Source organism: Ambystoma mexicanum, chromosome 6p (genome assembly GCF_040938575.1).
Source record: "Ambystoma mexicanum isolate Mex_15411 chromosome 6p, UKY_AmexF1_1, whole genome shotgun sequence".
Taxonomy (NCBI): domain Eukaryota; kingdom Metazoa; phylum Chordata; class Amphibia; order Caudata; family Ambystomatidae; genus Ambystoma; species Ambystoma mexicanum.
Window position 1 is genome coordinate 864,224,954 of NC_090935.1, and position 144,179 is coordinate 864,369,132.

Here is a 144,179-nt window from a genome sequence, read left to right on the forward strand (position 1 = left end):
AAAGGAACTACTTTACCTGTGGGACTAATTTACCATCCGAGCGTGGTCGGGGAAGGATACATACCTGATTGGAGGAAGGATACATACCTGGAACTTCTTCCAAGGCTATTTAAACCCCACCCAAACAGCCACACGTGCTTCGCTTTGTTCTGCATCTAGCAGCTGGACGCTCACTGTGTCTGCTCCTGCATCCTGACTTCTGCCACGCCTTCCAGCATCTTGGATCACCTGCAAAGGAAGAGAAGAAGAGAACAGAAGAAGGAAAAGTCCTTACCTGCTAAATCCGCATCCCGGAGACATCTCGCCGACAATCCTGAAAAGGAAGACTTTAATTTAAAAGCTCATCGCGTCGATCATTGCAGCGCCGCATTCCACTCACCTTTACAGGGCGCCTCCATGTTCAGCAGCGATCATCTGGATTCGCAGTCACGCCCCAGCGCCTAGGGAGAAAAAGACCAGAACAAAAGGTGAGAGAGAGAAGGGAATAAGGAAAGCTAAATCTCCATGTTAAGACTTACCTGTTGATTCATTCCCTCTTCATTTCGGGTCCGCGCCGCATCCTGGCATTTCCGGACCCTGGCCCCTAAGAGGAAAAAGAGACATCAGCGTTAATGAGCGAATGAAAAGACATTACCAAAAAACGCTCATTAAAGACTTACCTGATTTCTACAAGGATTTCACCTCTCATCTCGGGTCGGTGCCTGTTCCCCAGCATTCCGTACCCCGGCCCCAATGGGGAAAAAGACACTAGCATTAGAACATTAATGCATGGACACAAGGGGAACCTCTTATCAAAAAACTTACCTGGAAGCCAAGCAAGTTTGGTTCTCACCAATCCGAAAATCCAGTGAAGTAACTGGATACCAACGCGCCCCTGCATCAGAAGCAGGATGGAGAGCTTGTCCTTCCAGACCCTAAGGTGAGACGCTATGAGAAATCACAGAAGGGTTTCAAGGAGGGTGAGAGGGGAAAGTGGGAGGCCGATTGTATTACCCCGCAGGCAGTTAATCCCCTATTTTCGCCTACAGAAGGATACTTCTGCGAGCCAGACAAGCCAATTTTGGGGGCCCGGTCCAGTCCGTCTTCCGAACCCTGCGCATCACCTTAGAAGAGGTCACAGCAGCGCGAACCAGGCCAGCGCCTCCGTGGGAGTCAGGTGAGCGTAACAGGGGAGAACGAGGCCAGATGGATGAAACTACGGTGAAGTGTGTGCATGTGATAGGCATGACCCATGATGCATGTGAGTTTCAAACAAACATTGTATGTTTCGAGAGTCCCCTGGACATGTATGCTAATGTCCATAGCATGCACCATGCCTGTTACTGAATGTGTTTTGCCTGCACTGACCCATGTGTTGTGGAGGGACATGATGGAAGTGATGTTTGACAGTGCCACTCATCTGCCATTGCTTCCTGTCTAGGGGACCATTGTACAGTACCCTGATGCTTGTGTTCTATGTCTCCCTCTACACAGCGGCAAGTGAAGAAGAGGGTGGAGACGGCGCTGTGGAGCAAAGCGACGGGGATGCCCCCACGGCTGCAGCGGAAGGGTGGGCTTGCAACGGCGGAAGATGGTGTGGAGCCATCCAGGTTGGTGGTTTCCACAGAGGAGGAGAAGGCCGCTACTGAGCTGCACATGGGGCCTGGTGGGGGTGGTACCACTGGTGCAAGTGGTGCAGTCCAGGGGCAGGGGCAGGAGGCAGCACAGGTTGCCATGGAGGGGCCTGTGCATGTCACTGTCCCTGACACTGTGACTGCACCACCATGCACCAGCAGGAATGCCCCATCCCAGGCCCGTCCGCAGGTAGGGGGGATGTCCATGTCATCTGACACTCCTCTACCTGCGGACGAGGGGATCCCTGGCCGTATGGAGAAGGTCCTGATTGGGGTCACGTTGCGCACACGTGACATTCGTGATGACGTGTGTGCTTTCCGGGGGGAGCACGCACGTCATCACGAAGAGCAGCATGCCAATGTGGCCCAGTTGGGAGCGACCATGGTCGGGGGTTTCGTACATGTGTCGGCCACTCTGGCGACCCTCTCCTCCTCTGTGGAGGCTATGCGCCAGTCGTTCTCCATGCCGTCTTCCGGCCCAGATGCCACCAGGGCCCCCTGTGGACCTGCCTCGACCAACGCAGCCAGCTCGGTGGGGCTCCCATCCCTGCCACAGTCGGGAGTCGGAGGTCCAGCAGGGGTGGACACACCAGCAACTGGACCATAGCAGATGGAGAATGTACCGGCATCATCGGGCATGGCACGTGCACGACGGCGTCAGTGGATTCCATCAGCCTGGATGCTGTCGTGCTGGCAGAGGCAGTTGCGTCGGAAGCAGCAGCGGCAGGCTCGACGTGGGAGGCATCATGGCTCGGGGCCATCTACATCAGAGGGGCAGGCATCGGCCGGAGGGCAGGAGAACCCTGGAATGGGAGTGTCTTCCGTGTGGCAGCGGTTGGGCCAGCAGATAGGTGCGGAGCGGCGGCGGGCGGAGGAGGAACGGCTCACAATGGTCAGGGCGGAGAGCTCCATACGCAGGGTGCTGAGGAGGGTTGAGTGCCTCGAGGGTATTAGCAGGGAGTTGGAGCTGGACACCGCATTATCCCTGCGAGACCTCGGGGCCAGTGAACATGCCCGCCTCCAAGCCATTGAACAGGAGTTCGATGATGCCCTGGCCCATGACATCAACCAGTGAGCCGTTGGACTTGCCCGCTGCCATTGTATATAGTTCATTAGTGTTAAGTTTCCTTTCTTTTTTTCTTCCCTTTGGGGCGCATGGACTATGCCCCACATTTTTGTATATAGTTTATTCTGTAGGCTTTTTTGTAGGTTTCCTTTGGACAGTTGGGCTCATGGATCCAGGATTTCATCCTTGTAAATAGTTGGAGTGTGCATTTGTCGGCTTTTTCTTCTTTGATTTTTCCATGGAGCAATGGATTTTACTTTTTCATTTCGGTTTGGATTTGTTTTGTTGGAAGGAGACTTTGGAGACATTTTTGATTTCATATATTTTGGATTCTGATTTCCTTTTCTTATCATTATGTGACATTCTTATGTCCATTGTTTGGTATTTGATTTTCTTTCACCACATTTTTTGTTCAATACATTTGTTCCCGTACTTCAATGTGTGGTATTCTCTCATTGGTTTCATGCATGTCACGATGTGGGTGTTCACATTCATTGGCACCCATTGTGTGTGTGTGAGACGGACATGTGCTGATGTACATACATGCCATTTGGGTTGTTTCATGTAATGGGCATTTCTATGTGGGGTGTATGTTATGCTTGGTTGGTTATTTGGGCAGGGGTGGCGTGCCGTGGGATTTTGGTGGACATGAGGGCCATGATTGTGGGTCATGTTGACATGTTGGGGGGGCATGAGTGGGACATGAGTGGGGGCCTGCTGGCAGATGCCCCTGACTGCTGGGGGATGGGGGTGCTGGGGGACATGAGTGGGGGCCTGCTTGCAGGTGCCCCTGACTGCTGGGGGGTGGGGGTGCTGGGGGACATGAGTGGGGGCCTGCTGGCAGGTGCCCCTGACTGCTGGGGGGTGGGGGTGCTGGGGGACATGAGTGGGGCCTGCTGGCAGGTGCCCCTGACTGCTGGGGGGTGGGGGTGCTGGGAGACATGAGTTGGTGATCATATTGCAACGTGACATGTGGCTTGGCTGAGGGGCATGCCCATGGTGGATGGGCTGCCTGCGGGACATGTCCAGGGGTGCAGGGTAGTCCCCTGTGGTGTGGGCTGCCTGCAGGGGCCATGGAGGGGGTAGAGGGGACACCTGGGAGGACCCACACTGCCAATTCACGTGTAAAACTTCCTGCGCACCCCTGAAATACACGTACCCAGGCCAATCGCATGTGAAACTACCCGCGCACCCCTGAAATGCACGTACCCCGCTCCCCCAGGCCCAATCGCGTGGGAAACTACCCGCGAGCCCCTGAAATACACGTACCCAGGCCAATCACGTGTGAAACTTCCTGCGCACCCCTGAAATACACGTACCCAGGCCAATCGCGTGTGAAACTACCCACGCACCCCTGAAATATACGTACCCCGCTTCCCCAGGCCAATCGCGTGTAAATCTTCCCACGCACCCCTGAAATACACGTACCCAGGCCAATCGCGTGTGAAACTTCCCACGCACCCCTGAAATACACGTACCCAGGCCAATCGCATGTGAAACTACCCGCCCACCCCTGAAATACATGTACCCTGCTCCCCCAGGCCCAATCGCGTGGGAAACTACCCGCGAGCCCCTGAAATACACGTACTCAGGCCAATCACATGTGAAACTTCCCGCGCACCCCTGAAATACACGTACCCAGGCCAATCGCTTGTGAAACTACCAGCGCACCCCTGAAATACACGTACCCCACTCCCCCAGGCCAGTCGCGTGTAAAACTACCCGCACACACCTGAAATACACATACCCAGGCCAATCGCGTGTGAAACTTCCCGCGCACCCCTGAAATACACATACCTAGGCCAATCACGTGTGAAACTACCCGCGCACCCCTGAAATACACGTACCCCGCTCCCCGAGGCCCAATCGCTTGGGAAACTACCCGCGAGCCCCTGAAATACACGTACCCAGGCCAATCGCGTGTGAAACTTCCCGCGCACCCCTGGAATACACGTACCCAGGCCAATCGCATGTGAAACTTGCCGCACTCCCCTGAAATACAAGTACCCCACTCCCCCAGGCCCGATCGCATGTGAAACTTCCCGCGCACCCCTGGAATACACGTACCCAGGCCAATCGCGTGTAAAAATTCACGCGAACAACAGTTATACACGTACCCCACTCGCACAGGCCCTTTCACGTGTGGGAGTTACTGCGAAACCTGTAATACACGTTCCCTGCTTGGCGTTTGCTGTTTGGCAGTCCGGTAAACTGGTCCAGGGTTGGCGCAGCCCTTTGCGCTGGATTGGGGATTTTGATGGCTTTTCCTTGCGCGAGGGCGTTCTTGGGGACGTAACTGGCGCTGCTGCAGGGTCGCTGAGCCACTCTGCGCCACGGCTGCCTTTGGAGGCTAAAATCCATGAATATGCTGTGCGTGGAAATCGATTTTGGCGCACGCGGCTGGTGCAGACATTCGCACAGGAACACTGTGCGCCAGCCGCGTGTGCCACTTTTGTGCGAATTTCTATGAATTACCCCGTTTATGTGTCTGCATACTGGCTGCCAGGGTTGGACTGGGGCATAACATTGTCTCGGCTTCAATGCAAAAGGTTTGGCTAAAATCCATGAATATGCTGTGCGCGGAAATCGATTTTGGCGCACGCGGCTGGCTCAGACATTCACACAGGAACACTGTGCGCCAGCCGCGTGCGCCACTTTTGCGAATTTCTATGAATTACCCTGTTTATGTGTCTGCATACTGGCTGCCAGGGTTGGACTGGGGCATAACATTGTCTCGGCTTCAATGCAAAAGGTTCACAGTTGCACATGGCCATTCATTCCTTTCGTGCCTGAATTTTTGATATTGCACTGTTTTAAACTATTATTTTGGACATTTCCTTTGATCGGAGGTCAACTGCCAGCCCCGCCCCCTCTAAGCCCCGCATCCTCGGACACCGCTCCCCTCCCCCAAACTCCACCCCCATCCCAGCCCTTGTTGGATCCCCCGCCAACTTTTTTCTATTTCCACCACTGGGCGCACACCTCACCATTATACTGAGCATCTTTCAATGTAGAGTGGTTCCAGTAAAATACTCTTTCCCATCCTACAGTGTATTGCTGCATTATTTCAAATTAAGTTGTAGTAAACAATTTTTTCAGTCCATCCAATAACGCATTTCTGCTCCTGTATTTATCTACCACGCAGTGCAGTGTTGCCGCCGCGCGATGTGATCAAGATTGCTGTCTCCGGGAGCAGCCAGGTCTCAGGGCTGTGTATCCCATTTCCTTTCCAATTTTAATCTGCTCGCATTTCGCTTCTCCCTGTGAATGCCTGCAGGAAGATGTGAGGAGAATACCTTGATACGGTCTTTCATTGTGCTCTTCGAGTTGCAAAATAAGCCCGTCGTTTTGTTTTCCTCGCGCTCAGCTCGAACCTTCCAGAAAAGCTAACCTTATGCCCGGATGTATCGACCAAACGGGAACGGTCGGGAATTTGAAGAGCGCGACTGTATCATGAATATGCAGAGCGCTCGATATACTAAATTACAATAAGGCGGTAAGGGGGTCAGCTGGAGGCGCAGTAGCTCGGTAGGTTGCTATGGCGCAGTCAGAAGTCGCCTTGCTAGAGAAGTGTCAGCTTTCTGGCAGCATGATGAAAGGCACTGACCAAAGAGCTCATTTAATTTACGGCAGTGCCGCCTACTGTATTTGACAACCCAGGAAATTATACCCTTAATATCAGAATACATCGAGAAATTCTTTTCAACATTTTCTCATAATAACTTTCTCTGACTCATCAAGGGCCGACGTGGAAGTCATATAGCTTCGTTTCCAATCCAGAGACTAACGTTTTACTCACTTTTCAGCTTCTAACCTTCACATGTTCGTGCATCCCAGTGGCAACCTAAATAGCCTGATAACTCACCGCTCTCGAATCACGCACCTCCCCACACCTCCCACTGGCATATCCACCTTTAAAATAACCTAGAAATAAAGAATCGGGGTTGCAAAGTATTACTTAACATACAACCTGCTTGCTTGCATGCTTCCTGCCAATGCTATCCCATGCCCTCCTGCGGTTTTCTGAATACTGCGGCTCGTCTCAAAAGTTCTGCCTTCGGCAAACACGGTAGGGCGTCCGGTTATTATAAGGGCTTGGGAAACATGGGCTGCTTACAAAATAGCATGTATAGGAAGATGGTTATTAACCTTGCCTCGTAACCATGTCTCTTACAGTATGTAGAAAAGAAAGAAAAAAACAGGTAAAAAAGGGAATAATAGAACCCAAAAGTTGTATGGTATAGTATAGTATTGTTTATTTGTAAAGCGCCTATACACAAAGCACGTGTTTTAAAGCGCTCAGGGAAGGAGGGAACAAGGGGAACAACAACAGTCATTCAGAGCCCTTGAATTTCTGAACAATACAAGTCTGCACGGGAAGAGCGGGTGCATGGACCAAATGCATATAATACAATTAACAATGTAGATAACAGCAAACAGGTCTGACTACGATGCTGCAGTTTTTCCAAGCGCATTGAGGCGTCACCATGCAAGGAGGGGAGACAAGGGAAAAGTAGATAGACAATCTTCAAGGCATGGTGCATTCAGATTGTGCAAGTGCGTAGACAGGTGCAGGAGAGGGAATGGGGAATAAGTGCAGGGGGAGGGTGTGTGGGGGAGGGGACTAAGTGCGCCCAGTCAGTCAGAAGCTGGGGTAAGTGCTGAGAGATGCCACTCTCATGGGTCATTGGCCAAGTGCAGTAACGATGAGGCAAGCGCAAGGCCCGGAGGCAAGTGCGAGAGGACTGACGAGGATGCCAGGGACGTGTGAGACTCTGAGGCACACCAGGCAGTCAGCAGGCTGCACGGAAAAGGAGGGCGAGAGGGATAGAGCAAAGACAAAGGTTAGCAGGGTAGAGGGAGAGAGAAGGAAGAGGAGAAGAGGAATGTCTCAAGTAGTTTCCTCAGTGGTCGAAGTGTACGAAAAGAAGTAGTGGAGCTATGTTCCCTGCCGCTCTGCCCCACTCCCAGCAAACCCCATCGCTGCACCCCTCCCACACACAGTCCAAACCCCCAAACAAACACACCTATTATTTAAGGGTATGTTCAGTGCAGTGCACTGAAGTGCAAGCTTCAACTTCTTCCTACACTTTTATTTTAAAGCTAAACCGTTCCGGAACGGTTACTTTTTAAAATAAAAGTATAGGAATGGTGAAACTGAAAAATAAAAAGTATAGGAGCACCGCTCCCGACCGCTCCTGCCCACTTCGACCTCTGAGTTTCCTGAACTTAAGAAGATCAGCCACAAGACGGAGTGCAACAGGGAGGCTATTACAGAGGGAGGCCCCTGCAGAGGATAAAGATCTCCCTCCAAATCTCTGCTTGGAGAACCGTCTCACTCGCAGAAGGTTGGAGGTAGACGAGCGGAGGGCTCGGGAAGGACCGTATTTAGGTAGGCAACATTGTAGATAGGTAGGTGCCAGGTCCAAGAATGCCTTGTGGACAATGCAGAGGTTCGTGAACTTGATCCTTGCACCCACGGGAGGGATTTCAGTGGCGGAGAGATGCAGTCCCTGGTCTTGAGGGCAAGGATAAGTCTAGCGGTTCTGTTCTGGATGAGTTGCAGAGGGCACAGGGCAGAGGCGGGGAGATTGAGAAAGAGGCTGTTGCAGTAGTCCATCCTTGAGAGAACCAGGGCTGTGGAGACAGTGAGCAACTGGTGCAAGGTGAGAAAAGGAAGGTGTAGCTGGCAGTTGGACTTTTTAGAGATGTCTGAAATGTGAGTGGAGAAGGAGAGAGTGGAGTTGAAGATGACCCCAAGGTTTTTTGCCTCGCTGGTGGATGCGTGCGTAGGGCAAAGGGAGGCCGGCCAGAGTGAGAGTGGGAAAGCGGGAGCAGGAGTCCCAATGCAAACAATCTCAGTCTTACTGCCATTGAGGCAGAGGTTGTTTGCAGCACACCATGACTGAATTGTGGATAGACAGATATAAGGGAGGTAGAGGACGTGGCTGAGGGTAGCCCGAATGAGAGGTGCGTATCATCTGCATAACACTGGAAGTTAGAGATGAAAGTGGCAATCACACGTGCAAGGGCAGCCATATAGACATTGAAGAAACAGGAGTATAGGTTAGAACCCTGGGGAACGTCACTGGTGGAAAGAGTGATAGTAGAGAAAGGACCCAAATTCCACCTGTGATAGGCTGTCAGAAACGAAGGAGGTTAACCATGCCAGAGCCTAACCTGTGATTCCCCGGGTGTCATGCAGACGTGCGATCAGGATGTTGTGGTTTACTGTGTCAAAGGCAGAGAGGTCAAGAAGAATGAGGACAGATGGAGTGTTAGTGTCGGGTTTTGAGAGCAGGTCTTCACAAGTGTTCAGAAAAGCAGTTTCTGTGCCTCTCGATGCTCTAAAGCCAGACAGATGGTTGTGGAAGCAACCAGCAGTTCCAGTGTGGAGGGTGAGCTGAAATATAGCCAGCTTCTCCAGGAGTTTGCCCAGGAAAGGGGTGATAGAGATAGGCCTGTAGTTTGCCGGAATAGATGGGTCAGCAAAGGATTTCTTAAGTAGAGGGTGTACAAGGGAGTGCTTAAGAGAAGTTGGGAAAACGCCAGTGGCAAGAGAGATTGCAGAGATCAGCCAAGGCTGGAGCGAGAGACTCAATGTTGTCCTTAATGGCTTAGGAGGGGCAGGAGTCCACCTGTTTGGATGAAGCCTTCTTAGACCGGACTTGTCTGGTGACCTCAGAAGAGAAGAGAGGAGAAGTGGTGGATGGGACAGGGGAGGCTCCAGAGGTGTTGGTGAACAAGGTGGTGTGGAGAAGAGAGAGGAAAGGATGTCTTGGGTTTTTGCGGAGAAGTGTGCAACCAGGTCCGAGCAAAGGTCCTGGTTGGGTGTGACAGAAGAGGAGGCTGCTGCAGGATTGGCCAGTTCCTTACAGACTTTGAAAAGTTTGGACGTGTTGTTGATGCAGTAGAGATGCAGGCTTGAATAAAGACTCTTTTCTTGGTGTGGATGCAGAGTCGATATTGCCTTTGAAGGAGGCGGCAGGCCAGTTTGTCAGCGGGTCCACCCGACGAATTCCATTTCCGCTCAGCTGCTCTACACTTGCGCTTGAGGGCAGCCAGATCAGAGTCGTACCAAGAGGTGCACTTTTCGGAAGGCTTCAGTCGGACCCTCATGACGGGGCAAGAGTATCAAAGGTGTTAGAGATAGAGAGATGGAAGTTAGCGAGGGCTGTGTCAGGGTGGGAGTCAGCCGCAGGAGTATGAAGCAGAGAGTAGGTGGAGGCAAAGGCAGCGCCAGTCAGTATTTTCATGGGTCTGGTGACTTTGAGACCGAGTGGCCGCCATGTATCAGAATCTAAACAGACAATGCACTACATATTATAGACAATAATTATATATAAGCTGATATAAGACGTACAATACTTCAAAATAATAAACTAATCTGCAAAACAATGGAGAAGGCATTCTGCTTGGACATAATTAGATGTTTAGGTTACAGAGCCATGGCAAGGGCCTCAATGAGCATGTAAAATGGACTGTATTTGGTGAAACGAGATAATAGCATAACAGATCTATGAGGGCTCTAGTAATGTTTAACGTCTACAACACAGAGAAGTGGAAAGTAAATAAAACGAAAGTTAGATTAACCCATGTAAAGATGCAAATCCAGCATCCCAAAAGTGGGCGCAAGCACAGGCTACAAACAATATTTTAGCAAGGCTTTAGGCCTGGCTAGTGATGCACTGGTCACGTAGTTTTGTGATGTCCCAGGGTAATTAGAACATATATCTATATAGTTGTGCCACACATCAGGGAGTTTTTAACTTGGAGGCTGTGCAGAAAAACACACATGCAGCGGAGGTCATTTTTAGAAGGGACTTGGGTTAGCACACTCACATTAGTAGGTAGAAGGGCAGGCAGGTGGGGCTTGGTTTTATTATGTAGGCTGAACTGTATTAAGTAGAATTGCTAGTTGCTGCAGGAGGCAAGACGTCAGCCATACTGGAGCCGGCCAGTGTTGAAAGTTGCAGAGTATCATGCTTTAGCTAAAAGCTGTGGCCTTCATTTAATTGAATTTCATTTTTACCATTGGGCAGAAAAGCTCACAGGGCGAAGGTCAGGATGGAAAGGCATGCCAAACATTGTCCAGTCATTTGTTGCAAGGGAGTATTTTCTCATGGGCATGAAGTTGCTCTCCATACAGCAGGTGCCTTACCACATGATAAACAAATGAATACACAGTGATCGTGAAGGACACAGTATGATGCACAAGGGGGGCTCAGATCACAGCAATGCCAACATATAGAACTAGGATGGGAGCAACAGTGCTCACACTGATCATAGGGAAATAAAAGTTTGTGGTAGAATGAATAAATAGAAGGAATTAATTCCTGTGCATACATTTCTTTCATGCAGCTGTTTATTAGGAGAAGATAACTAAAAGGTCGGGTCCATAGTTGAAAACATGTATCGACATGCGGTGGGGAGCGAGCAGTTGTGTGAGACAGTGATACAAATCTGCCTTTGGCCTACCCCTGGTGGGCGACCATGCATCAGTCTTAGACAATCTCCTTGGGGGGTGTGGATCACTATTCCCCCCGCTCATGTATCTCAGGGCCTTTGTGCACCGTGTTACTCCTAGATTACTCCTATCTTACTCCAATGGACACATTAAAATAAGACACAAAGAAAACACATACATCGATTTAACAATAGAAACACTTTTATTCATACATAGCAATGCATGATGCAAACACTACTATAATGCAAATCTCAAATTTGCACCTTTTATGCTTTTGGTGCAAATCTACCAGCAATGCAATTACTATAAGCCTTACAGCCTTCTAATGCAAGCATACTTCACACTGTCTCTCTAAGACAAACCCTGGCTGATTACCCCATCTATAGCTCTGTGCGAGTATCTGTTCTAATTCCCTATGCATGTGTCTTATTCCGACCCTCCAGGATTTTGCGGCATGAAATGGCAAATTTTGCGGCATGAAATGACACATTTTGTGGCACAAACCTTTATTTATGGTGGCATTTTTGCAGCACAATTTTTATTGACTGGAGGGTGCAAGATTGGTACATTGTAGGAAAGAGGCTGTGTGCAAGGCAACAAGAGAGCCAGGGTGTCAATATATGTATCTTTTATATCAAATAGGAAGAGTCCTAGAAGTCTCTGGCTTGGCAGAACAGTGTTGGTTTTGGTTACGTTGTTTGGTTTAATGTGCATGCCTATTTAATATTATTAACGTTATTGATCATTATCAGGTGTAATGCTGAAAATATTCCCCTTCTATGTTCCCCAATCCCGCAAACACCCACACACCTCTCTCACCAAACACACATCACATGTCTCACCAATTCCCCATCACAACTTGTATTTTTGAACCTCACACCCAGTCATACACAAACATACTCACATGCTCTGTTACACTACCAACTCACAATTTGCGCTCTCTAGTCCCTGCCAAACTCCAAATCATACTCCCAACTCACACCGTACGCTCCCCAATTCCTCCCGCAGTATACAGTCCTTCATTCTTGCATGCTACTTCTGCATCTTTCATCCTTTCTCCCATTCTATCATACTCTTCCCTCATCCTTTCTCCCAATCTGCAGCCCACTACTACCCCTGAGCCCACGTTGCTTCCACTTTCTGTACCTCTGCTCTCTCTGATTTCTGGCCCACCGCCCCACTGCATCCGCTCTGCTTTCCTGCCCACTGCCTTGCCCTCTGACCCACTACTCTCCCTCTGATCTCCCTTCACTTTCTTGCCTACCACGCCACAGCTCACCCATCACTCCCCTCCCACTCCTTTCTCTCACATATTGTGACAATTTTTCAATTTTGGAAGAAAACTGTAGATTTTGTCCTAAAAAAATGGGGCATCTAAAAATAGAGCAGAAGATGTGCTGTTTTTAGATAAGCCATTTTTAGTAATGAGAAGGCCACCTCAATCTCAAAGGTGACCTGCGCATTTCCATGGGGCAGAGCTGTAGTTCAAATGATGCGCTGGCCAGCCACCTTGAATACGCTTGTGTTGGAAACGCTCTCCTGACAATGGTGTACAGGCTCTCCATGCATTTCACTGTGACTGGCCCTTAAGGGTCCTGCCACTGTAAAATGCAACCCAAAAAAACACATTTATATCCCATTTGGGGAACAGAAATGCAAGTGAGAAAGCAGCTGCCACACTTAAAATGTTTTTTTAAAGTATTGTATGAGTCAGTAGGGTCAATAAAGACCCTGTAAAGCAGTGGCACCACTCGTGCATGTATTTAAAGTGGGCGCATATAGTGGCCTACAATTTCTGCACATTTAAAAGGGCATCTTGCTTGTCAATTTGGGATGCGCTTTTAAATGTACAGAAACGCCCCCTGATTTGCGCAAAGGGGTGAAAAAGGACTTCTGAATGGGTGCATATAAGAAGCGCCCATTCAGATGTCCTTTGTGGCTCGGACTGCTCTTTTTTTTTTGCTCAAGTGGTGAAATGTGCTTGTGCATTTCATTCCTTGAGTCCAAAAAATAAGAGTTGAGCCCCTTGAGTTTTAACATTTTTCTTTTTTTTCAAAAACATGCATTTTTGTGGGTGTTTTTGCAAAACCAGCAGTTTTTGTGCTTTTTTGCAAAAACTGCAATTTCTCGCTGCATTTTGCGGGATCGCAAAATCGCTATAAACTGGAGGGTCTGCTTATTCAGCAATGCTCCCCTTTTCCTGTTCTTTACTCTGTCTCTCTTCTCCCCCTACGGCTGCAACAAGTCAGTCAGTCAGGTCCAGGCCTCTCTCTGCTAGGTCTCATCAGCTTTGCTCAGAATGCTTCCCCAATGCTCCGAACTCTAAAAGCCATTGGATTCTGCTGCACCAAAAACACTTCTCCCTCAATGGCAACTTCCTTTCATTCGTCTCACGATCTCATGCCAACCAAAACGACTCTCTCCAAGTCATCTCTTGATCTACATCTAAAAACTACAATCTCCTCACCTCTTGTTATACTATTCAATGACGTACACATATCCATGGTTACACTCGTTCTCTCTAAGCTAAAACGACCCTCTTTCTGTCTGTCAGCAATTCTAAATATGAGCAGTGCTTAAAAGTCTGTGTTGCATGTACTTGTACTTTTTCAATCACTGCGTGTTCTAGTCATCACTGCGTGTTCTGGTCAATGTGACATTGTCTACATATCTATTCCATATCTCCTTCTGTCTTCCTGCGGTACAAAACACCATCTCCTCATATTTCTCCATTCAAATCCCTCTATCCTCCTGCATGCAAAGCTCTTCTCCCTTCATGGCACTGCCTACCCCCACCTTCTCTCTCTCTGCGAAGCACCAGCCATGCTGATAAGGCACGATGCCTTCTCCCTCTCGGACAAAGGTCATGTTATCTCTGTCTGCCAAGCAAAGTGTTTACGCATATTTGTCGACTGTAACTCATAACAATCTTCGCACTCCGTGGTGCTTCTGTGTGTCTCAATGGAATGGCTTCATAATTTCTCTATTCTCAAATGTAGTGCCTAACACATTCATTCATACCAAGCACTATACTAAAAGCTCAATGCATATTCTAAGTGCACACTCAATGTGTGTCTCTCTATATGTGTACATAATACATAACAACATATGTCTACATGTATAACATATGTCTACATGGCACTTCAAATATAACAGGCCTCATTCTATATCCAAATTGCAAATGCATACAAAGTGGCAGAATAATGTGGATAGTCTAATGTTACTATTTCTCAGAACTACTAATAAGTACTAATCAGAATGTATGACGGATAACTAAACAGGATGCATTGATGGATAACTAATCTCTAAATGGGTAATGATTCTCTAACAATGGGTAATGATTCCATAATGATAACAAACCAGGCTTCTCCATACTATTAGGTTTCACAGTTGCAGAGGGCAAGGTCTTAAGGGATACGATCAGTTCTAGGGGACTGCAGTGTTCTGGGAAAAGCAACACATGTTTGCCCTCTGATTTCCACTTGTAAGATCATTGGTCCTTCTCTGTGAGATGCTATTGGCTGACGCTGTCTCCAACATAACTGCCCAATAAGCCCCTAGAATCCGGCACTATGAACGATGCCAACCAATCAGGGTGTCATGTTTGGCTGACATTTGCATCAGTAATGTTCAACGGGCAGTATGTTTATTTGCCACAAGAAATTAAACCACCAGTTAGATTTTTCAATGTATATCATTCTTTAAGGGCCTGATTTCGTGTCACCAATCATCATGTTAGAATTATATGAATGGTTGCGATGTGCCGCTTTAAAAGGTGTAACCCAGAAGTACAATGATGAGAAATGTTTTCCAGTTCAGTTCCACTGAGCTGTCTGTTTTTTCTCTCTGTTTCTTATTAATAAAATCTTGTTTATTCTTGCAGCTTGCACACTCCATTTATAATTACTTTGGGTTATTCCCTGGATTACTTGGGGGATCATAGTGAACCCTTATGGCCCTTTTAATTAAGGTAACACATCGTACGATGGATGGGATGGAGAATAACTCTCACACCAAACAAGAAGACCGACTCAGGAAGTTGCCAAAAATTTCAGTTTTAATATCAATTATCTAAATCAGGGAGTACAACGGACATCAACGGACATCGCACAGCGCAATCTCAATATATTTCATGAAAAATTATACTTTAATAGCAAAAACCTGTCATGCATGATGTCATACTATGTGTCAAACTACAAAAACCTATGTGAGATTGTGATAGGACTAAGGGGAACATCTAAGTATACTTTCTATATGGGATAGGATTGCGATTGGGTCTTTACAGTCAGGTGGGCAAATCATGCCCTCCCTTAGTGCAGGTCATCTTCAACAGTTATTAGCTACACGGCACACCATTGGTTACAAAAGTATAAGGCCCCTCGTTATATGGCCTCCTACAATTGGTTGGCACGCTTGTACCCTTCTGGAACATTTGATTCTCTAGCAGCATGTAAGCTGGTACCAGGTGGGTGGACTTGACCGTACCTCCCCGCCCAATTAGCCCATCATCTCTCATCACTCATGCCGTCTGCCATTCAGATTGCCTTTAAACTTGGCCTTGTAGTTGCTTCTTGTCTCTAGGAATATAAGGGAGTGTGAGCTCATTCTTATCAAGGATCAGGCTTGCATTCCCATATCTATTTCCATCTTGGACTCACGTGATCAGAGACCGTGAATCAGCCTATATTATAGCATTTAATTGTCTTAAAAGAAGAAACTTGGCTCTCATGGTGCTCTCTCTTTGCAACTTAAGAATGGACGATATCGCTTCTCATGCTCACTTGTTCTTCAAGGACTGATAACCAGTTTTGGCTGCTCTTAGCCTTTGACACCAAGACAAGCAGTCTTCCTTTGGTCCATCTTTGAGCTTTGGCTTATTCTTTGCTGCGACACACACAGCTATCAATCCTCCTTTCTCCAAGGGTTGAGCTTACTAAAATTATAGCATTGAATGTCCCTCCCTTAGGCCATGCACCCAAGACTCTAGGCCCTGGCCACAATCACTGCAGCATATCACACCCATAGATCACACCCATAAAATCAAACAATTATCAAATATTTGCAAATATCGAGTTTGTGTTGTGTTTGATTTGTATAGTTTGTTTGTGATGTTTTGGCTACGTCATGTCATTCAGATTGTAGAGTTTGGTAACAGGCACTGCAGTATAACATATCCATGGAAGTAAACATTTTGTTTTGTGGTGCATGGTTAGATGTTTGCTTCAATGGTTGTGTTCTTACTGTTTGATTTTCTGTGATTGGATATATTTTTTTCATGACGTGGGTAATTGGAGCAGATATTCTTTTTTTTTCTGTGATAAAAGAAAAGATCATGTTAGTGTAGGTAGTTTATAAAGACTTATTACATTGCATAATAGACATTTCTGCTTTATTTCGACCCTCATATTTAGTAGTTTACAAACCAGTGTTCTATGCAATTTGCTCAGTTTCTGTGTTTGTTGTTTAAATCATTGGGTCTGTGGGAAAAACAATCCATGTTGGATTAAAAAAAAACCTTTCTTGTTATGGTATAGTACATTTATTTCTTTGTTTTTAGTGTTTACTTGTTGTTTCTGGCTAATGTTCTATCTGTTGGTTGTTGCAGATTGTTAGATAGGTGATGTTGAATTGTAACTGATTATAGTTTTTATTTATATTATTGAGTTTGCTAATATACCTGTTGGGTTGCTGCAGATTCTTGGGGCAGTTAGATACCTGTTGGCGTATTCTGTTTATTTTTTGTTATATCTTAGTGGTATTGATTTATCTGTTTGTTGCAAAATCTTGGGGCAGTTAGATACCTGCTGGCGTATTCTAAATGTGTATTTCGTCTTATAATTTAGTGGTGTTGATTTATCTGTTTGGTTGTTGCAGAATTTTGAGGCAGTTAGATTCCTGTTGGCGTATTGTAACTGTTTATAGTTTTCTAATTGAAATTTTATTAATGTTTATGCACAGATTAGTTATTAAATTTTGGTTTTAAGAATATTAAATAAGCATTTATAAGATTTGCTGGTAATATTTGTTTTAGAGTAATGGTATTATCATTACATTCAAACCATCCACAATTCTTTTTTATATATGCAGTGTAGTGACCTGCATTGGTTGTGGCTCCTGCATAGTAGATTATACCTATTGTTGTGAAGGTTCTCTTACCAAGTGATACTTGACCATGTGTGAATCCAGTCAGCTTGCAGTTGTTTTTGGTAGCATCTGCATTGTAACGTAAAAGCATTACTATTACGTATTTACTATGTGTTTGTATATGCAAGGTGGAGCGATTATCTGAATTGCAGGTAGTACATAATCTGCCATGGTTTGCATTTTGTACAAGTTGTTGAAATGGAATGGATTCACAGTTAGGTATTGATACATACACGAAGCGTTCATTAGGGATTTGTTCCTGTGATACATTGTTTCAGAGAGTGCATGAATGTTTCCACATGTATGAAATCTGGAAGATTTCATTTTTAGGTATATTTTTGTTTGCCAGTACTTGTAGTAAGTACATTAGAAATTCTTGTGGATCTTCTTGTGAGTTTATAGTGAATTTTACCATTCCAAACAGTAGTCCAATTCTTGTCTTATTCCATGAACACTGTAAGTGTTGTCAGGAGTGTTGGTTGCATTTCTATGAAGGACTAACATTTGCAAACACAATTGGTCTGTATTGTGCAAGTAAATGTTGTCAATAATTGGTGGCAATTGAAATAGAATATTTATTGCTAAATTTGCGTAGCAATTTACACCAGTTACATTTGAAAATTTGAATGGACCAGATAGTTCTGTGTCCAAGTCATTTCTTCGGAGTGTGTGTTGCTTCTTTGAAGAAGTATCTGAGTTACTTTGAGTAGTAAATTCTTCTTTGGTTGTAGTAATTGATGAAGTATTAGCTTCTTTTACTCTCTTTGGAGGATTTGCAGTGAGATCCTGTTGCATTTCTCTTTGAAGTAGTTTTCTTTTATAACGTTTTGCTTTTTGTGGAACAGGATAGGTTTTTAAATGGGGGTGTACAGTGAACGTAGTCTATTGTATTCTTAAATGCAAGGAATATCAGCGTTTACTTTACTTGCATCAAAGTTGATTAGAAATAGACCGTCAAGTGTACGTAAGCGTGATAGTGCTACGTAGCTCATACCTTCTTTAAAGACTGTGTTCCCAATATCTATCAATGCTTTATCTAGGGTAAGACCTTGTGATTTGTGAATGGTGACTGTGTATGCTAGAGTTAGAGAAATTTGCTCTCTTCGTACATACATGTATTTGAAAAGAAGGAATTGAGCTGTTGAGCATCCTATTCTTTTTACTTCTGATAGTTTGTCAAAGAGAATATAGACAAACTGAATGTTGTTGTCACGTGGGTATGTTTGAAAGACAACAACTGTACCAAGTTCTCCTCAACCTTAACTAGTCCTTGCTCCACATCAAGGTTACTTTTAAGCATTACTCTACAGTTTAAAGATAATTTTAATATTTTCTCCAAACCAGCTGTGTTGGATATAGAGTTTTCTAAGGTGTTTCATCTTGTTGTGGCTTGTTGACACATGGGTAGTGTCATACCATGTACGTACAGTTTGTCTGTAGAGCAAATTTCAATTATTGGTTGCATTTCTTTTTTCAACATTGTTTCATTGAACTTGGAACAGCTTGCAAGAGTTGGCATCAAGGACATACAAGTGACATTCTTGTGTGCTAATTGTTCCATGACATCAGTAGCACATGAGTTATTGCCATAAAGTGCATGGATGTGCCGGTTTTTTAATATTTCTTGTGCTTTTTGAGATAGTACACCTACTCTAATACTTTTTAAAATGTTGACGTAGGTGAGGTCTGCAGACTGGGGCATGTTTTCTGTTAATTCTTTGTATTGAAAATGTTGCCAAAGGTTAACATTTCTTATTCTGCCAACAGTTTTATGGCAGAGTGTGTGTCCTAAGGTTTTAAAAAAAGGTTCACCTTTCACTGTTGTCAATTGAAGAAGATCTCCCAAAACAATAATGTGTTTTCCTCCAAAGAGCTCTTCGTAATTTGTTTTGAGTACTTCTTGTAATCTGAGGTGAATCAAAGCCAACATTAGATTGGAGACCATGCTCACCTCATCTATTAGCAGCATTTTCATTTGTTTTAACACTCTGCGTAATTCCATTGCAGCTTCTGTAGAAAGTTTGTAATATTCTAATTTGTTTTGGTGTTCTAGTGTAAAGTGACACCACCTATGTTGTACGCAGCTAAACCTGTGGGGGAAGTTACAACAGCTGACAGTTTGTTGTTTGTCAATTGTTGAAGGAACTTGCTGATGATTTTGATTAAGAATGTTTTGCCTGAACCAGCTTCACCACTGACATATAGTAGTATAGGTTTGTAATTTTGGCAGGTATATTCTTTATTTTCATGTTGTACGCCATGTGCAATTTCTTTTGTTACTTCTTGAAACATGGTATGCTGCTCTTTGTTTAGTTTTAATTGTAGTACAGTTAAGTCTTCTGTATCTTGTTCATAGTGACACATGGTGTTTTCTACTTCTGTCATAGCTAATTCTGCCTCATTTGCTATTAGTGGCTGTCCCAGTGGTTCTTGGCTTCCTGTTTCAGAAGGCTGACTATTGTCGGGAGGGTCTTTATCTAGTTGAGCCTGGAGATCTTCTTTGTGTTGCTGTTCATTGTGCAACATTGTTTTGTACTGTGTAAAGTTTACATCGGTTATAGTGCTTTTATTTGCTTTGAAAGCGTCTTCATAAGAGTCATAGATACCTAGTATCTCTTCTTCTTTTCTCCATAGTTAAAAAAGTTGTAGCAGGGAGATATAATATAGTACTTTATGTTGAGGAGTTTTTGATGACAGTTTTATATGATTAATTAAGTTTCTTTTGGTAAGTTTCACTAAGCAACCTTCACAATTTGTCACTCTGTATATACCTTTGTTTTCATCGGGTTTTATATTATTTTTGTATGTGAAGTTTGGGCTATGTGGTATAGACACATGGTTTCCAAAGTTGTACTTCTGTTTGGGTAGTACGTGTCTAGTAAATTATTTTTCAAAATGTCTTGGCTGTTGGGATCATTTTTGGCTATTGTTTCTATGTCATCGTATGATTTGAGAACTCTTTTTTCTAGATTTAGCAGGTCCAAGACTTAGCCATACTATATTTTACAGATTTTCCGTATAAAGCAGTACCGGTTAAACGATCTGCAGCTTCATAGCAGCCACATTCTCTATGGGAGAGCATTTTTATGTCTAAGTTGTACAATTTCTGAGACAGTGGCCCTCATTACGACCCTGGCGGAAAGTGACTGACCGGACCGCCACAGCGTAAATAGCGTTTCCGCCATTGCACGAAGGAGCAAAGTGCGGCCCATTCCGACCCATCAGGCACGAGCACCACGGCATGGCGGAAGTGCAAAGTCCGCGATGGCGGAAATGACCCCAAAACGGCCCACACCGGCGCCGTACGGCGCCCTAGGTGCAATACCGCCACCCATCACAGCGGACACCGCAGTGTGCGCCTACCGGAAAGTACGGTGACCGGAAATATACGGAAACGGAAGTAAAAACATGGGCCCGGAACGGGAAACATCCCGCCGTACACCTATGAAACCACTAAAACCACACAACCACCAAAAACACTACCCTGAGACACACCCCAACCCGTCATCCACCCTAGCGAAACCAAGAAAAATGGGAAAAGTAGCGAAGAAAGCGTGCGACCGCAAGCGGCAGGTCCACTTCTCCCGTGAGGAACTCACCGTGCTAACAGAGACCCTCCAGGAGAATGCAGCCGTCGTCTTCTCCACGCAAATGACCAGGACGGCACTTGCGAACAAGAAGGCCATATGGGCTCTGGTGGCACAGCGGGTAAGTGCGGTGGGGACCGCACCCCGCAACCCACAGCAATGCAGAAAGCGATGGGACGACCTGCGGATACGCGTCCGCAGCATACTCTCTGCCAACTGCAACATTGCCACAGCCACCGGGGGAGGTCCTGAATCACCCATCAAGTTGACCCCCTGGGAAGAAATCTGTGCCTCCACCATCGGAATGGAGAGCATAGAGGGAGTCGGAGGGATGGAGAAAGGAGTGCAGACATCCGAAGATTCAGGTAGGTGGGCCAGATAAAACAATGCTAAATCCACAATGTCCAATCATGCGAAGTACCATGTGTCCACATAGTGCAACAGAAACACATGGCCAGGAGAACGTCCACATACATCGGCCTGATAGCGCACGTTAAAACCCACAATAAATACATAATTAATCAAAAACCCCTAAAACACGCACTACACGTGCAGCAGGCACACCCTAACTGCAGGCTGCCAAACAACTGCACCCTCACTCCACACACAAATGAAAGCACCTCCAAGGCCCCGACCCAAATCACCCTCAGGTACCACCCCAATGCATGTGATACAATGCCATTCCAATTCCCACAGACCCATTAATAACCCTCGCCCTCCTTTACTCCACCACAGGGTCCGATCCAAACGACGAGCATCAGGACACCCCTACCAGCACACCTGCAAAGAGGGCCAAGACCAACGGCCAAAGACCCTCCACCTCAGCTGCACGCATCAAGACACGGCAGCAGCACAAATCAGGTGGCAGCACAGAGGAGGGAACATCAACAGGCACCCCAGCAACCAGCATGCCCACACCACCACCACCACAGGTCCCCCCAACGGATGCCACAGAAGGCACTGCCTCTGGTGGCAGCAGCACCATAGGTGACACCCCATTGATGGCAGCATGCTCCGACACAGAAGACGGGGATGTCGAAGTCAGATCCATCCATGACCTGTCCCAATCCCCCTGTCTGTCCCATCCCGTACAACATGAGGATACCACGCAGGGGCACCCACAAGACGACGACTGGCCATCCCCCACAAGCCCTGTGGCAAGGCAACATGAGGTCAACAGCCCCTCTGTGACACCCCCGCAAATGGCCATGGCCCAGCAGAGGCAACAGTCCCTCGACCAGTTAATCGTGCAACAGCAGCAACTGGCCACGCTCCTCAAGGACCATGCCGATGAATGTGGGGGCACTAAGGCAGACATAGAAACATCAACAGAGACACTAAGGGCACAAATGGAGAGTAGCACCGAGAGCCTGAGAGTCCAAATGGAGAGAAGCACCGAGAGCCTGAGGGGGGAACTGCATGCGACGTCCAAAGACGTATGTGCCGAACTTGCCGCAGTGCGCCGTGTGCTCACTGAGCTCTCGCAAACCCTTAGGGACATGCATGGACGTGAGCAGGCAGAGACATCATCCGTTGCAAGTTCCGTCCAGGGCAGCCCCCAACGTAGATCTGGGAGGAACCTGCGCTCCACAGGCAGGGGTGCCCCTGATACCCGCAGAGGGGGCTTGCAATAGCGACAGCCCACTGACAATGAGCATCTTTGGACACTGGTGTTCGGGGGGGAGGTAGGAGGGTGGAGGGGGTGTGTTGGGCTCACTTGGGTGGCGGGTCGATAGGGTGTTCAACATGATATCACATATGCCATAAACAGTGCACGATCAACCAATGAGATGTGTGGACATTGATCTTTGTGTACTAGGCCATCATAGGCGTACAGTCCATATTGTGCATGTCCCAGACACACACAGTGCCACGAGTCCCGTGTCCATGTATCAGCCACCAGGCGTGAGTGCTAGAAGCATGCATCAATGAGATGCTGACGAATGTCACGGCCCTCCGGTGCCTCGCAGACTCCTTGAGGTGCTGCCACATCCCCACCCTCATCATGACCATCATCAGGTGCTTGCAGTTCTGCGTCAGGGGGCATGGGCACATTTCTACGTACACACATGTTGTGGAGCATGACACATGCCATGACCATCTTTGCAACCTTCTCATGGCGGTACAGGAGTGCCCCGCCAGACCTGCTGAGGCAGCGGAAACGAGTCTTCAGTAGGCCGAATGCCTGTTCTATGACTACACGGGTACGTGAGTGGGCATGGTTGTAGTCCTCCTCATGCTGGTCCCGTGGGTTCCGGACTGGTGTGAGGAGCCATCTCTTCAGTGGATACCCAGCATCACCTGTATGTGGACGAGAAACGTATGATGTGGAATGCCATTGCTACGTACGCACACCCCCCCCCTTCCTGCCAGGTCATTGCCGCATCACATACCCCACATCATCATGCATGAAATGAGACTCACCGAGTAGCCAGGATCTGTTCCCTGCGTGTCGCTCCATGTAGCGTGGTATAGTAGAGTTCCTCAAGACCATAGAATCATGGGTTGATCCAGGGAATCTGGCACAACAATGTGTAATGATCCTGTTGGAGTCACACACCATTTGTACATTCAGGGAATGAAATTGTTTACGGTTGCGGTACTGGGCCTCCATGGCATGTGGGACGACCAATTCCACATGGGTGCAGTCGATGGCACCAATGCAACCCGGTATGCCGGCAAGTGCATGGAATCCCACTTTTGTGTTTGTAATTTCCTGCTCCGAGCGTGGTAGAGAGATGTAGTCGTCTGCGTGCTGCAGGAGGGCATCGAGCACTTGCAATAGTGTCCGTGAGAACAGTGGCTGAGAAATGCCATGCAACTGTCCGACTGTGTGCTGGTAGGTGCCTGTGGCCAGGAAGTGGAGTACAGACACCACCTTCAGTAGGGGTGGGATGGCGGTTGGGCTATCTATCATGCTGACAAGGTCAGCCTGTGTCATGTCCACAATGGCGGCTATGGTGTCCCGGTCCAGACGGTAGAGGGTGTGGATCTGCTCATCAGTGAGGTTGAACGGATGTGCTCGGAGGCGTGGGATTGCGGGCTGCCTGCGTGGTGGTAGTGGCTGTGCTGGCGGCCCTTGCTGGCCCTGCCTTGCCCTCCTCCTCCTCCTGCGTCTCCTCCGTGCGGCCGGTTGTAGTTGGTGTTCGTCTTCTTCTTGGAGTTGGAGTACTTGCAGTGCTATCAGGTCCCCCAGGGCCAACATCGCGAGTCCTGCCGGTAGCATTTCGGAGTGGGTGTGGTTGTGGGAGGAGACTGGGTGTGCAATTTATGTGTTTTCAGGCTGTATGGCCTCCACCTGTGGTGATTCATTCCACCTGTGCAAACTGCTCTCCCCTTTGGCCGAGCACGTCCCGCACACAACGCTGCAATTCGAGGAATGGCATCTTGCTATTGCAATCATGTATTTGTACCCGATGGCCGTGTAACATTGGTTGATATGTTCATTCTGCTGTGGTCCCATTGTTTCACATACTATCTGTGCAGTCGCGAACAGACTTGTGAAGGGTCAGTGGAACGTAGTACTCGAGTAACGGTGGGCCCTCATGCATCACTGTACCGAGTTGCAACGACGGGCGGGGCGTCCCATTTGTGGGTGAAGGCAGTTGCCATTTTCACACACAGCCGCACTAGATGGATTAATTAGTGATTTCAAACGGCCACAGATGCCTCTTCGACGTGATGTTGCAAATGAGGAATTCGAAGGGCGGCGCTTTCGGTTTTCAGCTAGCGGCGAGGAAATGCCCACAGGTCTGACTGCAAATATAACGTTCTATTGTTCAATGTCCTTGAGACAGGGGCCATGGCGAGGATGCAATGATTGATATGAATGGTTTGGGATGCGCAATAGCGACGTGGGCGATGAGGCCGGACGTTCCCAAATACATGTTACTTCACTACACTGGAATTACGGGCTGGGGCACTGTGGATTTTGCAGGCTGCATAACGCACAGACTCAATGGATATTTCTAATGTTATGTGAGTAAATATTCAGGCGGTTTAATCCCGGGATGAGGGAATGATGAATGGATGCATGGGCAGGTGATTTGATACAGAGTTTGCCATGTACAGGGCTTCTTGGAATCTATCCGCCTCCCCTGCGCTATGTGATGCAGGGCTGCCATAGTGGGACCATCGTCTATCTGGCCTTGTTGAGCCCTCCCTGTCTCGACGCGCCCTCAGACACTTGTGTCCATGCACGTTACCAATCCCATCTGATGGATTCTGTTTTGACAGACGCATGCACAGGTACACTCGTTTGTGATGGTGTTTACACCTCGATATAGATGGTTATGAGTCGCAAGTGGTTTTGGGGTGGTGATGATCCTTTGGAGTGGGCTAGCATGCATATGGCTGTGGATTTAGTGTGATCATTGAAGTGAGTTGTTCGGATGTAGTTCTGATTGCCATTCTGTTCTTTTTCTTTTCTTTTGGTTGACAGGTATCTCCTCCCCTTTTGCCACTGCCATCTGTATGCCACTCCTGCAGATGGCTTTTACTCCCGACACCTGCTGCTTCGTGTTAATCAGTGGAGCAGCATTACGATCTTATGGGACGATCGCCAATGGGCCACATGCCCTTACGCAGTACTGGTGGCTCGGAGCAACATTTCGGCCTTTCAGCTGGACTAGTGCCTCCCCATTGGGACGGCCCTGCGGTTCTGTGCGCTTCCATGTTGCCTTTTCGTACGTGAATGTGGCTCTGTGTACCATGATGGAACAGGGCGTCACACAAGTAGTGGCTGGTCATTTCTTGCGGATGCAGCCCACAATGGTGAAATGTGTTTTGGAGTTCATGGCCTAATGGCTGTATGGGCTTGGTGATTTTGTTGTGCATTAAATTTCTATTCTGATTTGGCCCGTGTAGCGTTCTTCTTTGCAAGTGATGTGGCATATTCCTATTTGGGGAGCGATGTATTGGGAGGAGATCTGCATTGGGTTCCAGCTTCGGAGTTTAGTTGCGTGGTACTGTACTGGGCGCGTTTGCCTACGAAGCCCAGTGAGGTCAGGGATGGGGGCTGCCAATATGACTGTTTGAATGTTGTCATGCTCAGGGGCGGGGGATTGGGTTTTGTGTAACAGATGCCGGTCAGCCAGGTGGACTGGTGGAATGATGTGATTTTCGGAATATTGCTGGTCACAGGTGCCTGTGTTTGCGTGCGTTTCGGGGGGGGGGGGACTGTGGTCATGTCCATTGGATTGGCTTCTGTATTCGTGCCATCTGTGCCCTGCAGCTCCCATTGGCCCCTCTTGTGTTTCTTTTGTTCGTTGGCATGCATGGGTGACTTGTACATTTCACTGGTTGCATTGTGACTTCATTGCACCTACGGGGAGTTGTACTTTGTGGGCAGGGAGCGGTGTACAGGCACTCAGTGGGGCCGTTTACGGTTGATTCGCGATGCCGTACTTCTCACCATGGCGGAATGGTACATTCCGCCATGCTTGATGGCGTTAGGTACATGTCCGCTAGGGTCGGAATTAGCGTACCCTTGCGCCATGGTGGTATTTACGGTTTGGCATGGCGCGCGCGCGCGTGCTTGGTGCAGTTAGCGTTGGCGTTCACTACGGTGTCGCTAATGGCTTCGTACTTTGCGGTGACGGGTCATAGTCGCACCGAGCGCTATTCGATGGCGGTATTGCATTTCCGCCATCGTTTTCCGAATTCCGCCAGGGTCGTAATGAGGGCCAGTGTTTTGTCCAATGATAGGTCATTCCAGAGGTCTTCCAGCTCTGTTTTTTCTTCTTTGGTTAAGTAGGCTGTAACATACCGTGCAACTGAAGTGGAATTGTCTGCAATGTACTGCAGATCTATGTTTGCATTCCATAAGAGGGCAATGATTGCATTGTAATCATTGATATATTTTGCTTCTTCTGCACTTTTTATGTAATATGTGTTCTTAGGTGATTTACCTTTAACATTATGTCTAACTGAAGACATGAAGTTGTTCACTTCACCTGTTTCTGTAACTGGTCTAGGAAAACCAAAGCGGCATTTGGTGTACTATTTCCCTTTGTTTTTGTATTTGCAACGACAATATTTCCCACATTTGTGTCTTTGAAATTGTACAATTTGTGCATGAAGATCACTATTTGTTGATTCTGATGGAATTTCACAAGTGTTTCTATGTCGTCGGATGATTTGAGAACTCTTTTTTTAGATTTAGCAGGACCAAGACTTAGCCATACTATGTTTTCAGATTTTCCATATAAAGCAGTACCGGTTAAACGATCTGCAGCTTCATAAAAGCCACATTCTCTATGGGAGAGCATTTTTATGCCTAAACTATACAATTTCTGAGACAGTGTTCTGTCCAATGATAGGTCATTGCAGAGGTCTTGCAGTTCTGTTTTTTCTTCTTTGGTTAAGTAGGCTGTAACATACCGTGCAACTGCAGTGGAATTGTCTGCAATGTACTGCACATCTATGTTTGCATTCTGTAAGAGGGCAATGATTGCATTGTAATCATTGATATATTTTGCTTCTTCTGCTCTTTTTATGTAATATGTGTTCTTAGGTGATTTACCTTTAACATTATGTCTAACTGAAGACATGAAGTTGTTCACTTCACCTGTTTCTGTAACTGGTCTAGGAAAACCAAAGCGGCATTTGGTGTACTATTTCCCTTTGTTTTTCTATTTGCGACGACAATATTTCCCACATTTGTGTCTTTGAAATTGTACAATTTGTGCATGAAGATCACTATTTGTGGCTTCTGATGGAATTTCACAAGTGACATATTTTTCGATAAACTGTAAAACAGTGGAATCTCTGTCTTGACCAAATTTAGGAGCATCTTTAATACATAAAAGCATGTGGATATGTGGTGCTCCTCTGGCTTGGTATTCTTTTCTCCAAAAAAAAGTGTTGCACTTCCCCGAGGGGAGGAACAGTTATATTACAAATAAAGTGTAGCATAACAATGAAGCAATTATGGAAATATCTTGAAACATTAACAGGATCTAGAGAGCAAAGTTCTCCAGGTGTTAGTATATCTTTGTTTGTTTTGTTTTTGTTTGCTATGCGTAGGAAATCATGTAAATCTTCCCATGCATATTCTGCACAACTTAATGTAACAAACAAAGTTTGTGGGCCAAGGTTTCTTATCATGTAACGTACATCTCTGTGACGTCTGAACCAGTACTCTTTAGTACCATGCATGTTTGATAACAGATTTGTTATGCTTGATTGTAGAACCTCACCTTTTTCTTGCACTTTTTGTAGAGTAATTGCATAGCTGACATATTTTGAAATTGGGTACCTGATTTTAATGTGTGTGCAATTCCGTAGCATAGAGTTGCTAGTTCACTTTCAAAGAGTAAGTCGACTATGTATTCCACATTTTGTCTAAATCTGGGATCTTCATAATACATTTGTAACGAGTGATATTTGATGCTGTTATCTGAATGGGTCTATCATCGTACCTTGCTCCTTTTCCAGTAGGAAAGAGTAGAGGAAAAGCATGTGCTTCTATACTTTTGTCCCATATGCTGATTGGTGATCCTTTGGATTGTCGCATTTGGTATGTTTCTAGTGCATCATCTATGGTGTCACTAGAGTGTAATGGATGAATTGTATAAGGTCTAAAATATTGGATAGTGTAGCAGGATCTAGAAGTTCAAATTGACCAGTTTCTGGTGCATTTTGAATTATTTTAGTGGTATTCTTCAATATCTGTTTCTTTGTAGTATTCATTATTGTCTTTTAGATATTGTAAGGCTTGTCTAACTTTATGTAAGTCTACAATTTGTTCGCCAAATGGTTTTGTCTTTTGTAGGTACACCATTTACTAAGACAATTAAAGATTGCTCTATTGGACGTTTTAGTCCCAGAGTGTTCACATTTTCTTTCAGATCTAATGGTAAATAAACAACTTTGCAACGAATGCCTTTCACTAATTCAGAGGGAGGTAATTTTGCTGTTTTTGGTTGAAGGCGTATTATTGCTTGAAATGAGTGCACTGTTTGAATTATGATGCTCTGATATAAATTGAGTTGTTGCAGGGGTTTTGGTAGTGGGAATAATTCCAAGTTATTTGTGATAGCACGTGAAGGAGTTTGGTTATTGTCAAGTTTTGTAGTGCAGTAAGTACAAAGTATTAAGGGGTCATTTATTTCATATTTGTTTTCTGCTATAAGGTACAGAGCTAATTGAAACCATTTGGAATCTTCATTGTCTTCTATTTTGTATGTTACATCTACAGTATTTGTTTTACTTTTATAAAAAGTTCTGTGGCAACACACACACGCATGGTTTGGTACTTCAGCGGATGTACTTTTAAATTTTAGTATTTCTTTTTTGTATATGTGTAGTAGAAAGTTGCCATCTGTACAATTGTTGCTAGTCTGTTGTAAAGGTATTGCATTTTGTAAGTGCTTTTCACTTCCAAAATATTTTCTCTGGTTATGCTTTATTTCTTCAAGTAGATCTTTGGCTGTACCATGTAGTAGATTGTTATTTAAATGGGCTAGTGCTAAAGCAGGACTTTTAGCGTAGTACAGTTTATAGACTAGATTTCTTATAGTTGAATGATGTGTTGATATCATTTTGATATGATGGAAGGTGGTTTAGCAAATAGGTCCTGAAATGCAGGCTAATGAATGTCCTTCTAGTCCTGTGTGTTTGCGCACTGGACAGGTATCCATATTTTGTAGTAATTTCATTTTGATTTTGTCTTTGCCTTTCACATACTGATTGAGGAAGTGGCGTAAACATTTGAAAGATTTTCTGGCAATGTTACACATTGACGTGCATGGCCATTTGTATACTGGACGTTCTGGTTCAGTTGAATGGAGAGGTGATACTGAATTTCCTGGGGACATTTTTGTAAGCAGTATTTGTTGTTCCATAATGGTATTATTAGGTTTTGCATAGCCTCTTTCACTGCTATGTATTCCAATTATCTTTGTTTGCTTTTGTTTGTATGCTTCTTCATTGAAATATGGTTCTGTGCTGGTGGGGTGACTCCATTCACCTCCACAGATATTTAAGAAGTTATTTTTGTTGACATTCCGTTTATTTAGAAGTCTTTTTTGTAATTTAGTAGTTAGTTTTGGCAGTGGTTTCATTCTGTCTAACAGTAAAATAAATAACTTCCTTTTGAGAAGGATTGCACTGTCTATCAAAGCTTCTAAAACTAATTTTCTACGGTAGATTTTAAGGGTTGTGCATGATTTCTCTCCTGTTTTGATAAGATTTTGAAGGACTCTGTGGCGGAACATTTTTTCTAATATACTTTGTTTGGTATGGTTACTTACCACTACATCAAGATTTATAGGAGCAGTGTTAGCAGTAGTGGTAGCTGAATTGATGTTAATCACTTTTTGTTTCGTTTTACATTTTGAAAGAGGAGGGAAAGTTTTTGTACTGGAAGTTTTTGTTTCGCTTAATGACTCGATTAGATCTTTTGTTAGAATTTTTTTTACGAATTCTGCAAGAGATGGATGCTTATTTTGGACAGTTATATTTTCATTTGCTCTACTTCTGCGTTGCTTTCTATGGACTTGGTTTTTGGTGGGCATTCTTTGGGGTCTGTTGAAAAAAAAGAAGGTATGGGTTGGGCTGCTGTGCAATGTATGTGTGCTGTGTGCATGAGTGTGTGAGTATGATGGTAAGGATGTATGTGGTGGTGTGTGATTGTGCATTGGGCAGCTACAACTATTTGGGAAGGATATTCCAGTATTTGTGTGTTAGTATACTGGGTTCAGATGACAGTACAAAGTAAGCTAGTGGTGAGGAGAAGTACTAATACTAAATCTAATGGTATAGAATTAAAACAGTTCTTTGTTCTGTAATACTAACATTCTAGGGGCTGAGTTATGTCATTTGTGTATCTAAAAACAGGGATTTCTGTGCTATTCTGCCTGTTAATCCCTCTTTAACAAATGGGGATTTGTGGGCAGAATGGTGTACAAATGTCTGTTTTTTGGCGCACAAATTCCATGAATCAACTGGAGTTTGATTAACAGTAAGAATATTATGGCAGTATTGTACTTACTTTTTTGTTTGAAATGAGCAGGTTTCTTCCGAGTTGTTGTTTGTACTTCAGATGTTGCTGCTTTTCAGGAGAGCGGTCTTCACTGCAATTGTAAAAGAAAGAAGTTAGTAATTTTGTGTGTTTATAGCAGTGATGTTAAATTAGACGTTTATTTTTATGTTTTTGTAGTAGTATTCTTGTTTTATTAGTGAACATAGTTTGTGAATGCAGTTCTTTTGAGTGTGTGTAGGCTTTATATTTTACTTACAATATGTTAGTTCAATATGCTTTGAAAATGAGTAGAATACTAAGTGTATGAAACTCACTTGGTTTTTTAAAGCTGTGTTATTGAATGTTAGGAGATAGAAGAAATAATGATATACTTATTTTGAAATGTTTATAAGGCAAATGGAAGAAATTGTATAGAAAAACATGGAATGTATGTATTTGTGAAGGTATGGGTAATAAAGTAGAAGAATGTGATTTATAAGCAGTGGTGTTATTTCAGCTCGGAGCTTTTCAATGATACTGTCTATCTGTGTGAGTGTATGAAGATGCATAATCTTATCCTGACTGCGTAATTTTATAATACACTACTAAGTGTTTTTCTATAATTATACTGTTCTTTCTCCATATTTTAATATTATATTTTTTTAGATAGCTGTGTGTGTAAAAAAAATAGATAGTACATAGGTTTGGAAGTGAGAGTTGATTATAGCAGATGGGAAAAATGACAGTATATTATTTTTTATCGGTTATACAGGTTAAGTGGTAGTTACTCTGTTTATATGCATTCATAAGAGTTGTTCATGTATTGTATAGAAAATATGCATACCTGTAGTTTGTATTTGTGCATGTGGATATGCCTGTAGCTGCAAGTAGAAATCTCGGAGACTTGTACAGTAGTTTTTGTAGTAGGTGCTTTCCAATGATATGAGACTTGTACTCAGAGGGATCAACAGTACATTTGAAGTGTTGAACTCTGATGATGGAGTTAGAAGTAGAGGTCTTGGATGTGATTGGTGGATGGTTGTGTGACCGCTTAGCTGAATCCAATGAGGGAATGGCACAGAGAGTAAAGTGGAAAGGGTAGAAGGGCTGTCCAAGAGTTACGCTGTCCGTGGACCCCGTGGCTGTCCGCGAACAGGGTGTGCCACATCCAGGGTTTTCCTGCAAATCCAGCATGGAAAGGGGAGTGTAGGGATCAGCCAATCAGTTGTTGAGGTTGTGGATTTGTGTTGAAAGAGATTGTGTGTGGTTAAGATGGCAGAAGTGGAGAAAGTCAGGGTGTTGGTGCTTGGGGATATGTTTGTGCATGGTTTACTGCAGTATGCTCAGTGTAGGCATGTGGCAAACAATTTTGATGTTAAAGGAGTGGAGGTCTTGTGGAGCACTGTGCCTGATTGCAATGTACAGGGATGTACAAGTTTGTGAAGATATGGGCAGAATGAACAGTCCCCATGTGGTAGTTTTGCACTATGGTGCTTTCCATTTGGGCTATGTCAGTGCCCCTACTATATTGGCAGATTTGGAACAATTGGTTCAAGCAGTAATGAACATCCTTCCAAATGCCAAACTTATTTTTTCTGGATTAGAACCTAGGGCAATATGGGACAATAGTTCTGTTTTTTGTCCTCAGCAAAATATTGCTAGGTGTTCAATCAACCGAGGTATGTGTGCTTTCATGCTTAGAGTTGGCATGCCCTTCTGTAATAATGATAATATATATTTCAGTAATTCTGTTTATTTTAAAGAAGATGGCATTTATTTATCTTTTATGGGAAATGCCATGCTGTTCTGGAATGTAAGGTTTGCTTTGGAGAAGGTAATGTGAAGTATTTAGGAGTAAAGTAAGAAAAAAATAAGAAAAAAATGCTAAATAGCTGGTGTCTGTCAAGCATCTGCAACCCCCCCCCCCCCGCCCAAAAAAAAGGCTCTTTTCAGAGCCAACCTCAAAGCAGAAATGGAGCACACTATTTAAATTTAAATACACCACTCTAAGATTTTTCGATATGTCCGCGGACATGGCGGTAGTCTGCAGACATCGCGTATTACATACGGGGATCTTGGGGTGGAGAGGCATGCAAATGAGAATGAGAAAAGCAAGGGATTGGTCAGTAAAGTTTACTGGGTGTGTTGTGTAAGAAGAGAGTTTGTCAGAAAGTCTTTTATCTGACAGAAAAACAGATAGCTATGGATGTGTGTTTCAGAAAACAGATTATATGGATTTTGGGAGACTCATGGATACATTGGTTGGAGGTGCATGCAGAACGCTGTGGAATAGCTTCAAATCTTGGATTCCCTCATGTGGAAGTGCACTGGCATGGAGTGCGTGGAATGAAGTGGCTGGACATGGTACCTCTCTCTGCTAGTTTGGAGACAGATCATCATCCAGACATAATTATAATTCATTGTGAAGGGAACAGTTTGGGATATGTGTCTGGAATGTCTTTGCAATTTGCAATGAAGGAAGGACGTGGGAAGGTCATGGACATGTTTCCAAATTCCCAAGTAATATTTTCTCGTATTGCTCGAGACAAATGTGGCTGCGTTCTTCTTTATTTGGTCCACAAATGGAGAAAGCGAGGCGCAATGTAAATAAGGCTGTTTGTGCCTTTCTAAGAGATGTTGGCATGTTCTCTTTTCACAATGAAAATATTATGTTACATATTATGTCACATACATTTTTAGCAGACATGGAGTTCATCTTACTTATGCTGGCAATCAGATTTTTCTGAGAAATGTACAAAATGCATTAAAACCTTTTTTGTAATTACAGCCATCCATGTTGCAGTAGGTGTTGACCATTTGAAGTTTTTTAAACACAAACACCATCAAACGGCTCTTTTCAGAGCCACCACTTCCTCCCAGAGAAAAGTGCAATGGTTCTGATAGGGCAGCACCCCAAAATTTTAGATGTCCGAAAACTGTCCGCGGACTTCTAAAAATGCACAGGGCCCTGCACTATTTATTTGTCACTTTTATTTTTGGACTGTGAAAGGCGGCTCTGAAAAGAGCCTTATGTTTTGGGGAATTTTTGTTGTTTTATATATTTTTTGTCTTTTTACACACAACACACTAGAAGAGGAGGGGAAAGGAGGGTAAGGAAGGGACACCAACCACAGGGATAAGAAAGGGCAGGTGGAGAGAGGAAGATGTAGGGTGGGTCTTATTTAGGTAGTGGGCAGACCTTCTCATGCTCCTTGACCGTAGTCTCGAAAGCACTTCGAAGAGACTCCCCCCTGCAGAGTACTGCGTTGCAGTACATACACAATATTGTGACCCTCGAAAGGTAAGGTTCAACAGCATCGTGAATGGCCTGTGAGGCAGCTGGAGGGATCAGCTGTCCCACAGGAGTGTCATTGTGGTGACAGGAGCGGAAACAGAGGATGTGGTAGAGGAACTCAACCTACTACGTTGATCACAAGGTACAACCTTGCGAACGGCCCCACCGTGGAACAACTTAAGGTGTCGCTTCATAGATGTCGTACCAAAGCTGTACGAACCAGGTCTCCCACGACTCAGCACCATGTGGCACTGATTGCAGGTGACCTTGTTCTCACGCGCTTTTGGCACTCCACCCTGAATGATAAACAACCGCCACACCCAAGACTCACGGCGAGTGCTGGTAGTAGGAACTTCTACTACCTCATCCTCTTCATCCTCCTCTACATCCTCATGCCTGTTCCCCTCTTCAGGCCCTTGGGGAGGTGGTGGTGGTGTCGGTGGTGGGGTGGTGCTGAGGCAGATGTAGCACCAGCTGGAGCAGCAAGCATAGATGCCATCAGGTCTGATGAAAGCAGCAAGAGCAGCAAAATCTGGAAGATTACCAGCCAAAGTAGACAATGCTCTGTCAGATAGCCAGAAGCACAATGAGGATGAGCTCTGGGGTGCGGCTTTTTATAGGGGTACAGGTGCGCACTCCGCAGACAGCCGCACTGTCCGCAGACAGATCGAACACCCCAAAAAGGCTTAAAAAGTTCCAAAAAAGTATGTAGAAAGTCAGGGTCATTGTCTGGGACATGTGTAATGGTGAATATTTACTGTAAAATACTTTGGATTGCCCAAAAAAGTACTTTTAAAATGTTTGTGGTTCAGAACAGTGTCCGCAATTCAGGACACACACTCAGCGTGGGTGCGGTCACATGATGACGTTGCAAACACGTCCTCGAAGGGAACCGGTGTCCGCAGGACACCAAATGCATATGAACGGTTGTGCGCATGCGCACAGATGTTCTACGGACAGTGTTCGGGTCCTCAAAGTAATTAAAACTGCGACACAAGTAATACGGACAGTTACGGACAGGCGCGATGTACGTAGGACTTATGGGTGTGGTGCGCATGTGCGTAGATGTTCTATAGACAGTACAGACAGGTATAGTGTCCTTAGGACACCTCCATTTTGGTTTCTTGCAGAAATTCCGGACACCGAAAGTGTTCTAGGAACAGTTCTATCTTGCTTGCGGACAGTACGGACAGGTATAGCGTCCTTAGAGTGAGCCAGACATGTGATGTCATCAATGACATTTGTGATGTCATCTTTGATGTCCTGGGTGTTAGTCTTAGCAGTGCATGGTGGTGGCGCGAGTTATGGTTGCTTAGCTTACCATAACTGGCGAATTTCAGGGGTTTTTCGGTTTTACTTGGAACCATAACGTCCCTTTTACAACGTTTTTTCACTGAATTTCAAAGGTTTTTAGTAGTGCAACTTAACCATAACGTCCCTTTAACTGAGTTTTTTTTTACTGAATATATACATATATATATATATATATTTTGGCGGCAGCACCTGCAGTCTATTCACTAAGTTTAGCCAGCCTTATGATTAGTCTACTTGCGTTATGGTATCTGTACAGTTATAAAACTACTTGCATTTTCTTCAGTGCTTCTTTACAAGTGCAATCTTCATTTCATACATGAACGAACGTCTTCTCAATTCTTTATTTCAACATCATATTCTATAAGGTCTATGCATTCTCTTCCCTGGTCATCCTTCTCAGTGCGTCACACTCATCTCTTGTGACGTCACCAGCATCTCTTGTCCACATCTTTACACTTCTTCGGGGGTCTCCCTTAGGAGACCGTCATCTCTCCGGGGATACATCATCTAAGGTCTTCTCAGTGGATACTTATCTCAAAGGCTTTTCGCGGTATAGGTACCATTACCAGTGTTGCGCATGTCGCAATTTCTGGTTTCCAGCATATAGGCAGAATAGGGGCGGGACTCCCTGCAGAGGCATTCAGCTGCTCCTCTACATTGCCTTTACATTTGGAGGCCCCAGTGAGATCTCCAGTTTCCTGATGAGGCTGGGGGCTCCCTGTCGCACACCATGGGGGAGTGGCACCGGCCTGCAGAGACCGCACCTTTAAACCACTGGGATTTCTAGGATTTCCTATGGGAATTAGGACACATATATAAGCATATACATGTCCTAAAGACAGTCAAAGAGTTAACTAAAGTAATGTAATATGCACCATATAAAGAGGAACACACTAACAGGACAAAAAACAAGAAAAGAACTATGGAAACACTAAAGCACCTTGTGCTGCTTGTTGTATCTAACATATCTTTCATTTTGACAGGCTGAAATGTGGGGGCCTTTTGTAACTTGACCTACTGACACTCTTGTTGGGACATGAGAGGGGGAAATGATAAGGCTGTGACCAACGTTTCTTTTTTAATTTCTTTTTATTAATTTCATGTAGTTTATACAAACTTTTGATACATAACTCAGTAAAAACTCTATTAAAGAGAAAAAAAGAAAAAAAAACAAGACAGACATCAAATTCTGGTCGTCCTTCTCTCGCTCTGCAACAACTTCTTAAAATGTTAGCGTAATCAACTGTCCGCCAGTGTTTTCTACGTCCCTATCTCCATCTTCTTTGGTAGCTGTGCCAAAAACTTTGTGAGTGCCAATGTCAGATTTTTGCATTCACTGTTATGCATTTGTGTCCACCAGTCGTCAGCACTATAGGTCGTGCATTTGTCCATCTCTGTCCCCAAGTGGATCGTTCTTATAGTTCTTAAGCCTGGGCAGAAGAGGAATAGGTGTTTTAAGGCTTCCTCATTGCAGTTGCAAAATCTACAGCTTAGATCTTCTGTTAGTTTGATTTGTCTTTGCCTTAGTATTTCTTTGGTTTCATACAGATTCAGTAAACATTTTAGATAGATCTTTCTCAGGTGTTTGCATGGAAAAAGTATTGTGTAGTTAGGTGTGCTGTTGAGTCCTTTAGATTCAGTGGGAGAATTTTTCATACATTTGTGATTTGTCCTTTTTTCTTGTTTTTGTTTCGATTCAAACCAATTGTAGCTGTTTTTTTTACTGCATTTGGATTGTTTCATAGGGTCTCTTCGTCAGTCACTAGTTGTTTCAGTATGTCTTTGCATTGTTGTCTCCACGTTGTTAATGGAGTCTCATTCTCCAGTATTCTCCCTTCGATCATTACTTCAAAGGGAGGTAATTTAGCTTCTTCCAAGGTCTTGCTATATAAGGTTAGCTTGTTCCACATTATTCTGGCATTCAATGTAGACAAGCCCACTTCGTATAGTACACATGCGGTGGGATATTCTTGGGGCAGCTGGAGGATTCTCTTCCAGAACATACCTTTGCACCTGGACCAGAACTGGGATGAACAACCAAACATACCTTCTGCTTCAAAGACTAGAATTGGCACCACCTTGCTCCTGTAAAAGTTTATGATCGGCCTATATGAAAATGTTCCATACTTTTTTTGAATGATAGTACCCTGTGCTGTTAACTGTTTACAGTTACTTGTGATCTTTTTCGCCATCGGGTCTTCATTTATACTCGAGTTTACCAGGCTGCCCAAGTATCGACTATTTGAGACGTGTTTCAAGACGTCTGTTCCCAATGTCCATCTTTGCTTGTTCTTTTTGGTTTGGCTTCCCATTCGGTTTTCTAGAGCTAATATTTCAGATTTGGCCACGTTGATCTCCAGTCCTATATCCTCAATATATGTCTTTAGTGCATTAAGCTTTCTTTGCAGACCGATGGGGGTCAGATCTAAAAGTACCATATCGTCTGCGTAATGAATCCAGCTGATGTGGAACCCATTCAACTTCGGTGGGAATGACGTGACTCCATCCAGTGCAGTTCCAACCTCTGATATGTAGAAGTTGAAGAGCGTCGCTCCTAGGGGGCACCCTTGTTTGACCCCCCTTGCTGTTTGTATGGGCTTGGTCAGATGTCCTTCAGTATCTAGACGAATCTGTACGTGTGTGCCTGAGTACAGTTCTTTTATAGCCTGAATTAGGCTATGTGAACAACCTCTAGATTTTAGTTTCGACCATTATGTTTCTCAGTCCACTACATCTAACTCATTTGCAAGATCTATAAATGCCAAATAAACCGGGCGGCCAGATTTTATAGCATCTATTTTTAGCAAATTCAGGATGAGAAGATTTAAGCTGCATGCTACACCTTTGATGAAGCCCGTTTGGCTAGCATCATTCATTTTATTTGTTCTTATCTATCTCATTAGTTGAGATTATAGGAGACTCGCAAAGATTTTTCCCACCACATCCAAAAGGGCTATAGGCCGGTAGTTTGCTGGATCTGTTCGGCTGCCCTTTTTAAAGATAGGCACGATGATTCCCAATTTCCAGGTTTTTGGCAGTTGGCCTTCCTTTATTATATTCTGGAATAGGACTTCAGAGATCTGACCATTCTTCAAGGTTGTTTTTCAGCATATAATTCGATAGCCCATCCGGGCCAGCTGTCCTTGAGGAGCTACTCTTTAGTATGCATTGCCGGATGCCATCTCGCTCCATAGTAATGTCCCACGGATGGCATATGTTAAGGTTCGGACATGATGTTTCTTTTTTTTCATGAATAATTGAGTGTAATGGGTTATCCATTGGCTTTCATTCACCATATTTGTTAGTGAGACTTTTGGGGGCTCTCTAGGTCATTAATTAATAACCAAAAACCTCTTGCATTCATTTGGTTCAGGGCTTCAAGGATTACTTCAGCGTCTCTTTGTTCGAGTAGCGGTTTTTGTGCTTTAATCCAGTTCTTGTAGATGTTCTTCAATTTCCTTTTGTCTACATATGGATTAAGATTAGTTGCATGGCTAATTCTTCTTAGACCTTTCCTCAGTTCCTTTTTTATTGTGCAACTTGTTGATCTAAGTTGTGTCTCCGGTAGATCTGTTTATTAGACCATCTTTTTTTAGTCTTGTAAATATCCATGAAGAATTGATATTCAATCAAATCATTCTTCTCAGGCTCAGACTTTGGTCTTATGTGTTCGGCCAAGACTTTTATGTCACTAGATCCTAAGCACTGTCGATTGAGGCCTGGTTCCAAGGCTATTTGGTGCTTCCATTGATCATTTGGTAGCAGATTTCTTTGTTTCCATTCGATTGTTACTACATTATGATCGCTTTGTGGGGTCTTTATAACCTGTAGGGTCACAATCTCCTGCGCCAGTGTGTCTGTTATAAAGAAATAGTCCAGGATTGATTTTTGAAGTCCTCTCTCCCAAGTCTCTACCAGAGGAATGGCACCAATTGTGACCCCATTCATCATGCTCAGGTTTCGGTCGTTCATTTCTTCGAGCAACACTTTCCTATTAGGGAACTCTTTATGGTTTATTCCATTCTTCATTGTATCCTTATGATCTGGTAATTCAAGTAGCTTCATATTCAGGTCTCTGCACAGGACTATTTGTGGATCAGCATTTCCCGTCATTACCCTATCGATGGTGTCAAGAAGTTTGTCTTCAAACTTTTGATGGTCTACCGCTTTGGGGTTCCGGTATACATTTAGCAAATGCACTGTTCTTTCATTACTGCTTGGGCAATCTGTTGCTTCAAGTCTTGCATACTGTATATATGGAGAAACATTCTGAGTTGTTTTTATACTGAATCCACATTTCCGGTTCACTAAGATTAGTTGTCCTGACATCGGTCTACCCTTACGTTGGAGAATCGCCGGATTTATAGCAACTTCAAATCCATCGACGCATGGGCATTCGGCCAACCGCGACACTTGGAGACATATTATATCTAGCTTCTTGATGTATTTTGGCAGTGAATTAACTAACTTTGAGAAGCCTGTGGTGTTCCAGGTGGCCAGCACAGTGTGGTTGGGATGGTCCTGGCATTAGCTTTCTGATGTGTCGTTTAGTGCTTTGGCTACCCATGCCCAACACTTTATTTCTTCAGTTGTGTAATCAGTCTTGTCAGTCGCGCAAGTTCCCGTGTTCTTCAAGTTTGAGTTTTATACCATAATTTTGATTTTATTCCTTGTCAATTCCTCTCGTAGGGCGGAAGCTTCTGATGACCATCGCTTGTTTCCCTGTCTATTGCATTACGTGTTCAATAGTTGAGGGAATTGATATTATAGTGATCTTTGGGGACAGCATCACACTTTTGACTTTTGACTTTAAATTTGGTAGTGCGGACTCAACTATTCCCTTATTCGGGAGAGCATTGTCAACCTTGTGAACTTGGAAACCTGCGTCCATGAGCTGCCTCTTGCACATCATGACCAGTTGTGTTAGTTTTAGATCTTCAATATACAGCAGGGCTCTTTTACGGTGTAAATCATCCAAGATTTTGACACGTTTGATTTCTGTACTTTTTGTGGCCCTTAGGGCCGGGATGAATTAGAAAGCTGCAGTACCAAGTGTCGATTTATTGGCGTATCTCCCTTTTTTGACTCCATTCGTTCAATCAGAATTCTATACATTAAGTTAAAGCATGTCAAGTCTTGCGACCAAGGACTTTGCTTGTCATTTTGCGGCCGTTCCAGCCGCATCTCACTTTGTTTTTTGTGGAACCTGCGCTTTTACTTTCACTTGAGGCCGGAATTGAGGTCAGAAGTGGTACAATATTGATCTCAAAGTGAACCATCGTGCTATTCTGAATACTTCTCTTGCGTTTCTCTTCGATGGTTTGGAAGACTTTTTCCTTGCTCTTCTTCATAATCTCACCAGGTTTAGCTTTGCTGGATTTTTCAGGTGTAAGGTCAATGTTATCATCTTTTTATTGTTCGGTGTCCCTGGTTAGGTCCTGTCAGGTTCTCTGTGAGGAGCTGGTTCTGCACGTCCCTAGGATCTCCCATATTATGTCGTGCATTACTTTCCACTGAGTTCCCAGCATTCGCGCTCATGTCCTCCTCCTCACAATTGTCCTCTGAGATACTGTATGTGGACATATTTATCAAGTCCTCGTTGCAATTCTCCTCATCACAGACCTCATCTGTCTCCTTTATTTTCAGTGTCCTTCTCCGATCCCCCATTCTTGCTTGTAGGTTTACTGTTTCTTTTCCTTCCTCCTAAACACTTTTCAGCTTCTTTGTTTATTGTGTCAGAATTATTGAATGTTACATTCAGGGCTTTTATATTTCTGAAGAAGTTAGACGAATTGCATGCATTCCTGGTCTTTGGAATTGGCGTATTCTTTTTTTTTTGCATTTGCCATATTTCAGCTCTGATTCATTCTCTTTAATCACTTTTCCTGCTTTGTTTGGCGTTTGAGGTTTTTCAAATATATCAAACCATTCCACTTCTTTTGATTTAGCAGATGATGCTATGGACTTTGCCTTTAGTTGGGCAGTGTGTGAATCCTCCTTCGCCCAAGACGTTGATGGTATTGCTTCAGGCATTTGTGTCACTGGTGATTCGCACACCTTAGGTGGGCTTTTCGTGATCGCTATGACCACAGCGTTGTATCCGTCCCAGATGTCTCTGATGCTTCGTCGTTGTGGTTGGGCTTTCTTTGAGGCTGCCGTCGGCAACTTTATCTTCCGGTGCAAGATAGATTTTGCTCTTCAGAACTATGTCTGTGTTCGGTTGTGTTTCGAGGATCTCCATATAACTCCCTTGTTCCTGATGATCAGCATTTATTGATTGACCTTGAGTTTGACATGTGCATTCACGCTGTGCTTGCAGATGAGCATTTTGACGTTTCTCATTCAGTGTTAGATTTAGTTCTGGACGGGATCTTCCATCATGTTGTTTTTGCAGTAGAGTTAGGGCCTGTCTAGTTACTTCTGCCAAAAGTATTTTGTCCTCCGAATTATTTTTCAGTGATTCTTTCATCACAGATAACGAGATGTCATTCCCTCTTCTTGTCACCGTAATTTGAGTCATCATATCGACCAAGTCTGATTCAAGTTTTATTATTTTAGAGTTTAGCAGTGCTATCAGAGTCGTCTGATCACAATAGTTCTCATTTAGATTTTCAAAGAGTTTTGTTAACGGTGCAACTGCTATTGTCGTTGCCGACATCAGGATTGGCCGTAGTTCATTGATGGCCTTCTCTATTGTCGCTGCTAGGGATTGCTGTACTTTTTTGTTCTTTATACAATTGGCATTTAGGCACTCGAGAGGTCCATTTTCTTTTGATTGGAGATCTGGACTCATAATCTGAGGATGAGGACGAGGAAGCAGCCTCCACTGCCCGTCGTGTCCTTGGTGTTGCATACCTTGCCCTTGCCACACCGGGGCTATTAGAATTGGGCATTTCGCTCTGTCCTTGGCCCTTAAATCACTTTTGAGAGTAGCAGAAGTCGTTCTCTGAGCTCATTTCATGTCTAGTCCTTTTTTGTACTGTCATAATTTCTCCATTTCTTGATCCCGTTACAGGTGAACTGTGCTCTAAGCGTACTGAGCTTAGCACATCTTTTTTCTGAGGTTGACTGCTTGGTGGCAGTGTCTTTGGATGCTCACTTGGCAATTTTTTGTTTAGTGCCGTTGCCAAAGCCATCTTAGTGTTTAAAGCTGCTAAGTCTTTAAGGACCTGGTCTGCAATTGCTATTGAATTGCATCGGATGGCCTTATGATTTTGATTTTGGCTCTCCTCTTGGAACCTGTGATCACCTGCCGGTTCCCATGTCTCTTTCCACCTCACTTCCTCAAGTAGGCTGAGTGATGGATCAGCGTGCGGTGACTGTGGGTGGGTTAGTAATGGGACCATACCCATCTTGATTCCACAACTAGGTGTTACAGCAGAGCAGTTGCTGGACAGCCATCTGTTGGCTTTTTTATGGTATCTGGCCTGCTTGTTTTAGCGACTATCTTCCACGCCATTATTTTTAATGGGGGAATAGTCTCATTTCTTTCGCCCGTCATTGTGGGCTGCGTTCAATGTGTTGAGCAAGTGTTTTTCCTCAGCTCAACCACCTCAAGCCTGGTTGGATGTACATTGGCTTTTTTGCCACTTGTCTGCATCTCCTTTTCAATAATGTCAGTAATATGAGCTTTATACTTGTTGTGGGCATTGTGCAAGGAGTGATTCAGAACTTGAAGTTCGTGTTCACTCGATTCAGAGGGGGGGATCCATAGGTCTCAGCTTGCACTCCATCTGACTCAGCAACCCCCATAGCATGGGGGCAGTCGCGATTGTCGCGACTGAACACTTGCTGATAAGCATTTACATTTACATTTGCATGATAAAGAGTAATAGAACCGCTGTTGCAACAGGTAAGGTCGGGCGCGGGGTGTCAGATGGCAGCAGTCGGCACTCGCTCCTGGTTTGTAGAGTACCTTGTACAATATTAACTGGCTCCTCCCCCACTGCAGCCCCCCCTTCTCCGCAAAGGCACTTACTTTTTGTGTCGGATTGCCATTCTCCGCCACAGCTGCTGCTGCTGATGCATTAGTGCATATTTTTCCGGCGGCCATTCCACAGCCCTGCAATCCAAGTCCATGTCCCGGACCAGATTTGGGAGCGGGCGTTACTGTTCTGATCACGCGTTTGACCTGGGCACGAGTGAATGGAAGAACTATTCTCGAACTCATGTTTGCTTCGAGCCCCCCGCGGCCCACAGGGAACACAGGCAACACACTCCTGCCACACTCCGCGACACTCCGCGTCAAGCAGGATGTTTTGAAGGGAAAGCTCCACCTTTAAGATTGAAATGGAAAAAACACTGCAAACACCGCTAGTCAGTCCAAGAAAATTGCGTAGCTCCTCACAGGCAACACACTCCGCGACGCTCCGCAGCGAGCAGGATGTTTTGTAGGGAAAGCTCCACCTTTAAGATGGAAATGGAAAAAACACTGCAAACACTGCGAGTCAGTCCAAGAAAATTGCGTAGCTCCTCACAAGCAACACACTCCTGCCACACTCTGTGACTCTCCGCATCGAGCAGGATGTTTTGAAGGGAAAGCTCCACCTTTAAGATGGAAATGGAAAAAACACGGCAAACACTGCGAGTCAGTCCAAGAAAATTGCGTAGCTCCTCACAGGCAACACACTCCTGCCACACTCTGCGACGCTCCACGTTGAGCAGAATGTTTTGACGGGAAAGCTCCACCTTTAAGATGGAAATGGAAAAAATACTGCAAACACTGCAAGTCGGTCCAAGAAAATTGCGTAGCTCCTCACAGGGAACACACTCCTGCCACACTCCGCCGACTAATGTTTTTTTTCAAATATACATGTCGGCAGACTCGATAAAATGCAGAGTTAACTAAAACCTTTATATGCAAACCCTAAAATCCAGCATGAAGTGCGCTTTGCTGGTATGGTTTCTCAGTGTGCTGCGGGTATTCACTCACCAGTTCCCAGGATGCAACATGTGTTGTAAATGTAGCCTTCTCATTGGCTTTGGGAAACACACACTCTAATTCCCACCATGTAACCACTCTTGTTGCAATGTCTTTCTCCTTGAGCAGTGGGAACGCACAGTGTACACCTTAACAGGAATGCTTCTTAGCAATCTGGCTTTCTTAGTATGTTTTATTCCTTGGCACTCAAATGTCAGAGCATGTAGCATTTCTTATCAGTTTGTCCTTTTGTTACGCTCACCTGTTATCCACAGGGACACCACCCAGCCGGGTTACTCGCTGGTATGCTTCTCAGCTTTGCCCTGATGTTGTCTGCGGGGAAGGTTCTGACTGAAAATAAAGGAGGACTGTGTTCAAGACTGACCGACTGGGGTAAGTATCCTCCCTCCACCCTCGTATGATTTCATTCCCTCTGGCGCCCTCTCCTCACCTTGTGGTAGAATTAGGCGTGCTCTCCGTCCTGCCTTCTTTGCAGGGGCACGTTGTCTTTTATGGGCGAGTACGGTCCAGTTACTTCACTGACGCCGGCATGTTTGATATTGTTCAGGTAGGTCTTATTGCTGTTCTTTAGTTTTGTTGCTATCCTGCATGCCTTCCTTTGTTTAAAATGTCTCTTTTTTCTCCCTTACGTATGCGGAGCTTCAGCGTGGCGAACTGGCTTGGTTGAGCCCCGCTGGTAAATGATGGCGCATTAAAAGCGCTATGATGCGGTAAGTAAGCACTATGCGCAGCGCTGCAAAGTCTTGCCTTTGCTAACCTGTGTTTTCCTTCCTTGTAGGTCGCAGTGTTCTTTAGCGCAAGTGGAATGTCCGGAGTCGAACCAGCCGAGAGGCGACCAGCCAGGTAAGCCTTTTCGTAATTTGTTAATGTCTCTACTGCTTTCTTTAATGTTCTTTAATGTTGCCTTTATCTTCCTCTTTCAGGTCGTTCTGTCCAGGAGGCATGCAGATTCGAGGAAGCTGTTCTCAAGTAGCTGCGAGTGTTTAAAGATGAAGACTGCAGGAAAGATGCTGCTGCTAATGATGTTCTTTTTGTCTCCTTGCAGGTTCTGCTTCTCCGAGGTTCGAGGGAATAGCTGGACACGGTGAGAGCCTAGGAAAGTCACCAAGTGAGGAAAAGCTCCACCTCTTTCAGTAATGTTTCTCCTGACTGTGCTACCGCTGGCCGAATCACCTAACCATGCTCAGGGAAATTGAGCTCCACATACAGTCCTTTGCCGTCATTTCTGAGTGGCACTTGTAAACATGCAGGTCATGCCCCGGAGGCAACGAATGGACTGAGAGCCAACCCCATAAAGGTCCATTCCTCTAACACCAATTCCTCTTTCTGTCGCTGTTCTTCCTCGGACGCCCACTGCACAATCCAACCGCGTAGCATGAAGAGTGATGATCCAACTGAAAACAGGCGGAACGTGAACTTTCGCGCAAACTGAACTGGAACAGATCTCCTTTTTGACCAGGACCTCTCACCCGAAAGCTGAAAGATAATCAAGAAAACCAGTAAGGGTGGGCGGGAGGTATAATATTCGCATCCTTGTCTTTAATAGAATCTAAACCCCATTCTCACGCTAGTGTGGGGAATTAGGTATTCTATGGCAAGACAGGAGGCTCCTATTATGCATGTTTAAAGCCCTTGCATCGCATCAACAGCAACATGAGCAATATGCTTATGATAAAACATTTTGAAAGTTGATTCCCTTGACCAATCAGTTGCTTTAAGAATCTGCTTCAGACTGCTGCCGAGAAAAGCGGCCTTTGAGGCCATAGCACCCCAAACCGAATGGGGACCAAAGGAGGAAGTGTCAACCCCGCCTACCGCATAACCCACCTAATCCACCTGGCTAACGTGGAAGGAGATACTGGCTTATGGGGCTTCCTGTAGGAAATGAGCAGCTGAGAGGTATTCAGAGGCCTAAGACTTTCAGTTTTCAACTCAAAACATTTCAAACATCTGATAACACATAATTTACTATCTTCTAGAAAGGCAGGATAGGATATTGAGGACGTCATACAGTTCTTCGTGAACTAAAGAAAGTAACCCCTTGAGGGGTAAAACGTCTTGTTGTCCACATCTAGCGCTCTGATATCAGATACTCTCTTAAGAGACACCAGACATATCAACATTGCCAGTTTGGAAAATAACTGTTGCAGGGACAGACTTTCATTAGGTGACCATGCTCGGAAAAGATCTAGTACCATATTAACATCCCAAAGAACCGAATACTTTGGTTTCGGTGGAACCTTTATACGAATGGATTTAAGGGCTCTACGCAACAAAAAATGCCTACTCACAGGTTCTCCTTTAACTAAAATGTGCCCCACTGAAACCGCAGATCTGAAACCATTAATAGTCCTATAGGATTTACCTTCCTTAAACAATTCCACCAGAAAATTAACCACCTCTACAGGAGGGGCAGAAACGGGATTGAGGTGTCTAACCACGCACCAGCTAACCCAGCGGTTCCATGCTGAAGAGTATCCCAACTTAGTAGAAGGGGCCCAGGAGTCCCTGGTGACTGACACAGAATCTTGCAAAAGTCTTCTGAAGCACCAGGAAGAGCTGAAATCTTCCAAGCCATAAGAGAGAGATGCCCCTGAAGGACCAGCTCGTGAGGGAGACCCCTCGGATCTATCAGCAACTGGGGACAGGGGGGAAGAAGCCGAGGAATGTCCACCGCCAACCCCAGAAGAGCTGGGAACCAAACCTGAGAAGGCCAAAAGGGGGTAACTAGCACCACCGTGGCTGCCTGTCTGTAAACTTGAACCAGCACCCTGGCTATCGTAGCAAAAGGAGGGAAGGCATACATCAACTGACCCGACTAATCTTGGAGGAATGCATCGGTAGCTAGAGCACCAGGATCCGGTCTCCAACTGTAGAATTTGGGAACCTGACAGTTTAGCCTCGAGGCGAACAGATCCACTGCAAACGGACCCCACAGAGATTATATCTTGGCAAACAGACTCCTGTCTAACATCCAGTCGCTTCTGTCCTGCAGATGTCTGGAGTTCCAGTCTGCAACCTCGTTGCTGATTCCCGGAATGTACTCCGCCTTTAACACAATATTCCGGTCCAGGCAAAAATGCCAAAACTCCTTTGCCAGATCCGCTAGGACCTGGGACCTGGTACCTCCCAAATGATTGACATATCTCACCCCTGAGACATTGTCCATGCGCAGGAGGACACAACAATTCCCCTGATCCTTGAGAAGACTTTGGACTGCAAAGAACCCCGCCAACAACTCCAGACAGTTGATGTGCAGCTCTTTCTCTAACTCGGACCATTTCCCTCCTGTGGAAACCTGACCCAACCTGGCTCCCCAGCCCGCTCTGCTGGCATCAGACTCTAGAACGACATCTGGAGAGGGACCAAAAATTGCTCTTCCATTCCAGACATCCATGTGACTGAGCCACCAAAGGTGCTCCAACCTGGCTTCTGGGGACAGCACCACTACCTGAGAGTAAGACAGACATCTGCGCAGATGTTTTGCCTTCAGACGCTGTAACGCTATGTAATGTAGGGGGGCCAGAAAGATAGCTTGTATGGATGCTGATAACATCCCCACAACTCTGGCCAACTGCCTGAGGGAGATTCTCCCTTTCCTGAGGATGTAGCGAATCTCCTTCCTGATATTTGAAAGCCTGCTGTCCGGGAGAAGGAGGATGCAAAGCTTTGAATCTATATTGAAGCCCAGAAACTGGATACATTGTGTAGGCTTCAATATGGACTTTTTGACATTTAACACAAAACCTAAGCTCTGAAGGAGGGTCACTGTAAACTCCAGCTGAGCACATAGAGCCTGAGAGCTCTGGGCTGACAGGAGCATGTCGTCAAGCTATATTATAATCCAAATCCCCTTGGATCTGAGAAGGGCCATCACAGGCTTCATTAACTTGGTGAAGCACCATGGGGCTGATGAGAGGCCAAACGGAAGGGAGGCAAACTGCCAAACCCGACTCCCCCACTGAAATTGAAGAAACTCTTGGTGAGGAGGGAACACCGGAACCACTAGGAATGCATCCTTGAGGTCCAACTTGACCATCCAGTCTGCTGGAAGAAGGGTGTCCCTGAGTAGATGGATCCCCTTCATCTTGAAATGGTGTTATACTATGAAAGAGTTGAGGGCCTTCAAGTTTATGACTGGGCGAAACCCCTGATCTGGTTTTGGAACTAGGAAAATGGTACTCAGAAATTGAGAGGCTGTGTAAGAGGCCGGAACTAACGCTAACTTGGAAATTAGGTCTTTGACCTCCACATCTATCAGAGACTGCTTGACCTCGTTGAACACCAATGGGAGGGGATAGGACAATTGGCAAGGAGGGGAGTAAAACTCTACGTGATAACCCTGAACTCTCTGCAACATCCAAGGATCCGAGGTGAGGGACTTCCATTGCGGGAGGAACCTGGCCAGTCTGCCCCCTAGATCTCGGTGGGAAAAAACCTTTAACACATGAGAAAGTACCTGATGTTCCTCTTGACCTCCTAGCACCTCTACCTCCCCGCCCTCTCCAACTCGAATTTTGCTGAGGGAAAAATTAGGTATTCGCTCCCCGAGCAGAGGAGGAATTGTGTGCGCCTCTGGACGCGTACTGGCGGGGACAGGAGGGGCCCTGGGGGAAACGGCCAGAAGAGCGTGCTCTACCTCGCCCGGCCTTGGGGAAAACCTTAGGCGCAAACACCTTCTTAATGTTAGTTTGAGCCTTATCCAGAGCTGTGAATGTATGAACATAAGCAGAGAGATCTTTTAAAAATCGATCTCCAAACAAATTGCCTTGGGCCGAAGGACCCCCTTCCCTTTCTGACATTTCCGCCAGCTTAGGATCCAACCTCATAAGTAAGGACTTGCGCCTCTCCCTGGAGATAGAGGCATTCGCATTGCTGAGCAGGCAGACCGTCCTTTGGATCCACCCCCTCAAGACGTGAATGTCAACCGGGGTATTAGAGGATGCTGCCTCTTCAGCCAGTTCAGAAAATTTGCGTCACTGGACCCAAGACGTCCAACAGCTTATCTTGGCAGCTACGCCACGTCTTGCCCACCCTTTTTTTGGCATCTTTCCCTTTTTGAGAGAGAAAAACAGCCATAGACTGATCGATCTCAGGTCTAAAAGCATCTTTGTCAGGAAGCACTGGCCTCGGGCATTCAGACCGTAATTTACTCCTGTACCCCTTGGGCAGGGGACGCCTGATCCAAAACTTTAAAAATGAAGAAACTTCCTCTGAAGGATGCCACTTGGCTGATCTAGGGTGTAGGATGAGGGCAGGATCAAAAAACGGTACACCATTGACATCCAGGACCGGACCTTTTTATGGAGGGCATGGGGCCACCTTCCTTTTGCGCCTTTTTGGAGGCAAATCTGAATCCTCAGAACTATCAGAGGTGGAAATAGAAATAGGGGGTGCAGCAGCAGGAAGCTGCGAACGGGCTGGCCAAGGGGTCAAAGAGAGGGGTTGCTGGGACTCGTCCCACCTGCGCTTTTGACCTCTCCTAGGGGAAGAACCAGGAGACGGGACAGGGGAAGGACTGAGTTGTCCTTGAATGTGCTTAGTTTTACTTGTGCATTTTTTAGGGGGCTGGACTGTAACAGAGGGCCCCGCTTCCTGGGAAGGGTGAAAATCCGCAATGCGATTAATCAGCCTATCAAAAGCTGAAGCAAGGGTATTGAGGCCAGATAAGGCAGTGTCTAATGATGACTGAATTGCCTGTGTCACTGACAGCTGAGCCTGAAGGGACTGGTCTCCCACACCCTCCCCCAGCCTATCACTTTTCTTGGAAGGGCGCACCTGAGTGCTGGCATCTACAGAAGAGGGCACCATATTCTTATCCATGACAGCACTACCCAAAAACATATGTATAGGTAATATTAAATGCAAAACAACAATCAAATTAATGTGTCAAAACAGAGCGTTCAGCTCACACACTTGAATAAAATCAGCCGAGCAGGCTTTCTTTAATTTGCACACCCTAGCAGGGTGGCACGCAGTAGTGGCAACCTTACCCTATTTACAAGTCTTGCCAGTAAATTAACTGGGCCCTGCACGCGAGCAGCGCACTATTAAGGGAAAAAAACAAACAATATGAGATTTATGGACTAATAAATAGAACGATTGTGACGCGCGGAGGCTTGAAGCCTCTTTAATGGGCTGCGCGCATCACACAATTCTTACAAACAAGGAGGGGAGGCACGGCACGACAACCCGCGTGCCTCAGAACCTACAAGAATTCTTGGAAATAACTGCCGCACGGCTAAAGCTTCACTACGCGCGTCGCCACCTGCTGTTAACCGAGGCAGATGATGCGTGTCAGTGACTGCAAGCGACAACCTGAGGAGAAAAAACCAAACAAACAAATGGCGTTCACAGCTGTATATGCGAGAACACGGAGGAAACCAACACGTTCCCATGTGAACGCAATGACAATGTAACAAGGTTCTGAAGGGAACACCACATTCCAAAGAGAACGTCGTGTAAAGCGAACTCTGAGACAAACGTACGCCAGGCCATTACGTCTCCATTGTAATAGACAGTGCAATTACATGAAAATAGGCAACAAAGTAACACACTAAACTCCAGTCTAAGGAAAAACTAGGAGGTGTGACTTAGCTGTGGTGTTAGCAGCAAAGAAAGAGGAGTTGGTGTTAGAGGAATGGACCTTTATGGGGTTGGTTCTCAGCCCATTGGTTGCCTCCAGGGAATGACCTGCCCTCCATTTTGGATTGGGATGTTTTTCATTACACTGTTGGAACTGTTATAAGTTTATTTTACAAAATGTTTTTATCACAAACCTTTTCTTCTTTGCTGCTGTGGTGTCAGAGTAAAGATTGTTATGCATAATAGGAGCCTCCTGTCTTGCCATAGAATCCTAAAAGGGTAAGACTTGGATCAGCTTAAAACAAATTTCTCAGGTTTCCTATTGAACATGCATGAGGTTATACAGTTCTGTTTTTTTGCCCCATTAGAATTCTGGGACATGTCGTTTTCAATCATTTGAAACGAGAAAGAAAAAAGAACTGCACGTTCCAGTATTGGAAGGGGGCGGGGAGAAAGCGGACTGGAAGGCCTTGCCCTACATGGCGAAGAGACTATTGAGAGCAATTGTTAGTACATATTTTGTGAGAGAGCTTTTGGAGCGGCCCCACCATGCAATGAGCTTGGGCTACTCTGTGGTGGACTTGCACCTTTGATTCTGGACATGGCACGCAGCTGTTGCTGCTCTCCGGTGCATCAGGGGGTGGTTCCACCGAACAAGCGAAATAATTGCATGCACTGCGGCAGGTGCACAAACGCAAAGATTTCGAGATGAACAAAACACATCAGCATCTATTTCTGGGAAGAGAGGACTGATTAAACAGCGAATGTGATTTGGGGCAGGCCAGCTGCCACTAATTAATAGTGAATAAGGGCATCGCCCAGAGTTAGCCTGGCGTTACCCCCACCTGCAGGGAGCCACCTTCTTCGATGTGCTGGGAAAGAGGTGGCTCTCTAGACATCTTAGGACCAGCATCTCCCAGGCATGGTGTGATGCAGTATACCCTTGAACACTCACAGTTGCAAGCAGGGTCCTGCAAAAAGCAGTCCGAATGCAGCCGTAGCTGCGTCACACTAACTCTTTTAATAACTCACAAGGGGGTGGGGTTCACACAAGCACACCTCAAGTATACATTATGAAGAGTGGCATGTCACTATTACTACCACCATGTGCAATATTCCCCTCTAAGATTTCCCACAACTGAGGTACAATTATTGCTATTTAACACAGCAATAAAAGCTGTGTTTTCGAACAATTCCTCGGTTTCTAATGTAGAATTCCTGCTGATTGGAAGCTGTCCGATGGAAAGAGCCTGGCTGCAGTAGATCGCCTTTACCATCAGGTGTGGCGTGCCGCTCCCCATGGCAATGATGCGCAGGCATGCGCGCGCCAAGATGCCGGGTTAAACATTTGATTGAGGCCAATCAATAGCACGCACAGAGTATCTGCCTGAGAAACGTGCCTGCCTTCTCCCGCGTGAAAGAAGTGGCACTCGAGTCCCAGGACCTACTTGAATCACTGTACTATTATTGTTGTGACTCACAGTGTCACCGAACTACTTACCCTGTGATTTCGGCTCTAATCACTGATCCGCAATCTGCAGGGCTGGCGGTAGAGACGTTCAGTTTGTAGTTATATGAAGCTTGCCGACCACAAAGCAGGCTATGCCATAGGCCCTCATGTGCACAGCACAGCCCTGCTGGGAAGATAAAAGAAATGTGCAGCTGCATCGTCAGCGTGCCGTCGGTGGTGGCAGCCAATTCAATGAAACCACCCAGGCGGATTCACAGGCTTCGAGCCAAAGAGGCACTGTGCCCAGAGGCCTACCGAGGGATGTCCCAGTGGGGCAGTCCAGCCCTGCTCACGATATAGCCTTTTTTTTTTCATTACTTCCTTCTCTCCTTCCCTTACTTCCTCGTTTCCTTTTCCCTCCTTTTTGTTCCTTTCCTCCTTCCATCCTTGTACCTCCTTCCTCCTCTATTTCATTCCCCCTTGTCTTTTGTTTTCCTTTCAACATACCTTTTTCCTCACTTCCCTTTCTCTATCTCCCCTTAATCTCCACCGTCCCTTCTGCTTCTTTTTTCACCTTCCCCACTCTCTCCTGCCTTTCTTTTTAATTAAAGCCTCACCGCTAAATTATTTAATTTACGTTGCGGCTACTGTGTGGTTCCTGCACTGGGTATCTGGTCCTTTACATGGCGCAAGCTGTCTTCTAGGGAATGACTCTTTCTTTATTCACCCATGTTAGTGTCTTAGATCCTCCAATGCACTCCTGTTGGCGTTCCTATAGTCAGGCAATTACAAAGGGCTGGATGCAATTTACATCTCCTGCTTCCCCCTATTTTCTTCGTAGGCCACTGTCTACACATTGGCCTTTTCTGAACACAAACTAGCAATGCCAACAGTTTTGGCTTTTTTGTAGGAATGGGAAAGACATTTGCCAGGAACTGCCCTAATAGTGCTAACTGGCAATTAACGGTGGTAGCCACGGAATGGTGTGAGTACATGGCATATAAAAGCAGTGCATGGAAAATGCTTATCTAATACCAATTGTTGTGGGGTTTGGAATCCTGTTGTACGTTGGCGCTACATCAGGTTTTTATCTGTTTTTATTTATTCAATCTGCGGTCATAAGCTGCATGCTTTAGGTTTAAGGCACTCAAACCTAAAGTGTGCAGCTTATGACCACAGTTTGAATAAATTGTACACCAGGATGTGTGTCATACAAGTGACAACTATTGCTAACTAAGAAGTACAATTGACCAACTGGCACATTAAAAAACAAATCTTTCTCAAAGCTTAAATGGTGTCAAAGATTATTGAAGAATTAATCTGAGTACTTCTAAATAGAAACAGGTAAAAACCTGATCTAGCGCCAACGTACAACAGGGTTCCAACCCCAACAAAAAGTACATTCCCAGAACTAGGACTGCAGGAGCTCTGTCCTTTTGGAACCCCCATACAGGCTGCTGGAGCCACAACGCCAACCTGAATTTACAGACAAATCAATCTATGCAAGCTAGCACAGAGATCCACAATTCCACAAACCTCCAACCCCATGACCTAAGCTTATCTAATACCTATACACAAACCAAACCTGGTGAATTTGCCTATGTGAAGTGTGTAACAAACCAGGTAGGCATGCCCCAATTTTACAACCTCAGATACTAGGGCTGGTCATATATTTTCCATACAAAAAGTGTACCTGAAGTTGACATGAATCGGATGGTGTCCAGCCAAAGGATCGAAAAAAAAGGATTGAATGCCCTTTTTTTCCGAAACCAAAATGACTGAAAAAAAAGGGTTGAATGCTTTTTTATTTATTTATTTATATATTTTTTAGTTTAGTATGCAAAAAACGTTTTTTAAAAAAAGAAAACGGGGGCTGGGAGGGGAACCCCCCCATAAAAAAGAAAATCGGTCCTTTTGGTGTAAAAAAAAGGCATTAGATCCTTTTGTTTTAGATCCTATCACCTATAACTGAATCGGATGTATCAAACAACTCATTATAAAAAAATACATATTCATTTTTTTTATCAAAAAAGCCATATAATATTAGGCCAATCCCTCACAACACATACTTTTATACATGTGATTAGATCCATCAAAGCAAATATTCAAACGTTACACAAAAATGACAAAAGTACAAAATTACACAACTGTAATCTTGCTGTATCCAAAATTCACAATGTTGGTTACTAGGACAACTTAGTAATCTATACGGCTCTAAGGCCCACTCTTTAATGTGACAAGAACAAACTCAAACAATGTTGTAATTTCTTGCACAGTATACTAGTAGAGAACATATGCTGTATGGTCTTCAATCTGTGCTCTGACAGGGTACCAGTGACTGGGTACCATGTTCTCGTTTCAACCTTGTTCCAATGAAGGGACCTGTTTTTCTCAGGACTGGATAGAATGGTGTCCAATGGGGACCAAAATAGCTGTTCTCATAAATTAAGGGAACTTCTCATGTTCCTAAAACAAAACACAAAGGAACAAGTTTGTGTGTTGAGGTAACCAATTAAACATTAATATAAGCATCAACCTCTGGAATTCAGAGGATCCTCAAAAATATGGCTGTTCATAACAAATCATGCCGTTGCAGGAGCGGTGTACCTATACAAAAAAATAAGGTAAAGTGAATATTGTGTGTTTGTGAGCCAGGACAAAATAGATTTGTTTATATTCCCAGTTAAATCGTTTTGAAAAAAGGGTGGGAATGGAAAAAAAACCTGTGAGGGGTTACACTTACACTCAATGGTGAAGCGTGTTTCACCGAAAAGACAGTGTTGGGCAAGAGGGCCTGCCTCATGGTTTCTTGCTGTGACTCCTAGTCAAAGGTGTGTGGAGACAGAATTACAGAGAGACCCCTGTCAAATTACTTGGCCATCCGGCTGACATTTGTTTGCAAGGGAGGAAGGATGTCAGCAGTAACGTGGAAAGCAGCTGACTGTATGAGACGTCCCGTAAGCCTTATGGGGTGATCGAGCATCTGTGCCCTCAAGTGTGCCGAAAGGAAGGACGCTTTTCCTAGCAGCCCACGTCACGTGTCTGCATTTTTGTGCAGAGGCAAAAGTCTGTCAACAGTAACCTGGAAGCCAGCTGACGGCAAGAGACGTCCTGCATGCTTTATGGTTGGACAGTGGGCCGTAAAAGCATCTCTATTGCTAATCAACAGACCTGCGCTCAAGTGTATCATGAAGTGGGATGCTGTAGCATCAGTGTTTCATAGCAACCAGTGTTGCAGAGAGCGACAGACCGGCCCTCAAGTGTGTCGTGAGGTGGGACTCTGTAGCGCCAGTGTTTCATAGTAACCCACGTCACATGGACTATGACGTACCTTTTTTTTAATATCAATTGACGTTATGCTGCTGTGATGGTAAGACAAAGTAGTGTCTCGGTTTCCTAGCAACCCTTGCTGTAGGCACTACGGTATTCTATGTTTTCTCTCTGTACATTTGCAGACAGAACAATTGCCACAGAAACCTCAGAAACTTTGTTAAATTGGGCAATGGTTTGCTAATCAAGTGGTCTGCTTTTACCAGATGTTTTTTTAATGTTTTTTCCTTTTTTTAAAGTGAATAATGCTGGTGCCATATTCACATTGTCCAATTGTAGAATGTGCCAATGTTGGTTTATCAATTTCTTGATCTCATTGCTCTGTCTGGAAAAAAGTAGTTACACATACGATATTAGCATTCTTTTTGATATGAATGAAGGCTCTAAGGGAACAGGCTTTACACCGTTTCATTTGCTTTCTACCTTTAGTCCCACGACCAAAATTGTCTTCAAGGAAGTATTGACTTTTGAGAAAATTATTCTAAAAGGGCTATATTCCGTATTAAAGAGGGATAGCCAGAAGAGAAAATAAAATTTTGGAACCAAAATACATGCTATCCTCAAATCTCTAAAAGAAGACAAAAGCATAGTCATCAGAGGTGCTGACAAGGGAGGAGGAAAAGCAGTTATGAATGCTACTAAATATGATGATGAAGTGTGCAAGATTCTGAATGGCCGTCTTTGTTAGCAGATCCTCTCTGGAGATACGACATCTATGTTTGCCCAAGCAATACTTGACATTATCAAGTGCGGATTGGAGGCGTGCTTCTTATCTCAAAAGGAGTTTGCATTCCTGAATCCTAAAATATTGAGAACTCCACTCTTTTACATTTTACCAAAAATACACAGGGACATGGGCAATCCTATGGGGCGACCTATTGTATCCTTATGTGGCTCTATATTGGAAACTATTGGAAAATACATTGATTTCGTTCTAAGACCACTGGCTATGAACACTCCCACTTTTCTAGTGGACACCGGGGATGTCATTAATGAAATAGAAGGCTTTGATTTCAATCTGGAATTCAATGTACTCATTACCCTGGATGTCGTCTCTATATATTCAAACATATCACAAGCAGAGGCGATTAGAGTTTGCAGTGACTATCTGGACACTAGATCCACTCCACACACGGTCCCCACCAAATGTATCTTATCTCTTTTGAAAATGGCAGTTAACAAAAACTTTTTCTGATTTAAAGATAAATAAATATTTTTTGGAAAGAAAGGGAACAGCGATGGGGGCTTCCTTTGCGCCAAACTTGACCATACTTTATATGGCCAAATTTGAAGAACTCTATATATTCTCTTCTGGCAATATTTATTCCCAGGACATTCTATGGTATAAGAGATACATCGATGACATTCTGATTATCTGGGACACAAGGGAAGAAGATGTTGATGAGTTCTTCCTTTGGATCAACCAACTAAATGACAACTTGGAGTTCACCATGACTAAAAATACAAAGTGTATCCCTTTTCTTGACCTGATGATCACGGCAGTGGAAATAGGCTTCGCCTGGGTCTATATAAAAAAACTACAGATAGGAAAACCATATTGGACAATAACAGCTTTCATCCCAAAGCACTAAGGCAAAACATACCCTTTGGGCAATTCCTTAGAATTAGGAGGAACTGCACTACATTAGAAAAATTCAAAATGGAAGCTGTTGAAGCAGGACAGAGGTTTACTCCTCAGGGCTATGCAAATAACACTGGGGCTAGCGACAAAAAGAGCAAAGAACCAGCATAGAACAAACTTGTTGGACAAATCTGAGGCCAAAAAACAAATGCTAATATGGTATGTGTGACTACTTTTTGCAGACAGAGCAACGAGATCAAGAATTTAATAACATAACATTGGCACATTCTACAATTGGACAGTGTGAATATGGCACCTCCATTATTCGCTTTAAAAAAAGGAAAAAACATTAAACAACATCTGGTGAAAGCAGACCGTGAGATTAGCAAATCATTGGCCAACTTAACAACTTTTCTGGGGTTATCTAGAATTACAGGACATTCACCCTGTGACAATTGTTCTGTCTGCAAATTTACAGAAAAACAACTTCATTTGATGTGATTAACAAATAATGGAGGTTCAGATTTCAGAGCAATTGTAATAGCAAATATGTCCTTTATGTCATTCTATGTCCTTGTCAGAAAATCTATGTTGGAAAAACCAGCAGACAAGTTAAAACAAGGATTATTGAGCATCATTCTAAAATCAGGACGCAAACGATCACAGCAGCACTAGTGACACACATTTTAGGAAATGGCCATAGTCAGGACAATCTACAATGGTGGTTTATTGTGGACAAAATTGAGACGAGTGACACTCATAAGAAAGAAGCACTACTAGCCACGAAAGAACAATTTTGGCTTTACACTTTACAAAGCCACATCTGGGGCCTTAATGACAGGGAAGAATGGTTCCCTTTGGGTGGCATCTAATTAGCCTCCACCCTTAGGCAAACCATGTCCCAGATGCCTATGGCATGCTGGGGTCATAATGAGCAATCCCTTTATTCAAAGACCAAGGCGGCTTTGATACATGCCCTGAGTATCCTTGCTACACACACATTTTAAAAAAGTGGTATTACCTGGAGCATTGGGGCCATATTCACCAATCACTTTATTCAGAGACCACGGTGTCTTTGAAAACTGGGGAGATTCACTGCACTGTCACTGTGAATAAACTGGGGCACAGCAAGAAGCAAATGAATTGCTCTGATTCATTACTAAATTAGAATTTTCAATAATTCAAGAAATACAGCAGTTACATTTTTCATAAAGTAAATTATCACTGTGTATTTTTTTTATACCTTCATACATCAGTTATTTCATAATGAATATAGGATCACTTTTCACTAATTGACCACTTTTTAGTAACATCCATTCCATCGCTTCTAGTCCTGCTTGATGTGTAATGTTGGTGTACAAGATAGTTACATTCATGGTAAATATTAGATCTGTTTCTGGATTGAAGGTGACCATCTTTAATCTTCTCAAATTCATCAAGCAGGACTAGAAGCGATGGAATGGATGTTACTAAAAAGTGGTGAATTAGTGAAAAGTGATCCTTTATTCATTATGAAGTTACTGAGTATAGTATTGGGGAACAACTTTTTTGCCTTTGAAGAGAGATAATTCATCCAAATATCAGGCACCTCCATGGGTGCAGGGATGGCACCTAGTTATGCCAATATATATATGGCATACCTGGAAGAGACGAGAGTGATCAACAATCCACAATGGAGTAATACATTGAAATGCCTGACCAGATTTATTGATGACTTGTTCGGAATTCGGAATGGTACCGAAGATGAAATAAAAGCCTTCTTCAAATATATGAATGAATTGGCACCTAGGATTAAATTCACACACAAAATAAGTAAGACTCAAATTGAGTTCTTGGATGTCAAACTATACTGGAGAACTGATAAATTAGCCACGACAATTTATACAAAGGAAACAGATAGGAACAGCGTACTCTTGGCAACAAGCTTCCATCCCAAGAAAACCATCACTAGTATTCCTTTAAGTCAATTTCTACGCTACAGGAGGATCATATCGGAAGAAGAAGAAGAAGAATTTGCGACCAAATACATGGAACTCAAAGGAAAATCTATTAGCAGAGGTTACAGTGAACAAGTCTTATCTGAGCAATATTCCACGGTGAGCAATATCTCAAGAGCAGAGGCTCTAAAGCCCAAAGAAAGACTCAAGGATAATGATATGGTTTACGTTACCACTTATTCACAACAGAGTGGCAAATCAAGAACATCATTAAAAAGAACTGGAATGTATTAACATTAGATCCAACATTGGAGAAACTCTTTCCATGCCCTCCGCTGTTTGCATACAGCAAAAGCAAGTCTGTGAAAGATCATCTGATTAAATCATATTTCATTCAAAAAACCAAAGTGAAAGAACAATACAAAGGCACGATTCCGTGCAGCAACTGTAATTGTTGCAATAATTTGCTAAGAGGTGATTCTATATGCCATCCATATAGTGGACGAAAAATCACATTTAGGCACACCTCTACGTGTGACACAAAAAACGTGATATATGGCATCAAGTGCCCTTGTGGTATATATTACGTGGGATTCACTAGCAGGAAAGCGAAAACAAGATGGAGAGAGCATAAGTCTAACATAAGGAATCTCTCGACTAAATCACCAGTTGCACAACACTCATTTCAGAAAGACATACAATAGCACAAATTAAATTTGTCATCCTTGAATCAGTGAAACTCCCCAGAAGGGGGGGGGGGACTTGTTGAAATTGTTACAACAAAGAGAGATATTTTGGATTGAAAAATAAGACACCATGCAGCCCCGTGGAATGAATATAGATTGGGATTTAAATTGTTTTCTATGAGTTCCTCAATCTGTGACACAGCGTGGTAATACTGATTTAAATTGCTTTTTATGAGTTCCTCAATCTGTGACATAGTATGGCAATATTGATCTAAAATATCTTAATCTAAAGTGGTCTGAGGCACATGTCTAATATGAATAATTTATGTTATAATACTCAATCTAACATATATAATTGATGTTCTAATGTGAAAATATCTGTTCTCGCTTTTTCTTACATTTTACCAATGTGTGACATTAAGGACATACTGATGTATCAGTATATAGCGAGGTAATCCAGCATATTCAATACTGCATATTGCCTGTGAGTAACGTAATGTTAACAAAAGCATTGTAAAATATATGGAGTGGCAGACTTAGTTCCGGTTTATAGGGAGAAAGGATGTTAATGTGGATGTTTGAGTGCACCAATTAAGATCAGAATCATTTTAAGATGGCGCTCATGATTGAGTCAACTTAAACAGAGTCAAAGCTCTATGCAAACATAGCCTTGTGGTTGCGATGCTTCCGCACCCGATATGTCAGAGAGGAGCAACATGCACATAGCGTCCAAACAATTAGTTTGAGAATCACTCAAAGATGGCGCTCACTTTCGAGACGCCATAAACATAGTGAAAGGGCAATGCAGACATAATAATCTTGCGGCTGCGGATTTTCCGAACCCAAGACGTCTGATAGGAGTGATAGTCACGCAGCGTCTATGACAGCCACGCATTTGAACAGCTATGCAGCACAGGTAAATTCATCCTACACGCCATATTAGCGTTGTGAATCTAATACGTTAGAAGAGACACAAGGCTTGACAACCTGCCTTGTTAATATCCACAGGGAGACAGAGAGAACAGCACTTACCAGGCTACGGCCGGAAATAAGACAGAACGTAACGACCGAGGAGCTCCAGCTCGTATATCCACCTACTCGCATACAGGTAGGCGGCATCTCCTCAGATTGCACACATTTACCTTTAGAACAGATCTACCATTTCCTAAACTAACCTATTTTACATTCTATAGGACAGAGCTCTCAATATTCTTCAACAAGACGGGAATCTATCCGTGACTTACAACTGTTCTCGATAATATCACCACAATTACAGGGCGAGGGTAAGCAGTTATTTTGTTACCAGCTAAGAGCAGCAAGACAGATTGACTTTAGTGTGACGATAGGGGGACCCAGCACTATTGATTGGCACCTGGTCCCCCTACGTCACACACATGACCTTCCATATTCAGCAACATTGTTACGCATATATCTTTCAGTGACAATGTAAGCTTGATGATTTGAACATCTCCAGACTGAACTCCATGACCAATAGAAGGTTAGTGTAATACAGCACTTAAACATGTTTCAGTTCACCGACTTGAATATATTTAGTTAGAATATTTACTTATTTCTTTCTGTAATTAATTACAGGGTAACTTCTAAGAACAGTCATCCAGTATTTTTGACCTGAAGAAGGGCAGCAAACGCCCGAAACGCGTAGGTAGAAGAGAGGACTACTGTTATATTAACATCTAATAACTGAAGCCTACTCACCTTATGAATTTTATTATGGAATTGTATCACTATTGAATGTCACATTAACACATGTTGTGCTTTGTTTTGAAAGAAATTATTGTTTGTTTGTACATATTATTGTATAACATTTAATGAATCTAACAAGTGTATGAAGTTATAAAAAAATACACAGTGATAATTTACTTTATGAAAAATTGAACTGCTGTATTTCTTGAATTATTGAAAATTCTAATTTAGTAATGAATCAGAGCAATTAATTTGCTTCTTGATGTGCCCCAGTTTATTCACCGTGACAGTGCAGTGAATCTAACCAGTTTTCATTTTTTCCAGTGAAGGTAGCACTTTACTATCTGGGTGCACCTAAAGTGGTCCAGTTAAGCTTTTCATATTTGATAAACCCATTATTACTGTGTTAAGTATTGGGGAATCAAGGAACGCTTTACGGTGTGCATCTCTACACACAACCCATTTCACCAAGGTGTCTTTGAGCCATTCCCTGACTATACTTGCTATACACAATTTGGACCATGGGCCATTATAATTGCTTTTGCACCAACTGCATTGACCTTGTGAGCTTTGGCTCTACATATAACTACGGGAGAGTGTGGGTAAAGTCTGTTTGGCTGTAAACAAGAATACTGTAGTGCCCATAGCAAGAGTCGCTAGGAAAACAAGACGCTACTGTGTCTTACCATCACAGCGGCATAATGTCAATTGATATTAAAAAAAAGTACATTGTAGTCCATGTGACGCGGGTTGCAATGAAACACTGACACTAAAGCTTCCCACCTCACGACACACTTGAGGGCAGGTATGTCGCTCCGCAACACTAGTTGCTATGGAACACTGATGCTACAGCATCCCACCTCACAATACACTTGTGGGCAGGTCTGTTGATTAGCAACAAATGTGCTTGACCGGCGCACTGTCTAACCATAAGACACGCGGGATGTCTCTTGCCGTCAGCTGACTTTCATGTTACTGCTGACAGACTTTCTCCTCAGACAAGTGACGTGGGTTGCTAGGAAATACAGACGCTACACCGTCCTACCTGTAGTGCGTGAGCAAAATGAGCAAGAAAACATGGCGCAGATGCATGGCCATTTTGGATATTCACTTCCATTTACCACAAGAAAACAGTAATGAAAGTCCACGCTTTCCTGGGCGCAGCTAGCAAACATTTATTTCTGCTGCGTAGACAAGGGCCCTCATTACAACCTTGGCGGAGGACCATGGTGCTATTAAAATGAAGACTTTTAAATATCAGTCTATGAAAACACGAAGAACCATGGAACATATACCAGGGACAAAACAAACAGAAGGTGGCTGAATTGTTCTATTGAACTCAATGCACTGCAAAAAGATGGTGACAAAACGTATTCGCAATGGTCAGCATTACACCCAAAAAAGATATTGATTTATTAGACTTCAAGGAATCCAAAAGTCCTGTTTTTATGTTACATCATATTCATAAGCCACCAACCCTCCTAGTGTAATTCTGTGGGTGTTGCTGCTTCGAAACTAATGGCAAACATACATAAACATTTTTACAACTACTTGGTAATACACACTAGCTTTCCAAGAAGACATAAGGTACCGCAATACACTATTAGAAGGTTGGGATTATGATTGCAAAAATGAATTATTGGTAACCTTTAACATAACCTTCTTGTACACACGAATATTTCATCAGTGGAGGTGCTTGAAGTGATTTGTGAAAACCTCAATGTTACCACATCTGCTCCCCCCAGATTTTATCATGTAATTATTGTTGTTAAGACAGACTGCCATAGACACTTTGCTTGCTCCTAGTCTGGCCAGTATATATAAATGGTGAACTTGGGAGACAAACTTATTCTTTCTAGCAATCATTTTGCTACTCATAACATTAGCTGGAAGTGGTTTATTGATGATATTTTGATGATCTCAAGGGGTGACTTTAGTATGTTGAATAACGTCTGTGGGTAGTTGAACACCTTAAACACAAACTTAGAATTTACAGGCAACTACAGCATAAATGAAATTTAGGTGTGCAACAGAAGGCGTTTTCCTCAAGTACCCAATTGGGTCCCATGGAAAGTTGGAGAAGGCACAGCCTTATTTGCACTTTTTTAAGGGCTGCTTTCACAGTAACAAAAATGCATACAAAGACCTGACAAAGTTCTACGAGAGCAACTTGGGATCATTGGGAGCCCATCAGATGCTTCCCTTGTTGTGCATTTTGTTTGACTGCATGTATTGCGAAGGATGCAGTGCGAGAGTAACATTTGTGGACGCGAGCAGCCATAATATATTTTGAACGCAATTTTCTCTCCGACTCTGGTATTGAGATGTATTTAGACAGTGGTGCTAAGCAACGCCATCTTCATGAACATTGGTATCTGCCCGAATTGGCCTAAAGAATTAAGGATGGTAATCTTTAATGCACAACCACTAATACAACATCATCAGCAGGTTTGGAGTCCATTGGGTCATACTACAATTATCTCCTGGAACATAGCCGGAATTATTAAGGAAAAGGCTGGGGATCCAGAATTCAATGATTTCATATCCTCATTTGACATCCTGCTGCCTCAGGAGACATGGGAGCTCTCTCTAATCAAAATAACTGGCTTTCATATCCTGGCATTAAAAAGAAAAAGAGGAGAGAACAATGGTGGCTTGGCTATAAATGTCAGTATGAAATTATGTAAAGTAGGCGTCAGCGCCACTATTCTCTTTCAATTTTTCTTAATCTTTAGATTCTTCAAAGTTTGTGTTTATCCTTTCGGTTGCTTTAGCCTGGAGCTACCAGAAGAAAAATGGTCCTATGACACAGGGACCACAAAAGCGTAGTAGCAAAAAACAAGGTGACTTCACCTCATTAGAACTGGCGCTCTGAGTTGGCCCAAATGGAGCTGAAATAGGTATATGTGTTTGTTATTTTCAATTCTTGTAGCATTTTGCATTCATTTTTTCTTAATTGAAGATAAATCAAATTATTAACTCCATTTGTACATAATGTAAGGAGGCTTATCAAAATTCCAGGAACTGTTTAATGCACATTCCTGTGTAAACAATCTTTTCCTCGTGGCGAGTAGTGAGGCGAAACCATAATAACATGGATCTATTGTGTGTACACATGCCAATGCATTTCGGTATAAAACATCTTCAGGGCTGTACAGTATTTTATATTTCTATTTATATTATATTTCAAAACCTGGTTTCAAAATGTGTGATTTTGTAAAACATGATCAGCATTTTCAGAGCGATTCAAAATATAGTTCAAATTTTCAAAAATGCAACATAATGTAAAAATAGCATACCAACACGTGCCTATGCTCAATAGTGAATTCAAAGCCTTGCAGACTTATAGACCACCTAAGCAACTTTGGATTCTCTCCCTTCATGTTCATTAGCCACTTTAAGGGCTTATGGTCAGTTTGCACAGTGAAGTGGGTCCCATAGAGGTAGGGCCTCAGCTTCTGTAGGGCCCACACAACAGAGAAACATTCTTTCTCTACCGTGGACCACCTGAGCTCTCTGTCCCTAAGCTGGTGACTAATGAAGCCAATAGGGTGTTCCTTACCCTTCTCATTTACTTGTAATAGTACAGCTCCTATCCCAGTGTCAGAGGCATCTGTCTGCACAATAAAAGGTCTTTGGTAATCAGGGGCCCTGAGCACAGGGGCCTGGCACAAGGAGTCTTTTAAGCCATTGAAGGCCTTCTCACACTCTTCAGTCCAAGTTACCTTCTGGGGTTTCTTTGGAGTAGTGAGAACAGTCAGAGGGGCAGCTATGGTGCCATAGTCTGCCATGAAATTTCGGTAATACCCAGTGAGTCCTAAGAAGGCTCTCCCTTGGGTCTGTGTAGTGGGGGTAGGCCAGTCTTGTACTGCTTGTACTTTACTGGGTAGAGGCTGTATCCTCCCTCCACCTACTTCATGTCCAAGGTAAACCACTGAGCCTTGTCCAATCTGGCAGTTACTGGCCTTTATGGTCAAGTGGGCCTTCTGAAGAGCCTGTAACACAATCCCAAGGTGTTTCACATGGTCTTCCCAGGTGGCACTGAAAACTGCTATATCATCCAGATATGCAAGACGGAATTCGTCCAACCCATTCAACACATGATTCACAAGCCTCTGGAAGGTGGCAGGTGCATTCTTCAACCCAAAAGGCATTACCCTGAACTGGTAAAGGCCCTCTGGAGTTGAGAAAGCTGTCTTCTCCTTGGCATGTTCTGCAAGGGCTATTTGCCAATAGCCTGCAGTGAGGTCAAATGTGCTGAGGTACTTGGAAGTGCCCAAGGTATCCACCAGCTCATCTGTTCTAGGCAAGGGGTGTGCATCTGTCTTGGTGACAGCATTCAGAGCCCTGAATCCACACAGAACCTCAATTCAGAAGTACCTGCTTTTGGAACCAAAACCACAGGGCTGGACCAAGGACTACTAGAGGGTTCAATCACCCCAAGATCCAACATTTTGTTGACCTCTGTCTTAATGTAAGACCGTACTTTGTCTGACATTCTGTATCCCCATTTTTTGGTAGGTACACTGTCTCCTGTGTCCATGTTATGTTTGCACCAAGGTGTCAAACCAGGGGACTGTGACAACAGGGGGGATAATTGCCTAAGCAAACTTTTCACCTCAGCCTGCTGATCAGAAGTCAGGTAAGGGGCCACTTGGACACCCTCAATGGAGCTATCTGAAGGACTGTTTTGGAAAAGGTCAGGAAGAGGTTTCAGACTCCTCTTCATCAACGTCAGAAGCCAATAGCAGTGCTGCGATTTCAACTCTTGGGATGAAAGCCTTCAGCCTATTTACATGGAACACTTTGGGAGCCTGTCTAGGCCTTCCAAGGTCCACTAAATAGTTGACCTTGCCCAGTGACTCCACCACTGTGTAAGAGCCTGACCATTTATCCCGTAAAGCTCTAGGCCTTATGGGATTCATGATCAGGACTTGCTGATCAGGTGTAAAGTTGATGAGGGAAGTTTTCTGGTCATACCAATGTTTCACCAGAGCTTGTCCTGCCTGCAACTTGTCACTAGCCAGACCCATCAGGAGTACCATCCTTTTTCTGAGCCCTAACACATAGTCTACTACGTTGGTAGTAATGGGGGGAGTGGGCATCTCCCATCCCTCCTTGACTATGGCTAAGGGTCCCCGTACAGGGTGACCAAACAGAAGTTCAAAGGGGCTGAAGCCAACACCCTCTTGTGGTACCTCTCTGTAGGCAAACAGTAAGCATGGTGAAAGAAGATCCCATTTTCTTCTTTGAGGTTCTTCCAGAGCCCCAATCATACTTTTCAAGGTCCTGTTAAACCGTTCCACCAGACCGTTGGTCCGGGCTGGTATGCGGAAGAGACCTTATAGGTGACCCCACATTCCTTCCACATAGCCAGTATATACTTTGACATAAAGTTGCTGCCTCTGTCAGACACAACTTCTTTAGGGAAGCCAACCCTATACAGGAGCCCACCTTCCCAATAAATCTGATGCTTCCCAGGAGGTTCACCCTCAAGCTGAGAGCAGGCCTGTCGCCTTAGGCCTTCCAGAGATGGGCACTCACGTTGGCCTTTACTGAATTCTTCCCTGTCAGGACCACCTTCTACTAACAAATCGTTTAGTTCAGGATGGACATTGGGGTCAAATACTTCAGGCATCACCACCTCCTCATCAGGTCCTGGTGATTGACCAACTACCTCCATCTCAGTGGTAGGTAAGTTAGGGGGAATATTTTCTTTCCCTATTTTTACTTTTCTGACTCCTTTAGCCTTGGGTTTCCCCTTTGGCTGGGGCAGGGCATTGGTCTTGGCCAGTGCTGCCCTTGTTTGAGACCTTGTGCAGGGTCTGTCAGCAGTGTCTCCCACAAGCCCTAAAGCTCGGAGATCATTGTCCAACAAGGCCTTTCCTTGGACACTCCTCTAAATGCTCACTGGAATCCTGACTGCTGTACCATTGATAGTAAGATTTACAGGTATTACTGGGAACATGAGAGGTGGTCCGTCAGCCAACTTAGTGGGCATCAGAGTAGCTCTGGCAACTTCCTCTGGGTCTACCAAGGTAGAATCCACTATAGTTCGACTCCACCCACTATCCCTAAGAGCTGGAGTATCTACTCCATTGATCAGCACACTGTCTTTAAAGTAGTGCTTGGTGTTATCTGGAATCCCAGCATAAGCCTCTGAGACTTTAGGCTCCCAGGAACCCAGGGAAACTAAAACTACCTCAGCTTCTATCCCACTGGGGAAGGAGACTGAGGGGAAGGATGCTCCGGTAATCTCTTCTTCCTCGTAGGAGGAGAAGGCCAGATTAGCAGAGTGGAACCCCAAGGTTTTGACCTTACATCTGAGATCCCCCTTCACATGGTCAGTTGCTCCACAAGCAAAACAAGATCCATTGGGTCTGTTCACATAGGGAGGCTTACTATAACTAGAGTTCTGTTTCGGAGGCTGACCTCCACTACCCTGTGAGTTCTCTTGTGTCTTACCCTTATTTTTCTTTTTGTGGCCCTTTTGGGAAGATTTATCAGTTTCCCCACCCTCCTTATCTTTGGACTTTTTCCCTTCCTCCTGCTTACCAGGATGAGTCTTGTCCTTATGGGATACTCAATGTGACACCCACAAATCTGCTGCAATGGCTAGCCTCTTAGGATCTATCTCCTTTGAATCTGCCAAATGCTGCTTAAGCTCAGGGGAAGACTATGCAAAAATATGTTCCAGCATGACAAGACTTATCATACCTTCAAAGGTAGAAACCTTATAACCTTCAACCCAGCCAGTCAAGTTTTTTAAGGATTCAGTTACATAAGATACCCAAGTACCACCTTATTTTTTCTTATACTCTCTGAATCTTTTTAAGTATTGGGCAGGAGTCTTTCCAAACTTTAAGATGAGTGTTTGCTTCAACATTGCAAAATCTGCTTTCTCAGCTTTCGACATTTCCATAATGGCACTGCAGCCAGAATGGGGCAGTCTGCTAAGTAACCAGGCAATTTTATCAGCATTGTCAACTTGTTGAACTTCACATGCATACTCAAATGTATTCAGCCAGTCCATAATGTCATTCTTTTCCTCATACACACTGAGCAGATCTTTTGGCAACCTTGGGTGAGAAGAAGCCTCAGACCCATGTCCAGGACCCTTGGATCCATTGGCAACTTGAAGCTTGGCCAGTTCCAACTGGTGACCCCTGTCTTTTTGTTTTTCTGCCTGCTCTATCTTTAGTTTGGCCATATTGAACTCAAGCTCCTTCTGCCTAAACAGCAGTTCTTGCTTCTTGAATTCAAGTATGCCCGCACTGGCAGAGGAAACATTCGTCATTACATCCTCCATGTCCTCATGGTCGCTGTGGATCAGTGCAGCGGTAGAACCATCAGTTCTACCAGTGAGAGCAGCCCCACCTCCTTCTGCACTGTCCTCGGAAGCTAATGCTCTAAGCTGAGCTTCTTTCCAGTCCATGATTCTCTGGATCATTTCTACTTTTGTGCCTTGAGAGGAGACACCTCTCTCAGCACACATCTTTCTTAATATGTCGGATTTCGAAGCATTTAAAGTTAACAGGGTACTTGTTTCCATACTGTTAGATAGGAGTATGGCCTTTTAGAAGTTATACTACAACAATTCACTATGTGTCCTGGTAGAAATAACTTGAAATGCCTTCACTTGTGTGCAACACTGGATACCTTCAGTCCTATCCCACCACTGTACACCAATTTGTTAAGAGGGATTTCTGAACTCTGACTTGGAGGGTCTAGTTTCTTGGAACAGGGTAACCTCTGAACAATTCGATACGATAACCTAACAAAGATGGAGAGAAAAGCCCTTTTACAACTCAAAAAAGATTATAATTTGGTAATCAAAGGAGCTGATAAAGGAGGAAAAATAGTAGTAATGGACAGAGTGGACTATGTAGAAATGGCAATGAACCATTTGAATACACCGCATTGCTATATCAAACTGAAAACAAATCCAAAATTGGAGATACTATTAGAACTGAAAGAAGTGATCACAACGTGGCATAGACAAGGACTCATCATCGATGATGAAAAATACTTTTTGGAAATCAAACAACCCATATTACCAACAGTATATTTTTTACCTAAAATACACAAAGAATATGCAAAGATTCCAGAAGGAAGACCCATTCTAAGTGGAATAGGTTGGGCAACCATGAACATGGCACATTACATTGACAATATCTTAAGACCCATGGCTATCAAAACCAAATCCTATTTGAGAGATACTACTGAGACAATAAACAAATTATCAATGATAGAATGGCAGCAAGGTTATCGGTTGGCCACTTGGGACGTACGTTCCCTATACACATCAATCAGACATGATACTGCCATAGAAACTATGGACTACACATTTTCAAAGGAAACTGCATCCAATTATCAATCTGTAAGTATGTTGAAAGAAATGTTCTTATTGACATTACAAAACAATGTATTCATTTTCAATGGCCAATTTTTCAAGCAGACACAAGGGGTGGCAATGGGAATTAAATACGCCCTAGCCCTTGCCAATCTGACGATGGCAATGTACGAAGATAAACACATATATACAGACAAAGAATATGAAGCAAAGGTAATATTATGGACGCGGTACATAGATGATGTACTTATCATTTGGAAAGGCGAGGAGGGATCCCTTAAGGAGTTCAGACGGAGAGGAAATCAGAACACGATGCGGATAGAATTCACAGGAACTGTCAGCACCAACGAAATAAACTTTTTAGATTTGAAGATTTATGTGGAAAGTAACCATCTTAAAACTAAAATCTTCAGGAAAAGCACTGAGGCAAATTCCACTTTATTCTCCACAAGCTGCAATGTTAACTCCGTGATCAGGAATATACCAAAGGGAGAGTTTATCAGAGCTCCGAGAAACTGTTCTGAACAAAGCAGTTTTGAAGATGAATGCAAATTACTGACCAGCAGATTCAAAACAAGAGGCTATGGAAACAAAACAATAGCACAAGCTAGAGATAAGGCCTTCAAAATCAATAGGGCGAGTACCCTCAAGACAACAAGACCCACACAAGATGAAAGACAAGAAATCAGCTTTATTACTAGTTACTGTGCAGACAACAAAGTATTGAGAAAGATTTCTAGGAAGAATTGGCATTTGTTGCAACTGGACGAAAATATGAGGAAGTACATAGGAGACAATCCCACATTAACCTATAGACGAGCCAAAACCATCAAAAATATTTTAAGTCCTTCACTCCTTCCAGAAGAGAAAAAAGAAACCCCGACCACATGGCTCCCGCCACTACCAACAGGGTTTCGGAAATGTGGGACGTGTACAATGTTTAAACATGCTTTAAATAATACAGTTATCTTCAAAGACAAACATGACATAACTCACAAGATAGTGGATAAGATTAACTGTAGAAGCAAGTTTGTGGTCTATGCAATAATCTGCTATTGTGAAGAAATCTACATGGGCAGTACCATTAGGGAACTCAGGACAAGGATAAGGGAACACTTATCCAACATCGGAAGTCAAGACACCAATTTACCATTAGCCCAACATTGGCAAAGAAAACATCAATTAGTCGATAAAAAACATTTGAAATGTATTGGATTTAAAAAGTGACCCTGGGACCAAGAGGAGGAGACCTTGAAGTTAAATTGAGGCAAGAAGAAGCAAAACTAATCTGCAAATTCCGTGCAGTGGAAAGAGGTTTGAACTCAGACCATGAGATGGCCTCATTCCTTAAATAACAAGTGAAAGAACAACCTTTGTACAAAAAGTTAGCAAGAATTGATCAGAAATGGGTTTTTACCATTTGTAATTTCTAACATTCACTTTGACAGTTGTTAATATGTTACAATAAGCATGCTTTATATACCAGGTTTGAAACGCCTTTGTTACAACTTTTTTACTTTTTTACATCAACCTTAGGCTATATATGCCTCATATCATTGAGAAGTGCGCATAGACACATATCAGGTTTTGTACCATTTATAGTCAGTCTCAAGTCCTTCTAATACTAAACACAGGTTAATGAAGAAATCCTCCCTGCGCAAACCCCCCCAAAAAACGTATACCCACTCTATTCAAGCTACAACATTTTTAGATGGGCATTCCGCCGTAAAATGTATTAAGGGAGCACGATTCCGATGCTGCACAATCTTGTTTTTCCCAAAATATGGCCACGACATTAGAAACTATAAAAGGACTACCAGAGATGCTAGACATCAGCTCTGCTTTTTGTATTTTTAACAATTAATACCAAATCTGGTAATAACATACAACATGAAATACATATTTGTAGTTCAGAAAAATTGTAGTGTCCGAATAGGGCATTTAATTGGAAACGTCAACAAATTGTGATTCGATCCAGACAGCAATTTAAAATTGCTTTTTAATTTTCTAAATTCATCTAATACATAAGGAAGCCCTTAACAATATATGTAACACCAACAGTCTAACACTAAAAACAAACGAACTAGACGAACACAGTGAAAACTAAAGTAGGACTTAGCCGACCAGTTTCCATGGCCGCAATAATAACAGTAACATGGGGACTCTTTGATAGAGAACACAATGACAAAGGTAAGCGTGCTGGGGGGGCTCCCGCTGGGAGGCTTATTTCACATAATGCGACCGCACGTGTCAAACACGTGGTGGCACGATAGATAATGTTTAATGTTCAAGAACGATAAGCACGAGTGCTAGCGAAACGTAGCTTCAAGTAACTATGTTAAACACTCACACACATGGCGTGCAATCACAATTTGTGTGACCCTGGTTGATAGATATGAAGACCCGGTCTAACGCTCTTTCTCACAAATAAACTTCAACAGATTAGCACAGTTTGTAAGTTCACAACGTTGAGTTAATAATCAAAGCCGCCCGAGAAATTATATTATTATATTCTTCAAACAATCTATAGCTCGCTCTATTCAGTGTTAAGGTGCACTTCACTAAATGTAAGGAAGGTAGCTCATTAATGGGACACATGATGTTTTTATTTTTAGGGATTTAACCCATGACTACCTAACCCAAACTACCAACACATGAACCTTGAATCACCCTTACTAGGTAAGAAGAAACACACCACCCAATTTTTTTGGGGTTGATTAAGGATTGAAAGATTTTTTGAAAAGTGCAACGAGACATTATTCATTAATTAATTACTTTCTTATGTTTTTCTTTCTTTTTTACGTTTACTTTCACTATCTGCTGCATTTTCTCTTTGTCAACCATCCCTAACAATCCCACCCTTTCCCCTCCCTCAACGGCCATGCTTTATCATGCATGCATGCAATTGCTATGTTTTATTTGGAATGTGTATACAATTATTGCTCATCCATTTTTTCGTTTTTGCAATGATAACGATAATTTTGTTAACTCTCTGGCACCCAGGATGTGTGTTGGGAACAGACATCCCAGCCCACATCCTGGAGGCACCCACACAAGGCATGCAGAAGCTCGCAAAAGCTTTGGGTTTCATGGGAAAGTGCATGTCCAAATAAGTACTGACCTAGGTCGGCTCGACCTGAGGAGGGTGAAGAGGCAAGATGGCCAAAGGACAGGACAAAGAACCTTGTGGCGTGGCCATTTTGGAGCCAGGTCACCTATTTGTGCCAAACGTGGTAAGCGCGGATAACATGGCAAGAAAGGGTTAAAAACATAAGAAAACGATAGCTGCCACCAGTCCTGTCCGTGACACACCTGCCCAGTTCATATAAAGTCCAGCGATAGTTTCTAGGGCCTTTGGAATGACTAGAGACCCAAGGGTGCGGTAAAGTAAGTTACATTGCACTCTTGTTACATGTTGCGCAAAAGCTGCAACATGAGGAAAGGACTAAGGGAAACAAAGTCGCCCAGTACTGACTGTCTTAAGGGCATGTCAATTTCCCCATAAGAAGTGAGCAAAAGCCCAGAGGAGTGTGGCTGAGGGCTGCGCTTCTCTGGCAAAGGTTAGATCAGGGTGTAGAACAGCAGCAAAAAAGTCTGGGGGTTGACACATGGAGGGAAAATTACATTCAAATATGAAATCTTTCCTAACAGTAACCTATAAATATTCCTTGACACAGTACTGAGTGTTATCACCCGTGATGATACAAGTAGACTGTTGCCAACTATACATTTCTATAACGTCTCACAAAGATCAGCTTCAGGAAGTGACACTGAGATATTATTAAAAGTACTCAACAAATACAGAGGCCAGCAACCATTGGAATGCAGTAATAGGCCTTTGATTATAATTGGGGGAGATTTTAACTTAAGGTTGGGTGACTTTGAGATATTGTGTTCCAGGATATTGTCCTTGCATATAATATCTCATTATCCAGTATGCTGGTTGGAACCACATCAAATGTTCTTTAAACTACGAGAGATAGGTCTATGCACAGCAAATGCAAGGTTAGCATCTGACACTCCAGGCCAATTTGCATTCAGAAACACAAGATATAAATCAACAATTTACTATTTCTTAGTCTATGCTCAAGACTGGCACTACTTGCATGACCTATGTATTGTCCAATGTCCTGAGACTGACTACGAGCCATTAGTATTATCAGTAAAATATCAAAATAAGATGACTACTGATTCTTTGAAAGATTTGAATACATTAAGGGCCCGATTCATGGAATTTAAGGCACCGTTCAAAGTGACCTTTTATTGCCGAGACAAACCCTGATTCATGGAACTGTGCAAAGTCTATTTTTGCCGTTCAAAGTCAGTGCAAATTCAGTATAAAGTCATTTTCACTGTACATAATAATAAACTTTGCACAGTTCCAAGAATCATGGTTTGTGTCGGCAGTGAAAAGTCACTTTGAACCGTGCAAAACATTCCATGAATCGGGCCCAAAATCACAAAACACGGAAACCACTTAAATAGGCCGTCGTGGACAAGGAACTAATCTCTGGTAAATGAATCAGTGCACGTTTAAAGGAATGGTTTGGTCAAAATTTTTTATTGGCCCTACGGGTTGGCCATGTGTTTTTAAGCCTAAGTCGCTCGATTTTAGAAAAATTTCCTATGGACCTTACCCGAGTTTTCGTCCATTAAACACACACGAAAACAGGCAGTAGGGCGCCGCCATTTTGTGATAATCCTATCACTTGCTGCATCGCCCTGGCTGACCTGCTTTTGCAGCACTAAATCATATTCCCCGCCCCTGAGCCTGACATTATCAAAACATTCATATTCCCCGCCTCTCTCCGTGACGTAACTGTGCTGCGTAGGCAAACGCACCCAGTCGTCTTCTACGCGACTTCACACAGAACCCGGAAACCAACACATATCAACTCACAACTCAGCGCGCCACAATTCGGAATATGAAACTGTACTTTCAAATCAAACAGCAACACGGTACATTTGGTAAAGTACATTTATTTAACATTAAATGTTTATAGAATATTCAGCAATTGCAATATTAAATCGGAATGTGATTTTTTTTCTTTTCTCTCTATCCGCAAATCCTGTTCCGTTTTATCGTGAGTCACGCGCTGCTCCTTTATGGTACACAGGGTGGTGGTTTTCGTTAAAAGAAGCACTTTGGTCGCACGGTGAACCGCAAGGCTGTTCCATCAACTATGCACTAGGCCGGCATAAAGGTTGATATGTTGCTTCTAGCCGCTAGTACCGCGTAAGGGCATATGGGCCCTTGGCGATCGTCCCATAAGATCGTCAAAGTGGTGCAGTTGTTTACGATAAGCTGCAGCTGGCGGTTGAAAAAACCATCTGCCGGGGTCTGAAACTGGTGGCAGTAGCAGTAGGGTAGGATATACCTGTTTTGAAAACATAAAAATTATAATTAGTCTCGCCAGCCGATCTTTATTAATATTATTCATTTTATTTATTACGGCTGATCTGAAACTATTTGCATTCATGGATAGTGCAATGGAGTATGTTCGGCTCTAAAATCAATGCGAAAACTAACAAAATAAATCGAGGTTAACACACAATGAGAAACGACTGTTTGTCTACATGCATGTGGAATGTGGACCTGCATTCCCATGTGCCCGGTACAAAGACGATCCCACAAACGTTTTACTTGCTCTTCATTCGGTCATTCATCCATTCATTAATTCTTCATTCCGGTATAAAAGCGTCTTAAGAGTTACTTACATTATATTTGCAATTTCCATTGTGTCTCTGCGTAATGCAGTCCGTAAATCCCACTGTGCTCTTGACAACGATTTTTCGTATACTGAACTAACATGAAACTCGGTCTAGTTTCAGAATTTTCTGCCTTATCGTCTTTTACGTTAATGCACCCCTCCTTCAAATGAAGTCTTTCGGCATGGTCCTTGTCTCTCAAGGTCAAAAAACAATAGAACCTTATACTGCCAGTGCGAGTTGTGGGCCTCTTCAGGCCGCCAGCTGAAAATCAAAGCTGCTGACCTTCACTCTAAATGAGCATACATTCTTACTTTGAAACATCCCGTGTAAAGCCATCTTTGAGAACTTGAATTTTCAAATCCATCTATGTACTAGGCCTCAATGTGCAAATGCAAACTGGCTTCTCTCCCATCTGCAACGACTCGCTTGGCGTGTTCTGAGGCCCCCAATTTTGTCCTCGTTGTCTGCGAGCTTTGCAGCCCTAGAGAACTCCATAACTATGGAGACATTGACTTTTTGGGGGAAGGTCAGGGAAAGTATAACGTACCCGAGGAGTTGAGTTGAAAGTGAGATTTATTGTTTGTTTGTTTTATTATTTGCAATACGCAAGCCTCCCCCCGGTTAACAGTGCACAGCATTTACATGAGATTGCGAAACTTAGTTACAGCAACAGAAATATATACATACAAATATTGACAAGGTCAGCGATATGAGGTGAATAGAGAGAGAAGTCAAAGATGACACCAAGGTTGTTCGCCACCCAGGATGGTGAAGAAAGGGGTTAGGGTTAGCATACTTTGTATGTACACTGTACAATAACATTTATTTACAAAAAGACAATCATATTACAATTATTTAAACCGGGATTTGTACTTCACAACCAGCTCTGCTTTGGGTGGACATGGCACAGTGGCAATGTTTGGTGGCAATGCATCAGTGCTCTGCACAGAAACGTTCAAAATTCCATATCTGTGCTTCTCGAGTACAGCAACAATAAGGCTTTTTACAAAGTCGAACTCCATTTCCTCATAGACTGGTTTGATCACCCATTGCTTACTTCTTTTAGAAAACACCTTAGTGTAGCGAGGCATCCTTACATTACCCGTAGTCCTAGATTGTTCACGGCAGAAATTCTCGTTATGGGCCAAGACTGCAAGTAGAGTCCTATGTTTCATGCCCTGTATGCTGAAATGCAAGCGCTTTGGCCTGTACTTTAGGCACATATTGTGGAACACCTCCAAACCTCCTGTGTGACAGAATTCTGTCAGTCCCCTCAAATCTCTTGATAGAGTTTTATCGAAAACAATCTTCTCAATGGCTTTGTGTGTCGGTGAAGATGGAATCAACCACTTCTTCTTCCTTGCCTCCTATGGGGACAAAGAGCCATGTTCACATTGGTGGAAATGTAGGTTTTCTGACCAGCGGTGAACGTTGGTACAGTGGTGCATCAGTGACCGCCATTTTTCAAGTAGTATTTCCACTGACCCTTCACAAGTTTTGGAGCTCCACCAAAGATGGTTGCTGATAGACTGGGACCACTGTGAAATACTTTCCAAACCTTTTTTTTTCCCTGCAGCCGAGATTTTCTTATTGATTGATTTAGCAATACATCAAATTGATGTTTAATATGTGGGAACTGCTCTCTCATTGTCTTGGCAATTGTAACGTGTCTGTCCGTGGCTATGAGGTCGATATGCATTCCCCTCAATTGTAGATATTCCACTGATTTTATAAATCCTAGTTTCTCCATGGCCACTGAGGATATCCATTGTGTTACCTGCATGACCACCGAACTCACAATTTTCTTACTATCCATGTCCTGAAAGTGGTAGGTGCAGTACTTGGCAGAAAATCCAGGGCTGTCACACTGTCCATCGCTGGCTAGCCTGAATCGTTTCCCTTCGGATGTACTTGCTAGAGACAATTGTTCAATTTTCCAAGCATCACTAATGGCCGGAAACAGATAATCATGTTGGTATTTGTAGTACTGCGTTTTAGAAATGAAATGAAGTCCCACAAACTGAAAGAAAAACTCTAACTTTATAAAACTGGAGCCACTAAAAAGTGATGCAGCTGCACACAGTAGATTGCCTGCTGGCAGTTTCCTCAGCATCGGTTGTGCAGACCATGAGAACGTATGATTTAATCTACAGGCGGCATGTATTGTGACGTTACTGCCTTGTTTTTGACGAGTCACATGAATCAATGGCTTCCCACATATTTTCCCTCTGACGGAATGCCCACATTTCAGCATACTTATAATATCCATCAAACAACTGTCGAATACTATGTATTTGCCATCTTTCATTAGACTGTCATCCGGCATCACACTTGTTTCGGACTGCATCGTTGAGGACATATCAGCAGCATTGAAAGAAATATCGCCGATATCAGGTTCTGATGCGTCGGTGAATGCTGCTGCTGGTTCATTCTCTGTCATTTCAACATCTGTTACTTCAACATTGATGGGAGAACACAACAATGTCGACAGCTTTTTGGGTGGAAATTTTTTGGCGGGTGTAGATTGTGTGAATTGATCTGCGACTACTTCCGAGCTATCCTCAATACATTCAGTATCATCTTCTTGTGTTGCAGTCACACTGTAGCAATGGTCCTTTACAACTTTACTGGCTTCCCTCTCCTACTTTGCATGTTACCTTTTTGTGTGCCTCGCATTTCACTATTGCTAGACGTTTTGGAAGCGTGAGTGCAGACAGCAATCGTACAACCAAAGTGCCAGGTTGAAATCTGGCACCATGTGATGTCAAAAACCCTCTCTCAGCCCAGAGTCGACCAAAGTTATGAACCACCCCAAAAGCATACTGACTATCAGTATATATATTCACATTAAAATTTTCAGAAATCTCGCAGGCTCTAGGTAATGCTATTATCCCTGCGGCTTGTGCCAAGTTGTAGGGGATTCTTTTGCTTTCTACAACGCTCTCTAGGGTAGTGATAGCGTATGCGGCAGTTGTCGTGCCATCAGGTAATTTAAAACATGAGCTGTCACAAAATAACTCTCCATCTGGCTCTTTTTGTGGGGTACCACTTAAATCAACTCTCCCCTTCGTTTCTTCCTCAGTGACCATTAAGCAATCATGGGGGGGGTGATTCATTCTCCCCAATTTCTTTTATGGGTAGTGGCATTAATTCCGCAGGATTCAAAGCGCTACACCTCATAATTTGGATATGGGGCGCAAACAAGATCATCTCATATCTTGTCAATCTAGCAGAGGTGAGGTGTTGCGTCTGTGTCCTATTTAATAGAACGTCTATGGCACGTGGCACCATCAGAATTAAAGTATGCCCCAATACCATCCCTTCCGTTTGTTTCACTGATGCAGCAGTGTAAATGGTCTGGCAAGCAACATCTCTCATTCGCTTCACTGTCTGTGTATGTATAGTTCGTACACCCACGGGTAACTAGAGGACAGATTGGAAAAGGGATGTTCAGCTTAAACACAAGATAAAGTATAGTACAATTGACTGGAAAAAACATAAAATAGTCCCCAGCACAAAGAAAGTCTAAAGTTATGAACTGTTTGTAACTAACCTTATTTTTGTTTCTTTTCTTTGCAACTTTCTTGACTCGACCTTCAACATCTGCACGCTGTAGCTCCGATTCGTTTCCGCATCTCTTCCCTTCCTCTTGCGCTGCAGCGACTATATTTTCTGTATCTGCATAGACAGCACGGAATGAGGCTCCATCGACTCCCTGAAACATTACTATGTATCACAATATTGATAACATAAAACACACGTGAGGACGAACACACAGGTACATCTCAATAGCTCAACACGAATTAAACATTGTGTAGAACAATCATACGACAAGTATTCGAGCTCTGATGACCTAGTTCCGTGGAACTGTCAGTATCCATACCTCTGGCTCTGCATGGCCTGCCATGAATGATTGTATTGGAGAAGAGGCATCAGCAACTCCCTCAAACACAGTACTTGCATTAGTATGGTTTTCAACATTGTAAACATAACACACACTTGGGGTCGACGGCACAGGTACATATAAAGAGATAACCACAAATGATGCATTGTCTAAAAGAATCAAGGAATATTTAAATATGATCAGATTTAATCGACTTATTTCTCCGATTTCTTTACATCTGCATCATCTAAATGGGATCTTGTGATTGTAGTGGAAGCTCCATCGTCTCCCTGAAACACAGTACTTGCGTTAATAGGGAAGAAAGTATAGCAAATGGAATCACGTTATATGATCACGCTCGATGGAGCTATCAGTATCCATACCTCGTGCTGCTGAAGAATATCTATGGATGTTGTAAATGTGGTGCGCACTTCCGAAAGCTGTTGCGACGATTCGTATCCACATGGTCCCGCTTCCACTTCCCCTGGAATTACTTGAATGTCAGGCTCCGCATCAGGTGCGTGGGTTGACGCTTCAACAACTGCCTGAAACATAGTATTTGCATTAGTAAGGATTACAATATTGAAAACACAACACACACTTGGGGTCGACCGCACAGGTACATATCAATGGCTAACCACGAATGAAACATGGTGTAGAACAATCAAACGACAAGTGTTCCAGTACTGATGACCACGGCCGATGGAGCTGTCAGAATCCATACCCCGTGCTGCTGAAGAACATCTAGGGCTGTTGTCAATGTGGTGGACGCTTCAGCATCTCCCTGAAAGACAGTACTTGCATTAGTATGGATAACACTAATTATAACTGAAAACAAACACCAGGGGATGACAACTAAGGTGTATATCAATTGGAAAGCACTAACCAAACAATTGGTAAAATAATCACACGATACATAAAAACTATTACTTGACATGCATAAAACAAGTCTGTAGCGGAATAGCCAAGTATGATTACCTGATACGCGCTAGAAGTGGTTGATAACTGCGGACACGTCACGGATGTAGAATGTTCTTGCTTCAGATTCAGTGGATAGTCAAGCAGTTGTAAAGGTAAATTATTGTTTGATAATGAAATGCAAATATTAAAAAATTGCCATGTAAACTGACAGAATACTTGAGAATAATGCTATTGAAAATGTGCAATATAGCACAGTTCCCTGTGCCCATAAATAGATTTCCTTTGGGGGTTATAAAATTGAAAAATAATTTATTGATAAATGTCATTATTCAAAAAGCTATACACTCATATCAATATCAAAAGTATTACAAGGGACACAACACCTAAAATATCAATTAATCCATTCGGCTACCTACACACTACCGGAAAGGCCTAAAGCTAAATCTGGACACTTGACTCACCAGTGGCGGAATGTGGATGAATAGAGTTGGAATAGCGTTTGCGAGCAATTTTCGTGTCGTTCGCCGTTTATTCTTCTTTGGTACCCAAGATGTGGCGTACATGTTCGAGGAAAAGTGCCGGCTGCAGATGCGGTATCGATCACCCCTCTTGTCCTCAAAGACTTGCTGGACTCTACTTTCAAGCTCTTCCGGTGGACATCCGCAATGTCTGACCCATTCTCTTATTCGATCAACAGTTTTAGGGAATACATGCATTGTAGTGCCTTCAGATTTAGCATGGGTCTTCGAAGGGCAACCGCTAATCGAACAGGCATTGTTGAAAATTCTGAAAAGTAAATATCTAGATTATTATAAAACCTTGATGAATAAAAATGTCATAAAAAAGTAAGTGAACCATACCATGTTCGATGCAAGGTTTGTTTTGGTCGCCGGAACTATACCAGTTCATCACGTGCGGCTTAGTATTTGCATGAATTACAGACATTTTTTAAATGATGTGACTAAACTCTGAACATGTGACTCGTCCCTTGGATGTTCTGTCTTGCACGAGAAGGAAACATGCTTACATTATAGACTGGACCCCCGAAGGATGCAATTCAATGACAATTGACACAGATGAAAATAAATAGATCTATTGATAGCATAACAATTGAAACTCAAGTCAATAGCAATGAGACCAATGACCATAGCACTATTGGGTACTGTGATCGCAAATAGATAGAAATGTAAAAATGACCGAAATATGACTAGGATACATGGCCTTACCTTGACCAACAAACAGTTGGATTCAGCAGGCCGAGCAGTATGTTGCAGGAGAACAGGTAGATGGCCACAGGTAGCACACTGACGAGTTTGCTCGAAGCGGTCACAGATAGCATGACGATGAGCAGATTAGCATAGATCTCAGTGCTTCTCGGGTAGAAGGTTCAGGAGTTGACTTGCAAAGCACAAAGATGTTCTCATGAGACATATCAAGTGGTTTATAAAGTATTAGAAACAGGGGTGTGTTTGTGAATGAATGATGTGTGTATGTCGTGGTATTATGTGGTTTGCAGGGGGCGGCCTGCCTCAGGGGAGGCCTGGCTGGATACATGGGGTCTGAGGAGGCCATGTGAGCGATGGCCCCTGGGCGTGGGATACCTTTTGAAGTGTACATGCTGTTTGGCACCTTGGCCGTTTGCGCCCGTGACAGCCCCCCATGCCAGTGCTCATCCCCGGGTGCGAACCGCCTTTGATAGAGGGGGTGGGATGGATGGGCCTGGGGCGTGCAGATAAGTCACAGGAAGACTGCTGAATGGAGACACACTTATGTGGATTGCAGGGGAGCGGCCTGCCTCAGGGGAGCGGCCTGCCTGGAGACACGGGGTCTGAGGAGGCCATATGAGCGATGGCCCCTGGGCGTGGGATACCTTTTGAAGTGTACATGCTGTTTGGCACCTTGGCCGTTTGCTCCCGTGACAGCCCCCCATGCCAGCGCTCATCCCTGGGTGCGAACCGCCTTTGATAGAGGGGGGTGGGATGGATGGGCCTGGGGCGTGCAGGCAAGTGTGTGGGAGAGAGGGGCCATCAGGCCTCTCTCATCCTTTACTTCTCAGTAGAAACTCGGACCAAGTGCCTCCAGTAGTGGGTTCGCCCTTTGCCCTTATGTGATGTTAACTTTGGTTGACATTCGCGTAGATGGGACCACTGAGCAGGACACGGGGCATCCATTTCTGTACCCCCTTTCCACTCCATCTTGGTGACCAGGCCTCACTGCACAGAGCACATGGCCCCCACCCTTGTTCCCACTCTGAATGGAAAACTCCAGAGGTATTTGCAACAGCTAATAAATGTAACACATCACTCTTCCTCTGAGATCACTGTCCTGCATGTGAACCAGCCTGAACTAAGCACATAGCTCGTTCATCTCCACAAACGTGTCCTTGCCCACGCACCCTCGCCAGTGGAAACTTACTGCCATTCTGACCCTGTGTCCCTGCAAGGTATTCTCTTCATGTGCCAGATCACTGACCACGCCATGATGCCTACCTAGCAGAATCCCAATTAACATTAGACCCCTACTGCAGTATATCGTTGCCTATCAATAACAAATGCCACATACCGGAGATTCTTGTGAGCACAGACCCACACTTCAAACAGGATATTATAGTGGTCAAGACCCTTAACCTAAGGCCTGTATAATCCAATGTTAATTTATAGTATAGATATATGTGTGACTTTTATAGAGACATAACCGACTGAAAGACTTTTAACAAGTGTTATTTAGTGCATGCATTATTGAGAATATATTATGTTAGCTTAGATAGTGACCACCCTGCTTCACAGCGACCTGACCTTCACCCATTCGGAGCACAGATGTCTGACGTCCATCCTTGAATGGAGACACACTTGATTCATTTAAAAAATCGAAACAACCGTTGTTAAAATATATGTGGTGTTTTATTTTGTATCTTATTTTGATGACACAAAAATACAGAACTTTACACATTGTACAGGTCAGGTTGCAGCACAGCGAGAGAAAATCCCCTGTACTGACCGCTGTCACTTGGGAAAGTTTCTCTTATGGCCCGAATGGCACAGGCGGGTATTACTCTTCGAACGCGGTGTCCAAGCCTCCCGTGAAGCCACCATGTAAAGGAACGATAGGCCACCAGCCTGTACCACCTGTGAAAAGGAATGAAACAAACTGTTTTTAAATGACCAAGATAAGTTTAATAAACGTTTGTTGGCAATGACAATTCTTGTAACTAATGGCATTCTGCTCGGACAAATGCTATCTAGACACTGCACACTATTGAACGACTTTCATGCGTTCCAATGATATGTATATGTAATTTTGGATATAGTAGAAGACCATGAAATAGGAGTGGCATGACAAGCAGAGTATACTTACTCGTTACTCGGATTACGAGGACGAACTGTTGCGCGAAGTTCGTGCATAAGCACCATCATTATCCTCAACACGGACCGTGTGAGGCAGGCTGCCCTGAAGTCTGGCAGCTCGGTGATGCATTGCGGTCGTGGCTCGCCTTCCGAAATGTAGGCCACGCATCCCGAGTTTTCACAGCAGCAGCAGTTCTCGTCCTCGGTTGGCATTAGCTCGCACCGATTGCATGTGCACCAGGTGGAAACACCGTCCATGCGACTAGGTCCAGGCTCTTCAGCTGTTGAATCGTCCTCCCAACTGCCGTCCGAAGACCCATCGTTTTCACGTGTTTCCCTTTCCAGTAGTTCCTCCTCGGTATACTCGGGCTCGTACATGTAGGGCATTATTGTAGCCATTGTGTGTTAAACAAACTAAAATAATTTATAGCGGTGGTACTGGTATCTGCTCACACGGGCTACAAGCAACGAAGGTAGCTGACCAGAGCACAGAAACGAGTCACAGAATACTCAAAGTAACACAGAAAGAGGAATGGAATCGAAAATCTGCTGCTGTGTGTTGTGAAACGGTCTGTTTATACTTATTGAGGAAAGAGGCGTCTTGCCATTTCCATGGGGACACGTCATTAGCTGAAGCGCAGCGAAAGTTGACACGAGACGTGCTTTGGCGTTGTGAAATGGGCAGTACGCGTCTGCTGATGACAGGCTCAGGGGCGGGGGATATGATTTAGTGCCGCAAAAGCAGGTCAGCCAGTGCGATGCGGCAAGTGATAGGATTATCACAAAATGGCGGCGCCCTACTGCCTGTTTTCGCGTGTGTTTAATGGACGAAAACTCGGGTAAGGTCCATAGCACATTTTTCTAAAATCGAGCGACTTAGGCTTAAAAACACATGGCCGACCCGTAGGGCCAATAAAATTGTTTGACCAAACCATTCCTTTAAGCTGAATTGAAACCTGCCTTACTAGCTCTGATGGTTCATGTGGCGCCGCTGCAAGCTATTAATAGTATCATGGAAAAAGCAGGGATGCACCTAAGTACTGCCCACAGGCCCACCCAACCTTTAAACACTGCAAATGGTACACTTGGGATTGCAAAAAAATGAAATTCTACCTAATAACAATCATAAAAGATCCTAATAGAGACAACGAAAGTGTGGCCAAGGCGAGACACTTTCACAAAAGAACATAAAAACAAGCGAACAATATCTGGAAACACAGGGGCTGGCAAAACCTAGAAGCAGCTGCAAACAAATGAAAACAAAATTGCATTCTGGAAGCTTGTGTCCAAGGGGTTTGGTGTATATCCTGTTATGTGTGGGTCTAGTTCTTTTGTGAGAGCGTCATGACCTCCTCATGACGCCTCTCTAATAAAAGGGGTTCTGCTGGCACACACACGGCAGTGCAGCAGAGCCCCAGAAGCGGCAACTCGTGTCTGTGTAATTATTGGGGAACCGGCAGCCGCGTGACCGCAGCCCATTTGGCGGCCTTGCCTGGGTGCCCCCGTGCAAGAGCTTCTGTTGCTGGGGTGCCCCCCCAGCCTGGGATTCCATACCTGGGTGATCCAGGTGCTGCTGGGTGGCCCCGGCCTCTACAACACTGCGAGTACGCAGTGTTCCTTTGTAGTGTCGGGTGCTCCCAACACGGTCTGTGGCCCATCCCGATGACCGGAGGCGGGCCACTAAAATTGGCGACGAGGAGGTCTCACCCCTGCGCACTTCGGTGTGCCGGCCCCGCGAGGTATTTGATCTTTTGCAAGGGGGCGAGGCGAGGAGCCCACGTGTTGGGTGCTCGATGCGTGGCGGGTGGCCCAGGGACCTGGCGCTGTCGAACAGCCTGGTGCCCACAGCGGGCGGAGGACCGTCGTTGCCCTGAAGAAAGAGCGGTAGGCTTGGCCCAGGCAGACCCGGGCCCAGCAGTGAATAAACTGTACAGCGGGCATCCCCAGCCCCAGTACAAAGTAAGGGTACAGGGCGAAAACCCTCCATAAGAGTCCCCGGGCGGAGGGGATACCAGGGATCGGCCCGGAAAAGGGGCATGGCCCCAGTGAGCCCAGAACAAAGGAAGTGGGGCGGAGCTATCTCTCTGGCTCGCCCGGTGGGGAGGGGAGAAGGGAGAAACGTTCCTGCACCCGGGCCATGGTGGGGAGGAGCCTGCTGTGATCCACAGTAAATGGGGGCCCATCAACACCCGGGCCGGGAGAGAACAAAAAAAAAGTGAGTTTTTCTGAAGTGGACATCGAGACAAACAAAGAAATGGGGCGTGGCCCCAGCAGGCCCAGCAGCAGCCCCACAAAGAAAAGGGGTGTGGCCCCAGCGGCCCAACAGTAAGAAAAAGAAGAACAAGACCTCTTTTCGCTCGGGGTACGGCCAGCGTTGCAAGGGGTGTGGTGGTAAGAGCAGGGCTGCATGGTCGTAGCCACCCAGGAAAAAAAAAAAAAAAAGGGCAAGATCGCCCCTCCATCACCCCATATCCAGACCGAATCCGAGGTTAGCGGCTCCAGTCGGAGTGCTTGTGTGCCCTCAGGGAGTCTACGCTGGGGCGGACAATGCTGAGGATCGTGCCTGTGAGTGCTTGAGGGAGTGGACTACAGTGGCAGGAATGGTGAGCCCAACCCAGTGAGCAGAACAACGGCTGGACCCTCCCTCTCACCTCTGTCGCCTGTGACAGGTGGGGACAGCCGGGGAGGATGGGTGCGCATTCAAAAGTTTCTTCCCCAAGGGGTCAAACCACCTGTGGCCAGTGACTGCGGAAATCTCCCAAAGAACTTAACACCAGTGGCCACGACCGGCACCCCGCCCAGCACCCACCATGGCGGAAGACGATAATGAGGGGACATGTCAAGGACAGCTCGCACCACTGCATAATTTTGATGTGATGGGCTCGCCCACCAGTTTGGGACCCCGGTGGAAAGCCTGGGTGAGAACCTGGAGCTGTAATTTGAGGCGGTCGAGATAAAGGACGCAACCAAGCACCCAACACTCCTGTACTCCGCTTGACTGGCTGTTTAGAGGCTGTTTAAGACACTAAGGCCGGCAAATCATTTGTATGCTGCAGCCGTCGCAGCCCTTAACCAGTACTTCTGACCCATGGTCAACAGGGACTATGAACGGTTCAGGATGAGGTGTGCGAGGCAGGAGGAAGGAGAGAACCTCAATGCTTTCCATGGGAAGCTGCGTGGCATTTCACTGTCCTGCGACCTGGGAAACTTCGAGGGGGATGAGATCAGAGCGCAGATCATCTACGGATGCACCTCCTCAAAGCTATGCAAACAAGTCTTGAGGGACTCGACGCTGACCCTCGATCAAATACTGGACCTCGCGCCCAGGATCTGGCGGAAGTGCAAGCCTCAGTCATGGACTCATCCAGAGACCACCTCAAGCTGGAGGCCCCCATGCAGCGAGTCAAGCTCGAGGAGGTGGCAGCCGTCGGCAAGTGGCAAGGAGGAAAGCCGATGAGGAGGGGAGACTGGCCAAGGAGAGACCCCAGTGGCACTAAATGTCACCAGTGCGGGTGGGACCTCCCACATCCGCCGGACTGCCCAGCGAAAGGACACCTCTGTGGAAGGTGCAGGAAAGTGGGTCATTTCGCACGAGTGTGCCCCGCCCCAACACCAGCCAGCATGGCGGGGACACCCCCAGAGTGGCGACGGTCCAGGTGGCGGAGGGTCCCAGAGGAACACAATATGAGGTGGAAGAGGAGGAGGATGAAGAAAACACATTCTTCTTGTCCTGCAGCAGCTCCAGTGGCCAGTTTGATCCCGGGATTTTCTGAGCTCAAGTAGCCCGTGGTCAGGCACTGTGGTGTGCGCATTGGAGCACACCTGTTTGTTTGCAGTGCTAAAAGTTTAAGTTTTAGTATCTATTACGTGGTGCTCGGTCTGGAATGCACACAATGTTTGCTGTGATGATGTAGGGGCACAGTGGTGCGCGGACTAGAATGCACCAAGTGTAACCCAGTAGAGGGTTCTCGTTTGCAGGGGGGTTTGGTTTTTGTTTGTTCATAATAAAGGAGGGATGTTATGTGTGGGCCTAGTTCTTTTGTGAGAGAGCGTCATGACCTCGTCATGACGCCTCTCTAATAAAAGGGGCTCTGCTGGCACGCACATGGCAGTGCAGCAGAGCCCCAGGAAGCGGCAACTCGTGTCTGTGTAATTATTGGGGAAACCGGTGGCTGCGTGACCGCGGCCAATCTGGCGGCCTTGCCTGGGTGCCCCCAGTGCAAGAGCCACCGTTGCTGGGGTACTCCCCAGCCTTGGATTCCATACCCCGGTGATCCGGGTGCTGCTGGGTGGTCCCGGCCATTGCAACACTGCGAGGATGCAGTGTTCCTTTGAGGTGTCGGGTGCTCCCGACACGGTCTGTGGCCTGCCCCGGTGACCGAAGTCGGGCCACTAGCATATCCCAATGCAGGCAATAAATCGCCAGAAGCGGAAGCATGGGTTAATCATTTTACCCAGCTATACAACCTTACAGCCCAATCTGAAAATGTTACACCTGCGGACATAATGCACTGTGAACCAATGCCATCGTATCACTCTTTAATGCAATTTACGATCGAAGAAGTCAGGAGCGCTCTGCTCTCTGCTCCTACAGGGAAGGTTGTGGGCCCCGAACTGATTGCAATGGAGCTAACTGTTTACCCATACCCACTGTACAGAGCCGACGCACAGATGTAAATGGTCATCACCCGAGTGCACTTTGACCCTGTGACGACAGATCTCCCTGTGGTCTTACCCATTTTCTATTGTTCTGTCCGCTATCATATACTCTTAGGACAAGGCTTTTAATTCCATCATTAAAAGAGAACACCTGTAGAAAAATAGTTGATGCCAAGAAATACTTAAGGTCTCTGCCAGATAACAAGCTGCCTATGCTGTGTACGCACTCCTTGAAGGACGTTTAGCACTCAATGAGAAATGTTGTCAGAATAATTGATGCTGTTTTCTCTAATCGTCTTGGGTTATATCATTGGTATATATTTTTCAGTATAATTGTTTTAATCTGTATTGTATTACACTGTATTGTATTAACACTCTTTTATGATGGTATTAACAATTTGAAATAATGATTATTATTATTATTATTATTATTATTAATAATAATAATAATAATAATAATAATAATAATAATAATAATAATAATAATAAAACATGAAATTCTATTTCTGGAGGTGACAATCAAAAACGAAAAAATATATACCAACTTGCATGCAAAGAGCACTCACAGAAATAGCATTGTGCAGCCCCCTAAAACACAGAAGCACAATTTGCTTTGTAGTTTGATTTTAAGGCTACTATGGAATTGTTAAAGAAAGATAATACTGAGCCCACCGAGGGTCGTATGGAACATCTGCTCGTGAGAGATTACCCAAGATACCTGCTCAAAAAGGCATCCAGCACAGGCTGGTTTACAAATGGCATCATTGACTCCCAAGGAAGCAAAACATAGAGGAAATTATAATCATTAAGCATTGGGACATGATTATTCTTATTGAATCTTCCATATCCAGACCAATTTTCACGTTGAAGCGTGGAAATAAGTTATCTGATAGTTACACACCAAATGTAGTTGTACTGTGGAAGCTAACACAATCAAAGCAAGTTTTAATTAAAATTAAAATAGTCCTGCTTTGTGGGGTCACTACTCATGCTGGAGATACATTGATATCTACTTACATCTAAAAAGCAGAATTTGTGTATGGGACTATTTAATGACAATTGAAACAATTTACAAATTGCCAAAAAAAGACAATTTGCTGTGATTAACCGTCTCTGTAAAAAGATCAACGTAGGGATGACTCCAAATTCAGTTTCCAAACCGGTCATCGGGCAAAGATCCGAAATTCCTACCAAGACGATGCAAGCAACATTTGCGCTCGAGTATGTTGAAAATCATCCTTCTAATGATGACCTTCAGTGGTTTATCATAGGCCCGTTTTAGCCTGTAATGAGTTCATGCAACAAGTCATCCAGACTAGAGAAACCTGAGCAATATACAATACAGAGGTTAAAGAGCTATAGCACAGGCTGCTTGAGAACATTGCCTGCCTTGGTCTACTGTGGAAATTGTGAAACATCTAGCATAAACGCTTCAGTATCAGAGCCGAGGGTTTTGTTTGATTGTTTGATTGTTTATTTGTATAGCGCCTATACACAAAGTGTTTCAAAGCGCTTCAAGCAGGGAGGGAATATGGGAGAAAACAATTACATCCTTGAAACAGTACAGAATGAGAAAAATAACTATCAAATCATAAACACATAGTAAAGTGCATGGAACAAAAAAAAGGGAGAGGATAGGGAAGAAAGAAGGAAAACAAAACTAGCAGTAACATTACTATTTCTGACGACAATTGTTGCAGTGCAAGAGTGACAAGAGGAAGGGGAAGGAGGGGAGGTGGGGAGAGGAGAGAAAGGGGAAGGTGAGGAACAAAACAAGAGACTATCCAAAGAGTCAATGGCTACTCAAGATAGTACTGGGGTGGGAGGGGAGGAGAAAAACAAGAAGGGAAGAAGGGGGACAGACAAGCTGTTATCCGAGGTCAAGACCAGTGATAAGAGTAAGTTCTAAGAGTGGTCAAGAAGAGACGGAAGGGGATGGGCAGGACGAAAGACAAGACAGCCGGCTAAGGATTTCAATGCCGGAAGGCAATTGGGGTAGTACAAGGATTTGACAGAGGTGGGGGGGGGGGAGTGAAGCATTCTCACTGCAGCATTGGCAGTCTTCATGTTGTGACCTTGGAGCCTCTTGAAATCCGACTTATGGCGCCCTCACATTATGCTAGTTAGGTCTGGGTCCTGTAACCCTCATCTCCGAGGGTTTAAACTGTTGTGACCGCTTCAGTGTGTGGCCGTTTTCTGGTTCATTGCTCACCCAGTTATTTAGAAGGTCAGTCCATAGCGCAGGGCCTAAACGTTTGGACCTAACCAACTTTCAGCTTTAAACCATAGTTAAAACAGTTGAATGTTGTTTTAGGAATACTAGTTTACACGCTAGATCTCCTTGCGCCTTGATTTGTAATGCTTTGTTGCTCCCCGATATCCTGCAGGCGCAGCATGTCCTGACATCAGAATGTTTGGTTATGTTCAACTTGGGAACTGATAAGAATAAGGAGTTGGATCCATTTACTGGGGATTCGGGGGGTTTGTGCTAGCTATGTGATGATGTCCTCCTGTTATTTATAGAAGTTTGGTCTTATCACAATTTTTGTTCTGGTTGAATATGGTCCTGGTTAGGATTCATTGTGAGCTAATGGACGGTGATATCCATTGAAATTATGTGGTATGCTCCCGATTGTTTCTTTGTGAGTCATGGAAGAGTATAACATTAAAAAAAGGTTTGTAATTATTGAATATGTTTTTCAGAATCACTTGTGGGATGTGAACACTTTGACAACATCCATCATTTGGTCTCGATGAAGGCTTGGCTTTTCACTAGTTTGTTGTATGCCAAAGTTTACATCAACTGTAGAAAGAAAAGCTAAAATGTATAATTTAATGTACTGACAGAAGCCAAAGTTTCAGAATGGGCCTTGTGCAAATAGTGCGCAGGCGCCATGAGGAAAAAGGTTTTCTGTTATCAGCACTTATGAAATAATGTGCAGGATGTAATATGTATGTACACTTTGTATCTTGAGGATGTTGTGCCATATTTGTTATATGACGTTAGATGTTGTAGTTTGGTCATAATTTAGCGAGGGTTCTCTAAGTGAAGTTAGTTAATCATGTATTTACAAGAGTCATAATATTCTTGTGTTTCTATTTTTACACACAGTCTGGTTAAAACCTGGTTATATATTTTGTTATTTCATGCTTGGTCCTGAATTATTTATTTTAAATTCCTTGTGTTGACGTTCCTCTTGCGGAACTTGTACTACATTTGAATTCATTCAACACTCTGGTTTCTGCTAGGAGCATTTTCTTAATTTGGAGTAAACACTTTAATTTGAAAATATATTACAAGAGGTTGCCAGGAATAAGCCAAGAGACAAATACATTTGTGATTTGCAATATGTGAATTATCAATTTGATTATTAAATGTGGAACCACACTATTGTCTTTTTAATGAAAATGATTACCATTTAGGCCCTCTGTATTTTCCCAGATAAAGCACAGGGAGATGGAATGCTTTGCCCAGGATTCCACACCTTAGTTAAACAGTGAAGCCACAGGTAAAATCCTGTCTCTAATGCTGGCACTTGGCCACATATATTCTCAGCTTTGGTTGGTACAAATATGCATTAATGTCTGGCTTTCAGGTGCTGAAACAATACAGAGAAAACTTGCAAAGTGCACAACTCGCATACTAAATAAACAGGCTAATAAACAAATCTTTATAAAAGCACATTAGCAAAACACATGATGTAGTTATATTTTTCAGGTCATGGCGGGGAAAGTAATATGAGCCTTTGAAATCTCCCAGGTTAAACAACTGTGTTTCGAGAGCTTAAAGACACTCCTCAAATCAAGGAATGTGATAATGTTACTGGCTTATGGTTAATGTTTCACACATAAATGGCACATTGTTACTATGCAAATGTGGAGATTGACACAAAAAGTAAAAAACAGTTTTTTCATGGCAAGAAACATACAGCCCTGAAATACAATAGGTGGTTTTATGACAGAACGCCAATCTGGGAAGGGTAGAATGAACATTTTTGATTTTTAGAAATAAAATGATGCAGGCAATTCTGTGTCTGAAAGGGAAGTCTACTAATCACACACCCCTTTGTCATATCCTCGATGCCAAAATAATAGTGCACTTATGTGCCTTTGCTGCAACTGTCTTCTGACATCTGTAGCAACTTCCCTGGAGTGGCAACAGAGCAGGTCACATGGGCATGCCTGTTAGCTGTTGGAGTACAGTGTTCCAGCAGGCGGAGGTGTTTATTTTAATCCTCTGCTCCTTGAATCAAAACATAATAATTGTGCACCCTAATCAGCCTGGTGGCATGTTTATCTGCAAATATAAGACATGCATGGTTATAACATGGTTAGTAGTCGGGTTACACAATTATACACCCACAGCATTTGGATGTCATATTGTTGTCAGCTTAGTCAGCAGTGCTATCATGACAGGACTGGTGTATATTAGCTGTCTGGCCTGGATGTTTCCATGTAAGACCCTGCCCCATGAAGCTGCTCTTTCGATCCCCATGTGGAAGGTAGCACTTTCCTTCAAGGTACAGGAACTCTCCCTGGAGGTCACCTGGGAAAGAGTACTTCAAAGATAGACCTTGCATAAGAAAGCCACTCTCACACAAGGATGCTGATCACTGGAGTCCTTTTGAAGTAGGCAGACTTGGTAAGGGGAGGAGTTACAATAGCCCAGAAAAATGTTTAGGGCAAGAGGGGGGTTCCACCATCTTGCATTCTTCTGGGTTCTCTAAACCTCTTGCTCTCCCACCCACTTTCAGTAGATAAAGCACTCTGCAAATGACACCTGAAGGCAAACGACACTTGTTACAACAGCATGGATTGAACCACTAACACAGGCTTGCTTTGTACCAATACGATGTAGCATTTTGCGTTGAAAAGGGAAAGGGGGACCCAGCCCTTCGTTTTCTGATTCACTTGGAGCTCTGTCGGGTAGACATTCTATTTAAAAGTCATCTGCCATAGAGGTGAGGAAAGAAGCTTCCAAGGAAGAGAAAATATTGTCTCTCTGCTTACCTCAGAGGCACATTTGGGGTGACATTGCTGTGGGCCGAGGTGCCAAGGTGCCTCTGCTGCCAGTGCACTGGAACAGGGATGCTGCTCACTGGAGGTGAAGGACCACCTGTAGGTGCAGACAATTCTACTGGAGAAAAAGAGTTGTACAACGGATTCCCCCTGTTACTGGAAACACTGGATTTGGCCTGCCAGCAATTCAAAGGTCTAGAAATACCCCAAAATACTGTTTACCGCCTTGATACATCATTGAGCCTGCTCAACCATTGATCAATTCACTTTGAGATGCTAGAGGGCGAGCTGTGCGGCTTTTGCAAATATGCACATTTCATACTACTTACCTGTTTCCAACTGTCCAAATGCCCACTTCACCCATAGAAGGAGATCGGTTTGACTCTGTGGAAGAAACAGAGTTGAGCGCTGAGTCGGCCTGCTGGACCTTCTGGAAGTCATTGACTCACCTGTCTCGAACCCCGACTCGATCCAGCAGAAGCATCGTCCCACTGCCGACTTGACCCTAGAAGCATGGTTCAATGCTGTTCATCCCCAAAGACAAGAAACCAAAGGTATTTGAAAAGGGCCATACTGACATTTAAGTCCCCTTCTTGCCAGGGGGTGTGGAAGATATATCTTTGAACATTAACATTTCTGCTGAAATCTTTTGCTTTGCGTTTCAACTCAGGGTGATCTTTATTCCCAAAGTCTGCATCTGCTGTGCTTCCTTTATCAAGGTGTGGCTTAGGGGGTTTTAATTAGTTGTGTGCATTGTTCGTTTTTATTAATGTCCCCATTTTTCTAGAACCTTGGTTGTACATTCTTTTATTTTGGTACCATCACACTATTGTTGTTTGTGTTGCAACTATATCAAATCACATCCCTCCTGAAGAATATAGCCTTCCAGGGGCCCATGTTACATAAACAGGCAAAGCAGGTATACCTGCCAGGCTGCGCCTGTTCCATCTTTATTACTGGGACTACTGCTGGTTTAGTAGTAGACTGAGGCTCATCAGACATTACTCATCTCTGTATTAACGTTGAGAAGTAGCCATTTTGTCATAGATATATTATATGAAGACTCAGTTTAACTGTCTTGAGGGATGGAACACATTGAATATCTAAATGGTGCTGTGTGGGGCCTTAAGATACAAAAGCTACTATTACTGTTGTTCTCACATTTACTTTGGAGACACAATGGACCCTCTACCACCAGCAAGACACTTCAGTCTCACATTTCTTTTTTCCAGAAGGTCATTTAAATGTACTTGCAGGCCCTTGTGGAGGGTTGTTCGTGACCCAGCAGTGTATCGCAGAAGGCTTGGGATAGAAATAAAGCCATTGCAGCAGGAACCTCTCTCCTCTGGAGGTCAGCAAATATAGTTATACTTGGCAGCTGCTGCCTGCCCAGGTCTATTTTAGGCCCTATATGCAAGAAATGGATGGGGTGAAAACTGCCTTCTCTCCTGATCAGTGTATTTTCAGGGCTGCTTAACAGCATTCAGCCACTTTCTTATGGATTATTCACTGCAAGAGTTTGACTCCTGTAAAGACCGGAGGGGGGGTCTGCACTTCCGCTCTCTATATGGTAGAGGGGAGGCACAGAGACTACTGCCGAGATTCTCTATTACGGTAGCAATGGACGAGCAATCAAGGCCTAGCTTCTCGGGTGGTGATGCGAGCTGGTTCTTAAGTACAGTGTATTCCCCGAGCACCCATGAAGGAATGTATCGGTTAAAACACAGTCTTTATATAATTAATATTCAAAGTCATATACACGATCTCGATAACTCACTTTTTACTCTGAAAATCAACAATGGTAAATATGTACAATTCTAAAGTGGTACCACTAACGTTTTTAGATCTTATTAAAGTGCATACGGTCCGAATGACACATAGATCAAAATAAAGAGGAAACCAGCAGTAGAGAGAGGAAGGAAAGCAAGATGGTTGAACAATAGGCAGAGTACTGGCCCCGTTACCTAGAAACAGTTCTGTGTGGAGATCCCCCAACCTGGGCAACCTGTAGAAGAAAGATACAAGCCTAGTCCATATATTGTTGACACTAGACTTTCCAATAGTTCTGCAACCCCAAAGTACCTTGGTGTTGTAGCATTCCGCGTCGGGGAAATCGACAAACCTTCTTGAGTGTCCTCCCCTTCAGACAGGAGTCACGGGTCTTCGAACGTCCGACGGAGAACAGGTCGAGCTACGACGGTGAAGTGGCCGCGTCATTCCTAGCGGTGCTCGTTGATGGGGAAGCATAAACGTCCTGCCAGGAAGAGGCATGCGGGGCACCTCGGTGTCGATAGTTCTGGACTGCAAAGAGTTGAAGAACTGTGGCCAAGCAAGGGCATCGAGTCGTCGGCGTCTCTGTGGTCCTTGTGTGGTGGGAAAACCCACCGGTGGATGCTCCTCAGCGCGTCGATGGTCAGGCCTTCTCCAGCAGGCTACAGCGGTGACAATGCGGACAAGAGTGTCCTTGGATCAATGAAGTTCTTAGGCAACGGGTGCATGGCGGCTCCAGTCGGCGACGGCGGTCGGCGACAGTGGCGGACAACAGTCCAGGTGCTTCTCCTTGGAGTTCCGCAGCAGTCCCTGTATCGGGTCGGCAGCCTGTCGAAAGTCTGTCTACCAGGGAGTTTAGGCAAAGATTAGCTGTGCACGATGGTCCCTCGTGGCTCGGGAAGGGGGCGCCTTACCAGGTCCTCTCTGGGTCAGTTCTTGAAGCACAGCAGCTTTCAGATTGCGAAGGAGAGCAATAGCAATTCTTCTCGTCCAGTAGGGCTCAAGGTTAAGCTTCACTCCAGTTACTCGTCGTAGTGGAATTCAGCTTCTGAACATGATTCCTAGCAGTGAGAGGCCCACAGATATACTGTTGATCTCCCATTCAATCTGCTGGGTCGCACTCAAGCATCCAATCACGACTATGGGCATTCATGCAGGCAGGCAGCCAATCAGGCACACGAGGTATTCAGGCCATTCACTTCTCTCCGGACACTCACAACAAGTTATGTGTATTGGGACAAGTACGGAGCCATTCAACACTCCAAGCTGCATTCATACCGGTTTCGGGCAGGGCTGTCCCAACCATTGTGTCAAACACCAGATACTAGACAGTCACAACATAGAATGTATATTCTTCACATACTCCATTCACCCAGGTCCCACCCACAGGCGTACCCACAACATACGGTCGTTGAGAAGGCTCCAGCCAGTCTGGTCGGCACTTCCCCACACTACCATATACGGAACTTCCACCCAACAGCCAGTCAGGGGGAAGGGACAGAGGCAGGGCTTCCCGGGACTTCGGGAAGATCAGGGTAACAGGTGATGGAAGGCAAGAGGCCATGGGGGCCATTTTGTCTCCATCAGGAATCTACCAATTCCAATGACAGGGCCTGGGCATCCCAAAATGGAGGATGCTCAGGGCACCAGTCATTTCAGCACAGAGCTGCCACCAGCCCGTACCCTGCTCTGTGGGTCACACACAGGTGCCCAAAAACATACACTAGGGGCACAGGGTTGTACCCCTACCCATGGGTGCCATAAGGGTATCCCACGGGTCTGTTCACCAAACCAAAAGGAGAGAGAGCTGCACCGCCAGGAGTCCCACATGAACTCCTGCACGGAAAAAACTGACAGAACACACGATAAAAAGCAGTAAAGGACAAGGATAAGGAGGCCCTGTCCCTCCGATGCTTTTCCAGCATCACAGTCACCCCCCCAGAATGAAGTGGAAGGTGCCTAATCTTCCACGGGATAGACACCCTTATCCAGACGGTCAACATACCTTCTGGAAAGGCCATCTGTATTATCGTGACTCTTCCCTGGTCTGTGCTCAATGGTAAAGTCTAGTCCTTGTAGACTAATGGACCAACTGAGCAGTTTCGGGTTTTCACCCTTCATCTGCATAATACACTTCAGGGGCTTATGATCGGTTTGGACCTTGAAGGTAGACCCGGTAAGGTAGGGTCTAAAACACCTAAGGCTCCAAACAATCCTAAAACATTCATTTTCAACAGTAGCCCACCTAAGTTCCCTACCCTTAAGTTGTCTATTGATGAATATGATCGGATGTTCTCTTCCTTTGTCATCTAACTGGGACAAGACATCTCCAATTCCGGTGTCGCAGGCGTCAGTTTGAACGATAAAGGGCTTGCTGTAATCAGGCGCACACAGCACGGGTGCCCGACACAGACTTCCTTTCAAGCCATCAAAGGCCCTCTGACAGTCTTCAGTCCAATTAACCTTCCTAGGGTGTTTGGGCAAAGTCAATGCTGTCAGGGGTGCAGCTATGGTTCCATAGTCTGCCATGAAATTGCGATAATACCCAGTGAGGCCCAGAAAGGCTCTCACCTGGGTTTGAGTAGTGGGAGTCTCCCAGTCATGTACTGTCATGATTCCTGCCCTTCATGTCCCCAGCCCTCCAAGATGTCAGGCTGGAGCCAAGCCACGATCACCTACATGGCCCTCAAGGGCCTCTCCATCCCTCCACTTGGAGTCATACTTGGTGCTTGTGGCACCAGACTCACTGACTTCCATAGGATAACATTGGGGATTGGACTTGTAGTGCATTGATGGGGACAAGATGAATGCCCCCACATATTTCGGTTCCCAGAACTGCATGTGCAGTCTAGTCTTTTGGATGCGGTTCAGCCCAGAGATACCTGGGATACCCAGAGACTATTTAAGCCACGCCCAGGCTGAGAAAGATGCTTTGTGTTTTCTGCACCTGCAGCATGACACTCACCGTGTTCGGATCGGTCTCCGGTAGGCCTGCATCTTTTTTCTGTGCTCAGCTCCTGCAAGAACAAGAGCACTGTTAGGAACAGCCTTACCTTGCAGTGCTTCTGCCCATCATTCATCCCTCCTTCTGATCTGCTGGCATCTTCGGCTGTGTCATTCCCATTCCGGCAGGCCGCTTCTTAAGGAAAAGGGAAAAGAACAGAAAAAAGGCATTAGTAAGCATTCAGCAAATCTTCGCTTATTTTTAAAGACTGTACGAGGTTCAAACGCTTACCTGAATCCCAGCTGCTCTGGGAGAACTCTGTCTCCGGAACTTTTCATCAATCTGCAAGAGGGAAAAGACACTCCAGGTTAGCATGGAAACATCTAGAGGCGCCGCATAACGCGCTTACTCATCGAATTTCTTCTTCATAACCGGCATCCATGCTGAAAACGTTGCAGCATCTAAAAGACACAGAAAAAGAACTCAGTTCAATATAAATATGAAAGGGTCGCATCGCACATTGCGCTCTAACTCACCTTCAGCGCTACTCATCTCAGCAGCACGTCGCCATCCCCGGATGCCGGCCATCATCTAATGAAGGAAAGGAACGAAGTTAGAGAACTGCTCAAAAGACTCAATATACTTACCTGTCGGACTCTTGCCAGTGAAGTAACTAGGCAGCAACGAGCCTGCATCAATCAACGCGCCCCTGTGCTGAAAGCAGGATGGAGAGCACACTTTCCAAGAAAACAAGGGGAGCTGTGGATCAAAGGGAAGGGTTGGACCCCGGGGGAAAAGAAGGGGTTCAAGCACACAGAGACAATAGGGAATTAAACTCTACCAATCCTGTGTTTCAGGCCCAGTCTCCAGTCGAGTAGACTCCAGGGAAGGGTTTGAGGTCATAAGAAGTCAGAACTGGCTGAGTGATGTCCCCGTGGATACCAGGTGAGCGTTGCAGAACACAAAGCCTCACATCAAAATCCACCTGGGCGTCATGGAAACGTCAGAAACCAACCAGTTAGCCCACATGTTGGGGCAGCTACGTTCCGAAGTACATGCAGCCAGACAGGAGACCCAACACCCTGAGGTAAGAGCTGCTAGTAACCAAAGAATGCACTGATGATTTAAGCTGGCAACTTCTCCAGTCACAAGCAGGGCATGCACCATTGCCAGGAAGCGTGCCCTCGATGCCAGCACCATCAGCCAATCCCGTTCAGATAACCCTTCCTGGGGCAGTTCCCATGGCCCCGCCCGAACGATTTATGGGGGATCCCAAGAGGTTTGCAACGTTCATGAACCAGTGCTGCCTGCACTTCCTTTGTAGACCAGGGGCCTTTCTGAATGACCAATCACGGGTCGCTTTTGTGCTATCCTACCTGAGTGGTAGCGCCGCAGACTGGTCTGTACCCTTTGTGGCCCAAGGTGATCCTTTGCTGCATGACTTCAGGGGCTTTCAGCAGGAGATGGAAAAGCTGTTCGCCTGTCGTACTCATGGGCAGGCATTAGACAACGAACTTCTGTCCCTACGCCAAGGGAATCAAGACCTATTAACATACATAGCCACGTTCAATAGACTCGTAGTTGAAGCAGAATGCCCAGTGGAGAAGAGAACCACGTTATTTCATCAGGGGTTGCGGGGGGAGCTCAAGGATGTTCTCGCACAAGTAGTGAACCCCCCCGAAAGACTGCTCAGAATTCATTGACCTTGTTGTTCAACTTTATCATAGGTTGCAGGACCGAAGAGCAGATCGAACCAGACAGGACCCTCGCTCTATGTATGTGCGTTCAAAGGACAATATTGCCCGCACAACAGGAGAACCAATGCAAATCGGGGGGTCAGATCCCCCTTGACTATAGCAGAAAGGGATAAAAGTAGACAGCAGCAGTTATGTCTGTACTGTGGAAGGTCAGGTCATTTCCTTAAAGAGTGCCTGTCAAGCCACCGAGAAGGACGGTAGGGTCCACGGACAAGGAAGATACCATCAAGGAATCGGAAAACTCCCGAGCCCGGAAAGTGTAGGGGTCCACTTGTCGAGCGAAGAAAGTGAACTACGGACCTCCCATTTTGTGGTCTTGATCAATCACCAACAACCATCTCGGATGCATGCAGTAAGAGCGTACATTGACAGTGGAGACGTTGGGAATTACCTCGACCAGGATTTTGCGACAAAGATGGGGCTTCAGTTACACCCTAAATCAACCACCGACACTGTTACCACTGTCGACGGCACGGAAATAGCTTCTGGTCCAGTATCCCAATGCACTGCAGCTTTAACCAGTCTGTGCCAGGATGGACACCAAGAATCTATCTTTTTCGACCTCATTCAGGCACCACAGTTCCGGTTGATTTTGGGAATGCCATGGTTGGTAGCTCACAATCCTCGAATCGATTGGCAAACAAAAGAATTGGCCTTTCCCGAGACTTGCACCCACACATATTATCGCCAAGAGAAACAACCAATAGGCACCAGAACCTCCACGCTTGCGACTGTGGCAATCGGCACTCTACCAAGTGAATACCAGAAATTTCAAGTTGTCTTTCAGAAAGAACAGGCTAATACCCTGCGACCGCATAGACCATACGATTGCCAAATCGACCTGATACCCGGCGCACAAATCCCTTGTGGGCGAATTTATGCTCTCACGGAACCAGAAAACCAGCACCTAAAGGCCTATCTTGACCAATACCTGGCCAACGGGTTCATCCGTCCCTCGAAGTCTCCAGCAGCCAGTCCTCTATTCTTCGTACCGAAAAAGGAAGGGGACTTGAGAACGTGTATCGACTATCGCGCACTGAACAAGATTACCGTAAAAAACTGCTACCCCCTGCCACTGATCCCTGAATTGCTTGATCAAGTCAAAGATACCCAAATCTACACAAAACTAGACCTGAGGGGGGCATATCACCTTGTTCACGTAAAACAGGGGGACGAATGGAAAACTGCTTTTTGCACCAAATACGGCTTGTACGATTATCAAGTAATGCCCTTTGGCCTTTGAAACGCACCTGCATCATTTCAATACTTCATGAACGATGTCCTATGGGAATTGATTGATGTCTGTGCTCTAGTGTACATCGACGATATTCTAGTATATTCCGCATCAAAGCAGGACCACGTTAAACACGTCCAATCCGTATTGGAGAAACTATGTCAACACCAGCTCTACGCCAAGCTTGAAAAGTGCTCACTCCACGTCTCCGAGGTGGAATTCCTGGGCTTTATTCTCAGCCCGAATGGAATCCGAATGGATGTACACAAGGTAGATGCTATCCTGAACTGGCCATCCCCAAATTCATTTAAGGGGGTTCGAAGTATGCTGGGTTTTGCAAACTTCTACCGCCGGTTCATCCCAGGATTTTCGCAAAACGTGCATCCCATCACGTCGTTGCTAAGGAAAAGCAACAAAAAGTTCCAGTGGACAACAGAAGCCGAGGAAGCTTTCCAGGAACTCAAAGCAAGATTCACATCTGCCCCAATCTTACGCCACCCTCGCTCTGATCTCCCATACCTGGTCAAAACGGATGCCTCAAGCATGGCTATGGGAGCCGTCCTCTCACAAAAGGACCCCGAAACGGGCCAGTTACACCCTGTTGCCTTCTGGTCGCGTAAATTCACACCCCCTGAACTCAATTACGCTATCACAGACAAAGAACTCCTGGCCATTAAGTCAGCCTTTAAGCCATGGCGACACTACCTGTTGGGCGCCAGACACACAATCACCGTAATAACTGACCACCGGAACCTCCAGTACCTAAAAACAGCAAAGGCCCAATCCTCATGACAACTACGTTGGGCTCTTTTTTTTGCTGAATATGACTACGTGATTATATTTCGACCAGGGGTGAAAAACGGGAAGGCCGATGCCCTTTCCCGTATGGGGGTGGAAGAGCAAGGGTATCAGACCCCTGACCCAATAGCATCATCCCGAGGGACAAGCTCCTAGGAATCACAGCAAACATAACTCAGAAAGAATGACATGAAGAAATTCAAAACCTGATGAGTCCCGAGCAATTACAAGCGTGGAGTGCACAAGGAGAACATTACATGATAAAAGATCAGTTGCCCTACTTCAGGAATTGTTTATTCTTACCAAACCAAGAACTACGAGAACAAGTCATGTCCGGTTATCATGATTCCTTGATCGAGGGCCACCCCGGAATCGCTAAAACCCTAGCCATGGTAAAACGAAATTATTGGTGGCCCACGTGGCATAAAGACATTATCCAATTCATCCTATCTTGTGGAGTGTATGCTCAAAACAAGTCATCCAAGCAGAAACCGACTGGGCTATTACAACCACTGGAAATCCCACCAGCACCCTGGCACACGTTGTCCCTCGATTTTATTACTAATTTACCACCCAGTCAAGGGTTTAACACTAATCTTGTGGTCGTGGACCTATTTTCAAAAATGGCACACTTCATTCCTCTTAAGGGGCTCCCAAATGCTTCCACTCTGGCAAAGGTATTTCTTGAAGGCATCGTACGGCTCCATGGGTTTCCTCAGTTTTTGTCTCAGACCGAGGTACTCAATTTGTATTTAACTTCTGGAGAAAATGCTGCTCTATGGCCCAGATCGACATCCGGCTATCCACCAGTCACCATCCCCAAACGGATGGTCAAACTGAGAGGACAAATCAGACGCTTGAGCAGTATCTGCGTTGCATGTTACACCAAGCTGAAGGAAGCTGGTTCAACCTATTATGGATAGCTGAAAATGCTTATAATAATTCCCTACACACCAGCACTGGGCAGACACCCTTTTATACCATGTATGGCAGGCACCCACGTACTTCTGAGTTGGACGTTCCTACAACCCTGGAAATGCCAGCAGTCAAAACCTTGCACACGACCATTTCTCAAACCTTTAAAAGGGCAGCTGAACACCTACTTCAAGCTAAGAATCGCAAAAAGAAGTTTGCTGATCAACACCGAGCAAAGGCCCCCAACTACCAAGTGGGAGACAAAGTCTGGCTGGCGTCTAAACACGTGTCCATTAAAGGAACCCAAACTTTCCGTCCAAGATACCTGGGTCCATTCACAGTCACCTCTGTGATAAATCCTGTGGCGGTCAGACTAGCTTTGCCGTCAAACATGCAGATTCATCCTGTGTTCCACGTATCTCTCCTTAAACCTGTTCAACCTGGGACCCAGGTAGCAACGCCACTGCAGCCAGTAGTAGTCGCCGGGGAGCCAGAATTCAAAGTCAAGGACATCCTGGATTCAAAGTACGTCAGATCCAAATTATACTACTTAGTAGACTGGAAGGGGTATGGTCCACAAGACAGGACATGGGAGCCTTGTGAGTACATCCATGCACCTCGCTTGCTTAGACGATTTCATCAAAACCATCCAGTTATCGTGATATTGTACATAACCTTGAATATTAATTATAGAAAGATTGTGTTTTAACTAATACAGTGTGTGGACATTCCTTTGTGAGGGCTTGGGGACTACACTGTACTTAAGAACCAGCCTGCATCACCTCCTGAGAAGTTAGGCCTTGATTGCTCGAACAAGTACCAATAATAGAGAATCGTGGCTGGGGTCCTCTGTGCCTCTCCTCTACCATATAGAGAGCAGAAGTACAGACCCCCCTCCAGTCTTTACACCCCTGCAAGCCATGTTGAAGGTCACCCCCCCCAAACTCCTTAACCAGGCACAGGGCACGGCACACCTCAGGCCAGCCTGGACCACCACGTGTGCACAATGTCCATGATGATTATGCCGCTGCAGGGGCATGCACTACTCCCAGTGAAAGAATTGGGCCTCATTACGACTTCTGGACCCGGTAAAACCAGGCGTCCTTACCGGGTCCCGCGAGGGGACCAGGAAGCTAACAACGGGCCGGTCGTAATTGGCCCGTTGTTAGATCCCTCTTCCATTCCCATTGAGCCCTATGGGGGCTCAGATGGGAATGGGGAAGGTCCGGGCCCGGGTTCCCAGAGGGAGGAATTACCTGGCCCTCCAAACTCAGAATGGCCCGGTAATTCCCCATTCTTGGAACCCGGACGTGGTTTTGGTGGCAGCCATGCCGGCAATAGCGGCATGGCTACCGCCAAAGCCGTATTGAGGGCCAATATGTTTTTTAATCAAAGCTTAAATATTTACTTAGTGTAGAAAAAAGGGGCGGTGCCTGGCCCAAAATATACCAGCCACCTGTGGTGGCTGGTGAGTTGTTTTATTGGAGGGTGTAAATATCTGCCACACACATGGATTGCGACCGAGCATATCTAGGGGGCCCAGACTAATGAAAATGGGCTGGTGTGGGGTCAAAGGGATTCTTCCCCTTCCCATGAGAAAATATTTTGAATAATGGGTTCAAATGGTGCATTAACACAACACACTTTCTGTAAACATTTGGGTAGAAGGCCAGCCAGTTTGCAATCGGTTATGTAGGGTGTAGGGTAACTTATGGAAAAATGATGCAAGCCACCAAAAGTGCACAAGTGAGTTTCCCAATGCATTGTCATACCTTCTATATATGCCAGTATAAAAATTGTTCATGCTTGCTGTGCCCATACATTTACATGCTGGCTCCACCAACATATGCTAGTATTCCCATATAAGAACATACTCATGTTTGCTTTGAGATGTTTTTTATAGTATCATTATTGGCAATAGGCATAAAGATGGCTCTGCCAATATATGCCAGTACTCCTATGTAAGAAAATACTCCTGTTCGTTTGGCCATTAAAAGTAACATGTCACAATAAGAAACCATGTCCAAATTGGTTCCAATCCAATGTACGCCAGTCTAGACCCATAAGAACACTTATCATCCTTGCTTCATCATATGATATGATATGATATGACATTTGTAACGTGCCTATAGACAAGTGTTTCAAGGCGCGGCGAGGCAAGGAAGGGGGAACAGAGGGAGGATAGAGACAGCGATCTTACTAGGCCCAGTGACATTGAGATTGCGCAAGTGCAGGGGAGGGGGAGGGGAAAGGTGCCAGTGGAGGGGGGAGGGGAAAGGTGCCAGTGGACGGGGGAGGGGGGAGGGGAAAGGTGCCAGTGGAAAGGGGAGGGTGGCAGTGCTGTACATGGGATCAAAACAATAACAAGAAGTGGGGCCAGCAGGTGGCAGGTGTCCAAAAGTGTAGGTTTGTGATATGACATGATAGTTTATTTATATAGTGCCTATACATAATGTGTTTCAAAGTGCTTCAAGGCAAGGGAGGGAACAAGGGAAAATCCAATGACATTCTTGCAGGGCATGAACAGTAAGGATGTGAAATTAACTATTGTACTCAGCCTGACGACATTTCAGATAGTGCAAGAGCTAACACATAGATAAGGAAGGGAGTGGGAGATTGGGAAGGAAATGGAAACAGACAGGCGACTACTGTACTAGGCCTGATGACATTTCAGATAGTGCTGGAGGGGGGGGACAAGTAAGGGGGGTGGGGAGGAGATAGATGAGGTTGCTATCATACTAGGTCCAGGGACAATTCTGATAGAGTAAGTGCATAGAAGAAAGTAAGGGGAGGGGATAGTTAAAGGGAGAAAGGGAGAGGAGGAGAGAACAGAGAGTCAAAAAATGTGGAGAAGCAAGAGGGGAGAGCGAATATAATTGCAGAAGTCAGTAGTAACACATAATGTTGCAAGCCAGGATACTAGATGAAGATGGGAACAGCTTGATTCAGGGCCACCATGAGTACAAGATACAAAGGAAGTCCAGCATGAGAGTTGAGAAAGGGTGACGCTCCGTGAAACAATGAAGTCCATAAAAGTCAAGTCCAGTATTTGCCACAAGACAGTGATGTTTAAACCAGAATGTACCAGGACTGACTCCTACAGAAGTAGACTGGAGGGGGAGAGAGGGGGAGCAGGGCAGAAGAATCAAGCAAAACAGGCAACACCTGTGTGGATGTTGGTGCATGCTTACCTGCTGTCTGAGCAGGGGTTCGGTCTCTGGGTACTCCTGGTCCGAACAGGTCCAAACAGGAATTGCCCTTTTCTTCATCTGCCCTTCACTTCGGACTCCAGGGCGAGAGATGCCCTTGATCTAAGAGTTAAGAGCAGAAAGGTAGAGGCTGGAGGGCTCCTTAAGTAGGGAAAAAGAGCGGCAACCAGGAAGGCACCAGGTGGGTGGGGCTTGTTAAGTGGGGATAAAGAGCGGCAAGCTGGACGGTGCCAGGTGGGCGGGGCTTGCTAAGTGCGGAAAAAGAGCAGCACCGAGGAAGGTGCCAGGTGGGCAGGGCTTAGGACAGGGGAGTTAGATCCACTTGCACCTGCTCCCCATCTGCAAAGGGAAAGAGGCTGGAGTGCTCCTTAAGTAGGGAAAAAGAGTGGCAACCAGGAAGGCAACAGGTGGGCAGGGCTTGCTAAGTGGGGAAAAAGCGGCAACCTGGAAGGTGCCAGGTGGGCGGGGTTTAGGCCAGGTGACCTAGATCCACTTGCACCTGCTACCCATCTGCATAGGAAAAAGGCTCAAGGGCTCCTTAAGTAGGGAAAAAGAGTGGCAACCAGGAAGGCACCAGGTGGGCAGGGCTTGCTAAGTGGGGAAAAAGCGGAAACCTGAAAGGTGCCAGGTGGGCGAGGCTTAGGCCAGGTGACTTAGATCCACTTGCACCTCCTCCCCATCTGCAAAGGAAAAGAGGCTGGAGGTCTCCTTAAGGAGGGAAAAAGAGTGGCAACCAGGAAGACACCATGTGGGCGGGGCTTGCTAAGTGGGAAAAAAGAGCGGCAACCTGGAAGGCGTCAGGTTGCCGGGGCTTAGGCCAGGTGACCTAGATCCACTTGCACCTGCTCCCCATCTGCAAAGGAAAAGAGGCTGGATGGCTCCTTAAGTAGGGAAAAAGGGCAGCAACTAGGAAGTTACCAGGTGGACGGGGCTTGCTAAGTGGGGAAAAAGAGCAGCACTGTGGAAGGTACCAGGTGGGCGGGGCTTAGGACAGGTGACCTAGATCCACTTGCACCTGCTCCCCATTTGCAAAGGAAAAGAGGCTGGGGGCTCCTTAAGTAGGGAAAAAGAGCAGCAAACAGGAAGGCACCAGGTGGGCAGGGCTTGCTAAGTGGGGAAAAAGAGCGGCACCGTGGAAGGCACCAGGTGGGCGGGGCTTATGACAGGTGACCTAGATCCACTTGCACCTGCTCCCCATCTGCAAAGGAAAAGAGGCTGGAGGGCTCCTTAAGTAGGGAAAAAGAGCGGCAACCAGGAAGGCACCAGGTGGGCAGGGCTTGCTAAGTGGGGAAAAAGCGGCAACCTGAAAGGTGCCAGGTGGGCGGGGCTTAGGACAGGTGACCTAGATCCACTTGCACCTGCTCCCCATCTGAAAGGAAAAGAGGCTGGAGGTCTCTTTAAGTAGGGAAAAAGAGTGGCAACCAGGAAGACACCATGTGGGCGGGGCTTGCTAAGTGGGGAAAAAGAGCGGCAACCTGGAAGGCATCAGGTTGGTGGGGCTTAGGCCAGGTGACCTAGATCCACTTGCACCTGCTCCCCATCTGCAAAGGAAAAGAGGCTGGAGGCCTCCTTTAATAGGCAAAGTGTAGGGTTGCAGATACAGACCCAAGTGCAAAGGTTGCTGGGAGGCAGTGCGGGTGTGCAACTGGGCGGGCACGGACCTGGGTCCGAATCAGAGGGTAGCCAGGTGACAAGTACAGTACCATACAGGAAATCAGCAGAGGAGAGGAAGAGAGAAGCAGAAGCAAAGAGGAAGGTCTTGAGGTGCTTCCGGAACTGGAGATGGTTCTTCTCAAGTTTCAGAGAGACATGGAGGCTGTTCGAGAGGGAGGTCCCAGCCGAAGAAAGAGATCTACCACCAACTCGTTGTTTGGAGAAGCGACTGACCCTGAGGGAGTTGGAGGTGGAGGAGTGAAGAGTTAGATTGGGAAAGTATTTGCGAAGATAGAGTTGGAGCTATTGAGGACCCAGGCATCAGAAGGTCTTGTGGACAATGCAGGGGGTCTTGAACTTAATCCTTGCAGTCAATGGGAGCCAATGCAGAGATTTTGGTGCTGGAAATATATGATCCCTGGGCTTGAGGCCAAGGACAAGTCTTGCAGTTCTGTTCTGGAAGAGTTGCAAAGGGCGGAGAGTCGAAGCAGGCAGATTTAGAAAGTAGTCCAGCCTAGAGAGAACCAGAGCTCTAGAGACAGTGAGGTTCTGGGGGAAGGAGAGGAAAGGAAGAATACCTCTGAGGAGGTGCAGTTGGTAGTTTGACTTCTTAGATACATCAGAGATGTGAGGAGAAAAGGAGAGTGTGAAGTCGAAGATGACCCCGAGGTTCTTAGCCTCACAGGTGGGAGCAGGAAGAGGGCCAAGGGAGGCCAGCCAGCGAGTGAAAGGAAAGGAGGGTGCAGGTGTGCCGATGATGAGAATCTCTGTCTTACTGGTATTAAGGCACAGATCCTTGGCTGCACACCATCCCTGGACAGTAGACTGACAGTCAGAGATCAGAGAATGAGAAGAGATGGCAGAGGGGAGCCTGAAAACGAGCTGAGTGTCATACACATAGCACTGAAAGTTGGAGCAGAGAGTGGCAATGCGGTGGGTGAGAGGTGCTGGGTATTGGGTGAACAGTCAAGGGGAGAAGTTAGACCTCTGGGAAACACCACAGGTATAGAGTGTGAAAGGTTGGACCTGGGAGGGTTGATCAGCGAGGAACGAGGTCAGCCAGGCCAGGGTCTGATCGGTGATACCCAGGTTATCAGGTAGATGATTGAGCAGGATGCCATGGTTGACCATGTCAAAGGCAGAATAGAGATCGAGTAAGGAGCTCTGAAGCCAGACCGATGGTCATGGAGACAACCAACAGATTCAGTGTGGAGATTAAGCTGGGAGATAGCCAGCTTTTCCAGGGGTTTTCCCAGGAAAGGAGTGATGGAGATCTGATGGTAGTTAGCTGGGCAGGAGGGGTCGGCAGACGGTTTCTTGAGAAGAGGGTGCACAAGAGAGTGATTCAGGGAGGAAGGGAAGGCTCCAGTGGGAAAGGAGTGGTTGCAGAAGTCAGCCAGGGCAGGAGCAAGGGTGTCAATGGAGTCCTCAAGGGTTTTAGAAGAACAGGGAAGGACCTGTTTTGACAAGACTTTAATAGATCAGACTTGTCTAGAAACCTTGTCAGTGGAGAACAGAGGAAAGGAAGAGAAAGAGGGAGGAGAGGTGGCCACAGGGTGGCCGGAGGTAGAGGAGAGAGTAGAGGGAGGAGGAGGAGAGGACGAGAGGGTGGACATCATGTCCTGGGTTTTAGAGATGAAATGGGAAGCCAGGTCTGTGCAGAGGGCCAGGGAGGGGACAGGAGAGGTAGAGACTGCAGCAGGATTGGCCAGCTCCTTGCAGATTTTAAAGAGTTTGGCGGATTTGTTAGATGCCGCAGAGGCACAGGCTTGGATGTGGGCTCTCTTCTTAGTGTGGACAGAGAGCCGGTAATGCCTTTGGAGCAGGCGACAGACCATTTTGTCAGAGGATGCACAAGAATCTAGACATTTCCTCTGAGCCACCCTGCACTTGCGTTTAAGAGTGATGAGGTCAGAGTCATACCAGGAGTTGCACTTGGCTTTGGGCTTCAAGGGGATCCTCATGACAGGGGTAAGAGCATCAAGAGTATCAGAGATAGAACAGTGGAGCATGGAAAGGGCTGTGTCAGGATGTGAGTCAGCCAGAGGAGGAGAATGGGGTAGAGAAAGTGGCAGTGAAAGCCTCAACTGACCCACGCTTCATGGGTTGGAGGACCGAGAAGGTAGGTGGCAGTGCTGGAGTAGGCTTGGCCTGAGGGGTAGAGAGGGAGAGATGGGAGAAAAGGAGAATGTGATCACTCCAGGAGAGAGGAGTGGTGAGGAGGATTGATAGGGGGAGTTCTGAGGAGATCAGAACATCCAGAGTATGCCCTGCAGAGTGAGTCGGGGCAGAGGGGAGAATAGAAAGATAGAGACGCAGAGGTCCTGAAAGAGTCCAGAGGAGGGAAAGGAAGCATCTGGATGTTAAAGACTCCAAGAAGGAGGAGTTGAATGGTCGAGGCCCGAGGGAGGAGGAGAGGTCCGCCCACTCAGAGAGGAAGGAGGTGATCTTACCAGGTGACCGATAGATAGCAGCCACGGTAAGAGAGTAAACAGGAGAGAAGGAGAGAGAGCCTGCAGACAAGGCATTTGAAAGAGAAGTAGGCCTACATAGGAATGACAGAGACAGGAACCACTCCGGGAAGATCAAGGCTACACCCCTCTGGAAAGGTTGGATTTGGCTAAGGAGAGGATCTTGCAGCCATCAGGGAGGAGAGTGTCAAAGCTTATGACACAGCTGGCCGTGATCCATGTCTCAGTGAGACCGAGGACATCGAGATCAAGTTCTTCCAGGATACAGCAGATGCCAGAGGAGTGTTTGACAGCTGAGCGAGAGTTGATAGGGGCAATATGGAGAAGGTTGCCAACCTTGAAAGACTTCCAGGGAGGGGTACATATCAGAGCTATGCCCTACGAAGGTGTAGAAGGAGCTTGAGGGGGGGCAGAAGAGGAATGAGGAGAGGGCAAGGTAGCCAAGGAAGAGGCAGAGGGGGAGGCAAGGAAGACGAAGAAGCGAGAGAAGGGAAAGCAGGAGATGAAAGGAAATTGATGAGGCGCAGGAAGCATCTATCAACGAGGAGAAGGTTGACCTAAAGGCCATGGACCAAGACAGAGCCATTCAGGTGAACATTAATGATGACCTTAGAGGAGAGGAATGGGGCCAGGAGGGCCTCCCAACAGTTGGCAACATTAATGGGAGAAGAAGAGAAAGGCGAGAGCACAGAGACCTTATGATGAGTTCATCGGTCTGGCAAGGGAACGACAAAGAGGATGTCGATGAGAGTCTGTCTGGAGGAAGCACTGGTATAGGTTTCAGCGATAGGGAGGCCTGTGTTGGAGACCAGGATATCTTTTTTGAACTTCTTCCTACCAGACTTAGTGAGGAGAGCAGGACAGTCGATAGAGAAGCAGTTTGAAAAGATATGAGAAACAGAGAGCCCCATAGAGTAGGTGGGGAAAGAGGAGAGACGAAGAGAGGTGGAGGGGAAATGTGGGGGGGACACTAGGGGAGGACACAAAGAGGGGCGCAAGCAGACGATACAGGAAAGGACAAGACAATAGTGGACAATTGACTAAGTAGACAAGAGCTCAGATGGAAGAGCTGGCAGAAAACAAAGCAGTCCGGTAGGCAAATCATGTTACCAGGGCATCAGGAACAGAGCAGTCATTAAAATGGGAACCTAGAGGAGGGTGGAGCACAGTAGAACACAGAACAATATTCAAAAGAACAAAGCAGTCGACAAATGATAACCTATAGAAGGGAAGAATACAAAACAACACAGAGCAATACAATGCAAAACAGGGCAGTCAATGAGGAAGAGCAAAGGGACCGTGTGGGTGCAGGATGCTCGAGAAGGGGTGGTGCAAGGCGCATGCGATGGATCACGGGGTCAGGGACGCACAATGCGATGAACCAAGGATGGAAAGTGCGAGGAACACGCTGTCGGGAGTTGCGAGGGACCATGCGGGCTAAAGGCGTGCTGGCACGAGCGTGGCCGAGGATGGAGAGGGTGCTAGAGCACATGCGATCACGGGATTGTGAGGGACCATGCAAGTCGGGATGCGCAGCGCCTGCTGAGGCAACTTAATGGAACATTTCGAGTGGCGATGCAGGTAAGGGAGGCGAACCGCGAGCGATGCGAGGATGGAGGTGACGGGGCAAACGCGTAGCAAGCAGGGAGAGAGGGGCGCAGATGGGTACGTGATCAAGGAATGCGAGGGGCAACGCAGAGAAGGGCAAGCCTCTGGTCCTTGGCTGAGGCAGTTGTCACGGCAGGGGGTGACTTGGTAGGCCAATTTAAAGGGCCTGCCAACCAATGGGAGAGCGGTGGGATGGAGGGAGGGGGAACGGGCACACACTCTGCGGCGCAAGAATAACACTTTTACAAATTAACAACTTACCTTGCCACTGAGCACCTGTCTTCACCCCAGCAACAGAGTATTTGGCGTTTGCGTTGCCTGATGATGATGGGGATGGCCTGTGGGGAGAGAGGGAGTAAACACATGTTGGTGCATGCGTACCTGCTGTCGTGGGCAGGGGTTCGGGTCCTGGGTCATCCTGGTCCAAACAGGTCCAAAGAGGAATTGCCCTTTTCTTCGCCTGCCTTTCGAGTTGGATGCCCGGGTGAGAGACACCGTTGATCTAAGAGTTAAGAGCAGGAAGGAAGAGGCAGGGTTAAGAAGGTGGGTGGTGCTCAGGCCAGGTGACCTAGATCCACTTGCACCTGCTCCACATCTGCAAAGGAAAAGAGGCTGGAGGGCTGCTTAAATACAGAAGAAGAGCGGCAACCAGGATGCTCAGTTAATAAAAACTAATGCTACAGTAAGAAATATACAGGTCGCTACACCAAAACGTCAGTCTTGAGAGGTAATACTACTTATCATGCTTACTTTATCAAATATGACGAGTGGCAAATGTCATGCCAAAGTAAGCAATGGCTAGACTGGCTGTACCAAAATGCCAGTCTGGCCAGGTAATGACACACATTAACATGGCTTTGCCCGAAAATACCAGTAAAATTTGCAAAGTCAGTAAAGGATGTGTTGAAACTGCTTTAGTGATCCCTTAAAAAAACACACACACACACACACACATGCACACACACACGCACGCGCACACACACACACAGGCATCCCTTTTCACCCACCCATACATCTCCTCTCACATTCATTCACACTACATTCACCACACAGGCATGCACCCACCATCCCAAAACATTCAAGCACACACTATCACATTCCTACTCATTCAGCCACCACACACTGACCCATATACCTTCTTGCGTCCACTCACACTGCATTCTCCACACAGACATGTACCCATCCAGAACATGCAAACACACTATCACATTCATACACATTGAGCCTCTAGTACTCACTCACACACCTCTTACATCCACTCTCAATGCATTCTCTACAGTCACACACCCACCCCCAGAACATTCAAACACACACACTATCACATTTCATCTGATTCACCCACCACTCACTGCCCCATAGCACATACATATATCTGACACACATTTCAAACATACAAAATACACATCACATTTAAAAAAAAAACTTCTTACCTGTTTTTCCAGCTTCGGTCCGTCACTCCAGGCCAACCTCGGCTCCTCCGTACTACTCACACACAGGAACCAGGACGCTGGGAGAGCTTCCTGGTTCACGTGTATTAGCCGCAAGGAAACCGGAGGAGAAGTTGTTGGAGCTGAACGTGGCATGTGGCACGTCCCAGATGTCACAGTCAGCTCAACCCCTAGTGAGCGCTTCATTCTCACTGTGAAATCCCCGGCCCAGCCTTCACCCTAAAGGGTGAAGACTGCGCCAGGGCACCCCCAGACCTGGCGTGGCAGGGCCCCGGCACCGCAGGGGCTTATGGGGGACCACGCTACTCCAAGAGCTACAGTTTTAAAAAAACTTTTTTTTAACAGGGGTATCAAGGGATATTGCAGAGGTAGCAAGGGAGAACACAGGGGTTGCGGATGCGACCCCTGGCGACCCCCTAAATGATGACCCTAGTTCACATGGCAAAATATCACCCCAAAAAAGCAGATTCGAAGCTACATCCCATTAAGGGTTTTTGTTGAAGTAATATTTGTTAAAATCATACAAGAACATACATTACTATTAACTTCTTTTACTGGTACTCCCCTTATCATCATTCCTGCCTTCTTCTGGCGATTGCTGGGGAAACTAGTCCGGCAGCTTCATTCACAACTTCCTTTTTTTTTTTAACCAAATTCCACTACTCAAGCTGCCTATTGCTGTCTTTTTCTGCATGAAACTAAACATGACAAGGAAAAGAAGAGGAGCCAAAACGCACCCCAACGAACGCCAGTTTTTATACAAAAAGGATCCGTTGCTTCTTCAACCTGAAGTTACCACACCACCGCAGTGCTGCCCTTATGCATTCTTGCTGTGACTATGACACTCCATATAAATGGCATCCTTTGCCGCGTATACGGGTTTCCACATGCACAGTGAATAACAAGAGCACACGGTAGAGTCTGCCCGCTCATTTATTTATCATTGAGGCATCTCGAAGGAAATGGCAGCGGTGTCATTTAATGAAGCGCCCTATATATTTGTGCTTCTGTTTACGTTTCGCCGTATCTATCAGTCGGAGCTTGGAGCCCAACGCCAGAGGACATCGATAGAAACTATAACGTTGTTTTCTTTGTACGCCACAAATGAATCTCGCACTTCATGACGAGGACCCGCTGGAGTGTAAATATTTCATGCTTTGTATGTGGATAATGTGTCCCTTTTCATCCATTCTTAATGAGGACACGCGAGTAAGGCTTGACTGGTTCATGTGATGTTATTAAAGAAAACTCCAGTTGAAAAGAATTATGTTCCCCTGGCGTCGCTATGTAAATTGTTGCGTGTTGTTCGCCTGCTTCTGTCAAGTGTCAGTTAAAGAAATTCTTAGTTGAAAGCACGCAGCGCCAAACGTTTCCAGAGTATTCTCAGCGATTCTGACGGCAGCGGTACTGGCTGAGCTTATCTCATATCAATTATTTCTCTGCTCTGGGAACTGCTGGGGACCTTGGGCCTTGCTGACACTCAGGCCTGGCAGCACCCTGAATGCTGCCACTACCTCTTAATGCCTGCCCGTCATTTTCCTAGGGTTGTGATTTTATTTAGAGCATATACATTTTTTGGGGAGTTTACCTGTCTGAAAGCGTACATGTCTACCTAGATCTAGGATGCTGCATGGGGAACATGGATTTTGTACCATGTTATTTCATTATTAGAACAGGAACGCATTTATTAGTCGGGTTGGTCACTGTGAGTTCAATCCATTAGTCTTTAAGTCTATAGTTTCTAAAGTAACTATTTTTGGGGCAAGTGGTGGAATGCACAAGTGAGCCCCCTTCGCCAAATAAAGTTGCACATAACTCATAAAGGGGATCTGATTAGAGATGCACACATCCGGGTGACCTTTTGCAACCCCATCGCACATCCACATGCCCCATTTTCACACTCTTTGCACAGTTGCACAAATCAGGGTGCATGTCTGTGCATTTTACAATGCATTCCGAGTTCATAACAGGATGCAGTTTTTAATGGCCTGAAACTGAACGCATTCCCCTGCACCTGTGTGGAAATGTCATAGGTGGGTTATTTCTGAAATTCACCTACACACGCCCTTAGCTGCCCTGCCCTGCCTGCAATACTCAATAGCCACACCTTGCATCTCTGTTATATGGTCTTTGTGCTTCAGAACAGGTGAAAAGCCGCCTTAGGCGACAGACTCGCTTGCTGAGAAAAGAGGAGCCACCCAGCAAGGTCAAAATTGCCCATAACCAACAGAAATGTTTAGTTACCATTTCTCAAGCAGGTGGAATGTTTAAATGACAGTTCCCAAGCAGTACCAAGCTACAAGCAGTTAATGTATTCTGGAAGCATTGACATTGATTTTCCCATTGAAAAACTTTTTTCAAATCAGACCCATAATGTTTACTAACAGATAGCATTGCCACACAGTTTTGTTTTTGTGTGTCTTTATGACTTGACTGAAAAGCTGCATAACACATAGAAGATTCTTTTAGTCTGATATCATTTTACATTCATATACTTGTGTTCTTCTGTTCCAAATAGTGAAAACGTTACTGTCATACTATTTTTGGTTCACATAAGTATTTATATATTTGTCATTTCAGTTTACAATGTGATTTGTGTACAAAATCCAGTGGACACACAGAGGACAGTGCTCAAAATCTGTGAGCACTGTCCTCTGTGTGTTTGCAGGAGTTTGCTCACACTTCAAATTTCTAGCTCCTTGCTTTTGGAAACGGGGAACATGCCGGCAGCGGGAGCTAAAAATCCTGAATGCGAGCAAATTCTGCGAACACACAGAAGACAGTGCTCACGCCGGAAAGGATCTCAGGGCTAAAGTCCCTGAATCCTCTCCAATGTAGGCACTGTTGGGTTTCGTGTCTTTTTGCAAGTTTCTTATTTGACCACTTTACAGTTGGTTGGTACCAGGAGGGTACTCGCCAAGGTATGTGACGTATGAAGAGCAAATGAACCTACAAAGAGCTGCACTGGGACTCTGCCCAGTATACATCAGAAGATCTATACCGCTTAAAGCACCCATAACCAGACAACCCTGGGCAGCACGGTACCCTATCAGACAGCTATACCAGCCGCTGATACGAAATGAGGAGTACCTAAACACGGTCCACGAAGAGACCCCAAAAGCCTTAATGAAAGGCCAGTGGAAATGACACAAGGGCCTGAACGGACTCGTGAATGAACGAAAGCGGCTATCGAAGACAAGCACGCCAGTGCGAGTAACTACGAAAATAAATGTAATGGACACAGAGAAGAGACAATGTTAAAACATAGAGAAACGGTGCTACGAGACAAGATGGAAGCAACCGACCTGTTAAATGTGTGTAAATAGGCTTCAAACGCAAGATGCTAAGAAATCGATACAGCTTGCAATGCTTAGTAGAAGATAGAGCGGCAAGCGCCAACCATATATCTACCTCAATAAGGCAGATTATACAAGTGCGACTCCATTTTGTAAAAGCAGAAATGTACCCAGGCGGCCAAGAGGCCTGACAGGCCAAGTTTCGAAACACAGCCAAAGGCAAGAGAAGGAGCGGAATCGAAACTCAACAAAGAGCGGCTCATGCCTAGGAATCGAGGTCAAACAGAGAAGAGGAGGAGAGCGTCAGCTAACAAGACTCAAACTTCAGAGCATACCAGCCTGCCTCATGAAGGTCAAGATAAGGGGGGCCCATGCAGGTGGCGATGCTGACACACAATTAAATGCACTAAAAGCTGGAAACTGAAGCAGATTCATGGTGAGCTGACACGTGACCAGCCAGGCGCGAAGAAGTACCATTGCCTGATGTCATCCAGGACCCGAGGATGCCATAACTTTTCCCGATAAGAGACTACAGTTTTGGGGCCATCCTTAGCCAACTAATTGACACATCGCCCTAAAACGCTGATTGATGGAAGGGAGGCAGGGTGAAACTTGGGACACCGGGCACAGGGGTGTCCATTCTGCATGCTGCTAATTAAAAGTGGAAATGTATGTCTAGGGGTGTAACCTGCCCAATCACAATGGACCAAGTTATCTGGAGTCCTATAGATACTGTAACCAATAGGACATCGTAGTTGTAGTGACGTCTATCACGAGTGATGTAGAGGGATGGGCGTAGATGCCCACCCGATAAGAGTTATCCAATCCGCATGCCCTATTATCCTATACAGATATAACACCAATACTTAAATTACCTTTCCTAACCAATTATATTGCATGATGATTTTTTATAGAACTAGACATCAGTGATGATGAGCTTAGCCTATAACAATGACTGTTCGACTGAAGTTCGAGGATGTCGGAGCGAGACAGGTGATCGCAATGCTGCTGATTTCCATTTGTTTCTCTGTTTGATATACTTGTCATTAAACGGACTTCCCTTTGAGTCCTCATTATTGAGTCGTGTTGGAGTAAGTGAATCCTGCACCGCCTATCCTCACATGGTGCAGCTATCTTGTCTTACAAGTTCTAGAGGGTGAGCGCTGACCTATGGGCCCGTCAGTGAATTCCTCTCCTCCGGAACACTTGGTAGCGTGAGGATGGTTTCAGACATTAATTATTGATTATTAATACTAAGACACCTTTAGACCGACGGCACGAAGTAACTCTAGGCCTTTGGTATGATCACAAGTCCTTTAGCCATTCCGGCTGAGTAGACTGAGAAGCTCCCCGTGGACAATGATAGAGTAAAATTTCAAAAATCTGCAGTGGGTCTGAAGGAACCCGCCTTTCCAAGCATAACTCTTCTCATTCCCATGGGCAGCGGATCGGACGAAAACCTTAAAAGCAGGAAGAGGAAGGGGCGGTGATCCCGAAGTTCCAGAGAGAAAAAGATGCGATCGGTGAGTGAAGCAACAAACTCGTTACTTTGGCAAATGTCTTGTAGGCATTAGAGTAAGTAAGGGAAAGGTAACGGAGGGTGGCGGAGAAAAAAATAAAGTAGTTAGAAGTAGAGAAGACTGTATATATATATATAGGCGGTAATGACTCGAGCATAAGAAATAAAGAGTGGATACCGGGGGGACACCCGAGATAAAACGTAAGGATTACCAGGGGGGCACCTGAGACAAAATGTAAGGATTAGCAGGGGGGCACCTGAGACAAAACGTAAGGATTACCAGGGGGCACCTGAGACAAAACGTAAGGATTACCAGGGGGGCACCTGAGATAAAAACGTAAGGATTCGCCTTATTCCTGCACTTTAAAGAGTGGTCAGAAGAAACGTGAACTCATAGCCCACAGTGGGGGGATGATTAGGATATGGTGACGATTAAAGACGGCATCAAAGGGGTTCGTTTATACCCCATGTCGGGGTATTGATTAGAAGGCATGTATGCGTGTGTCCAGCTGGTGTTCGTCTAGTCTGTCGAGTGTCTGTCATATGTGTGTTGTTGTATGTCAAATGTAAAATAATTGCATTAATGATTGGTTGAAATGCATTTTGGCTTTACGCGATTCTGTAACTAAGAGGGAATCGCAATTGAATTGATGGGTTTTGAGTAAATTGTTGGTATAAATTTTGGCGGGAAAAGATTGGATTGGAGCTTGCGTATGTGGTGCTCGCTCATACCATTGAAAGGTTAAAGAACTGTATAAATACTGTTAGTGACGAAATTAAAAATGGAGGAAGTTACCCCACTTGCGCATTTGTGCAAGCAGCTACCCAAGCATGCACGAAAACTAAAGAAATACAGCACGGAGTGGGTCAAGGGTACCGCCAATAAGATGTTTATGCCGTGGTCCCAGAATGGGTCACTCTCTAAGGCTGTTTTACAGCATATGACTACCTTCCTACACGCCACATATACGGCAAGAAGTTAGAGTCTTGCTGTTCTAGAATTGTGGAAAATGTTTGAAGAAACGAAGGTGGAAGAACCACCCACAGACTGGATACTAAATGCATGTATGGAGGGGGGTGAGATGCCTACCGCGCCACCAGCCCCGCCTGAGCCAGTCATTGAAGGAAGCAAGTCAGAGGGTCTTTACCCACTAAGAGAACTTAGGCAGCCACGGGGTATAGCAACCCCGCATATGAGACGCCTACGTACAGTAGTGACGATAATAAGGGAAAAGGACAGGAAAACAATATCGCCTTCGCGGTCTCAAGGGACAAAGAGAGATGCGAAGATGAAGGGAAAGATTGGGCACAGAGTTGTGCACCTCCAGATAAGGAGAAAGAGGGAAATAAACGTAAAGGAAATGAAGGTAGAGGTGATGAGGTAGCATTCGCGAAAGACGAATGGATGGGAGGTCAAATATTACTGAAGTTGGATGGAAAAGGAAGTGATGATGTGAGGCCAAGGCAGTGGTCTGATAAGACGCAAAGGAGAGAGAGAGAGAAAGGGATGGAAGAAAGGGATGAAAGGACTAGAAAGAAAGATAGGCTAAGGCGAGAACAACTATATCGCGAAGAGCAAGGAATACCGCTCAGTCGCACACAATACGCAGCCTATAAAAAGTACAGGCAGAACATGCTAAAGTTAGAGGAAGAAAGGAGAGTGCACGAAAGGAAAGTAAAAAAGCGGGAGGACGAGGAAAGTAGAAGGGCAAAAGAATGTAGAAATGAGCGGATGAGGGAAGTAGATAAGGCTAGAGAAGAAGCGAAGAAGCGAAAGGAAATAGACGAGGAAGTAGAACGTAAGCACAGACAGAGGGCATGGGATCTTGAATATTTGGAGCGGGAAGTGATTAAACCCAATCCTACAGTAGAATGGGAAGACACAGAAGAATTCTTTCCTGCAAGCGATGCAATACCAAGTACAAGCGGGACAAATATTGAAGATGACTTAGACACCAGAAGCATTGGGGAAACGATCGATAAAATATACGATGAGATGGGGCTAGAACAGATATCCGATGGGGGAGGGGAAGATGAGCGCTTAGAGAGCACTCAGCTATATGACACTGAGGATGTCACCTGAAGTAGTGGGAGCAGGGGACTGTCCCTAGACAGGCTGGAGATTGGGCAGAAAGAAGAAGATGCAAGGAGTTGTGTAAACTGGGAGTATTCAGGATCTGACTCTGGTGGGGAAACAGAGGATGTGGCACATGAAGAAGGGAGATGGTGCAAAAAACGGCTCCCAGGGGACAGAGGGGTACGATGGTCAGACGCTAGCGGGTCCACAAGTAGGGCACCGAAGTCTGCTGCGCAGTCCGGCCGACAAGAAGGAACACCCCACGGTCAGAGGGGGCGGCAGCACCTACCTACGCAGACAGATTAATGGCATTGCCAGGTAGATGGCAAGGCGGGAATGCCACCCAGCCGATAGACCGGAGAGCTATGGGGAAGGAGAAGGAGGACTGCGCATTCCAATTCCCGTTGCTAGAAAAGGGGGGAGCAAGAGCAAGACCACAATATATTCCATGGCCACACATGGACCAAGAGAACCTTAAAAATAAGCTTCCAATGCTGACATCGGGAGCCGGAAAGTGGATACATGAGTTAGAGAAAATGCTCGGGGTGTCACCTTAGCTATAGGGGACATAAAGGGCCTCCTAATTGCCATACTTGGTGAAAGAGAAGATGTATGGAAACGGGCAGGCTATCCTAGAGTAACCCTAACTAACACCTCCCATGACGGAGGGCCATTTAATAACTGTAGGGCAGCAGTGGGGAAAGCGCTGCAAACGTTATATCCAGACACTTCTGATATGGGAGCTATAATGACTTTAAAAATGAGTCAGAGGATCCGTTGATTTATATCCATAATTTTCAAGACACGTGGGTGCTCGAAACCCATGAGTCTTGGATGAAATCTATCCCTGTATTCTACCACATATTATGCCAACGGTTGCCTGAACCGGTGCAGAAGCAGCTAAAAATATTGGTAGGAGTAGAAGCAAAACCGTGGGCCGAAATACAGTTGACAATTGCAAACTACTGTAGATTGTTGCAAGAAAAGAACCGAAAAAAGGGGGCAACTCGTAAGGGCGAGGAGGTGAAGCTGGTGCAAAATAAGCTCTCGAAGTATGCTCTCGAGGGAGCCATGCTCACCAGCCCAGCCGAACTAAGCGCACAACAAGCGACCAACCCATCGCAGAATAATCAGGCTAATGCAGGATTTTACCCAAGAGGAAGGGGCTTTGGAGGAAGAGGATGGCAGAGTAATCAAGGAGGGTTTCGAGGTAACCAGGGAGGCTTTCCGAATAATCAGAATGGCTTTCCGAACATGCAGTTGGGTGGTCCAGCTATGCCAGATGGACAGATGGCCCGACCACCACCAGTATGTTGGCTGTTTGGAATGACAGGACACGTGGCACGCATTTGCAGAAGCCAAGGCATGTGGCAAAACAGCCAAGGGATGGGGGCAGGCATGGTGAATCAGCCTGCCGTCCCGCAACAGGGCGGTGCACAAAACTACACAGTGCAGCCGCAGGCGTCAGGCGTGCAGCAAGGTGCACAGCAAGTGGTTCAACCACCGAACATGATGAACTTGCCACATTAACGATCCCAGCAGGCACCACCGCAAATGTCACAGGGCACTCGCTCCGGAGGGGGAGTCAACCCTGCGGCTGAGGGAAATCAACAAGTATACAGTGGGCCGAACTTATATATGAAATAGGACAGCTCACGGGGGACTCTGATGTGCTCTATCCTATCAGTGACACCAGACCCTAACAGAGAGCCAAGGGTGAATGTCACCATAGGGGATAAAGAATATTCCTTCTTAGTTGACACAGGTGCAACACGCTCGTGCATACGAGAGGGCACATTTTCCTTGTCCGGCGAGGCTATAGATACTCAGAGTTTCACTGGTGCTCATAGTAGAGTTCCCTTTACAGGCGCACTCCGAGTCTCAGTGGGAGAGCGCAAAATGAATGTACCCCTTTTATATTCACGTCAAACCCCAGTAAATATTCTGGGCTGAGACCTGATGGCTAAATTAAACATGACCATCTCGTTTACCGAGGCTGGTATAGTGTGCTCCACTCCAGGAATGCATTATTCAAACGTGTGCGAAATGATCAGAGCATACTCAGGACGTAGAGCCATGAGAGCTGTACCGTCAGAGCCAGAAGTCTTTGCATATGGTGTGCGGGTGCTTATGGCGTGATTGCCAGGTCTCACAGACAAAACTATGAGAACCCCTGATGAGTTTCTGCTCAGACCAAGAATACCCATGCACGAAGAGGAGGGACAAGTATTTCCCTTAATGATACAATCTGCCGCAGTGCGAGGGAAAGTGGTATTGGTCGAAGGATATGATGATGAAGGCAGACAATGGTGTGCGATTATCGCCATCGAAGAAGGATATCGAGTGACTGATGTCACCGATGACGATCTGTTCGAAGAGCACCCTGACCTAGAGGAGACAAGAGTGGAAGTAAGTCTCACATTTTGGGTCAAAATGATCAGACGGGAGGTGCCACAGAGAATGATGTTGGTGCTGGTACATCCAGAATACTTTGATGACGACATGGCCCAAGTGCCTGCCGCAGTATGGACTACAGGGCCCTATGATGTAGGTCTCCTGAAGGGGGCAGGTGAAGTGAAAATTAAACTGAAACCAGGAACAATTTTACCACGGGCGTGACAATATCCCATGTCCAGAGAAGCGGATGAAGGGATCGCAAAGACAATTTCCGCCATGATGGAGCAGGGCATCCTAGTAACGTCAGAATCACCTTGCAACACAGTGATTTACCCTGTCAAAAAATCAAAGGGAGGGTCTTGGCGTTTAATCCAAGATTTACGAGCATTAAGTGATGTAGTTGAAGCCGAGTTCCCTCTAGTCCCTAATCCATCCACAATTCTGTGTAACATACTCACTGAGGCAAAATATTTCACAGTGATCGATTTGAAAAATGCGTTTTTCTCAATCCCGTTGCACCATGACTCTCAAGACCTGACGTCATTCACTTTCAGACAAATGCGCCTGAAAATTACGAGGTTGCCACAGGGGTATTGCGAGTCCCCGTCTATTTTCAACAGACGGACCTAAGCAAATACCAATACCTGCAAATGGACCTAAGCAATATTGCGGTGGACAGTGTTGTTTTGCAGTATGTAGATGACATTCTGATCTGCAGCACCACTGAAGAGCAATGCAGGTGCGACTCTGTCCAGCTATTGACTATACTGGCTGAGAAGGGATACAAATTTGATAAGGAAAAGTTGCAGTGCTGTCAACAGGAGGTGTTGTACATAGGGCAACTAATCTCTCATGAGGGGAAAAAGGTAACCCCAGAAAGGGCTGAAGCCATCATGAACACGGCCAAGCCGGGCACGATAAAACAAATGCAGAGCTTCTTAGGCCTGTGCAATTATGTCAGAGAATGGGTCTTTGACTACAACTCGTATACCAAGCCCTTGCTTCAGGCTTTGAAGAAAGCCCAAGCAACAAAAGGAGAAATTGAATGGAATGAGGCAATGGAGAAAGGGTTTGCAGAACTCAAGGGGGCAATTTGTAAGGCCCCAGTTCTCGGGATTCCTAATTATGCAGAGGAATTCTACCTGTTCACACACTCTGATGGTAATTTTATGACAGCAGTGCTCGCGCAGCGAACCTCGCTGGGGTACAAGCCCCTAGCATGTTACAGCGGGAGTCTGGACCCGGTTATGAAGGGCCACTTCCCATGCAAACAAAATCTATCTGCTGCCGCATTTGCTATCGAAAAGGCATCATCCATCGTGATGGGGTGCTCCATGACATTGTATGTTGAGCATTCGCTGTTCGCCATATTAGAGAAGCCAAAGGGCACACTGACGTCTCAGAGAGCATCCGCCTATGAGGTGATTACCTCTAACCCATCGATCAAAATAGTTTGATGTAAAACTGTGAACCTGCTACATTCATAGCTGAGCCAGTCACAGAGGGAGAACCTATACACGACTGTGTGACCTATGAGGTATTCTATGATGAGATCCCCAGGGTAAAGGAAAAGCCCTGGCAAGTGGAGAGATCGTCTTTATTGACGGTTCTTCGAGATCGACCAAGAAGACGGACAAAGGTATACAGGCATGGCCATGGTAAAACACCTAGCGAATGGAGAGTTTCGAGTACTCATCAGTGCGCGAATACCCTCTCACTATTCTGCGCAAGCTGCAGAACTGCTGGCACTGATACTCACCATTGAGAATCATGCAGACCAGGAAGTAACTGTGTACAGTGACTCAGCCTATGTGACGTCCACAGTACATGTAGGTCTAGCGTGCTGGAAAAGGAGGGGCTACTTCCGAGCAGTCGGCACACCAGTGCAACATGCAGCCTTATTGGACAGGCTGATAAAAGCACTCAAGCTCCCAGTGGGCATAGCGGTCGTGAAATGTGCCGCTCATACCAAGGGGACGGATTTCGTGTCACATGGAAATCATGAAGCGGACACGGAAGCCAAGCACATGGCATCCAAAACTGAAACAATCATGGACGTGGAGGTGGCACGTACCCATGAGAGGATGATGGTAGCACGACCCACAACAGAAGCCTATAGCAATATGGGGCAGACTCAGCTAATGGAGCTCCAGGGGGAGGCACCTCAGGAAGAGAAAAATTTGTAGAAGCGTTGAGGGTGTTCTTTAAACCCCTCTGACGGGTTGTGGAGGTAAGACAGCATTGGTAAACCAGTAATGCCTGTCGCCCTTCTAAAAGTAGCATTAGAACAACTACACTACTCCATCCATATGACAAAAGAAAATCTTGCTGCAACGCTCGCAGAAGACTCGTTCACACCGAATTTAGCAGAGCATGTTGCATTTTTCATGGTAAACTGCATTATCTGCCAGCAATTCACTGCTGGGCACACATTAAAAGTAGTGAGAGGAATAATTCCCAGATCAAATGGACCATTCCAGCACATGCATATTGACTACGTCGACATGATTCAAGTGTGCAACGGGTACAGGTATTTAATTGTGGTGGTGTGTCCATTCTCTAGATGGATAGAAGCAGGTCCCTATACACACCAAGACGCTACCTGTGCTGCCAAGTTTAGTGAGGAAACTATTTCCTAGATGGGGGATGTGCGAAGTAATGAGATCAGATAACGGGGCTCACTTTGTAAATTCAGTTTTCGAACAGATTAGCTTGTTGCTTGGTATAAAGCACAAGTTCTCATCAGCGTATCATCCTGAGGGGAATGGGATATGTGAACGGATCAACGGCTTGCTTAAGGAGAGGATATCCAAGTTGAAGCTCACATTAAAGACGGGATGGCTGCACTGTCTACCATTGGCATTGTATGTACTTCGGAACCAACCAGGCTCCGATAATCATCTCATGCCGCACGAGATACAGGCAGAAGGATGAGGACCCCTCTTACCCCCCGAGATAGAGCTAGTTGTGATGCCCAGCCGACTAGAGAGGTCCTGGGAACAGAGATGCAAAAGTACCTTAACTGTATGACATCCAGCGCCTCTGTCATTACAGGCCAGCTGCAGCAACGGCGAAAAGGGGACGGCGCAGCACGAAACACAGCAGGAATTGCTGAAGCAGACACCGAGCAAGGTGTACATGCGCCCCTCGTCTTCCCTTGTGACAGCGTGCTTGTGAAGAACTTTACCAGGAAAAGGTGGGACGAGCCTAGATTTAATGGCCCTTTCATCGTAGAGGACTGCACCCCCTCCGCCGTCAAGCTCCAAGGCAGAAGGGCATGGATCTTCCTGAATGACATTAAACCCTATACAGGGGAGAGCCCTGCTGCTGCATCCAACTGCAAAGAAACCACAGACAACAGGGAAGAACCTCAGCACGTGCTGACAAGATCCATGGCGAGGAAGAAGGATGCATGAGCAGGAAAACCAAGGCAAAGAACCCGGATGCAAGGTGTGGCATAAAACTGGACAGGTTCCCCAAGCAAGGGGAAATAAGGACATAACGGACACTCTGTACATCCCAGTTGCAGGGTAAAGAGAAGCACATCCAAAGCCACAACAGCATTGATAAAATGAACTTTTGAAAGCACGACATGCCCAATTGGTACAAAGAATCAAGACTCTGATAGACTGCAAATAAGACATTTCCTGAGAGTGTAACACATTAAGCAATCAGTCTTGAGACTTTGTTCACAGAACTTATGGTATCCCCCAGTAGAAACATCACAGAGGATGTGCTTTCCTGTTTCCGGCTAGTATTAGAGACATATCCATCACTTGTAGGGAGAGTTACCAGTATCACAGACTTTATTCAAGATCCGGCCAACAAGAAAATAATCTGGCAAATACTGACTGTCATCATGGAAGCCTTCATTGCACTGCCCGAGTACAGTGATAAGGGTACAGATGCTTCCACCACAAGTGATCATTGATGAACTGACATATACGCTCTTCTTTCACATCATAGAGGAATGCCCAGGACTCGTCGGGAGAACCACAGATACCTTAACCTTTATCAGAGATCCAAGAAACAACAAATTCCTAAACCGAGTGTGGTACAAACTGAACTACGTGGTCGCAATCCACGCAGCAGGAAAGTGTAAAGACTGTTCACGTCACAAGAAAGGCCTGTGAGCTAGAGACCAGAAAATCAGAGCGAATGTCGTTGTCACCAGAAGACAGCAGATATGCATACCATGTCTTCTTTCACCTCATTGAGAACTTTCCAGAACTAGTGGATAGACCGAGCAATGTTGATGTACCCGCATTCCTCAGAGACCCAGTAAAGAACGCACCATTGAACAAGCTCCTTAGAGCCATCATAGCGCAACTGAGAAGTAATTATGTTCATCAACTGCTGAGGAGAGCCTTGTGAAGAGGAAAATCCCAGTAAACCTTCCACCAAGGACAGATCGAGAAGAGCAGAAACGAGGATTACAACATCTTGATCCTAGTTATTTTTTTTTTCTTCTATTTTTTCTTATCATCCTTTTCATCACCCTTCCGCCATGGAGCAGATCAAGGGGAGAGACACTGTTCTTCAACTTGTCGCTGAGAGACCGAGTGAAAGGAGCGGACACAAGAACTTCACCATCTTATTTTCATTTTCTTCATTTTTCTCATTTTTTCCTATTTTTCCATATGTTCACTTTTATTTTTATTTTTACAACATTTTATTTTGTGTGATATTTAGCAGTTCTATCTTTTCAGTCTTTCGCATTGAGCAAGTTCCAGCATGTCCTCAGGACCAAGGCAAATTCGAGGTGTGCATTGGGAACTCACCTATTATCGATTTGCATAAGGAATGTGATGTACCAAAATTGCTAGCCTAACCCTTTTCCATAGTCTAGCACAGGAACTGTACTGAGTTCCCAGAGACTACCGTCGTCACTCACATGAGGGGGGACAGTTGGAGAAGCACTCGTCATTTAATAGTAAAGAACTCTCGAACTACGAGACCAGAGCAAGGGAAGGAAAAAATAACTGACTATGAACTCATTCAAAATGGGGGCCCAGAACAGTAACTTGGTTTTACCCCCAACAGAAGGGCGCCCCTAATTCCCTGGAAGAAAATGCTACAAATTGCCATTCCGAACGATTATGTGTATATGTATAGTTATTATTATTGTTTTTTTGTTGTTAACAATCAGAACAGCTTTCTTTATTGGTGCATGAAGTGTCCCAATCTCAGTGCACCCACCAGATAATGAACATCTGGGGCCTACGAAAGCACCCAGACCCTATATAGTCATTCCAGTCCCAAGAAAACCTGATGATAAAAATAACGAACTAAATTTAAATGTAATAAGCAATGATTTAGACATATTTGAGGTAACAAATGGAGAGAAAAGCTGGACACAGGGTCAGCACAGAATGAATGAAAACGCTGCACTGACCACTGCACACACCCACACACAAAATGCACACAGACAAGGGCAAGTGTCAATGGCTACAGGGCCTTCAACAAAGGCAGCAGAGAAGAGGAGACTGCCTGCCGAACAATCAGTTCCAGAAAACAGTGGAAGTACCCAGAGGAGCCAAGTGAAACACTAGAGAGAGAGGGCATAGCAAAATCCCTCAAAAGAACAGAAGTAGCCACAAAGGAATTCACAGAGAAAACACAAATGCTGATAGACTATTTATTCCCTTTCATAGTCAGAGCAAAGAAACTGCACGAGGAGCTGAAAGACAGGACTATAGAGACTATAACAGCAAGCACACCTGCTCCAACGCAAGGAACAAGCCTCAGGCTTACAACACGACCACGCGTTGGGAGGTTGGGGAGCCAATGGCGGTTAGAGGAAGTCTATGACAACATACAAAAGGGAAGGAAAGGAAACACAACCCCTTTTCCTACCACAGCAATGCAGTCGAGGCAGCCTGCTCCACTGAGACACCCAGAGAGGAAAAGCAGCACAGACGCATTTAGAGACATAGTCAAAGCAAACTATAGAAGAACGCTGAGAATCAAGAGAAACCCACACGAAGATAACAATGAACTTAATGATTACCTAGACAGCACAGCCCATCTCGGAAACAACATATGGTACCAGCACATGAAGGAAGTAGGATGAAGGTAGTCGGAAGGAGAATGCTTCGTCTGTGCTCTCCTACCATACAGCATGGGAAAATCCAAAATCTTCGTGGCTGTAGAAATTGATGTCCCTACAGCACACTGTATGCCACATGTAGCAATGTGTAACACCAGAGGACAATTTATGGGAAAGGACCCTTCGTTGATATGGGCCAACGAAAAGGATTACCTGGATGAAGATGGCGATGTCCAGGACATTAAAACAAGAAACCGAGCGCACACCAGAAATCATGTGATCAGGTACGAGAACCCTGGCATCAAGGGATCAGGGATAATATGGGAAGTTAACCCGAGACTGAATGTTCAAGGGAAGACTGCAGAAGAGGCTCAAATCTGGAAGAACACAGGCCAAATGCAGATCTGGGAGACAGTGGTCTCCCCAGATGGATGGGAGGACGGAGTAGTAATCTGCTGAGCGTGGATGGTCCTTGGAGCCTGCAAGGCAGCAATAGAGAATTTGCAGAGGTTATTCAAACCTCTGTGGCCAAAGCTAGTAAAGCTACTAACATGGGTTGAAGATAGAGGGGGACCCCTGCAGATAGTGCCACTGGAGAGCCCAAAACTATGTTTCAGAAACAATGGCACAAGGAAGATGGGAGAGAATCAAAACTGCGGACAAATCTTTGAAGCTCCAGGTATGACACAAGGAACCGCATTTATTATGGACCATTACTGGGCGTGTGGATCCAAGGCATACATAAGGCTGCCGAAAAACTGGGGAGGCATATGCACACTAGTGAACGCTCACGTTCCCGCGCCAGTGATCCCTAAGAATGACCTGAAGTTGGACAGTTTCCCAAAAGCAGATGCTCATCTAAGAAGAAGGAGATCTGTGGAACTGGTATCCAGAATGAAGAGGGAAAATTACTTCTCTCCCAAATCAGAGGAGGCATTCCATGCAATCCCGTACGAACACAGGTTGTTCAGCCTCACCTCAACAGTATTCACAACACTACTCTTGCCCCACATCCAAGTTGGAGTGAATGCTAAACGGTTGCAGATAACCAGATGGGAGTTATTGCAGACCATCAATACCACTATAAAAGGATTCAACACGATCAAAGAAGAGCTGAGAGCAATCAGAGTGATAAGCCTCCAAAACAAATATGTGCTTGAGATGATCACTGCAATGGATGGAGGTGTTTGTGCAAAAATCGGAGAATCATGTTGCACATTTGCACCATCACACGATGAAGAAAACGAACCCTAACAGAGGCCATAAGCATGTTGACAAGCCTGAAAAACCAGATGATCGATGAAAGTGATGAAGTGGACGATGACAGCTGGTTTGGAGAACTATTCTCGTGGGTCCCACAATGGATGGCAGATATATTCAAGTTTCTGGGAGCTCTACTAGCAATGGTATTCCTAGGATTCTGTGTTATCAAGATAATCATTACACAGTGCCAGAAAACTGCGAAGAAAGCCATAGGGATGAAAATAATGGTTGATGTCGAGCCAGGGTGGAAGCCCAGAGACCTGACTGATGAAGAAATAAGAGACTTTATGAAAGCCAGCAAATTTGCGCCAGAGGGAACAAGGTCCCTATACGCTAAGAAACGAAGAAGGTATGAAGGAAAATGTATCTACTGCAGCCCAAATGGACAATGTCAGCTAATGACATGGAACAAAGACGAACATGTGAAAACAGCAGGGAGTTTGAAGGGAGTGATAAAAATATGGACTCCAAAGGCTCACACATTCACACCATCATGTACAAATGCTGAAGACGATGAGCATGACACCGAAGAATCAAAAGAAATGAATGCAAAGGAGGTTGCAGAAGTGGTTGATGAACCGACCAGAGGGGGGAGTGTAGAGGAGGTCCCAGACATGGCCTATACCCCTGCCCTTCATTTCGAGGTACCAGGAGCGTACTCGCCAAGGTATGTGATATATGAAGAGCAAATGAACCTACAAAGAGCTGCACTGGCACTCTGCCCAGTATACATCAGAAGATCTATACCAGTTGAAGCACCCATAACCAGACAACCCTGGGCAGCACGGTACCCTATCAGACAGCCGTACCAGCTGCTGATATGAAATGAGGAGTACTGACAAACGGTCCACGAAGAGACCCCAAAAGCCTTAATGGAAGGCCAGTGGAAATGACACAAGAGCCTCAACAGACTTGTGAATGAACAAAAGCGGCTATCGAAGACAAACATGCCAGTACGAGTAACTACGAAAATAAATGTAATGGACACAGAGAAGAGACAATGTTAAAACGTAGAGAAACGGTGCTACAAGACAAGATGGAATCAACCGACCTGTTAAATGTGTGTAAATAGGCTTGAAACGCACGATGCTAAGAAATTGATACTGCTTGCAATGCTTAGTAGAAGATAGATCGGCAAGCGCCAACCATATCTCTACCTCAATAAGGCACATTATACAAGTGTGACTCCATTTTGTAAAAGCGGAAATGTACCCAGGCGGCCAGAGGCCTGACAGGCCAAGTTTCGCAACCTAGCCAAAGGCAAGAGAAGGAGCGGAATCGAAACTCAACAAAGAGTGGCTCATGCCTAGGAATCTAGGTCAACCAGAGATGGGGAAGAGAGCGTCAGTTAACAAGACTCAAACTTCGGAGCATACCAGCCTGCCTCATGTAGGTCAAGATAAGGGGGGCCCATGTAGGTGGCGAGGCTGACACAGAATTAAATGCACTTAAAGCTGGAAACTGAAGCAGATTCATGGTGAACTAACACGTGACCAGCCAGGCGCGAAGAAGTACCATCGCCTGATGTCATCCAGGACCCGAGGATGCCATAACTTTTACCGATAAGAGACTAAAGTTTCAGGGCCATCCTTAGCCAACTAATTGACACATCGCTCTAAAACGCTGATTGATGGAAGGGAGGCAGGGTGAAACTTGGGACACCGGGCACAGGGGTGTCCATTCTGCATGCTGCTAATTAAAAGTGGAAATTTATGTCTAGGAGTGTAACCTGCCCAATCACAATGGACCAAGTTATCTGGAGTCCTATAGATACTGTAACCAATAGGACGTCGTAGTTGTAGTGACGTCTATCACGCGTGATGTAGAGGGATGGGCGTATACGCCCACCCGATAAGAGTTATCCAATCCGCATGCCCTATTATCCTATACAGATATAACACCTATACTTAAGTTACCTTTCCTAACCAATTATATTGCATGATGATTTTTTATAGAAATAGACGTCAGTGATGACGAGTTTAGCCTATAACAATGACTGTTTGACTGAAGTTCGAGGAAGTCGGAGCGAGACAGGTGATCGCAATGCTGCTGATTTCCATTTGTTTCTCTGTTTGATGTACTTGTCATTAAACGGACTTCCCTTTGCCAACGTACTGAGTCCTCATTATTGGGTCGTGTTGGAGTAAGTGAATCCTGCACCCCCTATCCTCACATGGTGCTGCTATCTTGTCTTACAAGTTCTAGAGGGTGAGCGCTGACTTATGGGCCCGTCAGTGAATTCCTCTCCTCCGGAACAGCGGCAAGACTGCTCTGATTAGTGGCAAAAACAAGATTGATTTGAATATGGTGGTCTGAAAGGTTGCCCAGAGAAATGCCATTGTTGTTGATTAATACAAGGCTTTCCATCTGTCTCCCTTTGGTTTTTGTTAGTCTCCCTACGAGAGGGAGTGAATACTCAGATGTGGGTGCCTTTCTTGCTCCACATAGGGAATTAAGTGGCACCTCACTAATTGGATCCAAAAAGGCCAAAGCACGTCTGCGGTTGTTTGTGTTCCTGTACAGAGGGGGCATTGCCTAAACGCTCTGACTGGATTGCTCCGCTGGGCAGTATAAACAGCTACTGCTTTATATTAGTGCCACAACCAAGACTGGTTTGGAACTGGCTCGTTATCTTGCGTAATGGTGCAGATGGGCTAACATGCTTATGGTATGGAAGGTTGTCCAAGTAATGCTAGTGATTATGATTAATTCAAAGCCCCCCACCCATCACTTTTAGTTCTGGTTGAAAGCAAAGTGTCATGAAATAACAGGCCGAGCCAATGCATTGCTCACAGACATATGTCTGCCATGTTACTTGCAGTGACCTCACTTGGACCTGACGATAAATTCAAAGGAATCCATTGTAAACGCTGCCTGCCATGCGTACATGGCAGTCAGCATTTACCCTATTTGCAAAAAGTCAAAAGGATGGCGTTTAACACCAGAGACGTCATTTAAGGTTCGCCAGTGGTCGCAACTGCGACCCCTGTGGTCTCCCTTGCTATTCCTAAAAAAACAAGATTTTTTGTTTTTGTTTTAATGCAAGCTCCTGGGCTGTGGCCAGCACCATGTGGCTCTTTGCTTCTGGAGTGGCTGGCTTTCTTGTTCAGGCCTCTTTAAAAAAAAAAAAAATAACAGGGGTTCCACAAGTCTAACACTTTCAGAAGTTACCCTTAATAACAAAGACTAGGAATACCAAATAATTTATCTTTCTGGAATTCTATACAATAATTGCTAGACTCATTAAAGGTTTATTTCAGGCACACTTCAGGGGTGAGTCGCTAATTTAGTAAACACCTCAACTCAGCCTTTCATCCTTCTGATGCCGATAAATGAGTACCAACACAGGTTGGGTGATATTGTATGTATTATATATAAAGCGCTTAAGTGTAAGTGCTATATAATAATACACGATTATCAATTGGCCATGGACCTCTGCTTGCATTTACAGTAATTTGTTAATATGGGCCTATACACACTGATCTTAACGATACATATGGCGATCCATTCTTGTATGAAATGTATATCACATTATAGTGATATCGTAACCATATTTTTCGTACTGTACGTAGGAACAATGCTATATGATACCACTTCCTGTTTTGTCAGGTGGTGAAAGGTCGTGATCCATCGCTTCCCGTGATATCACTTTGGCGTGGGGTCAAGTGACATCACTTCCTGTGATGTCATCAGAGGTCAAGGGTCTTGTGTCACATCCACTTCCCCTGGCATTTGGTGAAATGACATCCCTGTTTAACACTCCTCTTTGCACTCCGACTTGCAAATGAGGAAAATTATGGAGCGGACCTGTTTCCAGAAAAGTGTGCATGTAACAGGTCCCTACCGTGTAATTACGGGGCACTGAACAAGGAGCTGCAATAAGTCTGGCGAAGCACTGTGCAAACAGTGGGCAGGGAAGACACACTGTGCAGATAGTTGATAGGTGGACAATACTGCACAACCAGTGATGTAGAAGAAGGACTATGCAGAAGGTTAGTTATTGGGATACAATGCGCACTACATGTGCGTGGAGAAGCACTGTGCATTCAGTGGATGGGGAGAAGAACTGTACATCCCGGAGTGCGGAAAGAAGCACTGTTCAGCCAATTGGTCGGGGAGAAGCAATGAACAGGCGGCAATGCGGCAAAAGTAAATGAGCACCACTAACCATAGGGTAATAACAGCACCTATTATTACAGCGCTTAGAAGCAGGAGGAGCCTGGGTTGAAGCGACCCATAACACATGATATTATTATTAGTATTACTATTAAGGCCTGATATGAAATTAAGATGGAATACACATGTGGGGTAAGTGGCACAGATGTAGTATAACATGTGACAGAGTCAGGGGCGTGTGCCTGTCAGGGGGAACAGGGACCCATCCCAATCTCGTATAGGCAGCCTACCAGAGCATATGCCAGAGCCAATCCTACCCCAGAGGCGAGGGAAAGGAGTTGGGGGACCCAACACAGCAGCAAACAAATGGAACGAGTGGATGGGGAAAGAGACTGAGTAAGAAGCTCCTGTTTACACCAACCATCATTTTACAGACACAAACTATGGCCTCCTAAGGTGGATGGAAGGCGAGATGCCTGGCAGATGCCAACTTGCCTGGACAGTCAAGACTACACGAACACCCGCAAAAGAAAATGGGGCAGTGCCAAGGGGGGTGGGAGGGATTGAAATTGTGTACCATGATAACACGGCCCAAGGACATTCAGTGGACTAAATTGGCCTGATCGGTCAGGTGAAGCAAGAATCCAATGGGAGGGGGAGGAAACAGAACCAGCAAACACCTGCATTCACAGGACAGAGTGAAAGGTGTTTAGATTTAGTCAGGAGGTGTGGTGGTGGACGGAGAGACCAGACAAAAGGCGGAAGGTGGGGCAGAGTGCTGAGAAGTCTGTGGAGGTCTTGGATACGAGTGTAGGCAAGGTATTATTAAATGTGTGAGAGAATGGTACCAAATGTGAAAGGGTGAAGCTGTGGTTGTGAGAGTCGATGAAAGCAAGGACAGTTTTCATATATAGAAGGGAGTGAGAGTAGGGAGAGTAGGGGGTGAAGAAAGATAGTGAAAGGCGAGTGTAGCACAGAGAGAGAGAAGTGTGACAGACAGAAATCTATTTTTATTTTTTTTACATCTAAAACCCACCCCTATCATTAGATTTTCTTTTCTTTATTTCGATATTTCTTCTGCTTTTAGGTATTTTTTTACCCACTCTGTTATTTCTTGCAATATTTTTTCATCTTTGTAAATTCATTCATTATTTCCTGCAATATTATCACTGGATACCATCAACCAGCAACACTCCAAATGTAACAATAACTTGAAAAACCAAATAAAACCCATTGAACTGTTTCCCGTCATTTTGTGGAATTGTAAACGCCATCAGTAAGTGAGTAGAAGAACATGTAAAGAGTAAGTACATCAAAACACCACTGAGGGTGCACTGACCCTTGCTTGTCACTACCAACCTCAAAGCTTCCAACACTATGGGCCTCATTCTGAGGTTGGAGGTAGTCATGGCGCTATTAGTGCCATGGCTACACCCTTACCGCATACCGGGTACGGGTTCCCTGAATGGGAAATTACCGGGCCATTCCAACCTTGGAGGACCCAGTACTTCCCCATTCAGGGAACCCATCCCCGTCCCATTCGAGCCCCCATAGGGCTCAATGGGAATGGGGATCATGCTAACAACGGGCCGTTAATAGCGGGCCCGTTGTTAGCATGCGGGCCCTTTAGCGGCTCCCACTAAGGGCGCCTGGTAAAACCGGCCGCCCTTAGTGGGACCCACTAAAGGACCTCGTAATGCGGCTGTAAGGGGTTAACGGCACCAGCACCCTTACCGGCGCTGTTAACCTCTTACCGCCCACCTCATAATGAGGCCCTATGACTTGAATCCACAACAGCCCTTAGGTATTTTTGCACAGATACCTCTTGAGATGTATGCTACGCCCGTGAGTATATTTACATAGTATTTTTGCTTTTATGTAGTTCTGTCATGAATTATCAGCATGGTCTCGTGCCTTGAAACACTTGTCGCGCCTTGAAACACTTGTGTATAGGCACGTTATAAATGTCATATCATATCATAACGTATTGAAAGGACTGATCATCTTGAAAAGCTGCCACAGGGAAGGAAAGCATCCTTATGCTTTGCCAGTCTGTGCACCATGGAGCAGGATCATTAGGTGGTGCTGGAGCTGCCAATTCAAGAGCATTTACATTTCAGCAATTTAAATCAACCGCCATTGACTCCTAGAAGAGCCAGTAACCGGCTGCTGTGAAGATTCATGTTGCATTAGAGGAGGCCTAGAAGAGGATCCACGCCAGATGCAAGCAGCAGCACACTCTACCGAAGGGCTTAGCCATTCAATTGACCGGGGAGTGTAGCAACACGCTGTTGGACAAAGAGCCAATGGTGACTTTTGCAAAAAGAAATAAGGCGATAAATCTAATAAGTGGTGAGCAAACCGCTGCCTCTAACTCTTCAGCATTCAGTGATCCAATCTTCTATAGCCAAAGGTTGCATTCATGAGAGACACGCCTGGTATATTCTTTGCTCATTAGTCATAAAGTTGACTGCAGAGTGGGCAGGAGATGTCACTATAGTTAACTATCTAATACTTGCCACAGTGCTATGTTATGCAGTTGGATATTTATACTGAACCCATCATCATGGTTGCCGGAGCTTGTCTGAAGGTTTGGCGCACCGTGCCCCTGCCAGGGGTGAACCAGACTGTGGTCTTTCTTGGAGGAGAACAGCGAGGAAAGAGGGGGAGGAGCAGAAGAGGAAAGCACATATAGCTGAAAGAAAGATTGGCGGGGTACTTTGGGAATGGGGTTATGGAAGTAAGAGTGCCTGATTAGCCATGTAAGAGGCTCAAATGAAGGGTTGATCTGAAAAGGCAAGAAAGCTCTGCTTGCAAAGTTTTGGATTACTAGTGACAGCGTGTTCCAGTACATTCTGACTGGTACCACGTAAGGTTGGTGCATGGATGTGCTCGAGGGAGGAGGATCTGGAGGTGCCGAGCCTAGTGGCAGAAGTGCCAGGACCAAGCGATGGTCACATAGGAGTGAATGTGGAGGACTAAAAAAGGAGGGAATAGGGAAAAAGGGACAACAACTGTACCCGTCAAGGGTCCCATCTCGTTGGCTCCTTGGTGAGGGTGGCGTGTTAGGAGGCATTGTAGATGGAAAGGATACCTGAGTGTTCATGTATTCCCGATTCAAATTCAAAATAACCCGATGAATTGACTCTCTCAGTGGCTTTGTTTTAGCACAACAACCCTGTTAGCACCATACTACCTTTTTTGTCACAGTCCTTTCTAAATGGTAGCAGTCTTGCCTTCCAGACAGAACAGCCTCTATATAAATACATTCTGACTGGTACCACGTAAGGTTGGTGCATGGATGTGCTCGAGGGAGGAGGATCTGGAGGTGCCGAGCCTAGTGGCAGAAGTGCCAGGACCAAGCGATGGTCACATAGGAGTGAATGTGGAGGACTAAAAAAGGAGGGAATAGGGAAAAAGGGACAACAACTGTACCCGTCAAGGGTCCCATCTCATTGGCTCCTTGGTGAGGGTGGCGTGTTAGGAGGCATTGTAGATGGAAAGGATACCTGAGTGTTCATGTATTCCCGATTCAAATTCAAAATAACCCGATGAATTGACTCTCTCAGTGGCTTTGTTTTAGCACAACAACCCTGTTAGCACCATACTACCTTTTTTGTCACAGTCCTTTCTAAATGGTAGCAGTCTTGCCTTCCAGACAGAACAGCCTCTATATAAATAAGCACTGACAAAGCCAATAGGTTTAGCATTATTTAATGCCACTGGCAGTCTAATGTGCCCAGTGACAGCATCACATGCAGATGTACGGCCATCAAATGCTAGGTACAGCATCATATGGTGAGGTACTGCCATCATATGATGGGTGCAACCGCATGTTCACTCATGCAGCCTCATACACCACACACAGTCACCCTAGTGACAGGTCTAGATTCTTTGCCAGGTATATGCATCATATAAACCGGTGCAACTATATACGAAATACGGCTTTGCATGTTAGGTAGAACATCACTTGCCTTGAACACACCACAGAGCACGTTACTACTAGCACGTAAACACAGGGAGCAACCCCCAGGTACAGGAGAGCGTTTGGGGAGAAGGAAAGGTCATTGGCAGAGATAAAACATGCTGCGTGCAAGTTCATCAATCTTCATGGGGTAGCCAGGACAATAGGAGTTTACCGACATATAGTAGGACTGTGGCTTGAGAAATGTAGCTGGGAAGGAGATTCCCTTAGCTTGGTGCTGCCAGTGAGGAACGTCTGCCAGATTGCTGGCTCTTTCACAAAGTACACAGGCAGCCGATAACTGCATTTCCCAGAATACACTCTGCTCATTCATTACAGCAGGTCTTTGGTCCCAGTCATTAGTGATATTGGGACAGGGCTACATGTCCCAGAAGGTATTATGTTCCGCCCATTACTAGGGTCACTACAGACATTCACCCTGCCTCACTGTGCATAGGTTCCTGCACATGGCTATATCCCATGTTGCATTTACCTCCCATGCACCCTGTAAGCATTCCACCACAGTGCTGCATATCCTAGAATGCATTCTTGGACAGTATAAATGCCCACATAGTCAACTGTAGGCCCCACAGGACTCTTTACCTCAATACAGCTTTCCCCACAGTGCTACAGTTCCCTGAGTTCCCATTGCTGCTCAACGTGATGTCAACCTGAGTAATGGACACCCTGAACAGCACAGAGACATGATTCATGGGTCATTTCACCACCTTATTTGATGTGTTCTTCCATATTGATTTCAAGATTCGTACTGAGAACAGATGCTTCTGGTCAGGGCGCAGTGTAACCCTTACCCACCTGACCTAACGCCAATTTGCGGAGGTCCCCACCATTCCCACAAACTAAAAAAAGTCTGCTATGAAAATGTCACCTTAACGCTAAAATGGTGACATGTATAGCAGTAATGAGGTGAAAGTATGGCACCGCATTTGGGTCAGCAGGATTGTTCTTTAGCAGCTGGGAGATAGGGGAAGTCATACAGTCGGTGGACACCTCCCCGCGAGCAAGGGGGCTGTTGACCAAGGCTTGTGCCAATGTAAATATATGTTCCTTGATCTTGGTGCTAGGGCATAGGCGGGTCTTTTATGAGCAATCATTCATTTCTGTCACTTTTTTGATGATGTATGTGATTTCCTGGGTTTTCTCTTTCATACCAAGATGCCCTCCAAAAAAAAAACCAGGGACCTCTCAAAATCATGGCACTTCCACCTTTCCATGCTTAGATGCATCCTGCACTACCTCAATATGTCCCATAGGGGTAAGCTACTAGGTCATGTGTGGTGCTGTTAAGACTGGACTATTTATGGGTTTATACTCGTGGCATTCTTAGTACATGGTAAAGACTGTGCAAGGTAGAATAGACCTCGGAATAAGTCAGCATGGCTTATTCTGGGGTGAAAGCACTGTGATCACATCCCACTCAGCCCTAAAGGCCGTGCACTACCTCCCTTTGAAGGAAGTCATTGATCTCAAAGTACTGTGCATCAAATATAACGCAGCTCCTGGGGGTGTTCCTTCATACTTTAATAAAACACCCTTCTCTGTGATTTCAGATCCACCATGGCCCGAAGAACATCCTCTACCACCTTCAGGGAAAAGAAACTGGGATTGCAGTCAATCCGTATGTATTAAAATAACATGAATGGTGCATAGCAACATTGCATACAATTATATAGGGGAACCTAGAACTAATTAATGCAAATATGTTTTGTAATATATATATTATTAGTTATATGGCAAAGAAAGGTAGGATTGCGCTTGACACCATTACAATACAACAACCAGCAATCAAGGTACAGTATTTTAATGAGGTAGATTGAGAAATAGCCGACACGTGTTGCGACACTCGGGTCATTTTCAAGGCCTTCAAAATTGTAAATAACAGCTCAATAGCGGCATCCTATTCAATGTTAGTTAATCAGTTCTCATCAGTCAGGGTATATTGGGAATAGGTGAAACAATGTCAAAGGCCACAAATGGCCGGCACGGATATATTGCTTGACAAATCGAGAGAGATATGAGTATATCATATATTATATATATTATTGTCTGTATTATTGCTTTGAGACACATTGTAGTACGATGTATAAGTAGACTATTCTTTTTTGTTTTTATTAACAATGTGTGTTGATGTATGTGAACATTTTGCTTCCTTTTTCATTTTTGTATTGATAATTGCTATACAAAATAAGAAACATACATGACAAAAGAAGAGGAATAACTAAATCAATTCAAACTATTTTTCATATAAATGGATCTATATTTTCTTGTTTGGGTGTGCTGCACATCTTACTCCTACGTTCCGTCCCCTTTCCTCCAAACTGTATGGGCGTCCATCACTAGTGATGGGAGACGGAACCTTTTTCACCAGAAAAATCATCTTCCCCTTTAAATTTAGATGCACGCAGGGTGTAGCCCTGGGAGCATGCACTCCCCTGATTCTACCCAGCGGTGCCACTCCTCAGTCCTCGTTTTTGCATCGACTGGAACAGACCGCTTTCACCAGCGCTCCTCGGTTAGGCGTTGACATAGTAATTCCACGTGCTCTTCCCCAGAGAAGTACTTTTGTCTTCTTTTTCTTATCTTTCAATCAATTACTGCTCTGTCCCCGGCGCATGTCGATATCGTCAGGCTTCAGCAGGTGTCCAGCCTGCGAGGGTCTCTTCCCTATCTCCAACCCCCATGCTCTCTGCCTCAGCTGCCTTGGCCCTGACCACGGCTGGGAAGGCTGTACCGCGTGTGATGCGCTGACATCGCACGCTCTGAAGAACAGATTAGCCAGGTGGAGGGAGCTATTCGAGAAGTTGCCTCAAGAGGACCTAAAAGCGTTTGTTAACCAGAAGACCAGACCCAAGGTAGGTGCAATTTTCTCTTCTGCACCCCGCAAAGGGTACTCCTTTGACAGGAAGCGCACCAGCGGGAGGGACCTATCAGGTTCTAGTACCAGCACACGCACCAAGGCTGCTTCAGCTACTGGCTGCCAGGCCGAGGGGTCGCGAGATCCTACTGGTGACTCCGCTGAGCGACCACAAGGTTCTATTACTGGGTCTCAAACAGAGGACCTAAGCCCTAAAACCGGACTGATGTCGGAGGGGGCGCCTGTATGCAGCACTACCGGCACCACAGCTGAGGGGCACGCTGACTACCAGGCCCCATCCTGAGGTGCAGGGTAGGTCTCAACCTCCACCACCCAGCGACCTTGAGGAAGCTGGACCCAGTGAGGCAAGCACCAGGAAGCAGGCATGTGGCATGCAGCCGGACAAAATGACCGCTGGGCCAGACAAAATGGTGCCTCGCTTGACACCATCCTCCTTTGGGGACCAGGTAGGGGAGCGAGTTTCCAGGTGAAACTGGTCATCGCCTGACACTTGGCCCACGGCATGTACATCAGCATTGCAGGGCAGATGCACCTCACCACACACATCAAGACAGGGTGCACCCAGGACTCAGCAACCCCAGGGCCCTGCACCTATGTCGGCTCCACCAAGAGCTCCTCCGGCCTGTGAAGACATGTTCTTTGAGAAGTTACTTACTCTCTTGAGGTCCCTGCAGATGGCCGTCATCCTTAGGGATGTGATCAGGGAAATGCTTCCTATGGTACAGCCTCTAGCACCCATGGCCCCCCCGCCCTTGGGTCCAGCTCCTCCGGGCCCAACGCAGCCCCAGCTGCCCACGCCAGTCACTACGACACAGGCTCCCATGCCTATGCCAGTCACAGCAGCCCTTTATCCGCTGCCACAGCAGCCTCCAGCACCTATCAGTACACCACAACTCCCTGCTCCCTTTTCTCCTCCAGCTGCACTGGACCAGCAGGACACATTGGTGGACACAGATGAAGAGGAGGACCCCGACATGCCATCGTCGGCCAAGGCCTTTCACAAACGGCTCGCAGGCCTTGCTGAGTATTTGGGGCTCCCACAGCCAGAGGTGGAACAACCAGAGAAGAGGGTATTGGCAGAGGTTGCATTTAGTCATTGTGACAACATCCTTAAAGACAAAACTATCTCCCATCCGCATACATGTAAAAAATAAACCTCAGGGTTTATGCCACTTGCCTTACACCAGGGGTAGTATATACAATCAAATGTCCTTGTGGACATCTTTATGTAGGACAGACATCGAGACCAGTTAAAGAACGATGGTCAGAGCATAAGTCTAATGTGAGATGTAACAACTTGAAATCACCAGTGGCGAGACATTTTCAAGAACATCAGCATACGATTGCACATATGACATTTCAGGTACTTGAAGTGGTTAAACGACCAGGAAGGGTGGGGGGGGGCAATTGTATTTCCTGCCTCCTACAGAGAGAAATGTTTTGGATACATCTTCTCGATACTGTGCAACCGAGGAGTCTCAAATAGGAGTTATGCCTAAATTGCTTTGTATAACTCTCCAGAACATGATTGGTGTACACGCTTGGATCAGTGCACACTGTCAAGGTGTATATGCTATTAACGTCTGCATTTTGCTAACTCAGGGTGATGTACAGTAGATCCTTGATCCAGGCTACCATGTTGTTTAGTGAAACATATGGTTGGTGACTTTATAACACCTTCCCTCAATGCATGCCCCTTTGGGATTGGTCATGACGATTATGTTAACACACTATTACATCAGATGTGTTGAATCAATGTACTTTTTTGACTAATGTACAACGAGGTCTATGGTTTTAATGTGTTTGATGTTCTTTCTCCATACATTATCTATGGTTAAATTGTAACATAGGAATTTGAAATGTCTCTATTTCTTCATGTACCTTTTGTTGTACATGTCTGATTGATGCTATATATGTTTAAAAAAAACAATATAAAAACGGTAAGAAAACTGTATAATTATGACTGTCTTCATGCTGAGGGTAATCTTACTGATGGTTACTCATCACAGTCGCCCCCTTCTAGGCAATGTTTTTGTTTGGTCTATTCTTAGGAATAGATTTTGTGAATATATTTATTGCCCCCCATTAGATGCCAGTATGTACCCAAAGAGCCAATTAGGTGTTGATCTCGTTCTTAATCTTAATTTTTATTTATTATTTTGGTCATTTTTCTTTACTCAGAAGGGCATTGGTGAGAGTATCCTGCATTTACTGAGGACCTATTCACTCTTTCTATATTCAGATTGTTGTCCCGTTCCAAAATGGGCAATGCGTTCTTAAGACTTGCGGTTTGTCCACCTTTGATTTCCATAGTAGGTTTTGGCACTTTTAGTATCGTATCACTGGATAGGTCCACCTTGTGAATGCTTAGGTTGCAGGAGTATTAAATGAACGGTGACTTAGATGTTTTTTCTTCCAATCGACATTACACTCGCTCTGCAGCACATATCAATGTATTATGATTTTTATTTAGTAGAGATTCACTAATATTTTGAAGCGCTTATCAATGCAATCCACATGTCTTCCCCAGGGACGTCAATTCATCAAAACGCTAGGGGTAGCAGAAGTGACATCACATGTCCCTTGACCTCTGATGACATCACAGGAAGTGATATCATTTGACCCCACCCCGAAGTGCCATCACAGGAAGTGAGGGACACAACTTTTCACCCCTTGACAAAGCAGGAAGTGGCATCACATAGCATTGTTTCTAAGTACACTAAGAAAAATATGGTTATAACACATCACTGTAAAGTGATATACATTTCATACAAGAATGGATCACCACATGTATCGTTAATCTTTGTTCTCAGGAAGTGCCTCTGCAGAACATATTTTACACTCTGGTGTAGCTTGTGTGTATGTGATGGAGTGCCAATATTTAGTATGACAGGTGGTGAGGGTGGTCTGTGTTGAAAAGGTAGCACAGGTCATATTTGCATGTGTGATGGGCAGGAGAGTTAGAAATTGCTGATAGGAAAGAAAGACTGAGGCATGCTCAATGGGAAGGACAAGCAGAGAGAGGATGGGAAGTGAAGAATGGTGAAAGTAAATAAAATGACAGTGGTGGGGCACATTAAGGCCTGGTCTGAGGTTTGATTATAAATGCTAATCATGAATGCCGCAGCAAGATTTGTCCTAGGTGTAAAATTGCAGTTGTTTCATTGGAGGAGCATTTGGGTTCCATGACCCCTCTGAAAGATGTGCCTAAAACAGAGAATAACATTGTCTTTGATATA